General features: G+C 46.8%; 2 protein-coding genes and 1 non-coding gene across 3 annotated transcripts; 2 read left to right on the forward strand and 1 right to left on the reverse strand.

Moving 5' to 3' along the window:
- Nucleotides 1-27,632: 27,632 nt before the first annotated feature.
- On the forward strand, nucleotides 27,633-27,714 carry TRNAS-GCU (transfer RNA serine (anticodon GCU)). Its single transcript has one exon. It is a non-coding gene; the product is annotated as a tRNA-Ser (tRNA).
- A 2,664-nt stretch (nucleotides 27,715-30,378) lies between these two features.
- On the reverse strand, nucleotides 30,379-45,926 carry LOC126542206 (bestrophin-3-like). Its single transcript, XM_050189162.3, has 6 exons — nucleotides 45,565-45,926; nucleotides 42,764-43,204; nucleotides 36,794-37,081; nucleotides 33,982-34,134; nucleotides 33,129-33,209; nucleotides 30,379-31,400 (listed from the first exon to the last, which is right to left on the reverse strand). Exons 2-6 carry the CDS (start codon nucleotides 43,187-43,189, stop codon nucleotides 31,245-31,247), a joined length of 1,104 nt encoding a protein of 367 aa, XP_050045119.1. The 5' UTR covers nucleotides 43,190-43,204; nucleotides 45,565-45,926; the 3' UTR covers nucleotides 30,379-31,244.
- An 8,106-nt stretch (nucleotides 45,927-54,032) lies between these two features.
- On the forward strand, nucleotides 54,033-107,494 carry LOC126542200 (polypeptide N-acetylgalactosaminyltransferase 1-like). Its single transcript, XM_050189155.3, has 8 exons — nucleotides 54,033-54,895; nucleotides 55,458-55,627; nucleotides 80,336-80,516; nucleotides 89,165-89,492; nucleotides 91,612-91,797; nucleotides 95,472-95,606; nucleotides 97,791-97,904; nucleotides 99,914-107,494. The coding sequence occupies exons 1-8, from the start codon at nucleotides 54,435-54,437 to the stop codon at nucleotides 100,235-100,237; spliced, it is 1,899 nt and encodes a 632-aa protein (XP_050045112.2). The 5' UTR covers nucleotides 54,033-54,434; the 3' UTR covers nucleotides 100,238-107,494.
- Nucleotides 107,495-118,433: the final 10,939 nt, after the last annotated feature.

Below are 118,433 nucleotides of genomic sequence, written 5' to 3' on the forward strand. Positions count from 1 at the left end.
GTGGGGGTTTATATGTTCAGCGGGTTAGCTTGTAGTATTGTGTGATGTCTTGGTACTAGACTAGAGGGTGCATGCGCGGCTTCAGATTCCTTGGCGTCAGCTCGGTGGGTCAAATCACGAGCCACGTGGTTGGCGAGCTCGTTGCCAGGAATGCCGTGATGAGCTGGCGCCCAGATGATCATGACTGATCTCATTGGCGGCTTTTGATTGATGATCTGGAGTGTAGTGGTATGAATTCTGCCGCTAGCAAAGTTGCGGCACGCCTGTTGGCAGTTGGTTACTATGACTTCAACCTCTGTTTGGGAGAGCGCGAGGTCTATGGCCGCTTCCTCGGCTTGGAGGGGATTGTTACGGGTGAGCGAAATGCTGCTCCAATGTTCTTTTTGACGACTAAGGTGGCTGTTGTGGCTGCGCGTCTGGGGTAAGACCCCGCATCCATGTAGGCTGTAGAGGGTAAAGTCCCGTATTGCTTTTGTATGGCCCGGGCCTCCCTTCGCTGCGTGTGGTGCATTGGGTGCATGTTGCGAGGTAGAGGACATACGATATGTTGCTCCAGATGGCATGGGGTAAGCTTACAGTCTGAGGCGGTGGATGGCTGAGAGGGGCAGAGAGCCCCAGGTGTAAGAAGATGGACCTCCCCGCTTCCGTAACCACCAGCCTTGTTCGCTGACTGGATAAATGAATGTGCCTCGATCAGCTCCTCGGTCGTGTTGTGCACTCCTAGTTGTAGTAGGCGTTCTGTGGACGTACTGATCGGCAGGCCCATCGCCTGCTTATATGTCTTTCTGATCATTGTGTTGATTTTCTTTCCATCGCGTTGAGTAGTACGTATGGAATAGTGTAAGTTATTCGAGACACGACGAAGGCTTGGACAAGCCGAAGCTTGTCCGCCTCTCCCATGCCTCTTCCCTTGGCTGTTATTCACCAGATCATGTGGGTAACTTGGGCTGTTGTATTCTTAAGCTTGTGAATTAATATTATGTTGGTGCGATCCGACTGGAAAACCATTCCCAATATCTTTACGCTCTGAGATGGAACGATGGTGTGTCCCTCCAGTTGAATGTCGATAATGGGCGAGTCGGATGCATGCTTCTTTCGCGGTGAGACCAGCAGTAGCTCCGACTTTTGGGGGGTTCAGCTGAGGCCGCATGACTTAGCATAGTCGCTCACCACATCTGCCGCTTCCTGCAAGCAGCTCTCCATTGCCCTGATGGACCCTGTGGACGACAGATGATAATGTCGTCGGCATGTAGGCCATGCCGGATCCCCGGGATGTTATTGAGGAGCGGTGGAAGGCCTATTAGGGCGATATTGAAAAGGAGAGGGGATAACACTGCGCTCTGTGGTGTGCCACGCACGCCCAGTAGGAAGGGGTTTGTGGCTTGGTCCCCGACCTTTAGGATGGCTTTTCTATCTGAGGAAATCTCTGATATAGGAATATGTCCTGGCCCCACAGCCCAGCGTGTTTAGCCTTTATGAGATTGCTGTATGCTTGACGTTATCGAACGCCCTTATAAGATCTAAGGCGAGGATAGCCGTGGGGGAGTTGCGTGTCGCTGGTACATTCACCTCCTCTTTCAGCTGAAGTAGGATGTCTTGAGTTGAGATGTGGATGGAATCATATCATCGTTGTTGGAAGTTTCCCAGAGTCCTCCAGGAATGGTTGTAGCCGGTTGAGAACGATGTGCTCTAGGAGCTTTCCTACACACGAAGTGAGGGAGATCGGTCGTAGGTTCTGGCTTGCCTGGCTTCGGTATCACACGAACCTCGACCATTTTCCAGTCCTCTGGAAGGTTTCCTTCCCCCCGTACTTCATTAAGATGAGCGGTAAGCTCTAGTAGCATGGGGTTGTCAAGATTGACAAGTGCCTTATTGATGATTTGGTCCATTCCCGGGGCTGTGTGGCATCTCAAGCCCATTATTGCCGCTGTTACCTCATGTATATGAATGCCCTCATCTAGGAGCTCGTTTGGAGTGCCGGTGTAGGGTGGCTGAGGCTCTGATGGCTGTGTGGGGAAGTACTGGGCTTTGCGAGTCAAAAGGAGGTCTGCCTCGTTTCCTGGAAATTGGTGGATTATTCAGGCCATATTGTGGTGGGATTCCGTTTTGCTGCCGGCCGAGTTGATTAAATACCTCAATAACTTCCGTGTCTTGGAAATACTCAAGCTGTCGGAGAGGGATAGCCAATTTTCTCTGCATAGCGTGGTAGCGTATTCCGCAGCCTCTTGTGTGAGTAGTGCGATTGCCTCTTGAGCTTGAGCGGCAATCTTTGCCTTTTCCAATGCTTCAGCAGGCTATGCCGGGCTGCCCACACATGGAGCAAGTGAGCATCGATGCTCGGAGTGGTGGCGGATGTTCCAAGCATTTTGGTGTGCGCCTTCACATCCTGGTGAAGCTGAGTGATCCAGTCCTTAATTGACTGAAGCTGTTGGCTCTGTTTGTTTGTAGCTCTTCGTTCTCTTATCTCCCGCAGCTTGGTCCAATCTGTGAGGCGAGCAGTGCCTATCCTGGCTTTGTATTCGAGGCTATGGTGAGTGGTGGCTAACAGCGCGTGGTCGCTGCCTAGCTACTCCTCCAGATTGGTCCAGCAAGCTTGGGGGATACTTCTGGTGAGCGTTAAGTCGGGGTTCCCGGCCACGGTGGCCGCATTTCGATGGGGGCGAAATGCGAAAACACCCGTGTACTTAGATTTAGTTGCATGTTAAAGAACCCCAGGTGGTCGAAATTGCCGGAGCCCTCCACCATGGCGTGCCTCATAATCAGAAAGTGGTTTTGGCACGTAAAACCCCATAATTTAATTTTTTTTTAAGTCGGTGTTCGTGTTTCTTTGAACACTTGTGCCAAGCCTTGTGCTATTCCTTGGATCGTTGACGAGTGTGAGATCCATGTCCTCAATAACGTTGTGAAGCAGGTTTCCCCTGGGGTTGGTGTACATATAACCACAGAGGGGGTGGGCTGCATTGAAGTCGCCTACTATAAAAAGCGGATGGTTGCCTGCTGCGTGCATGGCATGCTCCAAAACCTGTTTGAGGACCGATGGCGCGCTTTTCGGCCGACAGTAGACATTTAGAACGAACACGGGACCCTTCTTCTTTATTGCTTGCGGGATAATTTCGAGCAAAATGGCAAGCGGTTCGGATTGTTGGAGATGGTGTTGAACGGGCACTAGCTTCTTACTGACCAGGGTGTGAAGGCTGTCACCTGTATCGGTGCCATACATGACGTATCCGGGTAGGCGGACGTGTGTGTTCGTTTCTTGCAGTGCGATGATTTCAAGTGGTCTTGTTGATGTAGCGATGTATTGGATCAGTGATCCATACTTGTTCTTATAGCCCCGGCAATTCCACTGCCACATTGTGGTTTCGCCTGAGGAGCCCCCGCACTTACTGCATATGTGTTGAGGAGGAGCCATCTTGGTTATCAGGGGGTGGTGATGCATGCACAAGATGGGGTTCTTGGGAGCCTAGGGAATCTGGCAAATCTGGTAGGGTCTGATGGTAGGGCTTTCTTGGGGCGCTGGCTTTGACGAGCTTCCAGTGCTAGTATGCGTTCCTCTAGTCTCGCGATGTGTTCCACCATCTGAGTGTTAGAGTGTTGTTGAGTTGCGAATTGTTGTGCTGCTGACTGTTGTATAGCTGTGAGTTGTTGTTGCATAGTAGCTTGTAGGGATGTCTAAAGGCTCTGAATGGCATTTGCTACTGTCTCCTCTACCTTCTGGAAAGTGGCATATTGGACGGGTATGACTCCCTGCGGTGCAGTGGGCTGTGCGGTTGCTCATTGCGGTGTCGGATTTGAAGTGACTGTGTGCACTGGCTGCTCTTCCCGTATCCGCTTCTCCGGGGGTGGGGTTGAAGTGTTTTGTGTAGGGGTAGTGCTATTTCTTCCAAACAATTCATCTGTAAGTGCTACGAACTTTGCACGTACATTAGTGATTTCTGCTTTGAGTGTTGCGTTCTCTTCAGTGAGACGCCTAATGTGGGCGTGTGCCTGTGCCAGCTCTGTGTCAACAGGGGGGGGTGGCGGTGAGCTTTGGGAGAAATAACCTGTGCCCAGCTCACCTGCTGCATGACCTGCGCTGCTCCCTTGCTTCCCCTCCTGCCACTTGCGGAATAACCATGGCTCAAGGTCCTGCCATGGGATGGCGTCTGTCGTTGCAATGAGGTCCTACGCCTGGAACTGGAACTGAAACACAGCCTGGAACTGCTCCTCTCCAGGACAGCTCCGCGTCGTTTCGGGGACCGCTACTTGTGGGATGCTGAGCGCTCGCCACATGGCCTCGGAGACTAGGATCCTGCTCTCAGGGCCTGCTGTGGTTTCCGGCGGTTGATGGGCGGCAGGAATCTGTTGGGGCAGGCTTTGCCTACCACTGGGTGATCCTGCCGCACAGAGAGCACCGAGGATGGTACTCGTGCTGCTCCGTTGCTAGCGAAATGCTGCACTCCCTGCACTTGGGTGTGGCTGGGGGTCGCGGGATGGGCTCTGTGGCCTGTCTTGTTGCAGGTTCGGCAATGTGGTACGGTCCTCTTGTAGAGGTAGCACCGCAGAAGAAGGCCGGAAAATTCAACGTAATATGGTACTGGTTTTCCCAGGAATGGGATTGCCATGGTTGTTGTGTTTCCCAGTCTTCTACATGTTAGCGCCTCGTATCCGGGAGATTCGATGCGTTGAAGTAACATTTCAGGCGTGGTATCGTGACGGATGTTGTATATCACCCCTTTACCCCTTTGCACAAGTTATCAGGGGATATTCCATATGATGCAATATCATATGTTGTTGCACCAATTGTAATTTTATGCATCTTGCTTAGTGCTGAGGCCGTAGCTTCTGAAGCAGTGCTTAGAACAAGGATGTTTTGGTCTTCGTCGATGCGTATTTTGAATCCGGTGGAGCCGATTTGTAGCTTTGCTTCATTTGTGGTGACGTCTACTTACTTCCCTGGGCTCACCTTGTTGAGCTGCAGGTCATCGTTCCGTGGACAAACCGCCAACTTGTAATCATTGGCACGTAGGGGGGGTTGTCGAGGCTTGCGCATCGCCAGTCGGTTTTGGTGGAGAATGGGCTTCGGTGGCGTTTGGCATAGTTGGGGCGTGGTCGAGCGTGTCTGCAGCCGACCACGACGGGCACGACTGGTAACATTGATCCAAGGCTCATTGTCTTCATCATTCTCCTCAGCGGCCTGAAGAAGTCCTTGTGATTCGCGAATTTCCATGTCCTTGTCCTCCAAGGCCCCAGTGGACGATTGGTGGGCATTGTCGGCATCGGTATTGAGCAGAAACTTCGCCATCTGTAGCGGTGCGGCAGCCGAAGCCTTTGCTGGGCCTCGCCACTAGCGTAGTGGTTTTAGCGGGGCAGCCCCGCTTTGAAATTTGATGTGTCCATAAAATACAAAATATAGCACTTACACCCTCAAGTTCGGTGTTGACATGCTCTGGCTGACTTCAGGTACACGATGATTACGTAGAATCTGGATGCCGACGTGATTTCGCCGAAATTATTGCTTCTGTGCGGAGCAGATGTGGAGCCCATCTGACCTGTCGGTGCACTTCGTCGTCTTTTCCTCCAAATAACAGTGAAACTACTCTTGCCACTCTGATAGACACAGGCTTGCACCATGTAAGAAGGACCAGTTGCCAAGGTGCTAAATTTGGATGGTGACAAGTAATGATTATTTTTTCCACAACATGTGTGCCTTGTAGGGTGCAAAAGCATCCCACTCATGAGAGGACACTCCTGGCTATCAAGTAATGATTACATGTGTGCCACAAGGAAAATGTTTGGCAAAGGTGCTCGCACAGCTCCTATTGCATTTATTGTCTGTCTGCAAAGCTGCATTTCAGGTGGCATTTCATTGGTGTATTTCAATGCATTTCAGGTGGTGCTGTAAATATTTTGATTTGCAGTGCAGAACAGCACCACACTGTGTCTCTGTTATCACATATGTAGTTTCCGACACAGCTGGAACACTACTCTCCGAAATGGCACGTTGATTACATGGCAATTATCGTAAGTTATATTTACTGCTTGTAGCATCCCACTTGTGGAATCACGGCTAGATTATTCAAGTGTGTCATATAAAATAGGTGCATTCTGACCTCCTCAAAAAACAACTAAAGAAAGCATGGGCAAACTAGGTTACACTGGTATGTTGCTTTTCTTGTTTTTGGACTGATATTTTGCAATCCTAGCGATAAATGTGAAGGCTCTAACTTGGGGCATACACTAAGTCTCACTACAGAGCTACAAGAGCCTAAAAATTGAGCTATATTACACTTGTCTTTCGTTATTTGACCATGACGGGACCAACGAAAATTGGTTGAATTATCCGGAGGGTGGAATTAAACAAGGTGCATAAAGAACACCAAAATGCACCGCTGATTCATTTGGCAGTATTTGTCCGATTTTAACGCAACCTTATTGCAAATAGTGATTGATGAACATCTAAAGTAAAAAAAAAAAACCAAAACAGTTGCAGTTCCGCCCGAAAGGAAAGGCGAAGCATCGATTGCGATAGCAAATTAAGCAATATAAGCGCGGCAGCAGCAGCGAGCGAATTGACGATCATGCTGTCTCGCTTCAGCGCGAACTAAACGTCGAATGCACAGCGCATACGAAGCTACGGGCACTGGGTGCACTTCGTCTATACATCACAGATCGCTTTCGAAATGAGGCCTGCGTGGGCGCGCACTTTGTTGACATCGCAGATCGCTTTCAAGATACGGCGGGCAGCAGCCGGAGCAGAACCCCCCTCTCCCTTACCTACCCCTCCCCCGTGCCTCCCTCGCGAAAGAAGACGGCGCGTTTCCGCCCTGCCAGGCGGACGGTGCGTTGGGCCGTTGGGGCGGAGGCGTAAACGGGAGTGGCCTAGAGTTACTGTATATGCTATATGGTATATAGTATATGGTAGCACCATATAGTTTCTCACTATAACACCTAGAGGGTAATCTGGCGCCACCGTCTATGGGAGTTTCTTAAGGGGCACCGTGCCGTCATGGGAATGACGGTATATGTGTCTGCGAGGCTCGTGTTGGCTGGTGTTGTAAGAGGCTTCGTCTAAAACGTGGATATGGCTACGTAAATAACGCGTTCTCAAAGTAAAATCTTCATAAAATGTTTCCATTCACGCATATTACAGCTTTACTCACCTACGGTGCATGACCAAGCGAAGAAAAGCAAGAACAGACGACCAACTGTTTCAAAGCGAGCGCGAACCTTGTCGTCTGTCCTCCAACTTTAGCGGCCGGCCGATACCTTTCACGTAACATGTAGTCGTACACACAATAACAAGTTCTCATAGTTAAACAAAACATGTTTTCGCCTAATAATAAAACTAAAACAGCTTTTCACGTGCTGTTCTAGTAGAAAATGAATCATTGTGACAGACGGAACGGTACTTGCCAAGCGCGTCTTCAAGGTGTCCTGTCTCTACGAGAACGATACCAATCCGAATCCACAACATACCGGCATTCCCATGCATACCACAGCGCAGCAGCGCCAGATTTCCCTCTAGGTATTGTAGTGAGAAACTCTATGGGTAGCACATACACTAACTCTAGAGTGGCCAGAGGGACCTTAGAGTGGGCTGCATGGTGCAGCCACCTGGTGGCGCAGAGCTCAAACAGACAAAAACAGCTAATATTGCAGTAACCAAGTGTATTTTACTTTGCTGTGGGTGTAAATTTTTGGCTGCCACACGATTACATCAATGCCGCAAATTTACACCAGCAGCGAAGTAGAATACACTTGGTCCGCCTGCGTTTACCCGAATACCGGACAAGCTAAACCGAGGGTCAGCCGCGATCGCCGGCTGACCCTCGCAAGTCAGTTGTCAGCCCGTGTCGACACGGCAAAAGTTCACGCTCGATTTAAAAAATTGCCGCTCATTTCGTCTGTTGTAGCGAGGTCCGCTAAAAGAATTCCGTTGCATTAATAAAATTGGAAGAACAAACTAAGGCGGAAAGATCGTCCGTGATATCCGAAAGCCTGTTGTAACGAGCGTAGACTTATCTGCGTTGCTGATGTAGGTGGCTGCGTATTCGGGGGGGGGGGGGGGGGGGGGGGGTAGCGGCTGAGCGCGACTGCGCGGGTCCTATGTTGAAAGCGATCTGCGATGGTTACAGAGTTTAGGCGCGCTGAGGGCTGATGGTTTCGTGTGCGCTGTGTTCTCGTCGCTTAGTTCGCGTTGAAGCGAGTCAGCACGAAGGGCAGGCAATTCGCTTGCTTTCGCTCTTCCTCACGCCACCGACAGCGAGTGACCGCGGTCGTAGAGTGAGATGTGTTCATGGTTGTCTGTGCGTGCGTGACACCGTGGTTGTCATTTTAGTAAGCGAATGTTCACAAGTTTATACGGCCGATAAAACTACTACCCTTACTTCGTATATCATCATCATCCTATTTTATGTCCACTGCAGCACGAAGGCCTCTCCCTGCGATCTCCAATTACCTCTGTCCTGCGCCAACTGATTCCAATTTCATCACCCCACCTAGTTTTCTCTCCAATTACCTCTGTCCTGCGCCAACTGATTCCAATTTCATCACCCCACCTAGTTTTCTGCCGTCTTCGACTGCACTTCCCTTCTATTGGCACCCATTCTGTAACTATAATAATCCACCGGTTATCTATCTCACGCATTACTTGGCCTGCCCAGCTCCATTTTAAATGCCTAAGCATTTCTATGGTTACCCAACTAGAAAACTGTGCGTCCGTCCCTCCTTCGCGTAATACTATCGCTTTCAAGATATAGCCAGCCAGCTGTGGAAGAAGACGATGACGATCGCGCGAGCAGTGGCACGAGCGCGTCTCTGTGACCACGTGACGTGTACAGTCGGACACGCACCAGACTGCAGGAAGGAACGAAAGATAAAAGCGGCAGGCTCGCCCTTGCATCGCTGGATGGAGAAAATAAGCGACGAAAGAGACGCAACCTTGCGGCGGCTGCGGCGGGTTAGGATGGGCCAGAACTGTGGAGTAGCCGTGGCTTCGGATCGGAACGTCATCAACGCACCTGGCGTCGCCACCTGTAGTAGTTTGCTTGCGTCATCATTTCATATTGCGCCACTTTCCGCAGCAGTTTGTGCCGCCACAGTGGTGTCGCACTTACCGTAATGGCGCCAAGGCGACCATAGCCGCTTAGTCAAGAAGAACGGAAACGCAGGAATGCAGAGTATCGGCGTAAATGCAAATTAAGCCAGAAACAAATGAACGACGCTATGCAGAGCGGGGAACTACAGCAACACGCTGAGGGCGCAGCAAACAAGAGGAACGACGCCGCATGCTGGCACCACCCGGTACCGACGTTCCAGGGAAATCTGCATATATTTACTTCATTTCCTACATCTCCTTCGTCATTTCACCTCACGTCCACATCCGCTGCGGGCTCTCTATAACACGAGTGAACATTGCTTCTACTCGCCTCTTAGCCGCCGTGGTTGCTCTGTGGCTATGGTGTTGGGCTGCTGAGCACGAGGTCGCGGGATCGAATCCCGGCCCCGGCGGCCGCATTTCGATGGGGGCGAGAACACCCGTGTAGATTTAGGTGCACTTTAAAGAACCCCAGGTGGTCTAAATTTCCGCAGTACTCCACTACGACGTGCCTCATAATCAGAAAGTGGTTTCGGCACGTAAAACCCCATGATTTAATTTTTTTTTACTCGCCTCTTCTACGTCGTCACGTGCAGGTCTCACTTAAACTCCGGCGTTTCTTTAACCATGTTAGGATATTGTCATTTTCAGATGGCATTTACAGACCTGTCACCGGTAGGGTAGTTCAATTTGCTTACAAATTCAGCCATAATCTTAAATAATCAATAAACGGGATACCAAAACGGGTAGCTGCTTCGTGTGACGTCACGAGTCGATGACGTCAGATCCTACACTACCATAATGTAAACACGCAGAACGCGTGCTGAACACGTAGTACACGTGGCGCTAACGCCAAAGAAGCGAAGCTGATGTCTCCTAACGACACAGGGAGCTTTTACAGATTTTCCGAACTAGACAGGGGCGTTTTCGGCGATGATTTCAGCTACAGTGGCGGTGTAGTCTCTGACGTCACAAGCACAGGGTGGCCAGTAGAAAGTCATGAGTCGGGAACGCAACCAATCTTTAAAATTTATTTTTAGAAAAACTAAATGACTTGCAGCCATATTGCATGGCACAGATAATCAGTCTAAAAGAAAACGTATCACGGCGGCCGCATTTCGATGGGGGCGAAATGCGAAAACACCCGTGTACTTAGATTTAGGTGCACGTTAAAGAACCCCAGGTGGTCGAAATTTCCGGAGTCTCCCACTACGGCGTGCCTCATAATCAGAAAGTGGTTTTGGCACGTAAAATCCCATAATTTTTTAAAAGAAAACGTATATTAAAAATTTTATGAGGATTGGTGGACATCGAAAAATCACCAGAATTACCTTAACACTTCGGTGTTGAAACCGCGCTTCGCCGTTTCACGATTCTTTCACGGCCGCTCTCGTAATTGTACCAAACACCAGCGCATGACCACTCAATACCACGTCGTTACGAAATGCTTACGCATCATTCATGTAACTCCCTGAAGAGATTCTACGTACAATTTCAACGCGACAGCGTTAAGGGCCCCGTGTCGCAGAAGAATCGGCGTCCAGCGTCGACCGTCCACTCTAAGAAAAAAAGGACTAAAAGAGGTAGGGAGGTTAGTCCTTTTGGGGACTAACTGATTTGCCACAACCATTAGTCCTTTTGGGGACGAACTGACATGGGATGAACTGTTACTCCCCATGCGCTTACTCCTTCGGGGACTAACAGTTGCCCTTGCCCGATGCTCCTCAAGGGAGTAACGGTAATTCGTTCCGATGCTCCGCAAAGGCGGAATTAATGAAATTAGGCATTTATACCCTAATAAAAAAAATTGATGAGCTGCAAGAAGAAAATAAGTGCCCGAGAGTAGGATTTGAACTCACGTTCTCCCGCTCACAAGTCAGGTAGTCTAACCACTCTACCACGCCGCTTGGTTGACAACACGGGATATTTAGACAAAGTTAAGCATGGTAACGCAAGTGCGGCAATGTAAAAGCGACTCCGTATTTCGTGCAAGCTATGCAATGAGAGTCTAACGTTGAGTGTACTTGCAACCATAAGCGACTGCGAAAAGAAATCAGCCCGAGTATTCTTAGCGTGATTTAAACTGAGGCGCTACGCCATGTACACGTGTAGCGCGCTCAAACGGGGCACCGAAGACAACAGAGAAGGACAATTTCTCTCTTTCTTAGCGTGTGCCGTTTGAGCTACACATCGCTTCAATTCGCAACCTCCTTGGAATGGAAGGAACTTAGGTACCATTGACCAAGAAAATCTAGCCGTCTATCAATGACTTGCGCGTTTAATCTGTATCGCTCACTTATGGGGTGCGCACGAAGGGCATGGCTCTTCACATTCCAGTTTTAAGTTTCACGTAATTTTCTCAAGAAGAGGCAAGGTAGTTCAATAGACAATGCACGAACTTCGAACCATTCACGATTTATAGACAATACCGTTTTCGCCGCATCCCTCCATGACACGGACCAAAACAGCGAAATGCCTGGGGAGTAACTGTTGCCGTTCGTCCTCCCATTGCTCTCTTTCCGACCAGGGACTAAAAACTTACTCTCCGAAATTTGCACATGGCACGCACATTCTTGCAGTTAGTCCTTTGAGGGACGAAAGCGCCCTTTTTAGGACTAACGGCGCAGTTACTCCCGTTTTCCCCGGGATTTTTCTTAGAGTGTCCTTTCACCAAAAATTATTTCTAAGCACGCATACCCAACCACTCTTTTGTCACCAAAGTTGCTCATACCTTGTCTTTCATTCTTTACAGTTATTCCTCGGCATTTTGAGAATGACAGCCCACAAACAAATGTAATGTAAAAAAAAAAAACACCGACAGCACATACCTTTTATGTTGGATCTTCTCAGACTGGAATATTAAATGTACGAAACAGTAACAGGAGATCGGCCATGCAAGAGGCCGCCGCGTTTCTACCAGAAAGCTCGCCTTCGTGCGTAGCGTTCGCAGCCAGGGTTTCCCGGTAAACATTACGGTTACACAAGCTGCAGTTGACGGCAAGCGTTTAAAGCAGTTAGGAATCTTTGAATGCTACCACATTCCACTCTTAAAAGCGAAGCTTAAGCGCGCTCCAAGTTTTTCTGTTAGACTAGAATATCGTCTATCCCCATTTGCTCTCTGATCCACACCACTCTCTTCCTGTCTCTTCAGGTTACGCCCAACATTCTTCGTAACTTACTTCGTATAGCTGTCTAATGATTTGCTATCGCAATCGGTGCTTAGCCGTTCCGGAGAAACTGCTGTTAGGTTCCCGTTCCTGCTGCGAGCGTCGGCGTCCCTCAGCGTAACCGAACGAACGAGCACAACGAAGGATGAAAGAGCGAACGCGAAGCGCAGCGGGGGACGAAGGACGGCGATAGCGAAGAGAGCGAGAGGAGGAAAGTGGAGGAGGAGGGTATGGCGAGAGCGTGGGATGAAAAACGCAGTGTCGCGCAAAACCAATTCTGCGGCGACGACCGCTACGAGATGTCGCCAGAGTGGCGTGCCGTCGTCTATTCACTGATGACGCCATCGATAAGGCACGCGGCGAGATCGCCCACCTACACCATATATGGAAACAAAGCGCCGCATGAGCTGAGATCTGTCTGCGGCGGCTGCTCTGAATCGCGCCCACCTGTCACCCACGCGCTGCCTCTCGCGATCTCCCGTTACCCAGGCAGTCGCGTCACACTTCGCTCCGTTTCGATTGTGCCGTACGAGACAGATTGTCCGTACCAGCTGCATTACTCACAGTGTTCTCTACGTCATATAATCCGTGTACCTATGTAATCATAATACAAGATATTTACACGCGAGATAAGAAACATGTATGGAGCTGCGCTGGAATATAGCGTTAGGGAGTATCGTAATCGTCGGCGAATTTTTTTACCTGCATCAATATTTTAAATATTTTCTGTGGCAGGTAGCACAATTTTAACCCTTGATATAAACTACTCGATGAGGCGGCCATTACTCCTGCGATAAATCAATGTACTAATTAACAACTAACATATTACTTAACAATCAACACAATTACTCTTATTAATTTTAATAATTAGTTTACGGCACATATCTTAATCTGCGAATAGCTGGTGAGTTCGCAAGGCGTAACCATTTGGGACGAATTCTCAGGACTGCACCAGTTTCGAGATATTAATTTTCAAAGTGTCCGACGAAATACATTGGAGTATGCTCGCGTCGAACAGCCGACGTAGAAGTCATGCCATTCCCGTCATACGATCGTCTACAGCGTGGTACAGTGTACTGTAACGTGGTTGTCGTGCTGCTGTCGTCACACCCACGTTTCGCTCGCGACCAACGCACACGACTACTCAGTGGACCTTTTTCCAATTCCGCTATGCGCATGCGTGTACCCTCACTCCAGCTGCATTCTAAGCTGCGCCGCCATTACCGCAGGACAGGTGTGCGAAGTGAGCGCGCGATCCCTTGCATGATCCGCGGCAATTTCCTGAGCTTGAGGGACTGAATAATGACATTTTATCGTGTTCGGAGTGAGAATACTAGATAAAGCCAGCACTTCAGCGGTTCGTGGGAAATACAGCAAGCAGTTTCGTCGACGAAAACGACTCCGTGAACTGACGCTCTAGCGATAGGCTCAGCGTTTGCAACGAGTCTCATGCCGGACACTTGCTGTACTGTCGATTTCGCAAAGCGCCTTGGAATGTTGAACGTAGTGCAATGGTGTGGCGCGCATGGTCAATTTATACACGCACACACGCACATCATGTTACCAGTGTTAGGAATGGCCTGCCGAGATACCAACATGCAACGTTTTGCCAGCCAGTTGCTACAGCGGCGTCGACTTTTCCTGGAAAGCCACCGTCATCTTCTAGCCAAACGGCGTCACTAAGTCTACTATGTGCGAAGGACAATGCGCCGCGTCCGCGACTCTGCGTCGCGGGATTGCCGAGATGAGTTCGACGAACCAGGCTTTGTGACTGAACACGCCACCGCCGATCTGGTCTGCCGCGAGCGGGGGAGTTCCCGAGGGAACTTATTTGGCGGCAACGTCCCACGCGCCTCTCAAGACGCAAGACAATGGAGAACCGGCGGCCACGCTGCAGGGGTTCAGCTCGGGGAATAAGAAGCGCCTTTCCTGACGTAAGCCCCGAGTTCTGCGAAGACCGTCTGACCTCTGTGGGGACCGTGAACCTGAGCGTACGTGTGTGTGTAAGCCCTCCCGCTCAAAGGCGGCTCGGCTATGTTGACTGGTCGAACGTTTCCCTCACCTAGGGATCTAGGGAGCACGGAGTGTTTATAAGCGGCTGTTTGTCGGCTGCTAGGGTGTGCTTGTCATCGCGCTCTGTGATCGTGCTCGTGAGCAGTGTGCTCGTTACACCAGCGAGTCATCACGCGGTCGAACTGCAGTTGTCGCCCTATAATTCGGAAGTCTAGGCGATGTTTTAATCTGCCGGTATGTATATCGCAGGGCTTTTACCATTGGCCGAAGAACGCGTTAGCGTGTTAGCTCATGCAGGCGGAACTAGCTGCACGGTTACGTGGGGTCTAACAATAAGACGAATGTCGCCACAGAGCCTACCGGAAAGCATCGTACGAGACCAAAGCGACACTCGCGGTGCCCCATTATACACAACTCACGAGTCTTTTTGCAGGCAAAGGAAATTTTACGCGCTTGACAAAACAACGCGTTGCGTCCACTTACTTACCATAAACTACATATACTTACCATAAAACTACATATATTAGGCAGTGCAGGGTGACATGACTTGGCATGAGCTCTTTTGAAGTCAGATGAGCGCAGAGCAAAATTAGTTCTGAAGAAAGGTTCGTGAACATGGATGAAAATAAATGGGCTACTAAAGTGCTTAAGTTTCTGTACCTCAAAAGCGCGGACACAGAATGGAGAAAGTGGTAAAGTTGGCAACAAGGTACAGGGTAATTGAAAGTGTACATAGACAACCAGGAGTCATTAAAAAGAAAGTGAGAGGAACAGAGACAGTAAATTGGATGCAAAGGATGAAAAGAAGACCGTGGAGATTTACAACAAGGCAAGAAATTAGAAAAGAAAATATGTACGATAACACAAAGGGCAGTGCCTTGCTATTTGATACCCGAGCTGGTTGTCCAAGGACAAAAACACACCGGAGCAAATATTCGCAACTAGATGAAGCATGTGTATTCTGCAGCAACAAACCATAATGAGCTCAGCACATTTTAAAGAAATGCGAAGGGATTCACCCCAGCGAGACCCGCAGGAAACGTTCCCTTTCTGGAGGCGCTGGGATTTAAAGCGGATGGAAGCACTAACCGGCCAGCAATCGACATAAGCTAGAGCCGTTTAAAATCCTGGTCGAAAAAAGTTGATAGGACCAGATCCGCTACATGCATAGGCATAGGTGTTAAGGAAAAGAAAAAAAAATTAAGGAGACAAAAGACAAAGTGCTTGACGGATAAATATCTATAGATTACTTGATTAGCTCAAGCAGGCTAGGTGACCCTTTGTCGCCGCGCCGTTTCGGCAATGCCAATAAATCATCATCGTCACCATCACCTAATTCCTAGACACTGTGTTCGAATATACGCAGTAGGCAAGTCTCGCCCAGCGTTACGAATGAATGAAGCACTTCGAGAATCCTGCTGTAAGGCCTGAGGAAATGAACAGTGTGTCACGCACCATACTCGATCAAAGGTAAACTGATGCCCTCTTCAGGAGCGCGCGCGTGACTCAGAAAAGGCAGGTGTTAAATTTCCTTGCGAAACTCATCCATGACACAGAATTCATCAATGAGTAATGTTATAAAGCGTAGCTCAAGCCGATTGACAGTTCTCGGCGTGCCTTCGCTGTGTTGTACAGCTCCGCCATTCAGAGGGATTTTTCGTTGAGGTACGTCGTTGATACAAATGTATGTGCCTTACCCTCGATATCGCCACCTGCACTTTCATCAATGTCATGTCATGTCATGCAGGTACTGCAGCTATATGAGTTATCGCATTTGTTGTTCGTTATCCAGCGTTAACCTGCCCTTCGTAGGCTACAAAGCGGCTCATTTAATAATGTCTAATTCCACCCAACTATATATAGTGATCTAAAGAAAGGAAAGACGCTTGATTCTGCAACCCGTCATGCCCCTGTCGTAGCTTCAAGTATTAAATGTGCGAAACAGTAACAGGAGACCGGCCATGCAAGAGGCCGCCTCGTTTCTACCAGAAAGCCCGCCCTCCGTGCATAGCGTTCACCGCCAGCGTTTCCCGTAAACTTTATGGTTACGTACGCTGCAGTTGTCCGGAAGCGTGAGAAGCAGTCAGGGAACTTTGAATGCTATCGCGTTCCACTCTTAAAGGCGAAGTTTAAGCGTCCTCCACATTTCTTCCACTTACGTTCTTAAAGAAAACGTTGTTTTATGCATTGAAGCACAAAACTGAAGCACAAAACCTCAAAACAGATGTAGTCCTGGGAATTCGCTCCAAATATAGAGATGATTACTCACCAGCTACAATGCATAGATTGAAATATGTGTCGTAAAGTAATAAATAAATTTTAATCACTGTAGTTATATTAATAATTCAATTACGAATTTTGGTTTCCCATAGAAGCAACGGCCTCCTCACGGAGTAATTTTGCTCAAGGTTTAAAATTATGCTATCTGCCGGAGGCAATTTTAACAAATTTCTGCAGCTAAAACAATACACTTAGTGTAGGTGGGACTGCTCGCAGCAATGGATATATTATTTCAGCTGAAGTGTCCCAAAAGGCCGGAAAATAGGTAATTCCAGAAATTCCAGACATTGCCGTTTTGACGTTCCGTGGAACATGGCGTCAATGCACCAGTGGGCACATTCTTTAAGGAAGCTATATTTCAAAATATCGGTCTAGTTTCACCAAGTTTCAACTAACAGCATCGCGAAGCATAGGCGGGAAGTTCTCATTTTTCAAGGGGCGAGGGGGCGGCGACCAGCTTTCCGAACTCCGTGTGTGTGTGTATGTGTGTGTGTGTGTGTGTGTGTGTGTGTGTGTGTGTGTGTGTGTGTGTGTGTGTGTGTGTGTGTGTGTGTGTGTGTGTGTGTGTGTGTGTGTGTGTGTGTGTATATATATATATATATATATACACACTTGATACGCACACGACAAACTGCCTTAAATATTTAGACTTGAGGGAAAGCTTCGTTATCAAACGATAGCACGGCAATCAGCACTCCAATACGACGAGAGAAATTATTGAGACGTGGAAAATTCCCTTGAAATAAATATGGTTTGCGAGACAAATGCTTGTAAGTATTGAACCTCTTAAAAGATGAGGGGGAATATGCGCTCACCGAGAGGGCATCGTCGGCACGAGACCATCACCAGGCACCTTACTGGACCGAACAGGCCGCCATTGGAATATGAACCTGGCAACGTTTAACGCTAGAACGTTATCTAGTGAGGCGAGTCTAGCAGTGCTATTGGAGGAATTAGAGGGCAGTAAATGGGATATAATAGGGCTCAGTGAAGTTAGGAGGCCAAAAGAAGCATATACAGTGCTAAAAAGCGGGCACGTCCTGTGCTACCGGGGCTTAGCGGAGAGACGAGAACTAGGAGTCGGATTCCTGATTAATAAGAACATAGCTGGTAACATACAGGAATTCTATAGCATTAACGAGAGGGTGGCATGTCTTGTTGTGAAACTTAATAAGAGGTACAAAATGAAGGTTGTACAGGTCTACCCCCCTACATCTAGTCATGATGACCAGGAAGTCGAAAGCTTCTATGAAGACGTGGAATCGGCGATGGGTAAAGTCAAAACAAAATACAGTATACTGATGGGCGATTTCAATGCCAGGGTAGGCAAGAAGCAGGCCGGAGACAAGTCAGTGGGGGAATGTGGCATAGGCTCTAGGAATAGCAGAGGAGAGTTATTAGTAGAGTTTGCAGAACAGAATAATATGCGGATAATGAATACCTTTTTCCGCAAGCGGGTTGGCCGAAAGTGGACGCGGAGGAGCCCGAATGGTGAGACTAGAAATGAAATCGACTTCATACTCTGCGCGAACCCTGGCATCATACAAGATGTAGACGTGCTCGGCAAGGTGCGCTGCAGTGACCATAGGATGGTAAGAACTCGAATTAGCCTTGACTTGAGGAGGGAACGGAAGAAACTGGTACATAAGAAGCCAATCAATGAGTTGGCGGTAAGAGGGAAACTAGAGGAATTCCGGATCAAGCTACAGAACAGGTATTCGGCTTTAACCCAGGAAGAGGACCATAGTGTTGAAGCAATGAACGACAATATTATGGGCATCATTAAGGAGTGCGCAATAGAAGTCGGTGGTAACGCCGTTAAACAGGAAACCAGTAAGCTATCGCAGGAGACGAAAGATCTGATCAAGAAACGCCAATGTATGAAAGCCTCTAACCCTACAGCTAGAATAGAACTGGCAGAACTTTCTAAGTTAATCAACAAGCGTAAGACAGCGGACATAAGGAACTATATTATGGATAGAATTGAACAGGCTCTCAGGAACGGAGGAAGCCTAAAAGCAGTGAAGAAGAAACTAGGAATAAGCAAGAATCAGATGTGTGCGTTAAGAGACAAAGCCGGCAATATCGTTACTAATATGGATGAGATAGTTCAAGTGGCTGAAGAGTTTTATAGAGATTTATACAGTACCAGTAACACCCACGACGATAAGGTGAGAGAGAATAGGCTAGAGGAACTTGAAATCCCACAAGTAACACCGGAAGAGGTAAAGAACGCCTTGGGAGCTATGCAAAGGGGGAAGGCAGCTGGGGAGGATCAGGTAACAGCAAATTTGTTGAAGGATGGTGGGAACACTGTCCTACAAAGTTTGGCCGCCCTATATACACAATGCCTCATGACCTCGAACGTACCGGAATCTTGGAAGAACGCTAACATAATCCTAATCCATAAGAAAGGGGACGCCAAAGACTTGAAAAATTATAGACCGATCAGCTTACTGTCCGTTGCCTACAAAGTATTTACTAAGGTTATCGCAAATAGAATCAGGAACACCTTAGATTTCTGTCAACCAAAGGACCAGGCAGGATTCCGTAAAGGCTACTCAACAATAGACCATATTCACACTATCAATCAGGTGATAGAGAAATGTGCAGAATATAACCAACCCTTATATATAGCCTTCATTGATTACGAAAAAGCATTTGATTCAGACGAAACCTCAGCAGTCATGAAGGCACTACGGAATCAAGGTGTAGATGAGCCATATGTAAAGATACTGGAAGATATCTATAGCGGTTCCACAGCCACCGTAATCCTCCACAAAGAAAGCAACAAAATCCCAATAAAGAAAGGCGTCAGACAGGGAGATACGATATCTCCAATGCTATTCACAGCATGTTTACAGGAGGTATTCAGAGACCTGGAGTGGGAAGAATTGTGGATAAAAGTTGATGGAGAATACCTTAGCAACTTGCGATTCGCTGATGATATTGCCTTGCTTAGTAACTCAGGGGAACAATTGCAATGCATGCTGACTGACCTGGAGAGGCAAAGCAGAAGGGTGGGTCTGAAAATTAATCTACAGAAAACTAAAGTAATGTTTAACAGTCTCGGAAGAGAACAACAGTTTACGATAGGTAGCGAGGCACTGGAAGTGGTAAGGGAATACATCTACTTAGGGCAGGTAGTGACCACGGATCCGGATCATGAGACTGAAATAACCAGAAGAATAAGAATGGGCTGGGGTGCGTTTGGCAGGCATTCTCAGATCATGAACAGCAGGTTGCCACTATCCCTCAAGAGGAAAGTGTATAACAGCTGTGTCTTACCAGTACTCACCTACGGGGCAGAAACCCGGAGGCTTACGAAAAGGGTTCTGCTGAAATTGAGGACGACGCAACGAGCTATGGAAAGAAGAATGATAGGTGTAACGTTAAGGGATAAGAAAAGAGCAGATTGGGTGAGGGAACAAACGCGGGTAAATGACATATTAGTTGAAATCAAGAAAAAGAAATGGGCATGGGCCGGACATGTAATGAGGAGGGAAGATAACCGATGGTCATTAAGGGTTACGGACTGGATTCCAAGGGAAGGGAAGCGTAGTAGGGGGCGGCAGAAAGTTAGGTGGGCGGATGACATTAAGACGTTTGCAGGGACAACATGGCCACAATTAGTACATGACCGGGGTAGTTGGAGAAGTATGGGAGAGGCCTTTGCCCTGCAGTGGGCGTAACTAGGCTGATGATGATGATGATGATGATGATGATGATGATATACACTTGAAAAACTTCGCGTGACCTCGAAGAATTGTTCACTGAACTGACGGCCTTATATGAGAATTTACAAGACCTTATAGCACGAAATAGTTCAATTTCACACCCTAAGTCCTCTCCCACCAGCAAGGATATGGCGTCTCTCGCTGGTGTAATCTTCCTTCGTCTAATTGTCGTATACTTCGCTATCATTAATACTGCTTCGCCCTTCCTGCGAAACTGCAGCCTCTCTCTGTGTTTTTCTTTTTCTTTGAGTCCGAGTACAAACGCTCCCACCTATGACTGTTGCTGATTCTAATTTCGAGTGAATCTGGCTTGGCCTCATTTCGGTTATTCAGTGAATTATACAGGATGACCCAACTATCATGCACCAAACTTAAAAAAAGAAGAGCAGTTGCGTTAGTCGAAGAAAACCTAGTGCGTATTGCGTGAGAATCCGGCGTTGTAGTCGTCGGCGAGACGAAATGATGGTAACAGAAATGACCGACGGCAAACAGTATAAACCACGTAAAACAATGGTGGAATTGACGTCAGGTTTCTCGGGAAAGCTCCTGTACACAAATTCTTTTGACAAGAACACTGGGTAAATTTCAGTCTGGGCGGGAATCGGGTCCTCTGGGTGAGAGACAAGCACGCTTCCCCGACGCCACAGCGGCATCGCGTTTCTGGTTGACTAAATAGGGAGTTTTAGGTTAGGGGACGCAAGCGGCTTGCTTACGCAAGAACTAGGGGCCACGGTACTGCGCATGCGCAGACCGTCCGGGTCTGCGCATGTGTGCGTATAGTGCGTGCGTCAATGGGGACGTCACGTCGCAGCTACCTCGCTGACGAAACGTGCGCATGGGGCCTAGTGAATGCGTCGTTGGGTACGCGATGGCGCACCCAATGGGTAGGGGGTGGCGCCACGTCATGAGTGTATAAAACGAGTGTATAAAGTAGAAAGTATTTATGTCCAATTGAATGCCGCTGAGTGGTCCTTCGAGTTACGAACTCTTCGCGGGCAAGCGAGTGCGTTGAGACGCTTGGCGCGTTTTCATTTGGCCTTGCCGAGGCGCATTGGAAACGTAGGCGAGAGCTTGCTCGGATAAGGTACGCGCATAAAAAAAGAGAAAACATTTCACGCAAATGAGTATAATGCTTTCGCATTCCCATACGTAAGCAGGATTAAGTGTCTCTACCGAATTTTTTATTCAGTAACTGGTTCAATGAATGTTATTCGCTCAGCTAGATAATGTCGAGGACTGGCTCCAAACTACTGATTTGCTGTCGCCACCTGAGGTCAATGATTGAAAAGTTAATTAACGTAGAACTAATTGGTGATATATAATCAACGTTCTCGCGATGCACTAGCCAGCATTCTATATTAAACCAGCTACGTAAATTGTTTTTTCACTGTTATTACTCAGTGCATTTTTCATCTGCTGTCATTTGTTTGTATTTCTTGCCCACTCCTCTCTGTAATGCCTTTGGCCTTGAGAGTTACCTTTACATATATCGCTACCATTTGGAATTTGATACGAAATCTGGATTTTAAGTCGACGCATCACTAATCCGAAGAGGGCTGTCCGCGAGCAGCCAAGTTAGGTTTCTTTCACTTCGTACTTCGCCCTAGGAGAAGAGTGGCCGCCGTCCAACGACAAAAAAAAGTCAGGGAGGTTAACCGAGGACGTGCGCTGTTCTGTTGGCTGCCATACTTATGGGGAGGCAGAAAGAATAACACGCGCACACACACACACACACACACACACACACACACACACACACACACACACACACACACACACACACACACACACACACACACACACACACACACACACACACACACACACGCACACACACACACACACACACACACACACACACACACACACACACACACACACACACGCACGCACGCACGCGCGCACGCGCGCACGCGCACGCACACGCACACACACACACACACACACACACACACACACACACACACACACACACACACACACACACTTGCCGGGAGGGTGCAAAACGATGCTCCTGTCGACTGACTTCACCGTTCATTCTTGACCAAAACACGGCTTTAACGCAGCACGAATGTGACGATCAAGCGCAGTAAATGCATATGTTAGAAGCGAGTCGAAACACATACACACACGTACACGCGCATCGGAGGCAAAGCGCGCACAGGTGAGAGCGCTAGTCACTTCAGCATGGTAGCCCGGTCTCACACCCTGCTGTGCTCGACGGCCGAGGTTCGATTTCTACAACGGTCACACTATTTTGTTTTCCATAAAGCGAGGCGAGACAGAAATCTACCGAACTGTGTTGTTTGCTCGGTGCCGACTTTCTCTCTCTTAATTCCTCTCTCATGTCCCTCTCTTCTTCCCCAACGCGCTGAGTCGTGCTCCCAAAGAGTTGCAGAATATAGATATAGCTGAAATCTATAGCGCTCGCTATAAGAACATGGGTGTATAAACGCAGTTTTTTATGCCACTCGCGTTTTGCGAAAAGAAGGTCGCGCACTGCAAGCAAATTTTGTACGCCACTTGGCGCTATTCTTTTTCAAGGAAATTTTCGAATACAGCTCCACAGCAATTTAGCCATTTGTTGAAGACTGGAAGGTGAGCCTGTCCGCTTGTCCGTTATTCTAAGAGCGCGCTCATTCGCACTGCAGGACGGGCTCGGTGTGCACACGTGTGTGTGTGACGTCATGTATAGTGACAGCGTCTGCGCGGAACAATTGGTTGATTGTTCACCTATACAGAATTACACTGTATTGTGAAGGGCCGATATACTCAACCTAGAGCAAGTTTCGTGAACTTTTGTTGCACAACAATGGCCCATTCGGGCAAAAAATACTTTTAAATCTGTGACGTCACATTGGTACATGGTCGCTGCAGTTTCGGTTAGTAATTCAAGGAATTGAACCTTCGCCTTCCTTTCTGGACCAGTAAGTCTTTTCCTGCCAAATAAATGCCAACAGGCCCGAAAAATAAAGAATACCTCATTAGTGAGAAGAGATTTTAATATTTCACGTTAAATAGTATCCCTCCGACCAGCCAGTCGTGCAGAGGCGTCGAGTCTGCCTGATTTGAGAATTACAGTCATGACGATTTATGAGTGCGTTCGCAAGTCATTGAAACAGCCCTTAAGTGATTCAAGCCAAGCCTCAGGCATGGAATAGGCGCTGTACAGAGGCTCGGCTGCGCCTTAGTTTGAGTGAAACATTTAAGCGAAATCAAGACGGCATGGATGCCGAGTATTACACTGCCGAAAACTGCGCGGACTCATCCTAAAAAATAACCAACAAATAAATAAATTAATTAATAAAAGAAAATCCCTCATGTTAGACGGCAGCAAACTTAAGCCAAACACGTAAGAGCTGAATATTCACTTCACTGGGTAACCAATAATTCTTTCGACAGCATTGATCAAAGAAGCACTGTCGTAAAGAACACTTCTATATGTATTCTTCTTCGTCGTTATTTTATTGCGACAGTAATTATATAGACCGTCCAAGCGAATTTTCGTCGTCGCCGTCACTGTTGCCATGACGCTGCGCATATATTTAGGTTTACCTATGCTATGTGTCGTGCCGTGCTGTATGTCATGCTATATATGGGGGTTACATTGCTACACTATTCTATCACTAAAGTTTCTCATACCAGTTCTTATGTTATTGACTAAATTATTCCCCAGAATTTGGGAGTGGCAGGCAACGACCAAATGTCAGGCGGCATAACAGTCACAGCACATCCCTTTTATCTTAGATCTTCCCACACTATTAAATATTGGAAGTGCAAAACAGCATCAGCGCTCACAACTAAAGGTGATGCAATTTCACTTGCGCGGCTCTTTACGGACAGCGTAGCGGCGCCTCTAAGATGTCATTACAGGCCCTATACGGGGTGGTAAAGCTTTGAAATGTCGCGTCCGCTATATATATATATATAGTTAGTACACCGTCCGAGAAGTGCAAGCGTCACGCTAAACCGTGCTATCGTAGTAAGCGCTTCGCCGCAAAATGGCAAATCCTTCTTCTTCTTGTTATTATTATTATTATTATTATTTTCTTACAACAACGCACTCATGCTTCAAGAGTGTCGTGAACGTGGCTCTGGCCATAGCGCGGTATGTTCGTACAGTCGTCCTCCAAAAGCGGAGACGATGAGAGCCTCCACTCTTGCAGTCAAAGCTGCCTTCTGTAAACAGACACGACTCCTGAAATGAAGCGCTTGCATACTTTCAGAACGGTAGGCAGGTGTTTGGGAAAGATGCTGGAATATATATATATATATATATATATATATATATATATATATATATATATATATATATATATATATATATATATATATATATATATATATATATATATATATATATATATATATATATATACATATTCCAGCATCTTTGCCAAACACCTGCCTACCGTTCTGAAAGTATACAAGCGCTTCATATAGGTATAAAATTGTATAAAAGAAATATATGTAACCGAACATAGCTCGTTGGTGTGATGTACGGTTTTCATGCGAATTCTGTGTGTCTTTACGAAGTGAGTGGCTTATTCATGCCAGTTTGAGCACAATGAACACTGTAGCGTTTTTATATGTAAGACATAGTAAAGAACTATGTCTGTTTTTGTTTCCTGATTCCTATGCTTGTTCCCGAATGCGTACTGTTGCAAATCGCGTGACGTTAGAACTGAAATAGCAGTACTACAAATATGGTTAATTACGTTTTTTTTATTATTCGCCCAAAGTATGTTGCTCATGCTGTTTCTATGGTTGCACATCGTGTGCTTGTTTTTCTTAGCTTGCAGCGTATAATTTTTTTCTCGAACTTGCCTCATGAATTCCTTGTTCAGATCCCCACCGCACCACTTCTTTTTTTCCTTTTCTCCTCACTCTTACGCTGTCCTGATTGCTTCGCTAGAGCGCAGATTGTACAGGGGTCAGGGCCTCAGTCAGGCTCATGCTGGCGCCTTTAGTGCTGACCCTTCTGATTTTCTGTAAGCAAATTTGTGAATAAAAAAAAAGGTAGGATATTAAGCAGTATAATAGCGAGAGCTTGGTGGCACAACCCATCGCCCCGTTCGAAAGGGGAGGCTTACATCCATCCATCCATTCACTACGCGTATAGCTAGAGCGGACCTGCGTAAATACAAGTTCAGTGGGGGGACTCGGCACCGTAGTTTCGCAATTGTTACTTCAAGCTTTCTAATGCAGCACCATTTGTTGTACCAAGGAAAAATGAGGTGCGTTAAATCAGATGTTGACAACGATGACTTCGCGATGTCGTTTGCAGTAGTATATTTTCTGAATCGTCAATCGTATTCTTTCTTGTCTTTTCCTTCGCGCTTCTTCTTCGTTCACGAAGTGGCTGCCTTGCATACGCGCCCCACGCGCGCGTTGCCCCGGCATATTTTCTGTAGAACCTCAGCGCCTGATCAGCGCAGTGATCAAAATTTTTACATCGCCCTTTCTTCAGCCCTGAACAACAACAAAAGCGACATTCGAAGTCATCGCGAGAGGCGTACAGAAGACCAAGGTAAACTCAGCAGGAAGCGTTTGTTCAACATGGCGGAAATGGGCGACCCTCGGGCCGCTGTGTGCACCGAGTTTTTGGAGCGCCTCTCGGCCCTCGAACCGACGCGAGACGAGCCCACGCTGGACGAGAACGACCGTTACGTGCCTAGCCCTCGTGAAGTTGAGTTGACAACGAGAGTCCTCGCTGAAGACTGCGTGGTAGCCCTCGGACCCCCGGAGCTGAGGCGTCAACTGTGCCTGACGGTAATACGAGAAAATATGTCCTCACTCGCCGTCATTGTGGGCCAGCGCATCGCAGAGGACGACTACTTCTTGAACTACCTGCGCATACTGCTCGCATCCGACGTCCACGTCGTGCCTTCCACGTCGTCTTGGCCTAGTGAAGCTAATAAGTGCGTCTGTCTGGTGGAGCCCGACGTGCTGTGGTCCCTCCTGGGGAATGGAGTCGTCAGCACTGCCGAGATCGGCGTTCTAGTTCTGCGCGACTTCGAGCACTACTTGGACCTTGGCCACGCTTACCGCAAGATCGTGCCGTGCTTCCAGAACGTTTCTAGACGGAACAAGAATTCATCATGCGCTTCGACGTGGCTGTTAGCGCTCGCCGACGAATTGCAGGTCTGCAGTCTAGATGGCCTGGAAAGTGATCTCGAACGTCTGAGGACACCGCTGAAGCTAAAATGCTGCCTTGCGACGCCCGTGAGACCACATGCCAATGAGGCGGCCCTCGACGTCTGCTTTCTCGAGATGGACTGGTCGGCTCAAGTTGGCAGCATTGTGTCCAGCTCTGACGACCCGGAAGTGCAAGAAGTGGGCACGACGTTACGTGAGCGAGGTATCGTGGCGGCTTGCTGCTTAGCCAAGAAGATGGATGTGGCCAATCCTCGGGCAGAGCTGCAAGCATTTTTGGCGCAGTGTCAGAAACTCATGACGAAACTTAAGGGTGACGCTCTTGTGGACAATGCTCAGGGCAAGACACTGGCCCTCACGTCCACTGTGGCTTCTCAACGGGATCTGAAGCGCTGGCTCCTAAGCCGGCATTCGGTGGAGGTTGCCGAAGAACTCGAAGACGTCGAGCTCATGCCTGTGTTTGTATTCATGGCGACAACGGCAGACATACCGACGTTGCGACACTACAAATGGGACGTAGTAGTATTTTGTGATTTGCCTTTCGGAGTCTACTGCGATGCGTTGTTAGAAAATGCAAACCGTGCGGTCGCCCTGGCTACAAAACCCCAGTGGAAGAAATGGAAAGAAGCCTTGGACTTGCACGATGACTTGGACAGGCTTTGTCTGCGTGTAAATCACCGGTAAAGTAAGCGCTTCTCAAAAAAAAAAAAAAGTTCTCATCGTCTAAGCGTTTTTTATTTTGCTAATTTTCTGAAATTCACTTGCGAGCGAGCCCTATGTGTACACTCAGCCGATGAATGTTCAGTCCTTCGCAGTTGTTTTCATTGTTTGTACTCGCAGTGCACTACTTATGTGGCCGGCATACTTGGGCAGGAGCCAAGATATCCAAATTCCGACATCGAAAAAAAGATGGTTTGGGATAATATCGAGCTACGCTCGATACATTTTATTTGAAATTTAACAATTCGCTCCTGTGATATTGTGGACTAAAGAAATGAATGAATTGGTTACCGCGGAAGCCTAACACGTGCCGCATCGTGCAGTAAGTAAAGGTCGCAACAACTGGATCACTTTTATTTCCGACGTTCTCGTGCATTCAGTAGTCATCGCATGATTGATCACACTCCGAACGAACCGAAGCAACTTTCTCCGGCCTTGAGGCGCGCTTTACAAAGAGCTGCAAAGCGCGCCGACTAATGTGGCGAGGTGGCCGAGAGGTTAAGGCGATGGACTGCTAATCCATTGGGCTCTGCCCGCGTGGGTTCGAATCCCATCTTCGTCGTGAATATTTTTTTTTTCTCGGTAGGCTGCCCTTTTTTTTCTTACTAGCATTTGCAGATGTCGCAACGGAAGTTGTGTGCGATAAGTATACATGGTATTTGGTGTTTTTCTCATGCCTCCACTTTCTTGAAGTTGAGTAGAACGTCGTTCGTTAGATTTTGCCTCCATCAGAGTTTGACGGATATCGAAACTTCTCACACGGACAGTATTTTATTGCGAGAGAAATTATATGAACACTTTGAGCGAATCGCCGCCCTCGCAGTGATTTTCTGTACAGACCTTTCAGAGCGAGCAGTATGCGCACCAGGTGCCGCCACATGCGCGCCGCCATTAGTCGTCATTGACACCTTATAAAACGAGAGCAAGCAGGCATGAACCGACACTCGCCGCTCCGGCAACGTTCCGCCATACTATTTACTATTTACTTAAAATGTGAAGGAGCAGTGGGAAAACGTGCTCTGTCGTGAACTGCAAGAACTGCAACATAGATTAGATGTATGGGACGAGACTGTATGTCAGCTTTATCCGCCTCAGCCGCAAGGACTGTCCGTATTTACGACTGTTCATCATGCACGCCTTTCCGCATGCGAGCACAGTATCCACCACCAGCGCTGCATGGATAGCCAATTTCTGCAGCAATGACCGGTGATCGATTGCTGGCAATGACGGCCAACGCGATGTTGAACTTCGATAAGCAATGCAAGTCGATCTGCGGTAGGTGCAAAACTTCGGCGAGTCGAGATGACTGGTGGCTTCATCTGCGCTCTCTTCCCGCGCACCTAGTGTTGGAGGTTGCGTAATCAAGTTTCGGTGACGCGTTGAATGGAAAGGCAACACGAAGTGTTTTCTTCCCGCTGCCCCCGCTCTCCATCAAGCAAGCGTTGTGACAGCGAGTGATCGCGGTCATCCAGTGAGATCTGTTCACGTCTGACTAGGCGCGCGTGACCCCACATGCTTCTTAATTTAATTCGCAAACAAATGTTTACTCCAATTTACATAGAGGACAAATCTACAAACCGTCGTCCGCTTATAGTGCAGGCCAGTTAACGGATATGATGACGACCTTCACGAGTTTGGCACATACCCATGAGTGCACTCATGGGGATTGGCCAAGAGTCGGCCAGACTTTACTTATGTGTTCAGGTAATGAATTTAAAAATCTATAATTTTGTTGCATAAATTGAAGCGAGGAAAGCTCAAAACGGTTCAGTAGACTGTCATTCAATCAAGAGAAAGAAAAGTATATATATAATATAAATGAGGAAATAAAGGAGGAATGAAATGAATAATACGGTCAATAATGAAATCTGTTTGATTCAATAATGAATTTTTCTAAGGCGACGCGCACATTCCTGTGTGAGTGCCCAAGCACAGACGCTCCGAAAGACAGCGGTACCGGAATTTTCAATGGCAGGCCGAGCTGTCGCACTGTAATTTCTGATGTCATTTTTCTCAGGGAGGAGAAACGCCTACATTCCAGTAAGTAGTGTTCGATCGTCTCTAAAGAGTTGCAAAAATGGCACGAAGGGAATATTGCCATAGTCTGTCATCTTCACTACGTCGTCATTTCTTTGTCGTCTTTTGTTCGTCACAGGTCGTCTTGCAATTATCATAATGTAGTCTTCACGTCGTCGTGCTTTTGCCACTTAGTTGTAATCATGCAGTCGTCAACGTCATGCTGCTGTCATCATTCCGTCGTGATCATGCCGTAGTCCTGAAGCCTTCGTAGTTACACCGCCATCGTTCCGCCGTCGCACAGTCGTTGTCGTTCTATTGTCTCTCCATTGTTTTTACTCCTTCGCCGTTTTTTTTCTTCTCCACAGGCCGTCCTGACGCCTTCGTAATCAGGTAGTCGTCTGCGGGCATGCAGCTGTGGCCACTCTGTAGTCGTCATGCCGCAGTTGTCTGGCCGTCGTTGTTCCATCGTGATCTTCCGCCGTCATTATAGCGTTGCCGACCATTGTCATCAATACGCACTATCCATTACCAGAGGCAAGAAGCAAAGAAGTCGGCAATAGACATATACAGAAGTTGGTAACATAAGGTATCCCCGTAGTGGGTGTGTTCATTTAATTGCGGACGAAATTAAGTCTGAAGATAATGGAATTTAGATGTAGTGTACCTGCGCGTGCCATAGAGTGCTTGCACCGATTGCTGTACTTGTCTCTTATTCATCCGTTACAACGAATTCGAAAAGTGTAAATAAGCTATCCGTAGAGCAGGAGCGGCACTTAACCCACAATTACTTTATTTTTTAGAGCATACTCAGCTGTATAGAACAAGCCCAATTACCGCCGTTGCCAAGCCGGTTGCAGTAGTCCTCCACTCGTCTGCGTTTGTCCATCTCGGGCTAGGCAAGGCTGGCCGGGACAGTCTCTGGAGTCGCCTTTTATAGAAACATTTTAATCAAACGGGACGTGTCAAGAAGGCGATGCCATCAGCTTCTCGTGTGCTCCCAGATTATGGGGGCTTGCATTGATATAGTTTCGTCAAACGTGAAAGCGCGCAGGCTTTATTTGGCTGGAGTAATGTTACGCAAGTTACGCCTCCTCGGCAGTCTGCTACAGGCGAAGAAAATAGATCTGTTCGAATGAAAGACATGTACCCGTCAAGATGCATTTTCGTTATTTCTTTTTCTTTTGCATAGAGTAAAGTAGCACAAATGTTTCTTAAAAGAGGGAACGCCTTTAATTATAAAACACGGAGCGCTGAAGACTGGTAACAGGCACATACAGAGAATAAAACAAATGCTGGCCTTCGCGCTGTGCGCCAGGACAACCACGAAGTGCGACGCACAAGGTACACAACGATCAGCCCAGTCTTTTTTTTTTTTTGCCAACTGTCGTCTCTTAAGATTAACAGATGGAAACTTAGTGTTCACGCGGCCATACGCACTCAAAGGACAGCATACAGGTGCCACCAAGGAATGTCAGCAGATGGGCGGCAAAATGGTGCACCTAAGTTTTACCGTGAGCGGCTCGCGCCGACAAAATTTACACACACTAGATCGAGCACACTGCGCACACACGAATAATAACGGCACTGTAATTTCACGCACAGCCACTAGGTGATGGTCAGCCATTGCGTGAATGGGGACAACTTGCAGGCGCGTGCATTTATCGACGACACTACCGACACCAAATTCGTTTCGCCACCAAAAGCAGTGAAACCAGCTTTCGCGGCCACCGGACAATTGGCACAGCAATGCATGACCGCCGCTCGATCACGGCGCTCCTCACACACACGATGAATCAGGCATTTATGATAAGGACGACCATGAGCTGATGACAGCTACAACCATGACTCGGGACGCAGGAGCGGAGACTGCGAATAATATGGTTGCACTGGCGGCGAGCACCACTGCCTTTTCCATACTTGTGTGCATGAGTAGCTAAGTTCATTGAGAACATTCGAAGCATGCGCGCCACACGGTAGAATGTAGAACGAAGACAGCACTTCAGGGAAGGCATAGATAGTGTAGCACGGGACAGATGACCCAAAGGTGAGCCGCACCGCGGTCAAGTTCGCTCGTCACCCGATGTTAACAGCCGAGCCGCGGTAGGTGGGTATCTTGTGCACGATGGCAGCTGCGGTGTAGGGCAGGTCGGGTTCCTGGCTGTCCCAGTGTAGGTCCCGCTCCATGGGAGGGAACTTTCCGTACATCTCGTCCACCGCCATGTACGAGACCTGCGCAGTTCAAAGCATTTATTTTAATTATTGGGTTTTACATGCCAGAACCACGATCTGATTATGAGGAACGCCGTGGTAGGGGACTCCGGGACTTTGGACCACCTGGGGTTTTTTAACGTGCAGCTAAATGTAAGTACACGGGTGTTTTCGCATTTCGCCCCCATCGAAATGCGGCCGCCGTGGCCGGTGTTCGATCCTGCAACCTCGTGCTCACCAGGCCAACACCATAGCCACTAAGCAACCACGGCGGGTAGTTCGAAGCATAGTTGTGACCAAGTTAGTTTCGCACCGACAATCGTGTTAGCGAGCCACGCATGGTTTGTAAATTAGCATTTCTCGGTATGCGAGTGCGCTGTCTTGCCTTCAAATAAGCCTGGGTGCTTTCATATTTACCCCCTGGAGTACCTAGGCTCGGGCGGCCCTAACACATACCTCCTACATGGGTCGGGGTTCAGACGCCAGAATTCCCTCTTCGTCCCGACGCCCAACGAAGTAGCTGGCCAGACAACGTTGATTCGGCCGTCCTCTTCACCCTTGTTAGCATTAAAACATGTGGAAGTCTTCGAGACGAAAAGGGCGGTGAGGTCTTAACAGGAAGGGCATTGTCTTGCTCTCCATCATCAGCGGCAACGGCAAGCACTAGTCACTTGCAGCGTCCATGCCGTTGGAAACATGCCATCAGGTAAAATTTAATTAGGGATGCCAAAACCAAGGCACAATGTACAAGAGACGGTGACATTTTATACGACTGCAAAGAAGGGAAACGAATCATTTGATTTGATTTTAAGTGTTCCCTCCCACGTTATTTGCGGTATGTAGATATCTTTCACGTGGTTCTAGGTAGGCAGCTTTTCACCGTGCTAGCATCCGAACATTGCAGCCACAATTACGCCAGTGCACCATGTCAGCTCCCCATACATTGTTTTGCTTTTTGACGGTGACTGCTTTTCACTGGATTATCGATCACTCTTATAAAATTGTAACTCTGTGCAAGACGCGCCGGTTGTGTTGTCACGCTGTTAATTTTCTTAATCACGCAGCTTCTCGACGTGCTAGTACCCCGAGATGGCGATGACGTCAATGAAACCTATCTTTACGAAAAACGAAAACTAAGTTAACAGCTATAGCGTCCGGGATTCAGGCTGTAACGTACAATCTGCTCTGTACAATCACCCTGAGAGGAATGTAGTAAATAAACTATAGTCAGGGAGCTGTACAATTAGGAAGCTGTTTCTTGGCAGTAACTGCTTGCCAATTGAGCAGCGCTTCCTGTGCTGCTTCGTTCTCTGTCGACGTCGCCTCCATCCGTTTCTAAAAGCCGTTGCTGTGAGAGGGTGGCGGGAATGCGTAGACCCGCTATCATGAATACATACTCCAGTGGAAAGCCAAATTAAAGGGCTTGCTGACCGCACCCTTGTCAGGTGCTCTGTGCTACAAACTGATAGGGCAGGATGCGGGTTCACTTGGAGAGAATGCTCCAGTTACAGAAATTAAATACATGACAAGACAAAAATACCAGCGCTATCAACAAAGTATTTCAGTGTTACAGGCATATATAGCTTCGCTTCCAAATAAAGCCAGTTTCCTGTAGACCCCCTTGACTCGTCGTTGCATTTGGTCGCTACGTTCAACGCAAACTATAGTTCGACTTCGTACTACTCAGGTTTTTCGAACGATGCACCATGCTATTAAACTGAAGAAACAGAAGTGTCATGGCCACGAGACCTGCGTGTGTCGATCGATGAGCCAGTTGGTCTCGAAGTCGTCGTCGTCCTCGCCGAACGGGTTTATCAGCTGCTCTGCGACCTGCAACAGCAACATATATATGTATGTGCAAACGCGCGAACAGTCTACGTTCCACGCTTTGCAACTGACATGAACTCTTGAAGGCCGGGTGGGCGTGCACATGCCTATGAAAGCTTGTTCTAAAGCAACATCTTGGCCATAAGAGACGCCGTAGCAGAGGGCTGTGAATTAATTTCGACCACGTAGTGTTCCTTAATGAGCACTTAAACTATAGTACAAGCTCGTATTTGCTATCCGCCCCCAACTTAACAGTGGCCATTACTGGGACTCGAACCTGCAACATTACTCTTGGCATAACGTCAAAGACAGCACACATGGTCCGCAACAAATTATGCTTGCTCTCGCTGCTCTGGCAGCTTCTATCTCACTTTAGCATCGTCGTGCTGATATCCTGACAGAAAAACACGACTTAGAATCCTGTCGAAGGGCCACATTAGTTGTTTGTTCAGATGGTTACGCTTACGCTTATTATATTACGCTTATCGAACAGGAAGTTTCACCTAAGAGGCATCAAGTTTCGCGCATACATAAGCTTGATAACAAGTAAAATGGAAATGCGTTTGCTTTTTGTCGTATGTTCTATGCACCTTCGCGAAACTGTCAACCGAAAGCGAGACACACATTTGCATTTCTAGGAGTAGCAGTGACAAGTCAGTCCATAAGCCGAGTATTTTCGCTAACTGTTTGAAAGCCACGTGTACCCACAAAAGTGCTTTTTTTTCTTCGCAGCTATCGAATCTACTTGCAAGCTAGTCGTGAGTTGATTTATCACCTTGAGCCATCCCATAAAGAAGATGAACTGCAGGAAGGTGAAGAAGGGAAAGTAGACGTCCAACTGGTGGCCTGGATAACCTTTCTCCGGGTCCAAGCTCTGGCGCGCCACTAGGCACGTCACAAAGAACAAGTGCGTTGTGAGCGTCACCACCTGCGATTAAAGACTTCGTTACGTATGTCCTTCGTCGGCTTCTTCTAGTAACTTAAAAAAAAATCACTTAGAGTTATGATCTCTGAACTAGTTTACATTCCCAGCTTGATGGCCTGAATTTTAACTTTCGGTCCTCAGAAGCTTTATGTGCTGCAAGAAAACGGGCGTATAGAGAAGGAAAGAGAAAGCAAGGAGATGAAAGGCAGGGAGGTCAACCGGACGAGCGTCCGGTTTGCTACCCACCACTTGGAGTAAGGAAGGGGGGAATGTAAAGAGGGAGAAAGTGAAGGCATCATCCCGTGTGCACTCAGTGCACACGGGAGAATGCACAGGGACACTAAGTGGTCTCTCAAACCGGTGCACTTCAAGTAGTCTATACTAGTGCACGAATCGCTTTTCGTGCCAGCGACGTGTGTGTCAATGGTTCGAGTATCTAACTCAGAGAACGGTCTCGAGTCCAGTTGGTTTAAAGTTGTCCGGAGAGAAAGACGTTGTACGTCGCAGCGAGGACAGTTACACAATAGTAGGCGCTCGATGGTTTCGTCGCACCAACAGGAGTCCCACATTGGGCTATCGGCCATTCCCATACGATAGGAGTAAGCGTTCGCGAACGCCACTTCCCGTCAAAATCGGCACAACAAGGTTGTTAGCGCTGCAAGAAATCCTGGCTTCTGGTGCCTTTGGACAGCGGTTGTCCACGATTTACGTAGCAAGACGCTACAGGTACGGAGCAAGCTTCAGAATGTAACGCCATGAAGACGCGGCAGCGCTGGCGTCTTTGTTAGTGTGGGCCATGGTATAAGAAGTAGCTTACACCGTGGTGTAGGCAAAAGAGAAATATCTTCATTGCGTGGCTGCACACAAGTAAGCATGGAGTTTTATTGGGCGTGACGCCGACAGTTTCCGCTCTCATGTTCTTCGTTGAATGACGAAACATTCGGAAGAAGGGGAGGGTCGGTGCAGCTTCTAAAGGTGACTTACCGAATAAAACCAGTAAAGGCGACTGATAGACGATAAAAGCAAACGATAAGCGACCCTTTTGCACGTCTGCTCCTTATTTTTCAGCAGCGTTGCCATAGCTAAATGTGCTTTTTTTTCTGTAATACAGGGTGTCCCAGCTAACATTAGCCAGACGAGTTTTTTTGTTTTTTGTATTTTGCGGACATCTGCAGTAAGCTGAAAAGAACTAATACTTAATAGATAGAAAGTTAGAAACTCTTTAAATGGACATTTTGCAAACCGCTCTACAACTTTCTTTATTGGAACTTCTTGCCTAATTTTGTTGCCCCAGAAGTTGGTTGATTAATCTTGACTAATTGGGCAATTAAGCAGAAGCCTGACTTAAACAGCCTGACTTACTCCATACAGTAGTTGGCAACATGCATTTGGTCGCGTCGTCTTAGACTGCATCAGCATACTTTTAAACTGGCGAAAGTTAGCTGGGACACCCTGTATATGCAAAACGGCGCCCGCTTTATTTGCGCAGCTTCTCTATCAGGCCGTTTTAATTTGAGTTCATCGACTCCACCATCTTGAAAACTATGACCGTTTGCGGGAACATTTTCCGACTTTTGCATGTGCAGGTGACCGCGTTACTGCACTCTAATGCAAGAACAAATCCGTCTTTGGGACATTTTGCTCTTTACAAAGAGAAAGAAACAGAGGAAAGGCAGGGGTACCAGAAAAAGCCTGGTTTAATACCCTACATGGGGGAAAAATTATTTAAGGAGACCGGGAGGGAGAAACACACACGAGTGTCGAAACGGAAATCGGCGTAAAAAAATTCAAGGGGCACACGTCACTAGCACGTCTAGTATGTCGCTGGCCCATATCGGACCGCGGGAAGCGAACTAGTGCTCCAACCGTTCATCTTCCAACGCTGAATAAAGCATCGTGCCTTTTTACAGCGAAGCTGTTAAGCGCCATTTTCCCCACAACCGTGTCCGCGTGTAGGAAAAAATCCCGAAGCTAATGCAATGTCGGGCTGATCCGCGGCGGAGATGACGCAGGCGTTAAGCCCTCCCCATACGTGGACCGATCCAGAAGACAGTGCAACGCTGGGCCGACCAGCGGCGGAAGTGAAGCAGGCGTTAAACGCTCCCCCATACGTGAGCCGATCCCAAAGATAATGCAATGCCGGGCCAACCCGCGGCGGAGGTGCAGTTCGCCATTAAGGGGCTCACATACACAGCTTCGCTGATCATCCTTCTTTAGAGAGTGGAAGGGCACTGAGTTTTGTTTTAGTTCATCTTTCTCTAAATTTTATTTTTGGGGTTTACACCTCTATTCACTTATTTCTTCATTGGGTTTAAATCGACCATATCGACCACTGACTTTACGTTATATTTACCACTGAAGGCCCCACAAACGCCTTCATAGAGCACACGCCCGTTGGTGCCTCTGTCGAAGTATCCTTTGCAATTTCGTTGCGAAGATTGTGCACTGGAGGAATAAGGTACATTGTTTGCAGTCAGGGATTCCCTTAGATGATTTCTTGACTATAGAATCGGCGCTTGATTAAATAGATTTACGAGGACTTACAGAAGGGGCACCTATAGAGCTCACGAATGAAGTGCCTACTCTTCCAATAAATTGCAAATCCGAGAAAATGCACCAACATTCACTATCTTAGCAGTATGATGAATCAAGAGAACTGCACCTGTGTGTAGACGAGCGGTACGGTGACCCAGTCGTAGCACCATAGGAGCGAACACTTTGCGCGGAAATGGTTGAGCTCTTCGAGTAGATGCTTGACCGGCGGTCCGGACTGAAGTCGTCCTTGCTGTACAGCCACGTTGGCCAGATTGACAAACCACATCGAAGGCAGCCAGTGACGATTAGTGCGGCTAGGCGTTGCCTCGTACAGGGACCGTTCCTCGGCCGTCATGAAGCCCGCTTCTACTAGGTGCCGCATACTCGGGAAGCGCTTCTTCACCGAACCGCTCACCTGCGATACGAGCAGTAATCTTTACAGGTACAAGCTCTACGCATGGAGAAACACCACACTGAACGTAAATATATTCTCCAGAACTGAGCCAACATTCAGATACCTATGCCCCGTCCTCCAGAATGTGCAGATCACATCATTCAGCATTTTTTAAAGCCGAGGGATATGCCTTGTATTTTCTTGTTCTTATATTTCCCCATTTTTCCATCACCTAGTGCAGGGTAGCCAAGGGGGCACGTACGTCATGCTTGTCCTTTTTTCGTTATCGCATACAAACAGACTTCGTGCATATTGCCACGTGGTGGTGACGTTGAAGAACACAGTAGCAATACTGTGAAAGACAAAACTTACTTTTATTGGGCGAACCTGTGCCCACAAAAACAGGCTACACTTATAGCACAACGATAGCGGCGAACACGGTCGGCGATCGTCGAAAATCTCATCAGCGGGTCAAGCGCGTCGGCTTTTATACAGCAGTCATCGAATGTTCCAGACTAATCGTTGGGACCCGCATGCCTTCCACAAAGTTCTACATCATTCGAGTCACGCGATGAAATCAGATAACACAAGGTGCGACGACAACAGACAGCGGATAGAAGCATCGATAACTTTCCAGAAACTTCGGATACATGCAGACGTGTCCCGCGCTGTGCGATAACATTTGTTAGGCGGCGAAACGGGGTCGCCCGATAAATATAAGTACACGTGTCAATATACAGTCAACGACTCGTAGAAATAGAAGTGTGGGGTTCAAGCTGACGGTGTTGAGCACGCAGTGCACGTGTATCACTGAAGCTACGCACTGCTACACGATTATAATCAAGCCTCACTATGGAAAACATAACCTAAGAAAGGAAAACATAAAGGTGGACCCCTCTGTCGGGCAAGAGAGAACGACACAGCAGCCAACGCTCGGGCGGGCAAGTGCCCAACAAGGTATATTCCGTCCTTATATGGTCGCGGATGCTGTGCTGCCATCCAGCGGTGCTGCCGTACACCACATTCTCCCTTCGGTAAACCAAACAACTCTTACTCCGAAAGAAAACGTTCACAGGTTGAGCCTTCTCAGCCTGCAGATCTTTTTGCCGAGCCTTGAGGCGCGTGGCGTAGAAGTATAACCGCGGGGTGCCTCTTCCGTGGAGGTGCTTTCCCGAGGCGATGCGGTTCTGTGGTCTTGGGGTGCTCTAGCAGATCCAGACGTTGTTGTGGACATGGCTATCAGTGCCGCCGTGGGAGTTCCAGGTGGGCCGGTAGTGCATTCCGCCGGACATCCGGTCGTTGGAACCAGGTGCACCCAGTTGCGCTGGAGTACACTCGTCGGAGTCTCCACCATCCACCACGTAGGAGCGGAGGCGTTGAGCTGGCCCCATGACGGTCGCGGGGGAGTTGACGTCCCACACCCAGGCCCGCTCGCCGGCCTGAAGAGGCCGCAGTGTGCGAGCAGCGTGTCTTCGGTTGAAGTTGGATGCTTGGCGCCTCCGGTGTCCTGGTCACGCCGAGTGAATGAGACCGACGGAGGCCAGGCTGGCTCCAGCTGGAGCAACGTCTTCGGCACTCGGGTCTATAGGCACCTACCCATGAGCAGCTGAGCAGGGCCACTCCGTTTATCGCAGGGGTGTCCCGGTGTGCCAGAAGCACCAGGTAGAGATCCTCAGCCTTCCGCAGCAGGTCCTTCACAGACCTTACCATCCGTTCAACCAGTCCGTTCGACTGTGGAAAACGGGGGTTGCTTGTGATGTGGCGGAAGCCGTAGGGCTCTGCGAAGGCGGAGAACTCTCTTACAGCAAAGTGAGGACCGTTATCACTGCGCACCAGTCTCGAAATTCTGTGGTGTGTTAAGACACTCTTGATGGCATTGATCATAGCAGGTACTGACGTTGAGCGCCGGCTGATGACTTCCGGAAAGCGTGACCGGTAATCCGCCAGAAGGACGTAGTCCTGGCCGCTCAGTTGACAAAGATCGACACCCACCTCTTCCCAGGGCCGAGTTGGAGTGTTTGACGGCAGCATGGTCTCCGAGCCTTGCACCCTGGTTTCGGCGCACATGGGACAGTTAGTACAGAGTATCTGGTTGTTGATGCCCGCCACCAGACTGATTCCCGAGCCAAAGCTTTACGTCGGTTGATGCCTTGATGCCCGTCATGAAGCTCAAGCGTGCGGCGCTTAAGGGCGGAAGGCACAACGATGCAGGACCCCTTCGGAAGCAGTGCTTCACAGATGCTGAGATCCCCTTGTTACTGCCAGTACCTTTTCACATAGAGAGACTGCCGGGCCCAGCTGTTGGCGCAGTACTGAAGCAGCAGACTGCACTTACCGCCGTTGGCTTGGGCCTGGCGCAGGTGCTCGAGCTGCGACGAGGTGATGTCTGTGAAGGAGCGGACGACCTCTTGTGCAATAAGCACGAATTTATTCGCCCGATTGGATGGAGGGGAATCTAGCGCTGCGCGCGAAAGCGTATCGGCAGTTGCCAACAGCTTCCCCGGTAGCTATAGTACTTCGTACTGGAAACGCATCAGTTTCAAGCGAAAATGCTGGATCTGTGGTAGCAGCAGGTCAACGTCCATAGACCCCAAGAGCGCCACCAGAGGTTGATGGTCCATCTCGAGGAAGAACTGAAGTCCACGGACGTATTCCTCGAACCTTTGCACCGCCAAGCTGGCCGAGAAAACTTTTCTCCGTTTAGCTGTACCGGTATTTCGTGGGTGTGAGGGACCCCAATGCGAGAGCAACGGTCTGACGCTCACCGGATGGCTGCTCCTGAAGACGTTGTGCCTCGAGGCCATAGGAGCTGGCGTCGGCCGATACCGTGGTCCTGTAGGCGGTGTTCTAGCGAGCCAAGGAGAGGTCTGAGCACAGCAGCTTCTTTAATTGGAAGAAGGCAGACTGCTGCGCATGGTCCCAAGTCCAGGCAGAGTTCTTGAGCAGCAAGGCTCGGATCAGCGCGGTCACCTCCGAAACGTGGGGTAAGCGCCCAATATGATTCACGAGGCCCAGCAGAGAACAGACCCCTGCGACATCTCCCGGTGCATGCATGGGTGGGATCGTCGTAACCTTGTCTGGGTCTGGAGAAATGCCTTGAGCGCTGACGACGACGCCAAACAACTTGACGCTTGAAGGGGTGAACGAGCACTTCTCCCAGTTGAGCGTGACTCCTGCCTTCGCTAGCCGATGCATGACGTGCTCGGAGCTTGTCTTCCCAAAGACGAGGATGTTGTCGATCATGTTCACAACACAAGCTTGGCCTTCGAGGATTTGGGGCATCTGCCGCTGTAAGTACTCCGGTGCAGACGTGATCCCAAACGGCAGCCGGAGGAAGCAATAGCGGCCAAATGGGGTTATGAACGTGGTGTATTCATGGGACTCGGGGGAAAGCTTGACCTGCTGGAAGCTCCACGTGGTGACTAACTTGGAGAAAACTGTGGCTTATACGAGTACCCCGAGGCATTGTTCCACAGTAGGAACCACGTGACGTTCTCGGAGAATCACCTTGTTGAGGCGAGTCAGGTCCACGCAGAACCGATAGCCGCCCGAGACCTTGGGGACGACAAGCAGTCCAGAACACCAGTCAGTGGGTGTGTCCACCCGACGAATCACGCCGTCTGCTTCTAGCTTGTTTAGCTCAGTCTTGACGACAACGCGGAAAGGCAGCGGAAAGCGCCGGGGTACGCTCAAGGAGAAAGGCGCACCGCTGGGTTGCAGCCCGATAGTGTAGGTTTCGGGGAGCGTCCCAAGTCCTCGGAAGAGGATGAGATCGAAACACAAGTCGCCTGTGGAGTCCCAAGACTTCGTCGACAGACTTGGCCCTAGGCTTGGATGGCCGGGAAGACCAGCAGCGGGACCGTCTTGGTTACCAGGACATAGAGCAGCTGCTTGTTGGACTTGCCGTGCCACGGCAGGGTATACAGCGACGTAAGTGCCTATGACCGGCAGGATGTTGAACTCGCTCTTGGGTCTTGAAGCTTCGAGGGGACGCCGGGGAACGTACCGGGTATGAGAGTAACTTCGGCGCCGGAGTCCACCTTGAAGGAAAGTGGGCCCCCATTTACGAGTACCTCGACGAACTTCGCGTTTGGGCGCTCTCCCTCAACCCCATGTAGCTCGATGGAGCAGGCAGAAGGCGTGCGCGTGCTTGCCCTTGACGCGCTTCTTGAGGCACACGTTCTCGAAGTGGCCACTCGCGGCAAAAGTTGCAGGACGCCCTGCGAGCCGGACAGTCGGCGCGAGGGTGTGATGCGCGCCCGCAGAATGGGTACAGCTGCTGGGTTATCAGCTGGCGCTCGCTTTCCTTTGCGAAGGCAAGCGGCGTCGACGGCGAGCGACGATGAATCAGCCGAGTTGCGAGCCTTCAGCGTCTTCGTGTTCGCGAATGCGCATGAGCGCTTCGTGCAACGTCATTCTCGGTTTCCGACAAAGCTGGTCCGAGAGCTTGCGCTCAAGCGAACCCACGAGAAAACGGTCTCGGACGAGCCGCTCTTCGACGTCGGGCGAGGAGTAGTTCAAGCGCTTGACCGTCGTCCGGAGCGCAGTGAAAAACGCGTCGGCCGTCTCACCCTTGCTGCGTATGCCGGTGAAAGTGTGCTGACTCGTACAGCTCATTCGGCGGGTGGACGAAGTGGTCAGTGAACGCCTTCTTCATGGCGGCGACGTCCTTCAGGTCCGCCTCTCACAGCGCAGTGGACGCGAGGACAACCCTGGCTTGCGGGCCCATGCAGTAAAGCATGGAGCGCACTTGGACCTCCGTCGGAGCGGCGTAGAGTCCGGTGTTGAACGAGTAGTCCTCGTACTGCTGCAGGCATGAGGGCCAGGAGCTGGGGCTGTCAAAGTCAAACGCCGGCGGTGGACGCAACTGGGCCATGCCTTGTATGAACGGAGCGGCCGACGAAGCAGTGGACGTCCCAGCGGAGCCTTCTCCGGTGGCCATGACGGAGGGAAGCTGACTTATTCGACGGAGAGCGGTGGCGGTGGGGCCAGGCCGTGTGTCGAAGCAGCAAGCACGGGATCAGCGGAGACGGATCGCGCCCACTTCTGACACCACGTCGAGCGAGCGAATGACACAGCCAGCGACTCGCTGGGCGGACAGAAGCCCAACAGGGTTTATTGCGCCCTTATATAGTCGTGGATGTTGTGCTGCCATACAGCGGTACTGCCGTACACTACAGTCTCCCAATACACAAAGAACCTTTGTTGTTTTGACAAACAGGCTTGCGCTGCTCTGCGTTGAAAGTGGGGACTGTGATCGCGCTTAACCTATAAAGGTGGCTTCTTTACATCCACTTGACGCAAAGAGAGGGGGGCTCCAAGACAACCTTTTGGTCCTACCACTGAACGTCGCGCGACTAGCCGCGATGTAAATTTAAACAACGGCGAAACCAAGTTTTGCGCAGTAAAAAATAAAAGAGAACCGAGCGAACGTCGTCGTTCCTAAGAGCAGTCGGAAGTACCCTTAATCGATGTAAGGTGAAGGCGTCTTTCTTCGCCGTGCCACATCAGAGTCTGGTGGCCCGTCGAGGCATACCGGTAAGCCAACACGATTGCCGGCGTTATTTCTTTGTGCTCTTTTTTTTTATTCTTCTAGTGACCACGTCTCATAATCTTGTTCCTATTCATCCCCTTGTTACAGCAACCAGTATACACGCTCCGTCGTGTGTGCGCTTGATCACAAACAGCTCCACAACCACTCACCGACTTCAGCACGAGCACCAGACCTAGGTTGGCGTAACGCATCATGGTGCGTCGCAGCAGGCGCCCCTGCTCGTCGCCACCACTGACGTATGCGAGAACGACGTGCGCCAGCCTGTCCGGCCAGGGGATGCTGGTGAACTGGTCCCACCAGCGGCCTGCCACGAACGAAACGTAAAAGCCGAGCACAAACGAGAGCGGTATGTGCTCGAGCGCCCGGTCGCTGTACAGCGCGAGCTGCTCGAAGAGCTGCCGTTGCTCGGCCGTCATGAAGCGCCGGTACCAGATGGCGATGGCGGTAAACGCGGCCCCGTAAACCAGCATCTCCTTGTAGATAAGCTTGTAGACAGAGCCGCGCCAGCGGGCGACCAGCTTCCAGAAGCCAAGAAGTGTACTCGTAGACACGTCCGCCTGGTACGCGATCGTCATGGCACCGATGACGGCCTGCATGAATCGTACATCGAGAAAGGGGTCTCAGGCAGGAGTTTTCATAGGAAAAGATGCTGTCGAATCGGCAGTGAGACTCGAGAGTGGTCTGGTGAAGGATATGCAAGGGTGGAGTGTAGCATTCAATTCTGACGGCCTAGGGTTAATATTGCCATGGGTGATATTGATGTCTGTTAATAATTTCACAAAAGCCTTGGAACGATAATAGTGGCAACAGCACGGCAAACTTTAGCACGTTTTTGGAACGGATATGAAAAGTGATGCTACATTCTCAGTATTTCTGCTAGGCAGGTATGGCTTCACTACGTCGCGGCTTGAGATGCGCGATTTCAACAACTGAATATACAAAAAAATTTATTAGGCCATCTTTATAATTAGCTGCGTAACCATTTCAATTTGACGAGCAAGTGATGTCCTTTCAGAATGAACCACTTGAGGTCTGCAGACCACATGAGCTCTGCCCGTGGCAATAAATGAACAGACCACGTGATTGTTCACAAGTGATCTTGAATGGCCATTCCAACTAAAAAATGAAAAAAGAAAGGAAGAAAGACAGAAAGAAAGGAAACCAAGCACACTGTGGTCCTGCTCGCAGCAGAATAGAAACATCGTGAGAAAAATGGAAATGTTGCGCGATAAGATCCATGCATGCGCAACCACGTGTTGAGGATACGTGCGATCACTGCAGTGAGACGCCACTCGCTGTTGTGTTACACACAGCGCACAACACAAATATGTTCGATTGCTCCCTTCACGCAAAAAGTCAGCTCAGTGAACTGTATTGCGATGGCCGTGCATTGTATTTTGCGAAGATACGGTGCGTTTAATGTGTGTGCTTGCGGTGTGCCCCGCGCGACTTCCCTTCTTTTGAAGGCCCTATGCAGAATGCCTCGCGTGGTGCTTCGGCTGAGCACCGGCAGCCAAACTACGAAGGGCGTGCCCTGTGGCCTACTTCTAGAACACTCGATGGCCATGTTATGGCGCCACGTGTGTCCTTGCGCCTACCCATGGGAGGAAATGGGGCCTTGTGCAGTTCTGAGTGGATTTCTGGACTTTGCAGTGCACAATTCTGGAACTGAACATCAGGCTGCTCCTTCCTTTTGTCCCTGTGTACTTCGAGCACTCACAAAGGCGCGGAAACGGATGATGGGTCGTTGTGAACACGTGGACTCGAGCCCACGTGTTCACAACCACCCATCGTATGTTTCCGATTGATTTATTGCCACCGAGAATGATGACGTACGCCCGCGGAAACTAAAGGGGACGGTATCACGTGAGCCCGCCTCCATGCTTCAGTGTACTCCGATTTATGGCCTCACTTTATGTTTAAAGCTAGCACGCACGAGGCGTTCGCGTAAAGGGTCCATGGTCTCGCATATTCGTTCACGTTGGATAGAATTTATATAACGACGTTATTTATTACAATATTAACTATAAGGAGAAACCTTGCTGCGGAGCATACCTACAGCCCAAGAACTAGGTATGTTAGTGACGGATCGTGCCGAGAACATGCATAACGCGCGGGCCAAGAAGAAAAAACACGAAAAACAAAACTGGAGTTTAAGGTGCCAAAACCACAATTTGATTGTGAGGCACGCCGTAGGACTACGGATTAATGTTGACCACGTGCATCCAATGCACGGTACACGTGCATTCTTGCATTCTTTCGCCCCCGCCGATATGTGGCCGGGATTTGATCCCCCGACCTCGCGATTAGCAGTGCAACGCCATAGCCACTATAAGCCACAACGGCGGGTGCGCACGCCCTTAGCCCGTCATCGCAACGTTATGCAGCTGCATTCGTTTCGCCTTGTTCTTCCCGGTAACGATCTCTCGCTTCCTTTACACACTCGGCGAGCCCCACTGCATTCCTAAGAGTGTGCCGGTATCACATTGCTTCCTTCCTACTGGCAATGGCAAAGAGCACAGACAAATGGGCACGCCCATTGCAGCGTGCGTGCCGTTTTCATTGCTCTGTCGTTTCTGCTGATCTAAAAAAAAATCGTCTGATAGGGGTGCACTTATTAGCCGCACCCAGTCATTTACCGTGCCGCTATTATCTCGACACTCCACAGCACTGTCTTTACGAATCGACGTCTTGAACCGGACGTCATGTTTTCTAAAGATGAAGTGCCAACGGAGACAGCAAACTAATGAAGAAAGAACAATGACAGGACAAGACGCTTCCTGTCATTGTTCATTTCTTGATCTTTTGAAAGCTATGAAGCAACTAGCCCCACAATTAACGTGTACGTTCTACAGCGGGTGTTGTGACGCGTCCGTCAGGAATCTATAATAAAAACACCTTAAGAAGGTGAAATATGAATTGGATCAGTCAGCAGAGAAGAAATTCTTACCTGAACGCCGATCCGGCCCTGCTGTTCGGCAGGGCCTGTGTCAGGCAGGCGGGATCACCGGCCACGTTCGCGTGTCTGCGACCCGTTCGGGTTGCAAGGAAGAGGCGTGCGTGCTTGATTTGATCCGTGCCTCGCGTGTCGGAAGGAAACGCATCTTTGGCATTACACTGCCGGCATGCGGAGCTCACGTCAGCGCTCCACACACACAAAAAACAAAAAAATGACTATGTGATATATCAAAGGGTACCGCACGTTTTCACTTGATGCGTGGCGGTGAGCTGACGCTTCTGTATACTGCACGTGGATCCGCCCGAGCTGTGACGTCATCGCTCAAGATCGGCTGCTTAGATCAACGAGGGCAACGCATTTTGCGCAATGCTCAAGACGAGGTGCTTGCATATGTACGAGCACATTAGAATGGAGCATATCCGAAGTCGAGAAGGTTATGCGTGCGTGTGCGCATGCACTGCGGATACATCGCATTCGTGCTTACATTCTTGCACGGTGAATAGACAAGGACGTAGATCAGTGGAAGCGAATAAGGCGTTATTGCTCTTCCGGTTTGAACATCTTGAAACATCCATCTCAAGCTTTCTTTACTACAATATCGCAAATTGCGATTCTTGGTCGCGGGTCGACGTCATTTGTTCTTCTTGAGTATTTTCATAGGTTGCGCGGGAAATAAGATGCAAACACTACTGACTGATTTACTGAATTAGTGGTTTTCACCTTTTAAAGCACGCCTGACCGTTGACGGGCACGGTGGAGGCTGTCAGGCATGGGTAAACGTACGCCGGTCAGGCGCCAAGCTCCGCTCTTAATCAACAAGCGCCAAGCTTGGCACCATGACGTCGAGGTGCTTGGCGTCGTGACTCGTCCATGGTATTTAAACGTCATTATCATCAACAGCAAAATGCCACGTACGGAATTCGAAACAGAACAGCGCGGTTTTGACGGGGACAGCAGGGAGAACGACACGGACGAGCGCTGACTTGCGACTGGCTTGCAAGCAAGTCAGCGCTCGTCCGTGTCGTTCTAGCAGCAGTCCCCGTCAAAACCGCGCTGTTCTGTTTCAAATATGGCTTACCAACTCACCAAAACGTGCGTTTTAACCACGTACGGAAGCTACATGTTGCCTTGGACTTGCTGCAACCTGGTGTGATAATTAACTTTCAATTACATTAAGCACATTGCCTCGAATTCCCATTTCTGAGAGATCTCCTGAAATCCCATATCGCCAAGTTCTGTCGTATGCCTTTCCCATATCTAAGAACATGGAAAGGAAAGAAGTGCTTATGGACAAACCCATCGCGAATGTTTGCTTCAATGAGCACAATATGTACGGTATAGTCGACTGACTCTCTCGAAACTGCGCCGATAAGGGTCAAGCATTTTGTTGAGGTAAAGAAAACGTAAAAGACGACGATTTATCTTTTTTTTCTTCATTTTCTTTTTTTTTTCTTTGAAGCTCTTCTGCGTTTTACGGTTATATCACGGTGTTTCGCGCAATTATACCAAATACAGCTGCATACGACGACGAAACAGCAGGTGATTAGTAGTAAATGCTTATGCATAACTTACGCAACCCCCCCCCCCCCCCCGCCCCCCAGGAGATTCTGCATCTAATCATTTTTAATAGTTTGCATAAACAACTTGTCAGTGCTGTCGCGCGGTAACTTGATACGTCGGGTGGGTCTTTACCCTGTTTCGAGACCGGGACTACGATCGCTTCTTTCCATGTGGATGGCAGGTATCCGGCAGCCCAAATAAGTGCCAGAAGTGTCGTCTGTGTGTCGTTGTGTAGGCTTTTAATCATGTCATAGATGATTCTGTCAGCTTCTAGTGCAGAGATCCTACATACGCTCAAGGCGGCTCCCATCTCGGCAATATTAAATGGATGGTTGTACGGTTCATTCGGTCGGCATTTACGGTCCAGTAACTTAAGTTCTGCTACTTGCTTGTATTTTAGGAATTGTTCTGTGTATGGAGCGCGATACACGCCACTGTTGCTACAGTTACTACTACTGCTACTACTACTACTACTACTACTACTATTACCAGTACCTTTTACCCCTTTAGCCCACTGTAGAAAGTAACCGGCCGATTTGCCTGTTTAACTTGGTTTGGTTGGAATTCCGTCTCATTGGCCAGGCCACCGCATTCCTTAGAATAAACAAATAATGGAAAACAGATGCAGCGAGTAAAAGACGAATATAAAGGAAGAGGGATAGCGCGCAGCCACATCAAAGCTTATTTCGCTGCCTCGACGACTTCGGAAAGAAGGAACTGTAAAACGTAGCGCTCGAGACACGTACTCCTCCTGAGGCTGTAATGCGGACAGACGTAAAGAGCGCGTGAATGTCCGCAGCGAGCACGAATGAAGACATACATGAGCGCAGACTTGCATTGTATTTGGCATGTCCCACTAATATCTTGGCGACACGTATATATATATATATATATATATATATATATATTATATCTTTATTATGGGGTTTTACGTGCCAAAACCACTTTCTGATTATGAGGCACGCCGTAGTGGAGGACTCGGGAAATTTCGACCACCTGGGGTTCTTTAACTGCGGGTGTTTTTGCCCCCATCAAAATGCGGCCGCCGCGGCCGGGATTCGATCCCGCGACCTCGTTCTCAGCAGCCCAACACCATAGCCATTGAGCACGCCATGTCATCGAAGCGTGTTCTTGGTTCGCTGTTATCGGCATATGGAAAAGAAAGCGCCATCGGCTCATTGCTGTGCTTTGGAGCGCGATTTTTCATCCACTCTGCGGGAGGCGCCTAGCTCGCTTAACGGCTACAGCGCAATGCGATGCGTGATGGACGGATGGATAGTGTGAGTATCCCCTTTGAAACAGGGGGGTGACGGATGTCAGAAGAAAACTGTTTATTTTTTACATTGCTACTGAGCTTAGTATGATTCAGGCCAACAAATAGTCGAATAGACATTTACCGCGGTAAAATGTATACTGTTTACGTTCCAAGTTTTCACCTCACCGATACTACAATCCTCTTTTGATTATTCTATAACGCCGATTTTTCCTCCTCCTAAATATTGAACGCCACCTATATGTATTGCTTCCCGAAGCTAGAATCAGCGCAACACTAGTTGGAATGCTTTGTCAGGCGACACTCCCGTATATCTTGTACGCACGGTGGCCGCAATGTAATATGCGTGGTTGGCTGACAGACGCACGCATCCGTACATTTTAAGTGCAACGACTTCGCGGGGAGCATTATAGTATACGGTTTGGTGACGTTGTTCTTTGTTCAGGCGAAAGACGGAGCAGTGGTATAGGGCAAGGGAACCGAGACTAGAGTTTGTGAAAATGTTTGAGCTTAATTTATGCGATTGTATAGTCAAGTGCCATCTGGAAATAGATTTACGCACAGCTTTAATTCACGAAAGTAGAGTCGAAAGTGCAGGCTTTCGAGGTCAGATCGAGAGGCTTCGTCAGTGAGGGCGCATTCATCGATGCAGCGGTGTTACCGTCTAAAGCAAAGAAGGTACGTGACGCTTTTGTCCAGTGCACGTTGGTCGGCAATTTGCGAGAGCATGCCGATCAATGAACGTGTAGTGCCTCAATTTATATGAATTTTTTTTGGTGTGCCCTCGAGTCGCAAAATATCGCGCACACTTGAGGCAGTTCACGGTGACCATAGTTCTAGAGTCTCACAGAGCGCAGCAACCATCGCATTTGTTCAAGTAGCAAGTCAGGATGTGTTTGACTTAACAGACTTAACGGTAAGAAGATTACGAAGTTATCTATGGACACTTGCTGTCGTTTACACTGCGTTGCATATAAAGAAACGACTTCGAATTCTACCCTTGCTAACTCGTCGATGATTAAACTGAATTGTTAGGAAGCAGCTGAGCGTCACGTGCCGGAACGCTCGACCATATCTTATCAGCACCGCGTGCAGCTTCCTCGGTGGCGACCAAACTGTTGATCATATCTGTCAATAACCATGCTTTGATCGATAAGCAAGCTGAAATTTGGGGGAGTGGCTATTATCGCTATCTGTACAGGCAGTCCTTGCGCTTTTTGAAGACATGCAAGTAGGCCAATATCACCACGTACTGAGCTCATGCGCACTACGCTTGCCGGCGCCATGACGGCAATAGTCTTCACCGTTTCCCGCAGTACTTATATGTTCAAGGCAACATTGAGGGGAATGCCGATGAGAATGGTACTGCGGAATTTTCAGTGAATATTAGGGGAAAGTTGGGGATAAGAGGGTTGGCGTCATTCCAATCCCGCTCCATGTAATTGACGAATCTTTTTGTTCTCCCCTCCCTGCCTTTTCCTCTCGAGGGGTCAAGTTGGTTTGTCATGGTACAAACACAGCACGCTTGTTACCATTCTTACCACTCCTTCAGTCCGCCATGAATCACTGCTATTGGTATGCTTTGCAGCAGCTGTGGCGTACTGAAACTCCTACTGAAACAACAATTGCTCGCACTTTTTTTTATGTGAAAGCATGAAATGGCTCATTGAGCGAAAAGGCCGGCGTCTTTCGTCTGGATAAGCGAAAAACGGCACCTAAGTTCCTATTGGCTGCGACGCCAGGTCACGAGCGCGCCTCGACGGAGCAAAGTAGGCGAAAAGGAACGCCTGCTGCTGCGCGAGTGGAGAGGGCTTCACAGCGACACCAGGGTAAATACACCTGGTAGCGAAGCTTCCATAAAAGCCCATACGTTCAAAGCATGGCGGTTCATGCGGCTTAGCGCCATCTGTATCTGGAGGGAACGCTTCTGACGGAAGAAAAAACAATGTGACGCCGTAGCCGTTAAAAGCAGAGGTGACGTCATTTTGTTTATCGAAGGCAAGAAATTTGTTTTGTTGGCATGCCTTTGGAGCTACATATTCAAATGCCCCGCCATTCGACTTGATGGTCGTTTCGAGCTTTCAGTGCGGAAAGCATTGCAGGAAAAGGCCAGCCGTACGGTTGTCGAAATCGCACCCCTGCACAGAACATACTTTCTTTGGAGGCCGACGAAAGGTTTAGGTGTAGAGTGCTGATCCTATCGTCGGATGCCCAGCCCGTCGGCCAGCACAGTCGCACGAAAACAACTACACAATTATCTGGCGCTCGTAACTCACTACTTTTGACTGAACAGGTTGAGAAGCGATGAAGCTACCCGCGTCACCAAATTTAGACTAACTTCGACAAGCAAGAAAGCACAACTTGTGAGGGGGGGGGGGGGGGGCGTATATCAACAGGTGAACTATACGAGCGCGCCTTTCTGCACATTTCAAGACGTGCATTGCGTTGCGAGTGATAGTGGCGTCAACGCCCCCTGTAACGATGGACGCTGAAGATGTATTTATTAATAATAAAGAATTAAATAAACTTGTATTTTCTTAACTCGTCACGAATATATAAAATTGATCAGGAATTTTATTTTCGTTGAATGAATCTGTGTCTCGCTTGAATTAAAAAACTATTTTGTCTTCCCCATTGTTTGTTCCCTTCAAACGTAGTCGCACTTCAATCGCTGCTCCCATAACCCCCACTTGCTGATGTCGGTGACAATTTGCACTGAACCACTTTTCCCCCGAAGCTTCGCGACTTATTTGGATCGACCTTGGCGACACCACGTCACCCTCGCTCTCGGAGCCTGTGTTACCCGCGCGTTCCTTGCCCGCACAAGCTCTCTCCTCCGCTCTAACTGCGCCTTGTTAATCGCTGTAAATCACTTCATGTATGAAAACAGAAAATTCGAGAGGGCTGCCTCGTTGGTGGTAGTGAGCTTCGAACCTGCCCCCCCACTCAAGAGCCGAGTGTCTTGCCCACTGGGCTAAACCGGCGCCTCCTAGGTAGCCGGTTTGTGCACTACGCTTTATGACGTCATGCTACTTGGATCGAAATTTCCATTGCCAAGCAAGACGGGACGAAAGCGGAGACGTCAAAACCACCACGGCTTAATGGAGAGCTTCCCCGTTAGATTCCGTGGCAGTCAGGCAAGGTATAGCATGACGTCGTGGATCTCAGTGCAGCGACCTTGTGCTTTCTAGGAGGCGTAGGCCAAGGGTTTCAACGCGCTCGCGCTTTCCCGCGAGGAGTCCATAACTCGAAGGACTATTCAGCGGCGTTCAATTGGACATTAATGCTTTCGCATTCACAACTCATAAGAAGTGCTTGGTTGTCCAGGAATTTTACTTCTACTCTCGTGTCTTTCTATTCCTTTACCTCCTGACAGGCTAGTCAACTGAATCTTACTCTGGTCGATGAATCAGTACTTCCTTCTCTATCTCTGTTGTGAAACAATTAGGTTTCATTTCCCAGGTTAAAGATCATGGGCCCCCTGGCAACGGAAGACGTGTGTGCACAAGCTAACAGATCATCCATGCGTTTCTTGAAGACCAGTGAGCTCTTGAACCTCTTATAACTGTGTGGTCAACGGGCGTGTGTGTGTACACTAACAGTCTATGATTACTGCTAAAGATCAAATTTTTGTCAACTTTTCTTGGCCCTTCTAGTGTCTGGTGGCTAACTGGTTGAGAGCTTGCTTGTTTATTGACGTTCCCCTTCACACGTATGGCACCTGAGTGTCTTTATCCCCCTACCTCTCTTTTCACCCCGTAATCACATAATCAGATTACTCCACTGTAGGGTATCAAAGAGAGCATTCGCTTGTTTCGAACACCATGCTTTTCCTTTCTTGGCTCTTTGTTGACTCACTCTCAGAGACTGAATGTAAACCTACGATATCTCGGAAAAGCAATGAAGTTCGTTTCTTTGGTAGCAACAGAGCTCACAGCAGTAGTTAAAGCAGGTGGAACTTTTGCACGTGACAAAGAAAAATTGTAGGCCTGACGTCGCTACTGCCTGCGCATTATGGGCATTATGTTTGCTCTCATCTCGGCTCCTCCAGTCAGGCTACAGCTTCGTGAACTTTAGGGATAGGTATGCTACAAAAGAAAGAAAAAGAAGAACGACGGCAGACTTCCATGATTCCTTCGGTTCTCAACTCATTTACTGCGACAACAACTTTCTCCAACCTTGAAGACCACCATTTTTGTTTGCCTGCTTTGTTCTCGGATAATTGTGCTCACCCATTACGGGGAACTGGAGAAGAAGCCAACGGTTATAGGGCGGTTGATTAGGGAGAAGGGGTTCAGTCGTATAGAAATGTTTAATTTAGGTAAGAATAAAAAAAATGGTAGGTGACCCTAATCTTTGACTTAGAGGTGACTCGTAGTGTCACTCGCACCTCAGCGTTGGTGTCCTTTAAATTAACTTTAGGCGAATGCAACGCACGAACCGAACTGGGAGGCAAATGTTTGTCATTAATTAGCCGGTTAAATATCATCCCACCTTCTTTCGTGTGACGCCATTAGTGACGTCATTACTACCGCTTCTACTTCCGGGTTTCCAGGAATTTCGCCAAAGTGCACGTGGCGGGTCTCTAAAGTCTACGATTCTGTGCTTCGGTGTGCGGTAATCAGTGGTTTCTAATTAATTATAACTATTGCGGACACTTCAGTAACTCAACTTGAAACTAAACTTAAGCTCTGATATTGCATTAATTTTGTACCTTACTATTTTTTAATTTTTTTTCTGTTTTATTTTGAATTTCGTGCCCGGTCGTCTCAGCGATTTCTAATTAATTCTAATTATTCCAGACACTTCAGTAACTGAAATTGTAACTACATTTGTGCTCTGATATCATACATGTAATGAAACCCATGAATTTTGTACTGTGCCATTTTTTTTTCTGTTTTCTCTGATTTATTTTGAATTTCGTCCCCGGTCGTCTCAGTGATTTCTAATTAATTATAATTATTGCAGATACTTCAGTAATTCAACTTGTAACAAAACGTATGCTCTGATATCATACGCATAATCGAATTCATAAATTTTGTACTGTTCTGTATTTCCTTTGTTTTTCTGAATTAAATTGAATTTAGTCCCCGATCGTCTCAGTGGTTTCTAATTATAATTATTCCGGACACTTCGGTAACTCAACTTGTAACTAACCTTATGCTCTGATATCATATTTATAATGAAACCCATGAATTTTGTACTGTACTACTTTTCGCAATTTTTATTTATTTATTTTGAATTTCCTCACCGATCGTCTCCGCACGGCAGCCGGGATTCGACAGGGTTTTTTATTTAGCTGCACCAAATTTTAAAAGATTGCATATGGCAGATAGCACAATTCTTACCCTTGATCTAAACTACTCGATGAGGCGCCATTACTTCTACGAGAAATAAAAATGTGCAATTGAATAATTTACGTAATTACGATAATTAACTTTTTAGTTATTTTCTTTACACCACATATTTCAATATACGCCGCCGAGTTCGCACGGCGTATCCACTTGGAACGAATTCTCTGTACAGCACCAGTTCCGAGATATCCATTTTCAAAGTGCCCGTCCAAATGCATTGGTGTTGCAGTTGCTTTTATCTGCACTTATTTCTTCAATTTTCTGCCTTTAAGAATCACATACTGTTAAAAAAACGCGAGAAATATGAAAATTTAATTGTACTCCGGTAGATGGCGCAAGCTGCTACCTCGATGCGAAGAAAACGAGAGCTTCCGCGAGGCTGTTATTTCATTCGTCCAGCCAGCAAAAAACATGGTTGTCTCGCTGCGTGTTGCGCTGACTTTCGCTCCCGCCGATGTCAAGTGAGTCGCTGCCCTCGCGTGCTCCTACTGACGCTTCGCGCTGCTCGCTCCACTCGGCCAGCTGGGTGTGTGCCACGTGTGTTTTCGTAGTCATGTCGAAGATCTTGAGAATGCCGCGTTACGTCCACACGAGGGAACACCTGTCGCGGCTCGGCGCGTCGCCTCAGTTCCTCGGCTTCGCAGTTTGATGGGCCGCGGGCAGCGTAGAGCACGATGGCCCTGCTCTTCTCGCGGCGCCGTCGACCCACTCTTGTTCGTCTCCTCTCGGTGCTAGCAGTCGCCGGGGTCACAGTGCTTTTGCTTCGAAGCCGGACCACTTCCGATGACCACCTCGACGATCGGATCGTCTTCCGAGAACGGCTTTCTCCGAAGTCCGGAGCTGGCGATGACCGTGGAAAGCTGGCTGCCACCGCGAGGGACGCCGAGGTGCAGAAGGCCCAAGCACCGCGCTACCACGGCGACGATAGCCCGCTGCTCCCGAACGTGTACGACCCGGACGAGACTGAATTCTTCGGAAGGTTCATTGAAGACTGGGGCAAGGACGGCGCGGGAGTGAGCCTGAAGGGCTCCGAAAAAGAGAGGGCTGACAAGGAATTCTCGAGAGCTGGCTTCAACGCCTACGTTTGCGACCGCTTACCGTTAAATAGGACGCTGGGTGACCGTCGTCACCGCAGGTAGGATTTGAACTTCGTCACTTCTGTTTAATTGGCGTTCGCGTACATTGAATGATTTCCGGTGAGCGAATTCCGCGATCTTCGCGTTTGCTCTGACGCGCGCGCAACCATTCGAACGTAGGAAAGTAAGTCCAAGAAAATATTTTATTTCGATCGTTCAGCTTCATTCACCGTCCGTTCTCACGTAATATTTTCTCCAATTACGCCATGTGCTATCCATGGGATGAGCGTTTGCTATTTGTTGGCGGTGTAGCTGTGTTGTGTAACTCGAGGAGGTGTAGCGGTACAGGTAATACTAGTACAGTACGTAGCTGTTGCCCGTACGGGAGGCTGTGTCAAATGGCCCGTTGATGATACGTAGTCGTAGTACCTGCGACAGAACGCGACCGCCAGCAGGACACTCGACGCTTCTTGTTGCTACTCGGACTTAATTCTGTATTGTTAGCGTCACCGTTGCGTAACTTGATCGGGATCACCTTGGGCAGGATGTGAGCAAACGCGGCGTCGCTGACACCGTTATCGAATGTCACCTGCCCTGTTTTCCTGCTTCTCTCTTCCGCAGCTGCCGGAGGGCGAACTATGACGTTGAGAGACTCCCCACCGCTTCCGTGGTGATCATTTTTACCGACGAACTCTTCTCGGCGCTCCTGAGAACAGTGTACAGCGTGATAAACCGCACCCCCCGTCGCATGCTGAGGGAAATCATCCTCGTCGATGACAACAGCCAAATTGGTGAGTCCACGTATTACAAGCGGGCGATTTCACATTCGTAACATCTTTTCTGATCTGTTTAGGTCACACTTGCCTATCGAAATTCCTACTGACGTCGTTTTGCTTCCTCTTCACGCGATAAGATTGAACTTAATTATACTTGGTGCGTTTTAGTAATCTTATGCGTAAGTGTGCATGTGTACACATGTGCATTTGAATCAACTGTGGCATCCCTCATAGCCTAGTATATGCAACATTGCAGAGAAAAACTCCATCAGTTATTTTTGTTGCAGGCTGTATGAGGGCATCTGATGTTGCTTGTCTGTGCACATTCGTCAGATGCATTTAGAAAGACTGGCATTACAGGTATCATTGACAGCTGACATTGATAGTTGCTCTTTTCACGTCATAAGCCATTTCTTCGTGTCACAACATGCTGCTATGTAATAACAGATCAAGGTTATGTGGATCAGTGGGTCCAAGGAGCTGTTTGTTCCTTTGTCAGTCATAGAAAACAAGGTAGCACTTCTTGCCTTGCAGTTTTACCGTTCCCATTATCTACAAGAAATGACAAGGTCAACGAACAGCATTTCAGTTAGGCAACACTGACGATCAGGGGGCCACACGCTGTACCGCAAATTCTCTTATTACATCTGCTATATGGGGCACAACCTAAAAGAATGCATTTGAAGAGAGAGAAAAAAGTGCAACCTGTATATGTTTCATTTAACCAGGGGCTGAGTGGCACTGGTGGCAATAAGTGTCCTCTTCCGTGTGTACGGCCAGGGCACAGCAGATATTCAGCATGACTGCTCAGAAAGGCACTATGTCTTCATTTAGCTGAAAGGGAGAGCTTCCAGATTTACATAATGCAAAATAACATTGTGCACAAATATTTAGAACAAGAATGGTTCACAATAACAAAAATTAAAGTTGTGAACCTGGTAAGCCCTAGATGATGTTTGAAGGAAATGCTTTTGTATTCATCATAGTGCATTCTTTAACCTCTACACAAATATGCTTGTGCACAGATGCTTTTGTATCTGCACAAACCCACAAAATTGAGCTGAATAGTGCTGCAGTTTAATTGCCTCTGATCATTATTGTAGTTGGTGCTGTGTTTGCAATGAGAGGTAACATTATGCATGTAACTGAGTGTCTGTGAAATTTGTCTGCTGCATTCATTACCCAAAACTAAAGGTAATTGCCAAAAATTGTGAGGATTTAACTGTATTAAAAAAAATTAAGCAATCGTATTATCTTTCACATTTTCACTCTCTTCTGATGTTATATTGTTTTAAAGTTCGATATTTCCATATTCGAATAGCACAATATTTTGCATAGAGGTGCCATGTGACAGAAAAACATACCGCAAGTTTAAAGCTCTGCTTTAGTTCTTGTGATACAGTTGTCTGTAGCTGGCAATTCTTATACATACAACATGTTGCAGAAATATTTTACACAGAACGCAGGAGACAACATAATGTTCAGTGGTTCTTGAGCATTGTCTACTATCTCAAAGCTTGATGAAACTGAAAATAAGTGCAGTCGGGGAAAAAAATGGAGAGGTGTGCTGTTTGGATGACAGATAGGCAATATTGACATCGCATCTTCTGCGGGAACTGCAAACCATTTTCTGTCTTTTACATGCACAGTTTATAATGAACACCACAAAAAGGATACGCAGTTGTTTTGGAATGGAGTGAAATACACAGCATCAGTTAAGAGGATCACAATGCGTTGTTGACTTGCACTGTGTTGTTTAAATCATTTGTGCCCTAGTGGAGATGGGCACTTAGGCATGTAATTTAGGTGTTAAAGGTAGCTTCTGCGTATTTGTTTTCTTTGTTATTGCACTGTCTCACATTTTGTCACTCTATTTTTTATTCTTATACGCGTTTGCTTCCATGAAGTCATTGGTGTAAAAGAAAAATGATGCGGCCAGGGGGTCTCAGCAACGAGAAGGGGCAGCTTCTGAGGTCAGTTTGCATTTGCTGCTGACACATGACATGGAAGGCAGAGAACGGAGTGGGCATTCATTGCAGGACTTAACGTGGACATTTGTTGTGAACAGACGGGCATTTTACTAGCAATCCATGTATAGCAGCTTGGGCTGTGCAAGATTATATATTGCTTCATTTCAGTTTAGATTTAGACCTTTACTTCTTTCTTTGTTTTCCCTTGCATTTTTTCATTAAGGTGGATCACGGTAATGCATGACATGCTGCAACAGAAACTGCTGATGCTGCAACCAGCACATGAGGCTTAGGAATGGCTATTCATCATTGCTACTATGACAACAAAGTGCATGTATCCCTGCCATATTTAGATGTTCGTTCACATTTTTCGTTCGCCTGGTCACACGACAAGTTCGCTGTACACATACACATTTCTTGTACAGTACAAACAACAGGAAAAGCATGTGTGCTAGTTGCTAGACAATTCAATTTTCTTTGCCTTGCTTTTTTTTTATTATCTTTTCAACCTACTAAAATAAAGACCGATATCTGGGGCTTTATTATTTAAGGATTCTTTTCCTTCGCTTCTATTCATTTCCTGTCACCGACCATCCGCGGTGGTGGCGTAGTGGCTGTGGCGTTTGCTCTGCTAAGCCCGAGGTCGCGGGATCGAATCCCGGCCGCGGCGGCCGCGTTTCGATGGGGGCGAAATGCAGAAAAGCCCATGTACCGTGCATTATGCGCACTTTAAAGAGCCCCAGGTGGTCAAAATTAATCCGGAGTACCCCACTACGACGGGCCTCATAATCTGTTCGTGGTGTTGGCTCGTAACACGCCAGAATTTAAATTTTTGCCTGTCACACACGCGGCGAGTGGCCGATATCCGAGTAACGAAAGCGTGCCGCCATGCAAGCTACATAACAGCGAAAGGTGATAAGAATCTAAAATGTAGAGAATCGTTACAAAGCATGGTCCCTAAATTAAAAAAAAAAAAATTCTGGGATTTTACGTGCCAAAACCACGATCTGATTATGAGGCACGCAGTAAAGGGAACTCCTGAAATTTGGACCAACTGGGCTTCCTTAACGTGCACCCAAATCTATAGCGTGCTCCTAAAACACGGGTGTTTTCGCATTTCGTCCTCATCGAAATGCGGCCGCTGTGGCCGGGATTCGATCCCGCGACCTCGTTATTAGCAGCCCAACACCGTAGCCACTAAGCAACCACAGCGGGTAGCATGGTCCATGTAAGGAAAGGGGTAGTGACGTGCAATGAAACAATTTTGACTGCTCGGCGTTCTTTAATCGGTACCAAAATGACACTGCAGTGTTCGCATTCTGTCTCAAGGGGACACGTACCCGCGACATTGGGCTGAATAGCAGCGCTATGTATACACACATATACAGCCCCTGAGCCACCGTGGCAAATCTCATGCCTTTTGACATGCAGGGAGAAGCGACATTTACACGTAACATCGCGCTCAATATGAGTTGCGACAGGGAGTTCGCCGTACACGGCAGCGGCTATATACGTAGGAAAAATTGATGAAATAAACGCGCCTCCTATTACTGGTATTTAGTTCACTAATTTTTCGTATGTCGGCGCCGTCGTGCAGTCCTTCAGATCTTTGTATATATATATAGATCACTGACTTCGTGTTGTAACTGCGTGATAGTATTTCAAGCGAGAGGAAAAGCTAATATTGGTGCTGACCAGGACGGTGGCGACACAGTTGGATTCTGCTGTGCTTGAAAAGCAAGAGGGTCTCGCATATTGTTTGTTCGGCAGGACGATATGTCGCCGCAACTTGCGCTCGCAGCTGACCCGGGTGGAGAAGAGGAAAGAGGAGAGCGGCCGGAACCAACTTCTAAGCTCACGCGGCAGGCATCTAGTAAAGGAGGCATTGCTCTGAAAGTACGTCGGGCAGACTTTCTCGTGCCTGCGGCGCTGGTGCTGAGTCAGTCATCGTCACCGGCAGCCTTTCAGCCACCTGCGTTCAACCGCGGTTGCTAAGGCACTCTGCCTTCTAGATTTTCAATATATGCAGCTCTGGCTCTGTTGCGGTCGCTACTGCTCCCACAATCACAGATGTTGTTATTTACAACATCTGTGATGTTATTTACGAGGTACATCGCCGTCAGGCGCGAGGAAGCTATGATCCGCCACGACTGACTTAGCGCGAGTGCCGCAGGTGCGAGACAGTCTGTCCGACACAGCGGTCGCCAAATCGGGCGTCAGTGTCCGCTGCTTCACCTATTTTACCGCGCCGGCATTGAGCGACTGAGCGTAAACAAACTCGACCCCACTCCGCAATGCCGGCACGCCCAACGCTTATAATACTTGGCACGCCTAGGGACAAATGCCTACAAGAAACCTCCTCCGTAGCTATGCTCCGTAGTGCACAACACATTACATAAACTTTGTATGACTTTGAGATTGAAGCGCGGTTTACCACCAGAGTACGCATTCCTCTGCAATTCTATTCCCGATTTAGCGCCAGAGAATAATTATTTATTCATTCTTAGAACAGCATTAACAACTATGCATGTACTTAATAAAAATACTCAAGTATTTATGCAAATAAATATTTTGTAGTGGGAGAAAGTTTTGCGCCTTTGAGAGTAATTCTACATACAAGTGTCGTCTGCTACGACGCCTGCTCACTGCGAATGCGAGACTTTTCTCGCAGACGACAGGCACTTGCGAACTCTCTCGGTCTTTCGAAAGGCTGCATCGGCTGTCACGATTGCTGAACCTGTAAGCACATCTTCTGGAGTGCTAGCTATGACGCTTTTCGCCTCTTGCGAGCATGCTTCGCAATATTTTATATTGACGTACCGCTTCTGAAGCATGCACCAGCAGCTGTTATAGCATGGCTTTGCACTTTCACATTTTGCGACAACACACTACAGCCAGGAAGCAGCAACCAGCAAGTTTGTGTTCTCAAATGCCCTGAAACACAGATCTATATGAGCACATAAACGAGCAATGCGCAATGAAGCCCTCAATAAAATTTGATTGTCAAGCCGCTAGAAGTACAACTGTCTGTCGTGTGTCAGTTTTTGCTCTTCTGAAGTTTCATAAAGCACGTAACGCTACAGCGCCAGCCTAACGCACTTAACAAACCAAGGTCAAAACGGTCAAAACACGTTCTTTCAACGTTTACGATGCACTCGCTTTCTCGTCAGGGCTTCGACACCACACCTCAACACAAACATCGTCCCAGCTGCTGGCACAGCGCGCTGTCGCCACTTCGAGCAACAGAACAAAATCAGAGAGCTTCGCGTCGCACTGTCCCACTACGGGTTACAGCAGTTGCGCTTGGAGCGAAACCAAAACTCCCAAAAAATACCTGCAGACTAGTTCGCCAGTCAACAAAATACCAATCCGTAGCCTTTACTTCCCATCATTCCCTTGATGGTTGAACGATAGCAGCGCCAGATTTCCCTCCATAGTTATGGTAATATGAAACTCTCTGGCCGCAGAGAGTTGTCCTCGAGTATAGACAAACTTGGGATGCTTTAATACATAGTATGCACGTGACGTCACATCCGCTGCTGTTGTCTGCTTCCGCTACCTTCCGCCATCTTGGGGTACCTTATTAACAGGCGCGCGCATAGGCCTATACATAGTTTCTCACTATAACACCTAGAGAGAAATCTGGCGCCACCGTCTATGGGAGTTTCTTAAGGGGCGCTGTGCCGTCATGGGAATGACGGTATATGTGTTGCGAGGCTTGTGTTGACTGGTGTTGTAAGAGGCTTCGTCTAAAACGTGGATACGGCTACACAAATAACGCGTTCTCAAAGTAAGATCTTCATAAATTGTTTCCATTCACGCATATGACATCCTTACTCACCTACAATGTATAACCAAGCGAAGAAAAGCAAGAACAGACGACCAACTGTTTCAAAGTGAACGCGAATCTTGTCGTCTGTCCTCCAACTTTAGCGGCCCGCTGATACTTTTTACGTAACATATAGTCGTACACGCAATAACACGTTCTCATAGTTAAACAAAAGAAGCTTTCGCGTAATAATAAGGCTAAAACAGCTTTTCACGTGCTGTTTTAGTAGAAAGTGAATCATTGTGACAGACGGAACAGTACTTGCTAAGAGCGTCTTCAAGGTGTCCTGTCTCTCCGAGAACGATGACAATCCGAAGTCACAATATACCGGCATTCCCATGCATACCACAGCGCAGCAGCGCCAGATTTCCCTCTAGGAAATGTAGTGAGAAACTCTATGGGCCTATATATAGGTTCCCCAACATGGCGCTGCCGTAAACCGGAAGTCGCGGAGTATCATTGAATGACGTACGTGCATACTATGTATAGGTGCGTTACGTCATGTTAATATTTCTTGTAGTGTTCCAGAAAACGCCTACATTATATAAAGTTCACTCGATAGGTTTAGAGACGTTGGGGCAAACTTCACTGAACATTTAGCGACTCATTTGTCTCACTTTAGTGACACGCTCGGAAAAAGTTGACAACACTGCACCTGACTTACCGTTGGTCATTGTTTACCCCTTCTCTTCCACCCATTCCCATATCAAGTATCAGAGGTCGTTTGAGGCCCTTCTAAACTGGTTTCAATATTGGAACAGGGCGTCTTTTTAATAGTTATGGTTTTCCAGATTCCTTGTGCGTCGAGTGGTTTTTCAAACCACACACTGCGCCAAACATTTTGGTGGTGATGGTATTGTGTTGTTGCTTCGCATGTATCAGATTTTGTTGAACAGTAAGCAGTGTGTCGGTGTCGGGAAAAATTCGTTAAAGAAAGCCCATTTCGCCAGCATAAAGAATCTATTGATTTCAAAAGTAAGAAATTCACTATTTTTTTTAATGGCCTGTGGCAACATTGGCGTTGAGTGTAAGCTATGCTCTGGCACCGAGACAGTCTTTGAGGTCGATCCGACGACGCTGTGACGTGGCGAGACATATTGCGCGAGGACACGCGTGCAATCTGTTATTGCGCTATACTATATGCTGTATATAATTGGCTGACGCCAGTGGTGGCCTTCGCTGCAGAACGTTGTGAAACAGCCCGCTCTAAAGTTGGTTTCGGAACGTCCATGCTGCGGTATTTATTCCAAATTAGAACCGCCGAAGTACATGGCTTTTCGAGGTCAAGGACGCGGCGGCCGCATTCTGGGGAAAGTGAAATGCAAGAGCGCGCGTGAACCGATAAAAGGTGTAGCCTTCCGCTAGGACGCCTCTGTAGGTTTGTTTTTTCTTTCAACGATAAGCTTTCCCTGCGAATCCTCATCGGACTTTGCTGCTGCTGCTGCCTTGCTGAATAGCTCTCATAAATTTGAATTGAGTGCCCCTCGGATGGGATGGGGGGTGCGGGGGGGTAGTGATCAAACCTCGGTCCTCCAGCGCAGCAACCCGGTGCTCTAAACATTAGGCCACTGCAGCACTTCTATCGGGGCAACGCCAACTAGCTTTTTGAGAAGATCGCCGCGTGTGCTCAAGAGCACAACCGAGCAGATGCGAAGGGGCCACTTTTGGACATCTTGTGACGTGGTTGATGTGCCGGGCCGGCGACACACGAGTGGGCAGATGAGGTGAGGAAAGACAGGGCTGTGTTTGTTGACGCATTAGTAGTGAGGGCGTGAAGCAGATATGAACGTGGTAGCCACAAAATCCATGGCTCCTTCAACTACTGATTCAGAACACTTACCAAGAGATTCAGAGACGTAACATACGTCAGCCATCCAGCTGTGACGTATAGATGCGGTCGTCACTCGTGCGTGGACGCATCGAGCGTAACGACCAAACTCGCCGTGCATCGTTTCGCTATCGCTTGTTGTCACTTCCACTTTTAACACGTCTTTGCAATCTTCCGAAAGGCTCTTGTGAGTCGTCTGACACCGCTGTAGGTAGCTTATCGTCGCCTTCTTTGACATAGGCTTTGCCGATGTTTACCGTTTGGTGTTGGCTTGGCAAGTCTTCCGATAAGTCCTTCTCAGAGTGCACTGCTACCGTTGTTGGTTTCAGGGGTTGTCGACTTGTAACCTGCACATCTACAGTGGGCTGAACAGAAACGTGCTTTCTCTTTCTTTTTCCCGAGTGTGGTGTTGGTGGGTGTTCACGTGTTCACTCACACTAGTGTTCACGTGTAGGAAGGGGTTCGATGCTCGACCGCATAAAGCTCACCACCATCAGTGGCCTCGAGTGAAGTGATTTCCCGGGCCCCCGCAGTTCTTGGTCTTGCCTCAAGTTCTCAGCTGCCAGGTTACAACATCGATGCGAGCGCAACTCCTCTCAAAGCGACGGGAAAGCGAGCGATGCGTGGCAGTCACTAGTAAAGAACGCATTGACGGCTACACTCTTAGAAAAATGTTCGTAAAATGGTATTAACTCCTTCGCTCACTAATACTTTATATATGTTGCTAGATTTACACTGTCCTCCTATAGTATCGCGAGGGACCGATAATTGATGTGGATCTTCGTAAATGCAACTAACCTCAGTTCAACCTGCGATGTGTTTTCCCGTGTAATGACAATCTTAAGGCTTTAACTAATATGGCTTACAATTTCTTGAATGATGCTGAGTGAGCAAACCTGTGAACCACAGCCATCAACAGGCTTGTTTAAATCACCGTTGCCGTCGTAGAGCCAGACGAAGCCAGATCAAGTAACCAAAGCGTGCCACCATTTTATTTGTTTTGCTAGTTGGTTCACATCGCAGCCATTATGACTCTATTTTCGAGCCCTCTAGGAATACCTGACAGAAAGTACGTTTCGGCCATTTGGCTTTACCGCAAGGAGTGTGTCTGGCTTAAGTCGGACACTACTAACCATCATGCAGAAGGTGATCGACATCACTACTATGGAAAAGTCAACTTAGAAATTCACCCTGAAAGGCTTGGAGCCTGTGTCCAACTTAGCAGTTGCTTAGCTACAATAACTTGCAGCTAAGGAGATTCCATTATTTTTCAGTGTATGTGTACGAATAAGGTTTGTTTGCCCCTCCTTGAGTCTTGGCCTTCGGCATCCTTGAAATCCTTCTAGTGTCCTTGAACTTTGGGTCACATTTTCTGTGCGATCCGTGTATGTTAGCAATTGTACTTGTTTCTTTTTTAAGAGTATATACTTGTGCCGCAGGCCCTCGTGGTGATGCCGTGTGGTTTGCAGAGGTGTAGTTTTGCTGCTGTGATGTTTGTTTCGAGATGACGCGCATTTCAGGTGAACGCTGAGCGCTTGCGTGCACCGGCTGGCATTGCTTTAATAACCGAGCATATGTGCCGGGTTATTAACTAACTGGATATATTTCTGTCTGGCTCTCGCAAAGTGCCTTGAAGCGTTACTCATGTATTTAAATGATATCTTTGAAAAAAAAAAATAATAAGCAACGCCGGCCACAGCGCACTAAGCAACAGAAAGAACAACGCGGGTCGAGGGTACTTTGGGGATTGTGTTGTACGACATCGGTGATGCATGCAAATGGCCACACGCTTTAGCTGCAATTCTCCCCCCTTAGAGAGTTTTGTCTGAGGAGGAGATAAAGACAAGATGAATATGATAAAGGTCACTTGTATGTCGAGCGTTTGTTCGGCCAATAGCATTACAGTTCTTTGTCCATGCGAATTCGCTTTGCCGCTTTCAATCGCAAAGTCGATTGCGGCGCGTTGACAGTACCAACCAGCAGGTGATCGCTCATAAATGGAACAATGCTGGTACCGAATCTAACGGGTTATAGTTCTCCCACTCTGGGCGAGTAGATAGTGTTGAATCATGTAAGAATAACTATATTAATAATTATATATAATTTCTTGGGTTTTACGTGCCAAAACCATAATCTGATTATGAGACATGCCGTAGTGGGGGACTCCGGATTAATTTTGGCTACCTGGGGTTCTTTAACGTGGGCCCAATGCACGGTACACGGGTGGTTTTTTTTTCTTTATTTTTTTTTATTTCGCGCCCGTCGAAATGCGGCTGCCGCTGCCGGGATTTGATCCCGCGACCTCGTGCTTAGCAGCGTAACGCCAAGGCCATTAAGCAACCCCGGTGGGTCAGGTGTCCAAATCCACGGCGCGGTGACTGGTCTCTCTCAGAAACTGACGCAAATCTCAAAGGCCATGCTATTGCGGATTCTATTCGACGGAAGTGTTTGCGGAGCCGGAAGCTCGTAATTGCTGCCATGTTATGTGCATTGCCTATTACCAGAAAAACGCAGTATTTGCTGAGCGTTTATGCTCAGCAAATATGATATAAACGTTTGCCATCCGGAAATGAAAATTGCAAGCTGTCAGGCTGCATCACCTGAGCGCTTTCAGTTTGAAAGAACTTCGTCGATGAATTCAAAAGATCGATCCCAACACCTGGGCGCTGTTTTAGCGGAACCCTTTACCTATGCTGCTTTGACAGTTGCTGTCAGTTTGACAAACACCGCGTATTCTGGGCGGTAGCGAGTGAGAGTAAATGAAACGGCGGCTGATGGTGATGCCGCCACGCGCACTCCCTCACATATACATATTGTTGCTGTACGTTGATCAAACAGTAATCAAACACCGTTGTTGTCTTTTTCTTAAGTTCTTAATGAGTATGCCGTTCCGTCGGGATATATATACATATATATTATGTAGCTTTAGGTATAATAGCTTCCCTCGTGCATGCACATGTCACCTTCGTAAGTCTCGTCTGTAGCAACAAGTGGTTGGCCGTGTATACCTTTATGATTTTGGGTTCTTCTAGCTGTTCTGTACAGTGAGATGTCTGTTCGCCAAGCCTGTATATACTACAGGCTGGGCGTGACGTCATGCAGCCGTGATTTCGGCGTGGGCATCACGCGCCGGGAATGCGCCCTAAATATGTTTCGTGTGCCGTGCCGCCTTAGAGAGCTCCCGCGCTAATAGTCTTCTATTGGCGTTTGAGAGCTGCTGTTAAAATGGCCTACCTAAAGTAGCCTGTGTAAGTAGCCGCCTTGAAATGAGCCAGTGTGGTCGTGCAACGGCCGATCACCAGAATGACTTCGTTGTAGTAGCTGTCGGGAAGCATGGGCGCGATTAATTTATGACACAGCGATGGTTGAGCTTATTCGTCGAGCCCTTCTGTGACTCCAAAGTGTACTTCCTATCAGCCTAAATTAAAACGCGAACAATTCCGAAACTACTACTGCCGCGACATTCCGTATCCAAGTTCACCTTCATTTGTAACAATTCAGACCCCAAAACGCACACTTCGGACTACTCCATGCTTAGAAAGCGGCTACACTGTATAGAGCGATCGTACTTTGCACTTTGCATGTCATTACGCGTAACTGGCGTTCTGATCAGTTATTTTTTGTTGGCATTTCAATTTGTGCTGATGGTACCTCCATCGCGTCGATACAGGGGATCTTCTGCATATGCGCAGTGTGCAGCTCTTTGCGTCGCTAAGTACGTCGCTAAGTACGTCGCTATAGTCTACGATGCCGCTGCGTTTGCTGACGTCATGGCGGCGCGTTTTTTGTGCCGGCGTCGTTAATCGATCGCGCTCGCGAAGTCTGGAATGGTGTAAAGCGGTCGCTCTGTACATCGACTCGTGCATGTCCGGCCCCGTTCGTCTGGAATGCGTTCCAGCGTCGGACAAGCTTTTCGAGCGCCGTGCGGATTCCCCTTTACCGCATTGCACAACATTATATGCTGTCTCCATGGCAAAAAAAGAAGAAGAAAAAAAAAACGAAAAAGAGAGGCTGCGCTCGGCCACCGGTCCTCCTCGTGCCCGGAATGCTAAGCGGGCCCGTTGAGTCTGTGGCCTTGACTCGAGCACAGATGTCGCACACTATATACCTGCAGCTGCGCGCCGCTGTAAAGCGCGCGTTACACCATTGCACCCGTGGGCCTTCATTATCTCTCCTCTATTCTTTTTTTTTGTTCTCCCCTATTGTACGCGCCTTCCTCGTTTGGCTTTTGTGCGGGAGCAGCGGCAGTGTCACCGGACGACGTCACTAACCGCGCCTGCCTTTAATTTTTTCGCATGGGGGTCCGTTTGAAGTGAGATGCCGTTATAGGCGCCGCAGAGAATTGCGTCGCGAACGCGCGCAGGCGGCCTCCTTTTGCGTCAGGTTGGGGTTGCGCAAAAGGCTCTCCTATTTGGATGGCGACGTGCAACGTCGCGCAACCCTCCCCCCCCCCCCCCCACCCCCTTTTTTTTTGTACGTGTGCGAAAGGATGGGAGGGGTGAAAGGTTCCTAGAGTGCAGACACCGTGATTGTCTCATTCAGCGTAAATGTCCGAGCTGTTGTTTCGTTGCAGACCATGAGCTCTCCTTACCAAAGATTTGGCCTAGCCCAATGTTGTCTCTTAGCTACGCTGACCTGACGAGAACAGGCGCGTTGAGCGTCGAGAAAACGAACAATGCACCCCCCCCCCCCCCCCCCGCAATCCCGTCTTTGCCACTCTCTCCAGTGGATGGCGGTGGGAAGGAGGGAAGCGGCAAGAAGCTACGGCGGGATTAAACTTTATGCCCTGACTAGAACTAAAAGGCGATTCTGTCTTCTACAATAGAAAGATAAAGCGTTAGCGATTCCTTTGTGCACGGGAGTAACCGATTGTCCTATATTTAGCTCGAGCTGTTGGAACCCGCCATCTGGAGTTACATTAACTGTAACTGGCGCATGCGGAGTAAACGTATGCCATTTGGGTGCGCGAGAAAATACGAGACAAGCCGTTACTCGCTGACAAAGGAAGTTACGATGGACTCTGTCTTTAACGCGGGAAGAACGGCTGTCTTTCAGAGTGTATTTGTCGCCGCAGGTAACGCTACAGCGTAATATAGAGCAGCGTAACAATTTGAAGCGATGGAAGTTTAAAAAAAATGCAAATACTGGAAAAAGTTTCACGTAAGCACAAACGAAACTGCCAGTTTTGTAAGGATTATTAAAAAGCGCGAACTGGACACAGACATAAAAATGGCTGCAAGAATCAAAAGTTGCAAGTATAGTGCCTGTGTGCGTGTGGTTCTTTTTTGTATGTCTGTGTCTAGTTCGCACTTTTTCAATCGACCTTATGAACACCAACGTGTCCAAACTGCCACTCCAGTTTCGTCTCTTTTGCACCTTCTCGAGCTGTGGCTGAAATTCTGGTGCCGATGCTGTCAGTGTCTTCGCTGTCCTCATTGTCACTTACAGGCCATAGCACTGCCTGGACGAGTTGTATTCGCAATGACAACTGTTCAAAATGTGGCCCTCTCTGAAGGTGTAACATTTCACGGGGCTGCTGGCAATGCTACTAAAAAATAACGATGGTTTTACGACAGCGATGTCAAAACAGGGAAGGAAGAGCGTTTTCCACCAGCTTACGCACTTCAAGATATTGTAGGATGCAATCAGTTGGTCCAGTTTATCGACGCCGCGGGAATCGCAACATTAAAACTGTGCTGTCAGCTCGTTTCATGTTGTCAGGACGTGTCTGATGGCAGCGCGCGCAGTGGTCGTCTTGTACACTACGTGTCTGCGTCCATGGTCTTCGAGACCGCACCGGCGTACCTTAGCGAAATGTGAGCGGGAGATCTCGGAGGCCACGCTGTGTCTGCCCAGCGAATTGCAACACGTTATCATGTCAAAACCACCTGACACTACCATAATACATCAGGCGATGTAATGTCGCCCTGTCGTGCTGCTGGTGGGCGGATCACGTGCCGATCCGTCGTGATTACATTTAGCTCACTTTCTCTTCGGATGAGGCAAAGAGCGAAGGTATACTGCACTTTCGCGATTACGTGCATAATTCCGTTCGCGCGCAGTCGCGTCAAAAATTACAATTTCGCCGTAAAAGCCAAATCAGGTCCGATTATCAAAGTCCGTTTCTCGGGCTAGCTACGTATATTGATGAGGTTAGGGGTTTGCCAAATTGCTTCAACGTGATGTAATTGGAGTCTGTCACCGGTTATCGATTTGTGTAGGCGAAGTGACTTAAATATAGCGGATACGTTGCTGTCGCTCCACCTGATTCAGAAGTAATATACAGGTTATATGTCATTTCTTCATGGGAAATGTGTTTAATTTTCGATTCGGTGTGCGCAAGCGTGCTAACCAGCGCTTGCCCAACCCTTATGGTGTCTTGAATCAAAGCGTCTTTTATGAGTTTTCTCTGCGCTTGCAGTTTGGCTAGCCGTGTTGCAGTGACCTATGTCGTCAGGGTAAATTGCTCTTCATTTGAATAGCGAGCGACAAACTGCCTCGCGTTATCGCTCGCCGCTCAGTAAGCACCGCCAAGCCAGTTTGGGGAGCTCCTTGGCTAGTGAAAAAAAAAAAAAAGAATAGAAAAGCAAGAGCGTGCAGAGCAGCACGGCCAAGGTATGACGGCGATTACATTGTCACTTGTAGTTTTTCTCTTCTGCTTGTCGACATCATCCTGGTCGAGCTCTGATTTTTTTGTTACTTTCTTTTTGTTTCACGCGCTGGCAGGTCCTTCCATTCAGTCCGGCCGCGCGTGTGGAGCCGGGGAATGATTAGCGTGAGAGAAATGGCAATGGAGACTCCTGTCTGTATGGCTGGCACAATTTCCGCTTACGGTATCCTCCGCGCTTCTGCACCACAGGCGCTAATTTACCTCCGTGTCGACCGACTCGCCTCCGCATTCATTTTATCGTTCGTTTTCTTGTGCGCGCACCGCTGTTGCTTCTCTTGGGAGCGAACAAGTTTCGCCAAGGGCGCGGTGCGCTGCGCGATGCCGCATGATTCACGGTCTCCGTCCGAACTCGCTTCTGTCCGCAGTGCAAGTTTCCTCTTTCTTTTCGTTTCTCGTTCTCTGGTGCACCGTGGGGCTTAATTCCGCTGTTGCGGTTACGAGGGACGTTCGCTAAGTGCTCGGACTGATTTGATATCCGTATGATTGTGGGTGAGGTATCGAATTTCCGCCCCAGCGTATAGACGGGTGTTTTGGCGTAGCCCTTATTTTGCTGCGATTGGAATATCGGATGTATATCTTAATCCGTGAACCGTATATCGTAGAGCTGCCTGAATCACTCCGCCATTCGCGTAGCGCGCCTACAATTGATTAAGTGTGCGAAATAACGGTAGCAGACCCCCGCAAGTTCACGCACTCAGAATGACCGACCTGACGCTCAGAGCACTGTTAAGAATTTGAGGGGCTCGTGCGAACAGGGATAAAGTGCGCTCGGCAAGATTGGTGGCACCCGCTTGTGTACTGGCGCTTTGTGTGCGCTTTAGAGCGCGTACCGTGTTCTATCAGGTACATTATGCAGTCCACTTCTAGCGCAAGATGGATTGCGCGGGGTCAAATTATACGCAAGCGCACTTGCGAAATTCCACGTCTCCTGCATTACGTAGTAATAAGGACATCTGGAGAGGTGGCATGATGTTGGGAGGTATATAAAAGAGGTGGCTGGTCACAACCATTGTCAAGAGTGAAAGTCACCTCGTATAGCCAAGTATTGATTGATTGATTGATTGATAGATTGATTGTGGTGATTTTACGGCGTAAGGGCCAGTCTTGGCCAAAGAGCACCAAACACATGATGCAATGAGTTAACAGTGGTTCATGAGGTCACGGATGTAACATATGATTATAAAGGGGCACAATATCAATCGCTATATAAATGCGTAAAATATATACGTACTACAATATGAAAATGACAAGTGAGGTGTGCTGTGGCCATAACATATATTTCGTGAAGTAATCATAATATCTATAGCCGTGTATATAGCACACTGCGCGGGTACAGTAGCATAAAGACACGCGGTAAGCTTTCGCCTACGAGTGTACAGTCGTGCCATGGAATTCAAGCAGGCCCCGACAATAGAAGCAGTCGTCTTTCAGTCGTGTCGTGCCATGTGCTCTTGCAGTTGGTGCGGGTCCGCCTGCATTAACGCATTAACTCGCATTAACGAAGCGCTTACAGGGTGACGTAGCAAGTGTTAATGACCGCTAGTTTAGTTCGAGCTTTTTCTTTATTTCTTTTGATCACAATTGTATAACAGAAGGAGCGTTGCGATTAACGTTTTCCTGTTCGCGTTTCTGTAAACGCAGTCATGGTACACGGATGCCCACGGAAGTGTATATAGAACGGAGCCTATCCTTTCAGCACCGCAGCATTGCAGATCTTTTGGGTTCGATTGCCCGCCGCTGTCGCAATATTTACATTTACTTTCATTTCAGTGTCCACCATCACAAATGCTATAAATAACATTGAATCGTGCTTTCCTTTCTCACTATAATTCCCGCGCACGTTCCTCGTCCTCAGCGACTCCTCTGCGGACGAAACGTCGAGCAAAGTAATACTTCAGCTCCTTCTCCCTCCTCCAGCCTTCACTGTTCTCCCCATTCTTCTTGCATATCTCAACGGGGCAGCGCGAGGGCAAATATACAAACATAACCGAACGCGTATGCTGAGTGTCTTTCGTTCGAAGTCGACGCGACCTATAGCAGCGCTAGTTTGCTCGCTGCGAGCGCACGCGTGCGTGGCTGGTTCCAGCCATAAAGTAAAGGTAACGCGTTTCCTCTGCGTTCGTGATACGTGCGTCTGCGAAGAGCGTGATCGACGTTTACGACGCTTTGGAGAGGCTGCGTTTCGAGAATCGCTGACGCGGCCGCTGTTGTCGAGCTCGCCCGCCGCCTCCTTTGACGCTGCTCGCCCCAACAAAATGAAGGAAAATACACCCGAAAGTCGTGACTCCTTTGTTGTCCTTTTTCTCTCTCTTTTCTTTTTTTTTTTTTCACTCATCTCGTGCCCGCCGGGAGAATTCCACGCGCGGTGATTAGATGGTCCCGTATAAACGCGGGTGAAAGGCACTCGCCGTCTCGTCGCAGTTCCTCTCACGAATTTCACGGGTAAAACGAATTCTCGCGCGGCTGCGGCAGCAATTGTTGCGGTTCCTTCGGTACGAGGAATGTGTCGGCACGGCTCGGCAGCGGTTTGTTGTGTGGTTCGCGAATTAAGCTAGCGCGCCGCCGCGCTTCTCTCGGTGGTGCGGGAAGCGTACGTGTTTGTGCGTTAATTCCTTGCTTTGTAGGCGCGTTTGCGATGCCAAGCATTTTTATCCGAGCCGAGTGCTTCGCACCTTCGTACACTGCGCAAACGTCGTGCCCCCCCCCCCCCTCCCCCCTCTCCAGTGTCCTGTTCCAGACGTGACGTTGTTTCGTGTTTAGTTCCGTCTCTCGTGACGTATTTGTGTCCTTTGCTTGCGATTCCGTTTTTCTTCTTGTTATTTAAAGTTTGCTTTCTCGTTTAAGGCTGGCGCCTTCGCTACGTGGAAGGAGAGACGTGGGGAAAGATCCACACGTCCGCATGCATGTGTTCGTTCCTGTTGTTTCCACAAAGATCTCGTGGTATCGCGAATGCTTTCGTGGCTGCTTTCCGGAAGTTCGGTGTAAGGAAACGTGAAAAGGAAAACAAAGAATGCGTCACATTTAGCGTACGCCCGGTGTCTGCATTTGGCTGAGGCGCATGTGTGGAATTCCATTGAGGCGTGCGCCTGTCGATTAACGCTTTGTTGCTGGGGGGTGATATTCTGGGAGCTGTCAAAATTCGCCATTGGCGCTGTTCTGTAACAGCGACATTTTGAGCCAATCAGAGCTGCCGCAGCAAACCTCTCGATCAGCCAGTCGCAGCTCACAAGATGGCGAATTCAACACCATCGCGAATGTGCAGAATAGCACCCCGTGTTGCCCAATTTCACATTTTTGCGTTTTAAGCGAAACACAGAGGGCGTTGCCGCTCTGTCAAGCAATTAGAGCTGGCAAGATGGCGGAGTGATGCCAGTGTTCACCCCGGCTTCATGTGCTGTGGAACGCCGGGACACAGTTGAGTCTTGGCCGCAGTTTTCTTCAGTGACGCATAAGTGGTAGGCGCCTAAAATAGGGGCGCGAAAATATGCAGTTTAATTGAATATGCAAACCACGGCCTTGACGTATAGGCGCAGCCTCATCATCAGTGCCGAATGTAGTATTTGGCGTTTAATTAACGTGAAATGTTAGGCTCGCGTCTCTCGTTAGGAATATTCGCTTAGAACACTGTGGCTCTCATTTGAACGAGTTGGGTGGCAAGGCGCCATTCGCGCGAGCTTTATGCAGCGCGATTGCTGCGGTACTTACTATTGGCAGCGGTTACTGTTTATTAGGCTATACTGTGCAAGCGGCCGCGCCTCGTTCAGATGCTGAACGAAGAGAAAGGCAGCAAACTTGAAAAAAGGAAAAATCGAGAGGCAGGCATAAGAGAAGCGACAGGAAGGTGGCTGGACTAACAACAATTTTTCCCTTTTTCAAGTTTGCCGGAATTCTCCTAGTATAACCGTCTACCAACCAGCCCAGCAAGCCACTCTTACAGATACTCAAGTATGGAAATTCCATTTGCCTAAGGCAAGACCTTGTTGGTTTGGCGTCCTGCAGGCTGCAACGCTGTTGCGCGTGAATTTTGGCACTATTCGCGCACCTCGGATGCAGTTTGCTGCATGCATGCATTGGGGCTTTCCGCAACGTAGTACACTTCCGGGTGTATTATTTTTAACGCATTTGTTCGACTTGACCGAATTAACCTTGGCCACCAACATTCGGCCCTGTGGCGCACACTTCGAAACTGTAGGAAGAGCTACAGTAGGCCACAAAAGTTTACGGCACGCTGGTTCGACGACAAATGCAAATTTCTGCTCTGTTAACGCGCGGTGCTTCTAATATGTTGGATCACTTGTGTACAGGTCCTGGTCGCAAAAACTACTACAGATTAAAGCTTTCAGTCCACGTGACCAGGGTTTGCACAAACTCCGTGTCCCGTAGACCGTCGTAGCCGATGCTCTCGGTGTGTTCATCAGGCCGCCGTTAGTCCCGGCCTCCTGGACAATGTTTGTCCGAAATGAAATTACGCCCAAAACTAACAAAAGCTGTTTCGCGTTTGCTCGCCTATTTCGCTGGAAGGTTTCTCTCTCGTGGCATTTGCGAGGCAAGGGAACGATTGTACCTTAATATAGTAACCACACTTAAACGGATATATTAGCAACTGTAGAAACGAAATTCGATGGTTGAATCATCGCTCGAAATCTGTAAACACTGACGCAATATCACGAAATGTATAACCGATATCAGAGATTGTGCTCTGCGAAAGTGTGTTGAAGCCACGTCGTAAGTTGCAAGCAGATGTCGCCTTCATAACGTACTCGTAGATCGTGCCTTTTTCGTTTAATTGGAATGAAGAAACCAGACGTAGTCATGCGAGAGTGATGACGGCTGCTCGTTTTCGCCTACGGATACATTGGTCATGAAAAGTAAGAGATAACAGAGCAACAAAGAAATAAAAAGTACGCACGGACGCAACGTGAACAAGATAACTTACAGTATCTGGCTTGATATAAAAGGATACGTTCTGATATGGCGTGAAATGTGCGCGTTATGGGCGCGTTATAAAAACACACTCGTTTACGTATTTGAATACAGACAAGGAGTTCTTATACAGAAGAAAATAATAAAGAAGAAAAGAAAGACAAATTATCGTAATTATGTTAAATGAATTAAATCCCTCCTTGCAATGAGGAATACAGGTAGACGACACATATTAGTATCGCGCAGCTAGTACAAGCTCTATTCGGCGGATACGCAACGCAATAAGAATGCCGGCGCGTCCGAGAATCAAACCACATCTGCTTCAGCGCGTTGTTCATTTTCATCAGTCGGCTTTCCGCTGAAGGCACCATAAATCGTTCGCTGTTTTGTTGGTTCGTGCTTAGTCTGCTCGCGCTTCCCTGGCTTAGTCGGCAGACAGATATTATATACGAGGGTGAGGTATCGACTTACGTGCTCATAGTATCAGTGCTTGTGTGTGTAGTGACTTTTGAAGGAGAGGAAGAGAGAAGTGCAGTGCCGTAACTGTCTCTCAGAGGAGGACACCTCAACAGCACTGCACAGGGAAAGGGGAGTGGGGAGAAAAAGATCAGGGAGAGAAGGAAAAGAAGGCGAAAAAAAAAATAACAAGAAGGGTGAAGAAGCAATGCGGGGCTTACAGCCGCGCTCTCAGCTGCGTGTCACAGCAAAAGTCAAGTAGGGCAGGAAGCACTTTCTTGACAATGGAAGGGTGGGCTGCCGGAAAGAGAAGGGTCGGTACGGTTCATGTGTTAACAAATCACCATCAACGACATCCATCTGTCGAAATGCCGTACAATTAAAAGCATTGCTTTTGTATTGTTATTATACATATACTTCGCGTGTTGCCGAAGGGCAAGGAGCTTCGCTCCGTCCATTTGATTTTGTGAAGACCCTGCTGATTATGAAGTAAGCAGAACAATTTTGTACAATTAACAAAAAGAAGGAAGGAACCAACTCCGCCGGGATGAAATCAATGAATCGCGAGCTTTAGCAAACCGGGAAGCTTTTCGCTAATTGAACCAGACAGGCTGCATGGCGGCCTTCTCGCTTAGGCACGCATTTCCAATAAATCTAATTTGTTAACACTGTCTATCTCCATGTAAAATTCGCCCATCCGCCAGCCACGTTTACTCACGAGACATTCGGCTTAATCAAGGGAAACGGCCACGTTTCCATTGTAACGGCTGGCTTCGATTTACATACGTCGCGTTTCCTTTTTATATAACCGATATTTTCGCAGCTCCCGAGACTGTGTTCGGTGCTGCATATTTGCGCATTTTCCCCCTCTTCCACTTATTTGCATATAGCAGAGTTTTGCAAGATTCAGTCGGCGCTAATGTCGAATTCAGATGATCTTCTGATTTTTGTTTATTTTTTAAACAAAAACATGCCTTTCAGTTGCCAATTAAGGTGGACTGTCGATATATACGTCAGATTTACACAGCTTTATTCCCAGGTACTCTACACTCCATTACAAGAAATACAAGGTGGCAGGAGGCTGCTTTCTGCATTTCATAGAGACCCGATCATCATAATTAGAGTAATTAAATATATTTTTATTGTGCAGTCAGTAATGCTGCGGATTTGCATAAAAGTACATGCACAACTTAATTATTGACTGCGGGGGTTACGGGAAAACGCGCGCACGCACGCACGCACACGCACACACACACACACACACACACACACACACACACACACACACACACACACACACACACACACACACACACACACACACACACACACACACACACACACACACACACACACACACACACACACACACACACACACACACGAACGCGCGGGCGCGCACGCACAATCTCAATTACGCGTATGTGTGCCGATATGTTTTCGCGCAAATTCATTTCGCTTGGTGAGCGTGGCACTGGCTGGCGTCACTTGCCTATTCTTTCAACGGCGGTTAACGAGGATAGTATACCGTCGACGCCTGTTTTTAAGCCGTGGCTAGGACGTTCAAAATAAGGCCGTATCTCGCTTTCGAAATGCGGGAAGAAGTCTCGATGTACGTTGCTGTTGTTAGACGAATGACATGCGAAGCGAAGCGCCCCGTCTCTTGTTATTCAAGTTGGGCTCAGAGCGCCGGAGGTCGGCCGTGAACGTGAAACCATTTGGACATGACAAAAAAGAAAAAAAAAATAGAACAGAAAAGGGTATGAAAAGCAAAGCCAGTGAGCGGCACGCCGTGGAGAACTTCCGGTGCTATACTCGGAAGCCCATTGTACACTGTGCCGATTGTTTGACGCGACAGGTGGCCAGGTGATGAGCAGACGGATCGTATGCGTCCGACACGCTCGTCCGTGACGCATCGACAACACGAGGTCCGGCTGCCGTGGCGAGCCGTTCCCGATGGGTTCGTTTGTGAATGGGGAGTATTCAGCCGCGACGTTGCTCAGAAAGAATGGACAAACGAAAACTGATGTATAGTGCTATAGCGTTTGCCTTTGGCTTTCCTTTTCTTTTGTCACTTCGCGGTCACCTGCATGATGCCTCCGGCGATCTTAATTGCTAGCCCCTTTTTTTCCCTTTTATCTTTCCGCTTCAACTTTTCGTTATTGATACCGGAAGAGGAAATAATAGAGAGATTAGAGACGTTTAGCTTGTACGCTATTCCGGTAAACGGGAGCGGTTTGGGCGGATTACCGGATGGTCGGGGCGTAAACGTGAGCGGTGAAGCCGCCTGGTGTTGTAGAGCTCAACCAGACAAACGCATAGCTAAAACTGCAGTAACTCACCATATCCTGCTTCGCCACCCGTGCAAATTTTTGGCAGCGGCGTAATTGTGAACACGATTACGCCACTGTCGAAAATTTACGCCAGCAGCTAAGCAGAATATAGTAATTAGCTCTGTGTTTGTGTGGTTGAGCTTTGCGCCACCAGCTGGCGCCACCAATCTGGCCGCTCACGTTGGCGCCCCCGCTAAACCGGAAAACCGCCCGCGCTTGCCCGAATACCGGACACGCTAAAAGTCTCTATTTAGAGTGTCCGGTATTCGGGTAAACGCAGGCTGGGGCGTTGGGGCGGAGCCATGAACGGGAGCGGCCAGCCACCTGGTGGCGCAAAGCTCAGACAAAAACAGCTAATATTGCAGTAACCAAGTGTGTTTTACTTTGCTGCGGGTATAAATTTTTGGCAGCAACATAATTACGCCAGTGCCGAAAATTTACACCAGCAGCGAAGTAGAATAGACTTGGTTACAGCAATATTAGCTGCTTTTGTCCGTTTGAGCTTTGCGCCGCCAGGTGGATGCACCATACAGGCCGCTCCCGTTTATGGCTCCGCCCCAACGGCGTTTACCCGAATACCGAACACGCTAAACCTCTGTAGTAAGAAGTGAACCGGACAATCCATTCACTTGCCGCCGCCGCCTCACCGGCGATGACGAGACGAGGCAAACACATTGTTGTCTGACGACGCTTTATGGCCGTTGTGGACTCTGGGAGAGTTGTTGCCGCTTTCTTAAATTAACACTTCGAATGCAAGGCAGCAGTTCGCACGTCATGACTCTCGGAGTGCTACTCTGCACTCTAAACACAAAGGTAGTTCCGAGCACTCTCTTCGAGGGAGTATCAGCTTGTCCCATATTTCACTCGTTTTTCGAGAGTAGATCGACCCCCTTTGAGAGAGAGTAGAATAGCTCCTCCTAATAGACATATCATGAGAAGCCAACAAACACTGACACCAAGGACAACATAGGGGAAATTACTTGTGCTTAATAAATGAAATAAAGAAACGATAAATTATAGGAAATTAAAGTGGATGAAAAAACAACTTGCCGCAGATGGGAACCGAACCCACAACCTTCGCATTTCGCGTGCGATGCTCTACCAATTGAGCTACCGCGGCGCTGTTTCCCCATCCATTTGCTTGGGTATTTATCTGTCCTAGTAGAACCCTGGGAGTGTTAGCCAGCGCCACCACTCGCAGACCTTGGCGGCGGACGTGGAACGTCCTTTTTGCCGCAGGCGTCACGAGAACGTGATCTTTTTGGGTGAAGGCAACTGGTCAATAAACCCACACATGCTACCTGAAGGCATCAATGTAGCCGGATTCGAGACCCTCGTATGTAATAAACGAGAAGAAAGGGGGTTAATCGAGGGGCCCGATTCTTATTAGTCATATCATTTATTAGTTTGTTGGCTTCTCATGATATGACTAATAAAAATCGGGCCCCTCGATTAACCCCTTTTCTCCTCCTAATAGAGTTTTATTACTCCACCGCAAGGGAGTGTTAGTATTCTTCCGCGCAGTGCTAATACTCTCCCCACAAGGGTAATAGTACTCCCCCAGACCGAGTGCTTCTACTTCTTCAAACCGAGTACTTCTACTCCCCCAAACAGAGTGCTAGTACTCTTCCCAATAGTGTGAAGGCACGATGTAGAGCGCACTTGTCAAATTTCGCCATGTTGTTCAATTCCGCCATGACTGCGTTTTGAGTCAATCGCAGAGACCGTACCCTCCACACTGTAAAATAATTTACACCCTAAAAAGTGAAAAAGGGTGTAAATGTGTCTATAACTCACACCCTTAGGGTGTCCATTATAGATAACACCCTAAGGGTGTGAGTTATAGACACATTTACACCCCTTTTCACTTTTAAGGGTGTAAATTATTTTACAGTGCATGTTGACAATAGACGGCAAATTCTACGATATGTTGGAATTTTACGGTTGTGGAATCGCACCCTCGGATAGATATGATTCGAGATGTTAAAGTTTGATGTTAACGTTTGCGTTGACGTGAAGTGATTGTGTTTGAAGTTGTTTGGTACATATAGAGTGCTCGCAGAATGAAGCGCGTCATTTCAGTGCTAACTAATGCGCAGACTTTCGTTTCATCGTCTGCAGTTCGTGTGCCAACGTCGCAGTTTTGGCTTGTGCACTTACATCATCTCCGTATCACGGTTAGGGACAAGATTCGTTAGCCGCATTACATAGTACATTCTCGAGTAATTTCATATGTATGGAGCGGTGTACTTAAAGTTTCCCTGTCGCGTTTCATTCTGTGAGCAGCGTACTGTTGAAATTGTCTAGTTTTGATTTGTCACATTATAGAATATTTTATATCGTTTGACGTGAGCTCAGCTTTGTATTGAAATTGTGTAATGCATGAGTTTTCCAAACACGTTTTTGTTATTGTGTTAATTTGATTTTGGCAATGTTCACCAAAATTGTGCTCAATTTGACGTTCTCTTTTACCTCTACGTGTCGTTTTCTCCCACGTTGCTATTCCATTTTGTGACCTTCGTGTGCTCGTTAATTGCGTAATAAATTGCGTGTACATATGTTAAATGATGGCTGAACGCCGAACCGATCGAGCAGAATCCTTTGTCAGGTCTAGGATCACTGCACGTGATCACGTTTCTGTCGCAGGATAACACGAATCGGTAAACTCCGAGCGTCTCTCCGTAGAGGTGACCCGCCGTTTCTCTCTTTCGCAGACGAGATGGCCAACGGCCGCCTGGAGCGGTTCATCCGGCGCCACTTCCGGCCTGGCTTCGTGAAGCTCATCACGCTGCCCAAGCGCCAGGGCCTGATCCGCGCCCGGCTGACGGGTGCCCGGACTGCGTCTGGCGACGTGCTCGTCTTCCTCGACTCGCACTGCGAGGCCACCGACCACTGGTGAGCATCTTCACGGGAGGCTGCCTTCGTGTGCGCAGCTACGGGCTAGTAATCTGCCCACTTCTTGGCGCGTTCATTGTGTGTATATATAGTTTGATGTGCGATACGAACCACGTACGGTTACATTGGAGGATTGGCGCGCGACGCGTCGATTGCCATGCCAGTGCGACCGGAACAACGTGCCGTTCTGCCAAGAAGTGCCTGGTTTCTTGCTCGGTTCCCGACCGTGGAGAGAATGCAACAGCACTCCTTGTGACGAAATTTTGCCCTAGCTACTGCCCGTATACTTTAAACACTGTGTGTACCGTCCAATAATTCCACTTGTTTCCCGTGTTACTGTTACGGATACCTTGTGGAACTTATATTGAATAGTTGCGAATTACGGTGAAATCCTGTAATAGTTGTGCGGACAGCGTGCGGAATTCTTGGTCTGCACGAGACGTTCCATTGGGAACACGTGGTCAAAATTAGACCGAAGCTTATCGCTATATGAGGCACTCCTTGACTCATGCTATCAGTCGCCCGCATGCGCTGTAATAACGCCGCCTGCTTGTCGGCGGAGTTGGTAGCACGAATGAGCCATCGCCTGCATGCGTGTTTCACACTGTACACATAGCGAAAGTAGCTCTCAGTGTTGACGCTGTTTGTTTTAACAGCGGTGCTGTTAAGGGCTACTTTCCGCACAATCGTGTCCGATTGTTAAAAAAAAAGAAAAAGAAAGATCCCGAAGACAGTGCAATGCCGGGCCGACCCGCAGCGGTGGTGCAGTTCGCCATTAAGGCGCCCACATACTAAATAAAAGATGGAGCCAAATTGAAATATGCAGTTTTGCTTTGTTCTGGTAATCGGAACTGTCTCGTGAAATTCACTGCCTACGGCGGCTAACGTGCACGTTTGAATTTTTTGGTTGGTCATGCCGAATACTCTTTCAACTCAACCATCACTTGCCGTGGTGCGTCGCGCTGCTAAGCACGACGTCGCGGGTTCGACACCCGGCCGCGGCTGCTGCATTTCGATGAAAGAACGCTCGTGTGCCGTGCTCTGAGTGCACGGCGAAGGACCTCGGCTGGTCACAATGAATTAATTCACAGCCCTCCATACGGCTTTTCCTATGCAGTTTCGCGACATTAAGCCCCGCATGGAAGCCTGCGACAGTGATAGACGAGGAAAACCTTTTAGATGTTGCTCTTACCGTAGGGGCGACCGGCTCGATGGCAAGCTGTGCTCAGACCAGTGCTGCCGCAGAATTCGATGCCGCAGCGTAACATAGAGAGTTTATAATTCCGTGGGAGCTGTTCCTTCCTAATGCTGCGGTATCGGCCAGGAAAAAAATCAACCGCCTTGAGCTACGTACGGTCTTGGCGCTCGGCGGCAGCCTGTGAACCGATTCGCGCGGGCCCCGTGGTAGCTCGAGCGTTACATTGCAATGTAGAGCCTGACGTGCCGGGATGTAATCTGCGTATATATCTTATTAAATTCCCGCTGCGCTCACCGTTCCGGTGGCCGCACTGTTAGGCGCTGCAAGCAAAACGCTAAAGCCGCCAAGGTGTGTGTATGCGTATTTTTTGTTCGCCGCGCAATCCGAGGACTATGCATTGCCATACAGAACAAAACGAAGAAAGGAAACAAATTTTCACGCAGCCTTGGTTTCGCCGCGCGTAAAACTGACTCCTTCGTATTGCTTTTTTAGAGATCGAAGAAAGTTAAGCATGAAATTGCAGTCGCGATATATATACCGTGGGAAACAGGGAGGGTATAAAGAAGGAAGATGATGCGCTGTGCGTTACGTCCTGCTTTGTGCGTGCATGGAATCAGGGATGGAGGGGGAGATGTACTTTTTATTTAAGAGAACGGCGAATTGGGCTATAGTTGGTATAGATTCATAATTTCTATAACGTAAACAACGAAGACGAAGGAGATACACGAAACGACAGGAGCAGCTCTCTCGTTTCGTGTCTCCCTTTCATCTTTGCTGTTTGCGCTGTAGTAATTAGGAATCTTTTATTGTAGCGAAGCTTTCTTTGCCTACCATCCCATGGTTTGGCCCGGGTCGGTCTGCGACCTGTCTGTCGGTCGCTGGTCGTGTTCTCGCCGAGTAGATTCAACCTTACTTAAAAAAAAAAAAAAAAAAAAAAAAAAAAAACGTTTTCGTACGCCGTCCTTTTCCCCAATGCACGTGTCCACCGTATACCCGCGTCCAACGCTGTCTTGTCCGCTCCAATATATATTCTGGCGGGGACGTACGTCCTTTTCTTGGTCTGCATTGTAGGCCGCGCTTCACCGCTGTAGGCGCCGAGTACAGAGCGCGCGAGGCTATGTCGGTGTGACCTCTTGCTTGATCTCTCGGTGGACGATAGTAGAAAACAACGATATGTGATACCTATCTTAGGTCGCACAGCGCAGGTCGCCTGGGGTATGAGAGACGTTGGGACGGGAATGTGAACCCTGGTATACATAAAAACGGAGCCGATGGACGCGCGCGGAACACCAATACCGCGCAGCCCCATTTCGTCGGCGGAAATCCAGCGTCAGCTTGAGGCACCCTCGCGATAACGGCCATTCTTTCTCCGTTTGTTTTGAAAATACGTCGATGTTTGAAATACGTCGATGCTATTGACTGGGGCTTGGCCTCGCTCTGGGAGGTGTGTGCGACGCAGGGGGAGCGCCGTCTCCTGAAATGTGAACTCGTCATTTCTGCGAATCAGATCCCCGAGCGAATGGCCGTTTTACTTTCGGATTACGAACACCGCCACCAGAATTAGCTTTAGACTGCTAACATTACTAACATATTCTTGCGCAAGGAGTCAAAGTGAGCGTGACTGCGGAACGGCGAGTTACGACACGTTCACGTGCAGATATATGGTTTTGCAGTAACAGCGCAAGATATGTCGGCGCCTCCTCGGCTTGCATACATGATGTCGCACTGGGCCGTTGCGGTGGCTCTGCTGTTACGGCTTACTGTTGACGAGCGCAAAGTCGCGTGTTGATGGTACGCTTAATAGCCGAAATTAGTACGGAGGCCAACGCTGCTGTATTCCTCGTTGCCCCGGAACGTCTCCGGGACGTGGAAATCGACTCAGTCATTCATGCCGTCGACATTGTGCCCCGAGTACTGACGCCGCGATCGAGAGATACTGTACTCAACATACTCAACATTCTGAGAAAAATTTGCACCCTCTGGGGCATATATTGTCTCCCATGCAATAATCGCCGTCTGTTTTGCGCTATTTCATGCGTTCCCGGTACTTGAAAGTAACGAACAGCATGCACATATTAGCGTGGTTTAGAGTTTCTGACAGGAAAGTAGCGAGCGCAGAGTGTACGCAATATTGATTACGATTATTGTTGGGGGACAAAATAAGCCCCTAAGAGAGTGAATGTTTCTTTGTGAAGGACGATCGAACACGTGATAAAATCTCTGCCGGCCGTCTGATACCACAGCTCTCTAAAAAGCTTAAGCCCGTTGGGGTTTAATTATCTTGTCCCTAAGCAGTAATCGTCATCTATATCTTACGTGTGTTTCTTTTTACACTCTGCGCTCGCTATACTTTCCTGTCAAGAACGGCGTGTCACGCTGATATGCCGTCCGTGATTTGGGAGTGTGTGGCGTGCGGTTAAAGAAAGGTAAGGCACGAATATTGCTTGTGGGAAAAAAAGGCGCAAAGGGCGCAAACGTTTTTTTTTAGCTATGGTGTTTGCTGCCACCTTGAGCTCCTTGAAGGCGTAAGAGAGCGGGACGTGATCTTTCTTGGAGTCATTCGGAGAGGCGGAGTCGTGGCCGCAGTGGTTCTTGCTGACGCACGGCCATTTATGCGGCAAGCAGCAATTCGAGGGCATCATGCTAGCGACAAGAAGAGAATCGAGACGTGGTTGTCAAGGGCTCCTTGTAGAGCCACGATCCGAGCCGGGAGAGGGCGCAGGGGCTCTAAGCTGCTCGTAAAGCTCGTGAGATCACGACCGCACCAACCGACCACGCAGCTGGAGCCACTCGATGGTGGTGCGGTGCAAACGGCGCTTGAACTGGGAAAGGGGGCTCGGAAGCGCAGATTAGGAATGAGAAAGGAGTACGAACGGTTTAAGTGCTGCTCGTTGAGCGCAATTTGGGAAGCGAGATTCCCCCGAGCCGGGCGAGCCAGCGATACGTCGGCGAATGCCGTGAGCGTCGGTCCGGAAAACCGCGACGTGACGAGAAGTGCGTATGGCGTGGAAGGAGGGCAGCAGCACGGGGACAGGAAAGCTGCGGAGCCGCCGCGGGCCACATTTCTCGCTTTCCTTGCTCCGTCTTCTGCTTCATCGCCGGTTTCTCGATTTGCCGGTCGTTGCTCATTACGGCCATTTTGTTTTTGTTCCAACAAAAGCAGAAAGCGCGAACAGGCTCGCCGATGGTTTTCAAGAGCACGCCGCACTAGCGTATGGCCCTTTTCTTGTTATCTTTTGGTCTTGACAGCCGTTCTCCTCCACTGCCGTCCAGTATTACGAGCACGACCGGAATTCGAAGAGCAGCGAGCGCGTTTCTTGTTCCTCACCTCCTCGTTGCTCTAAAAGCATCTTTCCGGGCCACTCCGGTAGGCCTCAACTCGTCGGCGCACCCCATGCGCGAGCCGGGCCGGTTTATGCGTACACGTATAACTTGTCTAATTATTTATGAATGTGTAACTCGAAAATTATTAAAGGCAGTAAGGCTGAAAACCTTGGTTAGTTGGTTTTTGTTTATGCGACGTTCTACCAGCAGAAAAAACAAACAAAAGAAATGGAAGTGAAGAGAAGATGACAAGACACATATGGGAGGCTTTGAAGTGGTGGTTTGTTTTGCATGTTAAGGCCGAACTGGTTGATCATACTTTTGGACTTGTGAATACATTAATGTCACTATAAACAGAGGTTTGGTGCACCAGAGAGGGAATAATCAAATGTAGTGATGTTGACACCATGTTAACATTCCCACATCAGTTTTAACAATAACAAGAAGAAAATATATGAACAACCAAGCAAGCAAACAAGCGACAGTGCACCCCGCCCTTCCTCCTCGTATGCGAAAGGTCACGCATGACGCCCCCTCCCTCCCATTCCTTCGCCCCTCTTCGCAACTGGGTTGTCCGAGAGCGCGTTTCCTCGCCTTCCTTCCTCCAAGTCGAGCTACCACGAAAACGGCTGAAAGAGCCAAAGAACGCTATTTGCTTTAATAATAATAACAACAACAACAACAACAACAAATACATAAATGAACAAAGTGTGTGTCTTTATCTGGTAGACCTTCTAGGCTTCTCTTACGCAAAAAGTAATAAGGCATTTGTTTGTTCTGTTTGAAATATGCTCAGATGTGAAATTTGTAGTGTCACGATGATGACCTAAGCACTGTGGTCTTAGTGCAAAATTCAAAATTCTAGTTGGTAGGCTTTCACCTTGTAACCACATGACTTGAAGCAATGGACAAGAAAGGAGCACAACACAAGCACGACTGAAAATTGGGTGTCTTTGGTAATTCCTCTGACTCTAACCTCATTTACTGCGACAGCAATAGGTTCTCAGGGTGGCCATTGCCTCATTCTCAAGAGCAACTTTGCAATGTGCACAATGCCACCGTTGTCTGCTACAGTATTGCCTGTGGAGGCCTCTGCACAAATACCGCTACTATTCATTCTGTACAATGTATGCTGAAAGGGCTTGTAAAATTTCTTGGCATACACATGGCATACACTTAGAAAGGTCATCATTCACAGCATTTGGTTTGTTTCAGTACTAGTCATGCAAATGTTTGTTGCCATGCCTTGGGCTTTATTGGAAGTAAGCTTGCAGTGTCTTCTGCTGCATTAGTGTTCTTAAACTTTGCATATTCTAATGGGCTCTCTACTGACCTTGTGGTAGTTTGTCTTGGCCATGCATATGTCAACATTGTGCACTAGTAAATAAATATACCAAGAAAAAATAATAAGAAAAAATGTGTTGGGCACAGTCACAATAGTTTAATGAGAGAGGTGCATCACTGTGCCCCTCACAGTGGTAAAGCTTGCCTCTTGGCAAAAGTGACATTGCCTGTGTGCAATAGGGAGCCAGGTGGTCATGGTGAATGTCTTTGTAATGGTGTCTATTTTATGGATTGATGTGGATCATTAAAATCTTGAGTTTCCATTTATGGTCCTTTCCACTGGGCTTGCAGTTTTGATGTGCATTCTTGAAGACATTGTAGGTTGCAACGAAATGCTTCATTCCCTGATGAACATTATTGTCCTTTTATTCTCTCTGGTGCTGGGAGCTACAACATTACTACTGGAGATTGTCTTGGTTTGGACAGCCGATGCAAAATTATTACTTACTATATATTTATAGACAGACACACCTGGCTGTGTCTGAACAGATATATGAATTCATGTATAGGAAATTGACATATGCTCTGCCTGGTTGTGTTTACGGGAACCACATAAGTGGTGCCATTTCTTACTAGCACACATCAATGTAAGGAGTGACTGAGTATCAAACTCGGGCAGTATGCCTTCACTGTTTGTGCAAAGCAGCTATATCCAGCTGCATTTTTCCATCTTGAGTGGCCAGAAAGTTTGAATTAGCTAAAATACCTACCTGTTTGTTTGTTTATAAGTAAGAGGATTCAAAAGGCATAGGGAACATAGTGGGTCAACCAGAATATTTACATTAATTTGAATTACTCACGTGTTGAACTATCATGAAGTAAATGTAAATAATAAAAAGTAAGATCCCCAGACTTGTCTGACGGTTTCATTAGGACACCAACAACGAGAACTTGATAAAGGTGAGACAGACGACACAGAGTGCATATGTGTCATTTTTCAACTGTGCCTTCTGCATTTGCATCTTTTAATGCGATTAGCATTCTTTGTATACTTCAGACACTCTTCAATCTGCCGGTACCTAGCCGCCTTTACAGCGCCCTTCAATTGTTGTGAGTGCACTCCACAGGTGCATGTTTTACTGATAAAAGCGAGGACGCCCGTTCTTCTACCTGACAATAAATAAATGTTTCACAGCTGAAGTAGATGCCTGTGCAAGCACGCTGTAGTTCATTTGAAGTCGGATGTCATGAACACAGTTCTCTATTGTCATTCGGACAGAACTGGCTGCGGTTCAGAGGCTGTGTTTAGTGAAGCTTTCTTTATGGTGTCCGAAGGGGTAGATCCGTTCTCTGTGGTAGCACTTTGGTGCATGCTTGTATTAATGCAGTTAACATTCTTAGCCTACTTCCCCAAAACAGATTGTAAAGAAAGGTGTCTTCAACAATACAGTTTGTAGCTATATAGCTTGAATGCTGATTGCATTAACGTTAACAATCATAGTTAGATGGATTCTGCTGGAATTTTATTTCAAGCTTTCTTAAGGGGCCCTGAAACACTTTTTGAACATGGTAAGAAAATGTTGCCAATCTGTCAATGAGGCAGTTAATGAGGTTAATTGCAGTGCATACAGCTGGGAATTGACAATCTCTTGTTGAAAGCAGTGAAAAATCATTTCCTATTTCCTTCGCATGTCATCATGTGGTGTCATTGCAAGCAGCTGGACCCACCAACAGCTATTGGTGAATTTCATGATCGTGAGAATATTCTCAGTAATACAATAATTGCTCATTTCATTTAAATAAATCAAAAACATATGTGTGTGATCTCAAAACAGAAAAACCATTTCATTTTTGCACTGCCGGTCTACACACAGCGGTCATATGTAGTCTCCGAGATTAAAAGTGTAGCATAGATACCACGGCCTGGCCAAGGAGTGCTGTCACAAACCATTCTGCCATGAGCTGAGGCAATCAACCTTTGGACAAGGCCACTGGGGCATTGCTCCCTCGCACCCCTTGCCCCATGCCCCTGTGTAGCTTCGAGCACGCTAGTAGAAATGAAAGCCGTTCGTCAAGCCGATAACTATGTGTAACTCATTTGTGCTTCACTGATTCAAAAAATTTTTGCGGCAGGCAATTATTGAGGCAACATAATTTAACAGTGGTGTCATTCTATGATTAGCTGGAAAAGTGTTTCAGGGCACCTTTAACTCCTTTGAAAACAATATTCACATGGTTGCACTGACTCTTGGAGGGCATGCTTGACAAAATGCCAAACGCATAAAGTTTATTTATTTGATTGCAGCATCATGTACAGTGGACGTTTCCTTTGAAATGTGTGCCTCACAGCATAAAAACAATTCAGAGGCCAAAATAACCTTTTATAACCTTTTATTCTAGACATTCTTTTCTGCATTGTCTTGCACATGCCATAATTCTTCAGTTATGGGCTCCTTCGTCTCAAACTGCAAATTGCCTGTTTTTACAGTGTTGCAGTCCTCAATAAGAGCGCTAACCTGCTGCCATAAGCAAATTTTGTCATAGTATACCATGCTTCGGAAGGCTGAATGGCTTACTGCCATTTTGGTATGTAACTGTGAATTTTTTCTAGGTGTTCTGCCTAATCCAGATTGGGGTTTACTAGCATCACGAGTTGGTTGGACTAGAGGATTGTGCAAAACATTCAGAAGAGTATTTGCATTGCAACCAGGGATTGCAGCCCCAACAAAATAAAAATGAAATAATTTTTGAGTGCTAAGAATGAGTTAGTAATAATTGTTGCCATACATACAAGCATAGAGCAATTAAAATGTTTAACATTTCCTATTCCTTCCATATGCAGGCTGGAGCCCATGGTAGAACTGATAAAGAAAGATCGTACGACAGTGGTGTGCCCCATCATTGATGTAATTGATGACAAGACACTTCAGTACATGGGTACCAGCTCGGACTTCTATCAGATTGGTGGCTTCAACTGGAAGGGCGAGTTCATCTGGATTAACACGCCCGAGGCCTGGAGGAAGGCACGCAAGAGCAAAGCAGACCCCATGCGTTCGCCCACCATGGCTGGTGGCCTGTTTGCCATTGACCGCAAGTACTTCTGGGAGAGCGGCTCTTACGACAGTGAGATGGAAGGCTGGGGAGGCGAGAACTTGGAGATGTCATTCCGTGTGAGTTGAAAGAGCTTAACAATGAAATTCGCAAGAATTCATTAACTAAAATCCTGGGAACCTTAAAGGGCCCCTTACCAGGCCACACAGGAGACTTTGGTTATGCGCTAGAAGTTGTTACATGTCCTCTACGGAGTGTTCTGCAAAAATTTTTCAGATCGGCTGAATAATGGCCGAGGTTCGTGTGGTGCATACGTCACGTGCCCCGCTTTCACTTTTTGTTTCACGACACTTTTCTACGGCGCAGTGCACTTCCACTGATGGCTTCGCGCGCGAGCTGTTGTGTCTCATTTTGTGCACTGTGCACGAGGACACCTGACAAGCGGTATAAGTCAGTTCTACATGAATAATTAGGCGCACAAGTGGATCACAGAGCATGATCTTGCACTGGAACATGTTAGAAAATGACATAGTTACGAGGTCTGCATGCGTGACTGCAAGACATGGGAAGAAGCACATGAAACGGAAGTACATCTCTCTTGCTGCGGTGTGAAGTAAAACAAAAACACACAGACATTCAGTTTGTGTGTTTTATTATTTCTATAAGCTTTAATTTGTCTATTCAAGCAACATATTGCAGAAATAACAGATGTTGCATTGAATAATTCTTGAAGTTGTATCTCACCACGAGCGACGTCACAGCGCAAACACGTGTACTTAGGCATACTAGCAGGTGTACGTCATCCTCTGGTGTGGAGCACGGCAGCTGCGAGGAGAAGGGAAAATGGCATTCGGTTTCAAATTTCAGACCTTTCCATGGCCCGTAGCGATGTAATACTTTGCAGACACGATCGTTATCATGCATGTATGCTCTGCACTTGTCAGCTCAAAATGGCCAGTTGTGGTGAGGGGCCTTTTAAAGCATTATGGGGAATTCTATTGAGTTCGATGAGCACTGGAGTTCAATGAGTAAGCCTTTCTTCTCATCATTCTTATGCCTCTTCGACAAGCATGCTGCCTCCTTCTGTCACAATTATGTGCATAAATAGGCATTCTTGCATTGGGCTGCACACCAAACAAGCATCACACCTTTTTTTTTGCTTGCTGTGAGTGGGAGGCAATGCCTGCCATAAACTCTGTCTTGGCGTGATGTCATGGATTTCGATATTGTGTATTAAAGTCCAGTTAAATTTTTATCTTTAAAGGTGAACTACACTGTTAAAAAAGATCCAAAGACTGAACTTAGCAAGTTTCAAGAACCTTCGATGAGCCACAATGACTCAATTGCGAAAAAATTATTTAAAATATGTGACATAACGCTGACATACCAGTGCTGATATGTGGTTACGAAATTTAGAAACAATGGATCTTTGACCCTAATTTTCTCTTCCTATAATAAACTGCCTACTATAAGATTAAAGAAAATAATTTTTGAAAGTATACTCTATCAGTCTAAACTCATTTGATGGCTCTCTTTAGTGTCCCTCTAAAGGGGACACTAAAGCATTTTCATGTAGTGGAATGTTCTTCTGAAACTATTTGGCTCATCTGTCACGGAAAAGAATTGATTATTTTAATGGAAGAAATCAATTTCATACTTGCACATTTAAATGTTTGCACTCCAGTTCTTCTGTCCATGTTGCCAATTACACTGTACTTTGTCACCATGTCACCAGTTTGAGCCATTTTCATGCAAGAAAAGCCATTAAGCATTGCAAGGTTGAGTATTTGTCAATTTTCAGTGCAGGTGAAAGTGCCACCAAACATTGTTAAATATCTATGAATCTATGTCATGGGAAGCTGATACAAGATTCTCAAAGCGGTATCATTACTGACTTCTCACATTCTTCCAAGCAGGCTAAGCCTCTGCCAATGCTAAGACTGGCCTCTTTGCAATTCCATAAACATAATCCACTCGCATGGCTTAACTTTTCACACCTTTAAGAGGTGTGAAAAGAAAAATACATAAAGTCACTGCGATTGCATCAAGTCTACGTTGATCCAAATGCTCTCAGAACCCAAGAATGCTGCACTGTGTAATCTAGGTTTCTTAGACTCTAGCTTTGTAATGTACTCATCTACAGAGTTCCAAAGCAACTGCTTTGAGGAAATGCCTAAGCACATGTACTATTGCTGCACTCGAATGTGTTTATTTATTGGAAATGACCATTGTTTCCAGATCTGGATGTGCGGTGGCTCCTTGGTGATAGCTCCATGCTCTCACGTGGGACACATCTTCCGCGACTACCACCCTTACAAATTTCCAAGCAACAAGGACACGCACGGAATCAACACAGCCCGGCTTGCTGAAGTGTGGATGGACAACTACAAGTACTACTTCTACCAGAACCGTCCAGAGCTCAGGGTACGTAAAATAGCAAATGATGCTATCGATTCAAATAAAAGGATGTTTTACCAACTATACTATGCTAAAAAAACCAACAGGCATCTTAACGTAAGTCAGTGCCTGGAATTCAATTTTCTTTACATATGTGCATTACTTTGCATTCTTTGAAGCTTTTAGGGACCTCAGAAAGTTCTGTTGATTACAATTAGAAGCTGTTGTAATGTGATAAGCTTTGCAACTCTTTCCACACAAATATTTTTTTAATAAGCTAATGCAAGTTGTAATTGCATGGCACATATATTGTCAAATTACATCCAATAATAATCTCCATAGTCAGTTTTGCCTAATTGTAAGTGACGTGTAGCTCTCTAACCTGATATGCTTGATTTCATCACATGCTTAGCCTTTTAAACACTGCACTATAAAGCAGTAATCTGAAAATTGAAACTGGTGTTGATAATTAGCATAGATATTCTAAATTAACTGTCACAAGAAATATAGCCACATTTATGATGAGTAAGCATGTTGTTTTGCATGTTCTACTTCTGAAACATTGGCGTATCCCATACAGAAAATGCAAATTTTGCCTGGAACAACTTTCATTGACCATAAAGTGGTGATTGCTTATTCTTCTTGACTCAAGACTAGTTTTTAGCTACTTACAGTGCCTTTGAAAAGTATAGTCGTAGCAATGCTTGACAAAATTTGTTCTTTCATCGTGTTGTCTGTATGGCAGTGAGCGCTTCACAAGCCATGGTAAGCTACAAAACATTTCTTCTGCAGCTGCTTTTTGCACTGCTGACACTGGTTGGTCATATTTTTCTTGCACTCTGCGCACCTTCCTTGTGTTGCTGAGATGATCTAGTGAACATCAGTCTTCCTATCCACACTTCTGGGATGAATCCAAGGCCCAGGTCACACGGTCAGTTTCTGCTTGAGGTGCAGCAAGAACATGGCAATGTCCTATCAAGAAAGCTATGTGCATCATTGTGTCATCGGTTAAGATTGCATTGAAGGAGCCATTTTCCGACGACAGCCATGTTCAGACCATTGCTGAAAAGGTTCCACCACCACTTTTTTCTTCTAAGTCTTGGACAACAGCTGCCAATTAGGTGGCTCATAACATTTATTCCCCCATGCCCTTGTAGTAATTTTTGATCAGATATGGTTAAGGAATGTATATTTTTTTGTTGAAGCGTTGTGAGAAGCGTTTTGCAGTCGAGACAGGCTCATGGGCTGAGGTGGCTTGAAGAAACTGTGACTACCACTCTGCCGTTCCATCTGCATGTACAGACTGTCCCGTCAAACATGTAGTGTGTGATGGGGTGCTCTTCCCTCTTTTCCGACGTCTTTCGTGCTCTTCAGCGTGAAACCACCGGTTCTCGTCTCACGTATAGTAGCACCCATCGCTCGTAATCCCTGGTCAGCCAGGGAATCCAGCCAAATCATCCAGCCAAGTGTTGGCGCTGGTCTATGCTATTTTTGCTACTGTCCAATGCCAATGTAACAAGAAAAAAGAATGTTCACATAAAACTCTCAAAGCTGGAAGTTAGAGTGTATTTAGTTTCTTTATTTTTCTGTCAAGTAATCACCAACTTTCTGCCGATATTTTAGTTCTGCTTTGCAATTATAATTTCCTGTGAAATAACTCAACAAACGTGTGGCAGTGATGGAAACCAAACTATGCCTGCTTGCAAAACATTTATCCAAAGCTTCTAAATGGGATGATGATAAAAGTTAGAATTGCTGTTTTCCCACAAGCATTAGTGAACATTTGAAAACAAAAATTAAGAAATGCGGTATACTGGGAAAGGAAATATAAAAATCAGGTTTCCTATCTTCCAGTTTTGGAACATTGGCAAGTAAACGACTAAAACCCACTCTCAATCTCTCAGAAAAATGAGGTGCCTATTTGTTGTTTAAAAGCTAATAGCAACGAAATTTCACTATGAATAAATTGGTACTAAATGTAGTTGGTGTACAGTCGATTTCCGTTTATTCGAGCCTGACAGTACCGATGAAACGAATCGAAATAAAAAAGATGCAGAAAGAAGGCCATGACACACCGCTGATTAATTTGGTAGTATTTTCCCGATTCTAACACGCCCTGGAATCAAATGTTCACCCACTGTTTGTGTCCAAACCAAAGTAATGTAGAAAGGATATTAAAGCTCTTATAAAGAAATTAAAAATCTAATGTGTACCTGGTATTTTAGCACGCACGCACGCGTGCGCTCACACACACACACACAAAGGCAAGTGGATTATACGTTTTGTACCGGTCTTTCCTAAGGCAGGCCGAAAACGGGCATTGTCGACGGGAGATGACGTGTGTTCAACGCATTCCCCTAAGTTCCGCTGAGACAGATGCTGGCACTGAAGGGATCGCTGTTGGGGTCGCTATATAGGGGTCAGGCGCATGCATGCCAGCTGGTGAAGTTCAAATTATTCGGTGAAGGCCCATTTTAGGATCGAAATAATGAAAGTTTGGGTACAAAGAAATGCATGGGCGCCAGCCAAAACCTTCGGCCGGGATCGAATTAACTGGAGTCGAATTAATGGAAGTCTACTGTATACACTACTTAAACACTCTTGGAAGAGATGAAGGGCTGATAATTCTCTAATTTTCTTATTAGCAGCCTTTAAATAGCACCTAAGCAGATGAGACAGGTAGCTGGTGGTTGGCGGGTGTCAGAGAGTTTCTTACAATAATTACTAGAGGAAACTGTGTCGCTAGCGTCTACGGAAACCGCATGTGCTAACCATGTACTAACCATCATTCCCATGATGGCTCAGTCGAACTTTTAATGTGGCTTCTTTGCCCACGTTGACCGTGCTACTTATATGAAAGGCCTTCATGAAATTTATATTATTGATGGGAAAAATTGGAACTTGAAACAGATGATGGTGCTGAAATGCAAATGCACATTTATCACTAGAGGCAGACTGTCCTTTTGTTCCATGTTATGAGAAAGAACTTGTTAGAAGTGGCAGAAAGATTTCATGAACTAAGCTGGGCGACACACTGAATCATCTGTGCATTCACTTGAGCTGCATTTGGTCTTTGTAAAAGGCTGTTGCTAGTTATATGCAATTCCCTCCTTTTTAAATAATGTTGACCAATTGATTTATTTCAGCAGAAGAGTACCCAAGAGTGTGTTAAGAAATTTGCTAATTCAAAATGGCATCTGTTACAGTTGAATGGTCTGTTGTATAGATGCTTTACATGCTATATGTTGTTTGGCATTTCGCATGCGTCATAATAGCCTAATGTATTCCCGACATACATTTCAAATAGTACTTCAGTTTCACGCATGGAAAATAGTAGATGATTGTCACCTTCTTTTCTAATTTCAGTACAATACATAAGCTTTGTTCTTGTTTATATTTTTGCTGTCCATATCTTTTGCTATATCAGTGTCGTGTTTCTGACTGATGAACTGTGTCTGGAGGAGAAGCGCCTGTCAGGCTAATATACTAGCTTTTAGCATCTCCTTTGACTTTCTGTGTTCAAACTTTGTCTGTTGACAGAATAGATCAGTAAGTGGAGTTATTTTATTATATTATATTTCCATGGCTTTGTTACTTGTTTGTGTATAAGCTGTTTCAGTTATAATACCACACATATGCGTTAATGGGCTTTCTGGTCTTCTTGCTGCATAAGTAACCTTAAATTGTTCGTTTTATTGCAGAAAATATCATTTGGCGACATCTCAGAGCGCAAGGCACTGCGTAATAAACTGCAGTGTAAGTCTTTCAAGTGGTACCTGGACAATGTGTACCCCAACAAGTTTGTTCCCAGTGAGAAAGTGTTTGCCTTTGGAAATGTGAGTATTGATTCTTTATGTACATTTCTCACAATGTGAGGACTCAGTCAGGGATGCCAGCTTTTCTGTGTCCTAGTTCTTGCATGCTGTGAAAAAAGCAAGTACTGTAACTAAACACGTACTTTGCTACCTATTGCCTCTTATTCTTCTGCAATTTATCATTAACAGGAAAATTTGGCAAAAGATCAACAAGAGGCTGACATAGCTTTGCCTAGCGTTGCATTTTTATTTATAGGATAACTAAATGTCTGAATTCAATCAGATCAAATTATATCGCCAACTGTGTGTGAGTTCAAATTCAGAAGGTGTAATGCCTAGGTAGGGCTTAAAATGTCTGAATATGTAATAGAAAAAGAATAACATAACATTTTACATTTCCGGAAAACAATACTACGGGATTCGTCCGTGATTGCACATCTATTTAAGAAACACTTTTTTGATTAAGGACTAAATATAGAACAGCCATAGTTAGGTATCAGTTTATTTTACAGCATTTTCAATTTTAGTCCTAGATTTCTTAGTTATAAAGGTTTTGTAACGCTGTGTAGTTAGGAGGGTGTTGTGTAAATGATAAGAGCACAAAGAATAGCCATGCTACTGCTTCAAGGCAGCTGCAGCTTTGGCAGCTCAACCATCACTGCACCAGCCTTCCAGTAACATGCTTGTGTGGGTGTCTCAAAAATGCCTCTCATACAATATCTGTGGCGCATCACCTGAGCACTTACCTTGACCACACTTTCTGCGAGACATGGTCATGGTGGGCCTCATCCTCATTTGGCGCCTGCATGTGTGCAGCAAGTGTACACACAGTGCTTGCATGTTGAGGCAGCTTGTGCAGCAAGCTGCCCCTTCACAATCTCTGATAAATTGATAGATTTTCTTTAGTATGCACTGAAATCTGAACATATCAGCATTTTTACAATCTCCCCCCCCTTGGAATGTGGCTGCCACTGCCAGTAATTGAAGCAGCAACCTTGTGATCTGCAGTAGAAATCCATAGCAAGCACTGAGCCACCAGGGAAGGTCTCAAAACACTTTGTGCTTTCTTATAGGGTGTGAAGTGAACTGCCATAATGAAAGAGCCTCTCAAAGCTGCGTATTACTAAGCGTTAATTTTTTAATTGGCCCGCAGCTCTTTAAAGTGAAGTTTTCTTTGCCTCTTCCTTGGGCTTTTGCACTGCTGCTGCTGCTGCAGTTGTCTTGCATGCCACAGTGTCGGGAGGTGGTTCAGAGCATGTATATATGTGGTAGGAGCTTGGCAGAAAGGATTGTTGATGCCAGAAACTCGTTTGGACCTTTCCATCGTATGACATGTGCATAATGTCCTCTGGAGCTCCCTGGGTGTTGCCACATTAGCCTCTTGACAGCTGTAATTATCCGTGGCCACCCTCAAAAGCATTGCAGAAACTGCAGCGTTCACATTTCTACTAACTTGCCGCAAGGGGGGGTTCAGAGTGTGTATATACATGGCAGGAGCTTGGCTGAGAGGAAAGTCGGTGCCAGGGACTAACTTGTTTGGACTTCCATTGTGTGGCATGTGCACACAAGGTAACATTTAACATCGACTCACCACTCTTGTATTGGACTAAACTCTGAAGAAATTACACATTCACCGTCAGCATCACCGCTAATTATCATCAATCAAAGCAAACAGCATAAAAAGCTTCGCTTATATCGATTCCCGCAGTGCATAGGATCCTCGTATTGTAATAGATCTCAACAATCCTGCGGGACAAGATTTGTTTTGTAACTTTTGAAACAGTGCTTATGGACAAAAAAGAAAATAATTACTGATTAAGCTTCCAGGATTTTGTTTCAGTTTTTCTTATTCCTTTAAGATTTGTTTCTGCTAAAGTTGACCACCGTTTTACACTTATTATGCTCGTCTGTAATCTGGCAGCAAAACTGTAATCTACATTTTTGATGGGGTTGTCGCAGCCATGCTTCTGTGTGAGCTGCCTCAGTTAATGCCGACATAGCACACATATGTCTTCTGCTGTCCATGTGACTCATGATGGACAGTTGGCATGAAACTGAAAAAGAGTGTACCTGAAACATTGTGACTAGAGGCCTTCTAGCTGTAGTTGAGCACTCATCTATGCTTCCATTCGTTAATGGTTCGGTGAATGCAAGGTATATTCTTTGGAAGGGTGTGTAACATTTGTATTTTGTGCTCTTTGTCAGGCAAGAAATCCAAACACAGGCATGTGTCTGGATTCCATGAGTCACAACTATGACAACACGGAACCGCTCGGCATCTATCCTTGCCACAAGGACACAAACAGTGGCGGTAACCAGGTGGGTGCTCTTACGTGATCATGGCGAGTTCTGCTACGAGCAGAAGCCTTATTATCATCTACTTCCTGTTGCCAAATGGTGGTTTTGGAATAATGTGACTAGGATGGGGGGGCAAGGGGTAGCAGCAGTTTTTCCATCTTGTTCATTGGAGCCTAAGAATGAGGCTTAGATTTATAGTGACTTTGAGCACTTCAAAGTCCAGTCAAAGGTTATCCGTAATTTGGTCGTTATAAACCTTCTGCTGGCCACATGGGAGTGCCTTTAGTGTGAGCTCGTCGTCTCTCCTGTCATGGCTATTCAGGTTCAGCTCAGCTCAGCTGCAGCTGTAGATGTGAAAACTGATGTCTGGCTCACTTGTGATTTGCACGAAAGAAGAGAGTGGCATGCAGTGATTCATTCTTCTGGTCTGACGGGCGTGTCTGGTGCTGGCGCGCAGATTTTGTGCACAGTGTTTGTGCACCTAATAAGATGTGTTCTGCCGTGAACAGGTGAATTTGTACAGAGTTTCAAAGCATGTACAGAGTTCAAAGCGGCATGAGCTGGGTTGGGAGTATTCTTGCGCTTCCATTGACTGACTTAATGTGGCCATTAGGTCCCTTCGGTTACGGCCTCAGCATCACCTTGACATCAACGTTGGTCTCGATTACCGTGGTGATACGTGATCAGAAGGGGGTGCATGCTATGGAGGAAGGAAAAAGATAGGAGGGAGCATTGTGCAATGGGATTGAAGCCAAGAGTGTAGACCCAACACGTGATCAGAGATACAGGCATAATGTAAGCAGAGATATTAAGCAGATCAGCCGAGCAGCTGCCGGCCGAGCACGCGTCGATTAAGAACTACCCATAGAATAAAGAACCAATTACCGGGCACCAAACATCTTGGCAAGTCTCAGTTCTTGCTCTGTGATCTCGACACAAGAGGTCACGTGTTGGGCCGACACTGAGCAATGCACTGAGCAAAGGGACTGGCGTCACGGAGTGTTCACTTGTCAAGGCTGGCAGCATGACGTAATGCTCTGTCCTAGCTTTTTCCTTCTTCCATAGTACATGCCCACCTTCGTTGTCATGGTAACAATCACTGCGATGAATAGCATCCCCTATGTAGTATGGAAATTTATTGTTTTCCATACTACACAAGGTTTACTTAATTTTAGGCTGTTTAATATGTCAATATTTGTTCCAGAGTGCAATTGTATACTCAGATTTTAAAATTTGAGTTCTTTTTAATAATAAAATAAGGATATTTTTGAAGTGCAGTGGAAGACTGAGACAGGTAGTATCATATAAAATATTGTTTCCTTTGTAAACGTTATGTGGTATAGAAATATTTAACTTCATAGTTAAACATACTGGACTCTTATTAAACTCTCTAAGGTAAAAATATTGCAAGCCACCCTTTTTTTTAAACGATAGTGTTCACAAGCACACTTAGTGACCTAATGCTTTTACCATCCATAACTTCTCCAATATTAACCCTTGATTTGATCAACAGGCTTTTAATAATGGTGCAAAAGTGCCTTTTAAATTTTATTTAAATCTAGCCAATGTGTCGGAGAGTTATTTTCACGTAACTATAGCCCCCGTTAACTTACATCAGGGTCCTTCTGTAAGGACTGTGCCTACATATAAAATACTGCTTTGATTTAAAAAATCGCTTTCTCTACACCTGAATAAAGCACTAGCAGTAGGATTGTTATATATTACTCTGTTATTAAAAAGGTAAACAGAGCATCCCCACCTCATTTCTCTAACCCAAATTTTCAATACAAGGGCTTGTAAGTCTTTCTCTTTTCAGTTATGTACCTATATTAATAACTGAGCCACTTGACTGACAATTTCTTTCACCAGGTCTGACAGTATTATATTTCTTTCATGCCTATCATGACTGCTTCTTTTGTGTGTTATTGTATTCTCTCTATAGTTCTTGCTTAGACAAATGAATCTGTGAATGAACAGACCTGAGAATGAGTAAAGCATAGGCATTATTTCTTTGGTCATTTCACATGCAGCTGGTGTCATACACATGGAGACATGAGATCCGCAAGGAAGACAGCTGTGCAGAGCTGTCCAGCGAGCCGGACAAAGATGACAAGGCCGCCCGCAAGGTCATGATGGCCCCTTGCAGTGAAGGCGCCGAGTCCGAGGAGCGGCAGCGTTGGGACCACACGCGTGGTGGCCCGCTGAAGCACCGGCAAACGGGGTTGTGCATCGAGGCGGCTGCCACAGAAATGGACGCTGTGCTCGCCAAGCCATGCACTGGCGGCCACAACCAAGTCTGGTGGTTCCTCCACTATGCCCGCCCACAAGTGGACGTTCTGCACAACAAGGTCTAAGCACTCACGCACCCGTATTGTTCAAGTGCGTGTGCACATGTGGTCTGTAGACTTGTGTGCATCTCTGTCCATTCATTGACAACGTCCACACCTTCCCAGACTGGTTTTTCTTGGGGAGGCTGAATGTTTCTGTGACAGTGACACTTATTTTGAAACAGCGTTCATGTAAGTATAGTTGGCGGTGACATTTGTTACGAGCTTAGACTTGTTGCTTGGGATGAGTGTTTTTGTATTTTGGGGGGTAAAGAGGTGCTGATGAGCACTTCCCAAAACATGGTGGCCATGCAAGCAACTTGTTTCAGTAAGTGAAGTCATGTGCTGTTGTTCTGAATGAGAACATTCCTTTCTTTCTCTTTTTTTCCTCGTATGTAACAGGCATTTGTTTTTATGAACCTATATAGTCTTGGAGGACCTCGAAAATGTGTGCCCTTTTGCTTTCTGAACAGGTAACGTATAGAAGGTGGCGTGTTCCAAGTGTTTTGCTTGTTGAGTGAAAGGAGTTCATCTATATTACTGTGATGTGCTGTTCATGTCCTAAGGTCATGGACAGCTGCAACAATGATGTTTGTTGCTGCTTTAATGTGGGAAGCAATTGAGATTTTGTGTCAAGTTTGTACTTTGTTTTTCTCTTTGCTGTTGGAGTTATTATTCATAATCATCAAGACACACTGGTGCCTGCATCAGCAGAAAATACTAGTATGGGAGCTCTTAATTCTCATTCTCAGCAAAGTAAATTCTCATTCTTGATGTTATACAACCACGGCTACATGAATTGGGGCAGCGCTTTTGTTGGTGACAATAATTGAATGCTGTTGGTCTACAGCGTCCAGCTGTTCCTATGCACTATACGTATATTCAAGTGACTGGATCGATGCCTACAATGCTAAAGTGTTTGTTACTGTGCACTTTCTGGGCTGTGCTTTGCCTTGTGAAAGTTTTCAGCCTGTGCTTGTTAAATGACGCAGAGAAGGTTGTTACCATCGTTGTGCTGCTTCACGTACTAACATGAAATTTCTGTCTTCCGTGGAATAGCTCTTTGTGCGTGCATGCACATGCCTGCAGTCTGCTGTAGTCTTGCTCTATGTTCTGCCAAGAATTGTTCACTTGCTTTACTCTGTGGATGCTTGGGAGAATTGCAAATGTGTGCTGCTTGCATGTAGGGATTGCCTGCAGAGTACTTTCTCCCACATGGTATTTTTTATGGGAGAAACTTGTCGATTAAGTTTGTAAAACCAATAACCTGGGTCCAAATTAACCCTTACGAGATGCAAAGAGGGGCTTACTGGTAATCTACAACTAGTTCTGTGCAGAACAAATGGCTCATGGATGAGGAATAAAACCAAACGGCACAAGCACCGACTTTGTTGCCATTCGGTGTCAATGATTTCTGTTCTATTCTTATCCATACATGGCCTGCCGTGCAGAAGATCGGCTGAGTCAAAGTAATCACTGCTGGATTTGTTCCAACTTATTTCGGACTATGGCCATGTACATTAGAGCAATTCATAAATGCCTGAATGTTTGCTTGAATGATGCAACCACTGTTGCACTTTTCACCCCATCTTGCGCTGTGGTGCTGTAAATACTGGATGCTTCTGGTTTGGATGGATTGACATGAGACACGAGGCACATCAGAGCTCATTACATGAATGAAAGCCTGTGTCTGCCCTGCGCGAGGGAGTTACGGGACAAAGCTCATGAGAAAGGCTCGCTACATTTATGAAGGTCTATGTACAAAAGCCCAAGAAGGATGCAAACGTGGAATGATGGGCAGTATATACTGAATATACACGCATCTTTCTGCTTGGTTATTTGAGATCATGACTTGCAAAGCAAAAGCAAAGCTAATTCATAGCTTTTATGCTGCAAAACAAAGTGCCTCATTGCAGCAAAAGGAGCATGCCATCTCTTGAAAGCATTCCTAAGTTGTTTGAATTGAAATAGCATGTTATACTTGTGCTTAGCACTGAGTCATTACTTTAGGACTTCAGATTTACCTTACTTGTTGCCTTGCACTATGGTAACTGCTGGTTTGAACAGTTGAGGAGGGCATCAGATCGATTGTGGACTTGGGAATGATGACATGTTGAAGAAGCACCAAGTGCACCTAGGTTGTGTTAGCCTAATGAATCACATTTCGGTGCACTGTTCACGGTAGTTAAGGTTGCTCCCTCCAAGAAGGCTTTATTTTATATTCATTTGCTTCAGCTTGTTCATTGTGTGGGAATGTTGTAACACTGGTGAAAATTCTCACTTTTTTTTTTTTTGCCAGCAAGTGTGTACTAATGCTGTGCCCAGTGGTGGCAGCATCCTCTAGGAGGTGCCGTAATGTGCTGGTAGGAAAAAAAAATATGGGGCATTTAATTTTGTACAAAGGTGGAACACTTTTGCTTAACAGAAAGTCATTACTGTTACTGACTTCTTTCTCTTATTTATAGATCTGTTATTCATTAAGAAGTGTGCCAGCTGCTCTTCTTACAATATGTATTCATAGAATGGTAGCGAAAACTTTCTAAACATGTTTGTTGTTGTACCAAGATGTGTTGAACCTCTTACTGAAGCGTTAAATCTATTTACTGTTAGTGAAAATAGACTGTCCTGTCTTTGCATTTATGCCTTTTGAAATTTTTGTATTATATTTCTGCATTACGGCTGCTTGAAATCGGGCTCATGATTCGTCCATATTCATCCCTTTTTTTTTTTTTTGCAGGCATGCTTGCACACAAGCAATGAACATGAATATATGGACAGTATTTGGTGTCTTAAAAACTTCTGTTATTTCCTGCTGCAGTGGTGCATTACAAAACTATTGATGGTCCTCCTTGGTGCCTTTCTTTTTTTATGTGACTCACAGTAGAGATGTGGAAAAGATCCCTTGGTTGTAACTATTGAACTGGGGATCACAACTTTATGAAATAGTCTGCCTTCATCAAAAGTAACTGCTTATCAAAAACTCCTGTTTAGTGCCTTGAGAATAAAACAAATAGCAATGCACTATGAGATTAGTTTAGCCTGTCAACATGAACAAGGTTTCACAGTATGCAATTATACAATTTTCTCGACTATAATGAAATCAAAACATGAAAATCATATTTAACAGGAACCATTCCCATATTGTACTGTGTTCTGCCAGACAGATGATCTAATTCATTAGTCAAAAAAATCTAGAACAGATTTTGATAATTTTTTACCATTACCACAATACTATGCTCTAGCACTCGTACACTATGCTTACTGTACACTATGCTAATTCCTGAAAATTTGGCGTAATTTTTGGGTGCTTATTTCAGCTGAATTTTTTGTAATAATTTTTTGCATCTGGCTTTAATAATTTTTTTCATCTACCAGTTACCAGCTTACCAGGTGAATGTGCGGTTCATTGTATTGATTCATGTATTGTTCATTGCAATATGTATTGACACTGAAATGTGCTGAAGGACTGCAGATCCAAGTCTTCAGCACTGTTGTTGTGTGTATTGGTTGCAGTTAACTAAGTTTTTGATAAGCAGTCTAGCAAGGACACAATGCCATACAGCAGTATGACTATGCAGAAATCAAGAGAGGTAGTAGTGTGCTAGATAATTGATCTTAAATAGAACGAGCCTATTTGTATCATTATGTGAGCACAGAGCTGAGACAAATACCACGGGAAATGATAACTGGGTAGATACCACCCTGCGTTACCATCAGTGAATTTTCCCAGTTTATCTGCCACTTGTACCCCCCCCCCCCCCCCCGATTGCCATGCCCTGCTTCTCATTTCCATTGCAGCAAGAGCTGAAATGGAGGCACATAAAAAAAAAAGTCGCTTGGGTGGCAGGGCTGACACATGACATTGACCTTGTCAAGGTCCCTGCTTCGGGGTTTATGTTGGCTCACACCTGCATTCCATTTACTGTCTTGGCTCTTGGGGTAAATTTGCTTTTACGGATTCTTTTGGGTTAAAATTGAACTCCAACAAGAAAATTTGCATTCTTTGTTCAGTTTAAACTAAATATTCTCAGCCTTTGCTATACTTTGCATGTATTTACTCTTTTGCAATGTCCATGTATCAGTTGCACATCTTCATCTTTCCTTTTTTCCTCTTTTTTTCTGTTTTGGTGCACTAGTGCTAATTCCATTTTTGCATTCCATAAGGTATCCTTGCATTGTTGCATTATGGTTCTGTTGGCAGGGACAATACCTGCTCCATAAATAGTGCGTGTATTTTATACAGGCCACTGTGTGTAGTTATGAAAGCTTCCATCACACCTCCAAGAAGATCTGTTTAGTTTACTGTAGCATGCACTCTAGTGCTTCAGGAAGCAGTATCTGACAGCATAAGTTTAATTTCTAGAGGCATTCTGTATTGGGGATATAACTACAGTTGGGTACAACTTCAGAAGACAGCAGCATTTGCCCATCAAAGGTGGATGCACACAAGCCTCCATCAATAGCCGCGAACTCTAGATTGACGTCATGAGCCGGACAGCTGGTGACCCTGCTTACAAAATACGAAGCAGCCCGTGCTTCAAACTTGGCTGAGTTGCGTCAGCGGGACTATTTCTTTAGTTGCTGAGGTACTTCAGTCATCTGAGCGCCCCTCTCCTGCCTTCTTAAGTTGTACCCAAATATAGAACTGTGTCGGCTATGCATATTTAATTATACTGCGACTATGCAAAAGCAGCAGTTCTTAAGGCAAGTTCAATAAGGCATTTGGGTAAATCTTCACTGCTGTATTAGGATGGTTCTTGAACTTTGATTAGAGGCATGCAGTTTTATGCTGTTGCATCAATGATGTGTGGCACACAACAATTGCAGTTAAGTATTTAGTTTGTCAGTTGTGTTATCCAAATGGTAGGAATGCCATCCACAGCTGTGTGCACATGAACATGAAAAGAAAAACTTTGACAGGAAGTCACTGGCTCTCAAGAAAGTGTCATTGACTGCCCGGAACATGCTTTGTATGTAGGGCATGGATTTGATGTTGTTATATTAGCCTATGGTAACATCGTTTGGTCACGTTGTCCTATCAAGTTGTATCAAGTGTGTAAATTCTATTGCTAGTATTAGGCACTCTGGCATTCTATTATCATTCATGACCTACACCTTAATTCCGGACCTGTGAAGATGCATTAGGCAGGATTATGATGCACTAGCAACACTTTGTAGCGATCCTTGCTGGCAGCATATGTGAAAAGCTTTTGTAGGGTGTTCACTGCCATGTGCGCTGGTAGAAAAGTATTGTTAAAAACTTTGCGCATTGATATTCTTTCATTCACTCCTTAAGGAGTTCTTGCCATCTTGTGTGCTGTCGCACTTGATAAAGGTGCAAGTGTAATGAAATTGTAGCACACCCTAACATGCTCTTGAAATTGTAGAAGTGTGAAAGTCGGGCTACCGGTTGTTTCATGCGACATTGCAAAAAATGTAGTGTTGCCCTGTTGCTTGTTTACGAACTGAGTTTTGCAGTACACTATTTAAGTAGTTGCATCAGGTACAGTGTTGTGGGACATTAACCAAGGTATTTTATTTTAGAAGATTGCTTATGTCACAGTGATGCAGAAAGAATGCAAACTGTGTATCCTTCATTAACAGAGATGGCTATGTGCGTTTGCCACGTGCACTCAAGTTTCCTTGTGATAAATGCATGGTGAGGGCTGTCCATACTGTTGGCTACTGCAAAATATTTTTAGTAAGAGCTGTCTTTTTCTTTATTTTCCTGTTGTGGTACTACAGTGCATGACTGCTGCAGCAGTTTGAAGATGCTAATGTCACAAGAGCATTATGCTTGGGTATGCAGTTACCTTTGTTAATGCATGCTCAAAGGCCCACCTTGTGCTTGTACCATTACTTTTGCTTGTGAAAAGACATTCCGAAAAAATTGATTCAGAAGCATTCCTTTGAGGCCATCAGCTTACCATGTTGTAAAAATCAAAAACAACTTTGGACAATGAACTGCCATGTGTGCTTATTGGTAATAGTTCCTGTGTTGAGAACAAGTCATATACTGAAAGTGGACTGCTTAACAACATTCAACCAGGATTTCTAATAGGTATATTTAACAGGCATGAGCAGTTAATTACTGACCGTGGTAGTGGTGTATGGCCCACACAATGTACAAGATTTTCTGTATAGCTTGAGACACTCTACATTTTAAATTTGTGTCTGCTTTGGGTCTGTCAGGGTGTCAACAAATTGTGTAGCCTGACATCAATGTTACTCTGCTGGAATTGGCAATAAGGTATTCACTCTAACTACAATATTAAGAACGGTCAACAAAAGCATGTGAATACTGTTTGTAGTATTTTTTTAAATGTGTACCCTGGTGGTAATGTACTTAATGCAGCTATCTGTTTTCATTTTGTGTGTCAGCATAATAATATTTGGCTGTGAATGGCATAGCAACATATTACATGAATAGTTGTTGCAATTACAAACCCATTCAATGTCCTTTCAGTCAAAGACCTGGCATGCTTGATGTAAACAGAGGTCTGTGTCAACTTAATGTGTTCACAGTAGAGGATGATGTGTGGCCTCCTTCTCTTACATACTGAAGCATTACATTTCAAATGAGCCAATTCAGATAGTTTTCCCTTTTGTGCCAAGGCTTGCTTGTACCAAATTCATAATAGCATGTTCTTTGTAACATGGTTCGACGTATATTAGTGCAGCATAACTGATCTACAAAATGGTTGGCTGTTAATAGCTCATAGTCTCAGGTATCCATATACTGACGGTGATATCACAAGCCAGATATCAGGGCAAACAATGCTAGCTGCGAAGTATGGCTTGCTTTCTGTTAGTCTGCCACCTTTTCAATGGGGAACCTATAGCCTGTGCCCTCTGGTGAAATGTTTCTTGCTTGTGGACATAAGCCCACTCTATCAACATGCCTCAACTTGGCTGTAGATCACTGTCCGCTTATTCTAGGTGTGCATTTGATCACTTACATGATTTTACACCTGGACTGATCGGGGGCCAGGCAGTGTGCTGTTCTGTCTTGTTTAAACTTTTTCCATAGGCGAACCATGGCATGTCTGCCACTGTGTTTGTTCCTGCCGCAAGGCTCCTATACAAAGTCGACGTTCCACTGCCTCATTGCTGCACATGCAACTCGCTTACAAAACATGCTATGTGCAACTTGAATCTTAGGGATATGTTGTTTTACTGTAATTGTGGCTGTCACATCATGTGTATACATACAGAGAATGTGTACATAGACATCTATTTTGAAAGGAGTTGAGAATTAAATCTTTTTTGTCTTTTTCGTTGTTACGTGTGTCTCGAGTTGTCTCTTTCTAATGTACAGTGTTCTGATAGTGCACTTCCTCTTGTGCAACCAGCACAGCTTGCATGCAACCAAGCTAGTGGAACTGGTAGCTGTTGAGCTACATACCAGCAGCTTTCCACATGTTTGGCTGCTTACGAAAGCCTTAAGTAACTCGTTGCAATGGCTCATACCTAAAGAATGCAGCGTCTAGTAGAGTGGTAATAAAAAAAATCATCGGCAATGGCTCATACCCCATAAGCAAGCAAAGATGCAATGGAAAATGCAATGGCAAATGCAATGGTAAATGCAATGGCTCATATCCCGTTAAGGCAGAGGCTAGAAGCGCTCAACAAAGTGAAGTAAACAGTGTATACATTTACTGAAATCACCCATACAACACACAGAACAGCATACTTTTCATAAAGAACAAGCTCAAAACAAGCATCCGAACCATCAGTAAAACATCGCATACCCTCCTCGGAAGTAAGCTACAGCCGAGGATGCTTGCCAAGTGAGAAACGAGGTGCAACATGCAAAGCGGCGGGAGTAAGGCCCCCTGCTGAGAGGATGCAATGTAAAGTCGAAGAGAAACGTCATTGGCACGAGTCTGACCACGCTATATGAGCACGTAAAGCCGCAGCTAAGTGTAGAAAACAAGCCGAAGAGGCTGAACTGCAAAAGCAGCAACATGAGGATGTGAGACGACAACATAGAGAGGAAGCCGAAGCTCGCAGACTATGGCTTGTGGCTGTGGCGACACTGTGGCTCATTATGTCTTGCAAGAAGTCTGAACCCTCCGATCGTATAACTTAGTGCATTATCAAGTGTGCAGCAGGCCTTCGCCTTCACGTGTTACAAGAGTGTAACATGCTGCCGAACTTTGTTTCAAACATCTTATTATGCAGCGAGACGACTATGCCAGGCGAGGGTGAATCAAGATGATGTTGCAACTTTCTAAATGAGTAGTTGCTTTAACACGGCAGCAACCTGTTATATTGTAAAACACCTACAATCAGGGCTGGGTAGTATTGAAGATACATTTATCTTTGATACTATCTTGAGTTACTCCTTGAGTCTCTTTAAATCTGTATAATCATATGTTCCACAGGGCATATATCAGTATCTGTATTTTCAATGCAGCATATGAAGAATGTTGTACTTTAAGATACGAAATACATACCTGTTGCAAAATTCACGAGGACACCCTAAGTCAGGCAAGCAAGTGACGGCAGTGAAAACTTATCCTAAGAGATGACACTTTTGTGCTTACTCATACTTCTGTTAAGCATGTCTGAGAAAATTGGGTGCTGTGCGGCGCTAGTATTAATAATTAACCAACTTTCACGTACATGTCATCGGTAAGATAAGTGGAGATCTGTGGAGTACAATCAACCTCTCTACAGGGCTTTCATAGATTATGCAAAGGCATTTGATTCAGTAGAGATACCAGCAGCACGGCCGCTCGATGCAAAGCAAGGTGCGGCCAGCTACGTCGCGCCGCGGACAATAGGCGGGCGCGTCTCGGCCGAGTTTACAGTTGCGACCGCTTTTCTTTGTGAGGGCGCCACCGGTCGGGGATGCTTTCGCGACTTCGCGCCGGGGCAAGCGGGCGTTGGTTCTCGCGTCAGAACGTGTTTGCCTCGTGCTCTATGTACTAATCTCGTGCTTTTTTCGTGCGTGTGTGTGAACAAGTTGGTTCGCGTCAGAACGTGTTTGCCTCGTGCGATATGCATTAATCTCGTGCTTTTTCGCGTGCGTGTGTGTGAGCAAGTCGGTTCGAGTCAGAACATGTTTGCCTCGTTCGGTATGCATTAATCTCGTGCTTTCTCGCGTGCGTGTGTGTGAGCAAGTTTGCATGTGCTTGCTGTGCTTGGTTAAGGCTCTTCGGTGTGCGTGTGTGCCGTAGCCAGCCTCGTTCATGTGGCGCGATGCCGCGCAACTGTTGTGTGCCACTCTGCGACACAAATACCAAAAAGGACCCGACTGTGAAACATCACGAGTTCCCATGCGACTTGGAGCGTCGAGAAGCGTGGCTAAAAAATATCCCTCGCCAACGAGTGTCGGGAAAAGGAAGCAAGTCGGAACTGAGCGATAGATCTCTGGTATGTTCCCTGCACTTTACAGAAAGTGACTATAAAACGAACACGGTACTTAGGCTCCTGCTTCCGAATGCGGTATCGACCGTGTTTTGCAAATATCCACAGTACCTGCAAAAAGAGAATGTGCAGCCCAAAAAACGCCATCGAGGAAACTTTACTGATCACACAGTAGTTGAGGCAAGCGATAATTGCGGCAGCTCAGGAGAAAGCCCCGACATCGAAAGTGCCTTGCAGTTTCTCAGCGACGAGGTGGAAGCTCTAGTTCCAGAGACTGCCTTAGAATCATGCTCTGAACGTAGTTTTTCTGTTGACCAGGCCTGCCAAACTACATTAGATATTGTGGACGTCCTAGAACAGTCAAAGCAAGCAGTCAAGAGATTGAAAAAAAAAAATAGTTGCCCGTCAAGGAGAATTGAAAAAATTGCAGTCCGAACGGGACGAAATGAAAAACCGCCTCTTACTCTATGAAAACAACAACGAAATTCAGTTCTTTGTTCAGGTATTACAAAGAGCGGAAAAATGAGACGAAAAATAAGCTGCTGTTTTTATCGGCAACCAAGGGGCCACTTCAGGGGAAAAAAAACCTGCCTACAATGAAAGAATACTGCGGGAATGTGTTTTATGGAAAGCGTGCTCAAATAAAGGGTATGAGCATGTTCGAAGCAGAGGCCTCTAGAAGCTTCGTTAAAAGGGACGCACTCCTTAGCCTCTAGCATCACTCAATATGCTTCGTTTTCATGAGAAACAATCTACTGATGATTATTTGCAATGATAAGCGTTTTTATTTCATCTAAGTTAGCTTGAATTACTTGGGAAACACGTACGAGTTCTCCCTATGTAAAGTTTTTACTTTGCGTACGTGTTCACGAGAAGTCAATAAAAGTACTGATAGATTGTTTCAAGCAGAACCTCTCGATGGAAGTGCACCAACCGGTCGTGCATCGTACAGGCAACCGTCACAGATAACGTTCAGGCGTATTCTAGAACAGATTTCCACCCCTGTGACAATCTGTTAGCGTTTGTGGCGTAATCAGCACTTCCAATGACGACTTAAAAGATTTTTTCTGCAATTTCCAAATGTAAAACGCATTATTTACGCCTTGACTGGAGTGGAGATCGCGCGTGCCGACGCAGCTGTGAAGGCGCTCTCTATCAACAGCCATCCCCGAGCGGTGGCGCCGCAGCGGGCGCACGGAGAACTAGGCCCGAGACGCCGTTCAGGCGCGACGCAGCGGGCCGCACCTTGTGCTTTTGGATCGAGCGACCATGCCAGCAGTCACGGAGGCATTGTGTAAACAATGCTTACAGGTGGCATACATGAATATCTTGACTAATAGCTACAAAGATTCCACAGCTACCTTGGTTCTTCGCAAGTAAAGTAGAAAATTGCCTATCTACAAAGTAGTCTGGCAAGGAGACAAAATATCTCCAATGCTAGTCGCTGCATGTTTAAAAGAAATATTCAAGCTATTAGACTGGGAAGACTTAGGAGTGAGGATTAATGGCGAATATCTTGGTAACCTCTCAGTTTGCACATGACATTGTCCTGTAGCAACACTGGAGATGAACAGCAACAAATGATTGAGGACCTTAACCGAGAAAGTGCAAGAATGGGGTTGAAGATTAATATGCAGAAGACAAAGATAATGTTCAATAGCCTGGCTAGGAAACAAGAATTTGTGATTGCCAGTCAGCCTCTAGAGTTAGTGCAGGAGTATGTTTATGTATGTCAATTACTCACAGGGGACCCTGACCATGTGAAGGAAATTCACAGTATACAAATGGGTTGGAGTGTATAAGGCAGACATCAAATCTTGACTGGGAGGTTGCCTCTGTCATTGAAAAAAAAGTGTGCAATCATTGCATTCTACCAGTGCTAACGTGTGGGGCAGAAACTTGGAGGGTAGCAAAGAAGCTCCAGAACAAGTCGACTGCTCAAAGGGTGATGGAAAGAAAAATGTTCCGCATATCATTAAGAGATAGGAAGAGAGGAGTGCAGATCAGAGAGCAAACGGGGATAGCCGGTATTCTAGTTGCCATTAAGAGAAAAATAAATTGAGCTGGACAGGCCATGTAATGCATGGAGTAGATAAATGGTGGCCCACTATATATAGTTAACGAATGGGTGCCAAAGCAAGGGAAGTGCTGTTGACAAGAGAAAATTAGGTGGGGTGATGAAATCAGTAAATTTGCAGGCGCATGTTGGAATCAGCTAGCACAAGACAGGGGTAATTGGAGATTGCTGGGAGAAGCCTTTGTCCTGGCAGTGCACATAAAAGTCGGCTGCTGCTGATATGACATCATGTCATCAAGACCGGCCACCTGACTGCCTGGTGCTGATGTTGGCTTCATAAACTGACACCCAAGTCCACTGGAAAACACTTTGTCAGCAACAGTGGCCACAGAAGCACCCATCTAAACAATCTATTGTATACTTGCAGCAAACCACCACACACGGGCGAGCTGTGATAGCACATTTCTTCAAAGGTTGCCTGCTGCTGGCAACTGCTTCATCATTGACTTCAGGGTGAGCCACAAGACCAGCCATGTGACCGCCTGGTGCTGATGTGGGGACTATATAAGGATCAACATGGCGAATGTTCCGAGTACATTTGCGAATGTATTTCCTAACAAGTTTTCAAATGAACTTGGCACAGACTTCCAGAAATCGTTTAAATGCCTTCATTTAAATGTACAGTCCATTAGAAACAAAGAATTGGATTTAACAGCACTTTTGCAGGAACTGAATGCATCATTTGAAGTTATAATGATCACAGAAAGCTGGTCTACAAGTTATTCGTACATTTTTTATATTTCAAACTATCAAGCATTCTTTTTAAACTGTAGTATGATCTGAGAAGGTGGTGTCTGCATGCTTTTTAAGAAAGGCTGGGAACCAGACCCTTTATTGCAATTTACTGTTTCTGGGCCTGATTATGAGGTGCTATCTGTATTTTCACAAAACAGTGTTTAAATTGTTGGATGTGGTCGCCCACCACAGGGCTCTGTACTCAGATTCTTTGTTTCTTGATTCTTTGTTTTATGTTAGGGAAACAGATGTGAAGCTTGTGTGTGATGGTAATATCAACATCAATATGTTAGGCTGTCATAGGTCTAAAAAAGATGGATTTATTACTAAACGTAAATGGGCTTTTGAATGTCATGCCAGCAAGAATCGTGAGTAGTTCATAATCGGTACTAGACGTATTCATTATGAACCTGGACATTCGTACTGTAAAATCAGGAGTAATTATTTCATATGTGAGTGACAATCTTCCCATATTTTTTGCTTCAAACATAGAAACCGAAAGAAAAATAGTTAGAGATTTTCTTTTCAGGATATTTCTGAGTATATATTCTTTATATTTAGGAAATCCATAGCTGACGCTACCTGAAACAATATTATCTTGGAAAACGATACCGAAAAAGCATACGAGGCTTTCTTGAACATATTGAAGCTCATCTATGCTACCTGTTTTTCTAATAAAAATCCTGAAATGAACATGGCATAGCCGCAAGCCTTGAATTAGAAATGAGCTTATAACCAAAATAGAAATGAAGAATAAGTTATATCATAAGTTTATCAGAACGAAAGATATAAATGACCTGAATTCATTTAAAGTATATAGGAACTATTTGGATAAAGAATTAAAGAAGGCCAGGAAAGAATTCTGTACTAATCAGTTTGAATCAACATGTGATCAGGCCAACATCTCGTGGAAGAACTTGAACAATCTTTTGGCCTACAAAAAAGGAAAAGTGAGGTATAAAGGTTATAAACAGGGAAGGGATAAGGTGCCTCAGACAGGCAGGCCAACGTTTCAATAAGAGGACCTATCTTTGTCAAAGGCGGCCTCTTCATCCTCGGCAGGTTAGTTTTAATGGGTTAGTAGAGTGACGTCACGTGCAGTTGTTTTCAGTGGCAGCTGGCTGTAAAGGGAGAGACTGCAAAGAAAATGAGCACTGTCACCTGATGTCTCTAAGCGTGGTTTCTAAGACGAGGGGACATGAGCGGGAGAGTGGAAAGGCGGGGTGAAAAAAAGAAGAGCAAGAGGGAGGAAAACAGGAAAAGAAAAAGAAGTATATAGGAGGTGTTAAGAATGGCGAGCTGCAAGGAAAAATTGCCACCCAATTACGACTAGGGAACAAGGCGCGCATCCCCCACTCTCCGTCGCTGCAGCTAGACTGCGTTCGAAGAAGCGGGCTTTGTGCTGAAAACCGCCTCCATCCACGAGCCCCATCTCCGTTGTGACGAAACGGGTTCGACGGACGAACTATTGTGCCCGAGGTCCCCAGCGCGAACCTGATTTCGCTACGCATGAGCAAGCCGCGGCGGGACAACGAGCTACCCAGAACGACTCCCCTCTGTCGGCGGCTCCAGTCCTTCGCACCTGTGTGTTTGCGTGTGTGTGGGCGTAAACGATACTGCGGAACGGCTCCCCTCTGTCGTCGGCTCCTGTCCTTCGCACCTGTGTGTTTGCGTGTGTGTGTGCGTCACCTTGTCGCGGGAGGCGGCTAGTTTTGCGATGACGAAACGAACATTCGCTGCCTTGTATCGCCGAAGGACCGAGCGTTTAAAAACGGCTGTTGGGCGGAGGCTCGACACACTTCTCTCGTGCAGTCAGGTTGGACTGACACACTTTCTCTTGAGCAGTCATGTTGGACTCACACTCTTTTTCTTAAGCAGTCATGTGAGACTGATTTAATTTCTGTAAATAAACCCATTTTCCTCGTTCTCGATGAGAAGCAGTTCCTCCCTTCATCAACGTCCTCAGCGTGTTTAAGTTGGACGACGGCATGGGCCAGCTACCTTCAAATTCATGCCGGACTCCAATCTTGGCAACGGATCTCGAGCGATGGGATTGAGCCCCCAATCCTGACAGAGGGTATTGGTGGAGCGAGAGGTTATGGAGCCTTCAGGAGTTTTGTTGGCGGCATGCTTTTGTGGCTTTAGAAGAGCCGGTCAGTCGGGCAGTGCGCGAGTAACAAAAAAAGATAAAAAAATGCAACAGTTGAAAGAATGACTGGAGTAGTGCAGCAGCAATGCATCGGGTAATTTTGAAGGGGTTAAGATGGTGACAAGGAATCTGGGGTGAAATGGACAAAAAGAAAACAGAAAGGAACTGCCGTCAGTAAATTTGCATAACCGCCCGTGTAGAAATGCTGTACACGGAGTTACTCGGAGCTAGAAAGCCAACGCGAACGCTTAAAGCACACTGCCTTGCCATGCGTGCATTCACTCTGCGAGAAGTCGTCTGCTATGGTCGAGCGGTGTAGGCGGCGCCACAGTCGAGGAGAGAGCATAAAAGAGAGGAGAAACGACGAGGAGTGAAGGCGGAGGAGGAGAGTCGGGAGAGTGTAGCGACTTTACGAAGGGGTTTTAGCGGTGTTCGGACGCGCGCGCCCCGCAGCAATATTAATCAACAGAATGTAATCGCGATGTCTCATCGCGTTACCGTTGCCGAAGTCATGTTGAAAGACGTTCATATGAACTTAGCAAATTGAACCGTGAGGTCGAATCGGCATGCTTTTACTGGCTTTTAATAAAATAAACATGCTTTATCAGCCCAGCCAATTGAACTGTTCTCATCAACCGTAGGTACCGGCCGCTGCCCAGTTCTTGCGTGTTTAAAAAAAAAAAAAATTACGCATTCTCACTGTACTGCAAGAATGCACGTACGACACACCGACCCATTTGCGATCCATCTGGAGTTTATGAGCACAAACACGTATTCTCGCTGTGGCTTAATTGAGGAATCGTCGTGCGTTATTGGAGCGTTATTGAACGAATTTCGGGTAGCCGCGCATCACTACGACAACGCGCCGGCAAGGAGGCAGAATGTAATTTCTAACTCCGCGTTTAGATTCATTGAGTGCGGGCTGAGTTGCCTTCTTCCCACGGTAAGTGAGGCTTAACGTAATCAAAATTTTTGTGATAGCCGGTGCACAGTGCAGAACAGTACGCGCGTAGACCTGGCCTACGTGCGACCATGGAACAGCCGTTTGATTTCGCAGGCGTACGTTCTGTGGAGCCTTGCTAAATAACTTTTCAGCGCATCCGCTAACCTTCACTTCCCTGCGCTTCTCGCGCGCACAGATAACATACACCTGCGGTAGGGTTCTTTCCCATCTTCCCGGATGAAGCGTCGACTGGCCGGCGCACGTTGCCGAGGGAAGCAAAATGCACATATTCTGCGTAACGCCCTATCAGCACGTGTATTGTGGTACACCTGTGCAGGCGTGTGTGAACCTCGAACGCGCTCTGCTTAAAAGACTTCGTGCTGTCGCCAGTACTGCAAGAAACAAGCAACAGTTGAGCAACATGTGTTTAATATGCACAAAAGCAAGTTGTTACTGAACACGAAGCTCTAAAACGAGGATTATGCATTCTTGAATATTTTATAACGTACGTTCTACGTGCCGCAAATGCACCATGCGCTGTCAAAAGCAGGAATCCATGACCTGCAAAGCGTTCATACAGATTCTGAAACGCATCGGTTTCGGCCTACGATAGCACGTTAGCATGATTCCGCCGAAGAGGGCAAAATTTCACGCGGGTATTCGTTCGTCCACTGCCGTGGCGCGGTACATTGCGTAGAGCGTTGAATGCGCGTTCATTTCACGAGCAAGTTCCTCCTGTCCCACCTGACCACAGCAAAATCCGGGAGAGCACGGTCCAGATAACACAGCGCAACAAAACACAGAGACTAACGCAAACCTGCCCACACGACGCCTTTGCCACGGTACGAAACCTACGGAGCAACACGCGTGAGGGCACCGAACCATAACAAAGCCGCCATTGTGGCCCGAAAGCATGGCCGCTACAGCAAAAAAGAAAAAAGGACATAGTTTTCATATACAACACTTCTAAGTCCACAGCACAACTTACGAGGCGCCCCGCATCGGACTTTGCACCCACCAATCACGCGGTGAGCGCCGAGCAACGCAGCGTTCGGCGCGGCAACGAAACGTGCGCCTGAGCAAGCGGAAAGAACCAAAGAACTCGGTGTCTCGGAGGGAGAAACGATCTACGCGAGCCAAACGTCGTGATCGGCACGGACAGCCAGGCCGCGACGCGCCATAAAGGCGGACGCGATCATGGGGCTGACGCCTCGATGGGATCGTCCTCTATCTCGCTTGGGAGCACCACGCAGACGCATGACTCCTCGCCAGCAGCGCGGCACATATCGCAGGGGACGCTTTCCCACCAGACGCGCTACGGCGCAGGGATCACGTCAGAGGCGTCCCTCATTGGACGCTGCACCTAGGAATCGCGCTGTGAGCGGAAAGAGGAGCCGCGTCGCCTAAACACGAGGGTTCGAGTTACGCACGCTGGAAGTTGGAAGGGGAGAGAGCGAGAAAACTTATTAAACGCAAGGGTATTGGGGCATCCTTGCACCGGTCCCCGCACGGCCCCAATGCGCTCAAACGAGACAAAGGGGAGAAGCGGGCGAGTGGCGTGCCACCTGTCGGGGCAGCGCCGTACATTGCGAGGAGGGGGTATTCTTTGTTTTCCGCAAGATGGCTCTGCGTGTGCGCCAAGCGCAGAAGAAATGTAGCGGAAACGTACTTCGCTACTCGTTTAACTGGGACTTCTGTAATTTACATGCTCATAATTACCGATATACACCGCGGCATAACTTTCTATGGCACGTTTCTAAGGCAACACCGCATTCACTAGAGGTGCTTTTGTCGTGCTTTGAACCATCGAACTCATGGCTGAAAATTAAAGAAAAAAAAAGAACTCATGGCTGAGTGGTAGCGTCTCCGTCTGACACTCCGAAGACCTTGGTTCGATTCCCACCCAGACCATCTTGCAACTTGTTTTTATTTATGAATTGCCTTCCGAGATTTTTCGCTCACGGCCGCCGAAGGCCCCGGCTTTTCTACAACACGAGCTCCCTAACGCTATCGCTTTAAAAAAGCAAATAGAGGAGAACCTACCACGTCACTTATTCCACACTTTTCTTCTAGCGCGCGGAGGGGGTAGGGCCTCTCCTCAGTGCAATTACTCACAATACACGACCGATGACAGCTGCTCCTGCGCAATACAATGGAACGAAGGACTGCGTCATTGAAAGCTCTCCCTGATCGTTGCATATGTACAAAAATGTAAACAAGCTAGGTTCTTGAATTACAAGGTTTCGTTAAAATATTTGTCTTCAACTTATTAATTTCATGGCCTTTACGTTTTTCATATCAGTGGCATGCACTGCCTTGCTGGTTTCGAACTGATGTAGTTCTAAAGTTAGTGTGAAATTTTATTTACTTGTTAAATATACAAAAAAAAAAGATGGAAGCATTGACATCAGTTATTTTTGGCACAATTTTTGGGACATACGAATACATTCTTTTATGAAAAAATACATATTTTACTTGTCTTGACAGTGCGCAGCGTTCAAGAATTCGTTTGCAGCAACTTTGGCAATGGCAATGCAGTTATTGTTCATGTATCTGATCCCTCGACAAATTCTCCTCGACAAGTCTCTCGACAAAAAGGTAAGAGGCCGAGCTGCAACCTGAGCACCCCCCCCCCCCCCCCCCCCCCCGAAAGAAATTTCTGGCTACGCCGCTGCTGTCCACCCTAAGATAAGACTGGTTCGTTAAAAAAAAAAAAGTGCATACTGACAAATTTTTGCCTCCTCTCATATGCTTTTTTTTGTGTGTGCAAAATTATGTATTGTGTACATTCGCATTGTGTATTTTCATTTGTGGCCTCTAATTGTTTATAACTATATTGTATATTTGCTTCCATTGATTGATCAAAACACTGTTAACAGTTGTATTGTTGCCACTGGTATACCATCGCCAAAGTGGGCGGCTTCCTCAAGCTTCCTTGAAGCAG

This window comes from Dermacentor andersoni, chromosome 2 (genome assembly GCF_023375885.2).
Source record: "Dermacentor andersoni chromosome 2, qqDerAnde1_hic_scaffold, whole genome shotgun sequence".
NCBI classification, from domain to species: Eukaryota; Metazoa; Arthropoda; class Arachnida; order Ixodida; family Ixodidae; genus Dermacentor; species Dermacentor andersoni.

Coding starts and splice junctions, on each gene's coding strand:
- LOC126542206 (XM_050189162.3), bottom strand. CDS start 43,189: ATGACGATCGCGTACCAGGCGGACGTGTCTACGAGTACACTTCTTGGC. Junction 33,210..33,981: donor TCTTTATGGGATGGCTCAAG/GTGATAAATCAA, acceptor TTGCTGTTGCAG/GTCGCAGAGCAGCTGATAAA. Junction 31,401..33,128: donor TCATCGATCGACACACGCAG/GTCTCGTGGCCA, acceptor TGAACTGCGCAG/GTCTCGTACATGGCGGTGGA.
- LOC126542200 (XM_050189155.3), top strand. CDS start 54,435: ATGGCCCTGCTCTTCTCGCGGCGCCGTCGACCCACTCTTGTTCGTCTC. Junction 54,896..55,457: donor GGTGACCGTCGTCACCGCAG/GTAGGATTTGAA, acceptor TCTCTTCCGCAG/CTGCCGGAGGGCGAACTATG. Junction 80,517..89,164: donor TGCGAGGCCACCGACCACTG/GTGAGCATCTTC, acceptor TTCCATATGCAG/GCTGGAGCCCATGGTAGAAC.